This window comes from Eleutherodactylus coqui, chromosome 3, assembly GCF_035609145.1.
Source record: "Eleutherodactylus coqui strain aEleCoq1 chromosome 3, aEleCoq1.hap1, whole genome shotgun sequence".
Lineage (NCBI taxonomy): Eukaryota > Metazoa > Chordata > Amphibia > Anura > Eleutherodactylidae > Eleutherodactylus > Eleutherodactylus coqui.
Window position 1 is genome coordinate 68952316 of NC_089839.1, and position 126990 is coordinate 69079305.

Sequence of the window (126990 nt, forward strand, 5' to 3'; positions counted from 1 at the left end):
CTGTAAATGCTGCGGAATTTCTGTGCGGAGGGTTTGCACGGAAATTCCGCCCTGTGTGGACCCCACCTTAGTGTCCTAAAACAGCACAGTGAATACTCATCTGTTTTAACCCTTTCCAATCCAATTTTGGATTCAGGGTTTTCTAGGGGGCTTGCTCTTTCTGCGATTATAGAATTACGCCATCTGCTGGCTAGAGCCAGTACTGCGGTATGTGACATGCTGGAGAGGCCCCCGAAAACAGAGCAGCCAGTAATATACAGTAAGAATACCCCGACGGACGTCTTCTGACATCAGAGCTGTACAGCCTTCAATCAGAATGTTGGAAGATGTCAGACAGCGGATTGGAAAGGGTTAATGCACTTCATTACTTCAACCACTGTGATACCTGCTGATACACTCACCAGAGTCTGGCAGTTTCACCGGCAGACATGTAGACTATGTTGCTGCCTTCGGCTACCTTAACACAGCATTTTCGTGACTCATTTGCAGTATGAGTCAGGAAGGGTCCTGCACATATGTCAAATGGATCCATAAGCCCCCAGTCGTCCAACAGAGGCTCTTTTGGACTCTGGCCGGTACCTGTTGGCATATTCATGTTTACGTTGTAAGCCTGCTCAGAGTGCAGAACACATGCTCTGGCTGTTCATCAATGCCAGGACCATCTCTTGAGCACGTTCTCCAGCAGTTTATTATTACTGGAGCACACCCCACGGGGAATTCTGTGCTCCATCCAAAACCGGGGATGAAAGCAGAGCATCAGGATGGTGACGCCCAGTGCAAAAAAACTGTTGTGCTGCTTTTCCTGGACGGACTGTCGTGCAGCATAATAATGGATGCAGAAACTGCAAGGATGAACCTGGGAAGTAAGTATAGAGCCAGTTGTCTGTGTAATAGTTATTATTTATGGTGTGATCTGGCTGGTCTGTACGGAGTAGGCTAGAATAGGGTGGTTGAAGGAGATCCTCTACAGGCTGTTCATGATTACATCACTTGGATCATGAGCACTGTGAACTCTAGCAGGTCACATGATGCACTCTGTAGGCGTTTTCGTTTTCACATTATTGGATTACTCCCAGAGTAAACTGTGATGACATAGAGTGCATCATGTGACTGGGGTGCACAGCGCTCATGCTACAGCTGATGTAATCATGAACAGCCTGTAGAAGGAGGATCTCCTTCAACAAACTGCATGATAGCCTGCTCAGCACAGACCAGCCAGATCACACCATATCTCACTGAGAACTGGCTTTGTACTCCATTATCAGGTTCATCCTTGCAGTTTCTACATCCATTTCTGGGCCGCACAATTGTCCATCCAGGATAAATTACATCAGAGTTTTTACTCTGGGTGCCGTCCTCTTGATGCTCTGCTTTTGAACCCTGCTTTTGGATGGAGCAGAATCTGATTATGCTCGGTGGGGTGTGCTCCAGTAATAACGACCAACTAGAGATGCTCCTGGTATTGATAAACAGAGCACGTATTCTGCACTCTGAGCATGCTCAAAATGTAAAAATGAATATACCTTATGATGTCATGGATTACTCTGGGAATAATCCAACAACATGACAATAAATATCCCTATAATTAGTCTAGGCAACGGATACAACCCATTACAAGCATTCATTTAACTCGTATGTCATGAGCTTTTCAATAGCTTTTCACGGCTGATGTTTGCCATCCATCACTCACATGGTATAATGGCATCCGCTTATTTACAGGATGCCATTATAGGTGATAGATGCCACGGTTAGCCATCCGTAACGGTTTGCATTAAACTTGTACGCTGGGAGCTCATTTCAGTCGGGTCATAGATACCTGCCATAGGACAGACAAGGTAGGCATAACTTCACCCAGAATATGGAACTCATTGCACCACACCGAGAATGAGATTGGGGATCTCTGACAGTAGACACATAGTGTGTTGGTTCCTCCATAGTAGGAAGCTTGGGAATGGCTGGCATTGATCTTGTGTTTGTCCTTGAGTCTCTGATTTCAAGTCAAGTATAATTCTAACTCTTTTGTGTTTCTTTGTAAGATGGTAGAAGAGAGAACAAGATTAGTTTTCCTGCTGTATGATATTGCAGTAATCTATGGTCTGTTTTCAGATGACGGTAAAGAAAACTCTTTCGAATTTCCGGAGGACGCACCATGACAATTGGCAGGAACACAAGCAGCAGTTCACAGATGACCAGTTGGTGGTACTGACGGATCTCCTGGTCTCCCCTTGTTACTATGCATAACAGGTGAGACTTAGTGAGCGTTTTGTATGCAGGAACCTGTAAGCAGACGGGCCCATTTTCATAACTGCGTGATACTCCTTTTTTGTGTGGTCACATATACTAATTTTGATTTATGCCCCTGATTGCAGAGACCCTATTGTATAGGGCTCGGAGGAGAGCGGATTGAGATTGATATGCACAATGTTCAACGGCGGGTGCCTTGGACGTGCATGTCTGTTCAGAAGCGCGCACATCCGTGCAGCAAGGCTCTGAATCTGCTGAATACATAGAAGTCTGGATTACTAATAGCACTTGAATCTTATTCCAATATTAAGGGGGTGTCCTCACTGGATGGATTTTCTGGGTGGGCCACCGCATGGAAAATTGGCAGTATTTACAGAAGCAGCATGCTGAAGAAATAATCCACTGCGAAAATGGGCATGTGTGCGGAATTTAAATCGAGAGCATGTCAATTTCAGCACCAGACTTTTGATGAGGGGATGAAATCGGCATCAAAATCAGCAGGAAGTGGTGTGCTTTTATTTTTGCGGATTTTGTGCTGCGGAATGTCCGCTGCAAACATTCCGCAGCAAATCCGCCCCGTGTGGACGGACCCTTATCGTTGTGTTGGCATAAGTCTGATCTTGGGTTTATGTGACCTGATGGCTGTGACTAAAAGTAATGTTTAATGTAGAGCAGTCCTATTTACTATTGTATTAGCTTACATTAGGTGTAGAGCTGTGAAGGTGCTTTTATACGGGACGATTCTAGTTCGGATTTTCGCGATCAAGCGAGAATCTGAACAATTATCGTTCGGTGTAAATGCATGCACCGACTGAACGAAGAACAAGAACTCGTTCACTTCTTGCTTGTCCAGTTTCTGATGCAGAAAATAGTACAACACATCGTTTCGTGTGAACAGGCAGCTGGTCACTTATGAACGACTACCTGTTTACTGTAAATAGAGGCGGGCGGGCCGGAACAATCCCACTCCACTTGCATTCACTAGCGATGCTTGTTTGATCATCGCTGGGAGTACCTGTCTGGTATGTATGCCAACAGATCAGCCCGTGTAATAGCACCCTTATTCCGTCACTACATGGTGGTGGTAGTTGAGCATCCGTCGGTGGGACTTACTTTGCATTGTGTGGCACTGCTATGTAAAGCAGTTTTTCCAATATGACTATGCTTTTTAAAAGTCAAATAGCCATGTAAATAAACTTTGCCTTCAGCCACCTCCTATCTGTGATTCACCCCCAATTCTGCATCTCTGTGATAATTCATCCATAAAGGGAAAATGGCTGCACAGCTGGTGACCGCCTGCTTCCCTAAGGCCGCCTGCACACGGGCGGAAATCCCGCGGCGGGATTTCCGCCGCTCAAAGCCTGCATAGGAGTGCATTACAATACGCACTCCTATGCAGACGGCCGCGGTTTGGCCGCGCTAAATCTCGCGCAGCGGCAAACAAACCGCGGCATGTCCTATTTTTGTGCGGGGCTCGCAACCGGCACATGAAAGAGCCGGGGCCGCCGGGCGCGGGTGAGTACGCGCTCGTCTCTGCAGGTGCTCGGGTCGGGTCTCGCGGCGAGAAATCTCGCCGCCGGATCAGACCCGCTCGTCTGCAGGCGGCCTAATGAAGATAAAATTACCCAGATGCCTTGAGGACGGAATCTACATACCGCACAACCATGCTACCAGGGTATCCAGAGTGTATATGCATATGCTGTAGTGTTACAGCATAGAGACAGTAGTGCATGCTCGTCCTCAGCCAAAAGACCTATCCGGAGCGACGGGGTGGAAACTAATTCCCATCATCAGCATTTTGGGTTGTGAAAAAATGGGGAGAGAAATGGGGGCCCATCACATCGTGGGGTACTGAAATGGTTAACTTTGTATTAGTACTGCAGACTCTGCTTGTACATACCTTTTTAAATATGTCCGTGTTTTCTTTCCCCAGTGCACCATATAAAGGGATGGATGCAGAATGTGAAGGATCCAGGTCCATCTAAGAAGTTTTAATTTCGGCATTCAGACGCCCATGTAGCTTTTCTTTTTTTTTCCTCCTTCTTCATGGTAGACCGCAGTAGAAGAAGCGTCTGGGCGATTTTTAATAGATGGATGACATTTGCGCGTGATGATGCCTGACGTATAAGAATACAGACCATACTAGTTGGCTATTATGCCGCATACTACATGGACTATATAAGACGTTATTGTATTTTGTTCCCGACATGTTAAATAACTGTATAAATGTAGACAAGGTAGTTAAACTAATTGTACAGCCGCAACCTTTTACAAGAAATAACCGCTTCCATTTGTAAAGAGCAGACGTTTAGGTTTAGGCTCCGTATCCGGTGACATATGCCATATTTTGTGTTTTTAAGTTATTATTTTGCTCTTAGTTTAAAGGCGCGTACATGGGTTTTATTTAATGTATGCATGTCTGTGTGTATATACTGTAGCATATGTGTATATGTATCTACACACATAGATATACATACCTACAGAACGTCTGCATTTTTTGCAGCTTTTTTTTCCTCTGCTATACTCCTGTTGCCGACGATGTTACCAGGTGACATTTTAGAGGTACTTTCTAATTCTCATTTTGGCAAGCTCATCTTCCCTCTGTAAAGATGTGTCCGGCGTTCCTTGAAGGAACGCTGATATTTTTATTGCCTACCTGCTGAGCAAGTGACCCCGTGATACATTGAAGCACAGCAGAGACCTGGTGCCGGATTTACCAGCACTCAGCACACAGGTAGAACCACTGTATAGCGTAGTGCCAAATCCGTACTTTCAATTGTACACCTAGTTTATTTTAAAACCAATTAAACTGATTGTTTCTAACCACTGCTTTCAGCCGCTTATTTTCTTTGTTTGCATAAATCAAAAATACTTAAGAATGTATGAAGATCCGTAAGGCCGGTCTCACATCCGTGTCGAAACTTCCAGCCTGGGGTTCCGGCGCAGAGCCGGCTGAAAATACCAGAAGAAAAATGTATGCAGCGCTTTGTTTACCGTACAGAAGCTGGGCGGAAAGCGGGTGGACACCATTATAGGCTATGGGGTTCGTCCGGCGCTGTTGAGTTCAGAACCGTTCGACTGTGGAGATTCCCCTTTCTTGCTCCTCGATCTGAGCAGAAAAACGGAATCCCTGCCGCCGATGTGAGACCACCCTTATATATACAGTACCAGTTGAGTTTGGACACTTTTTTTTCCTTCCATGGTTTTTCTTTTTTTTTTTCTTACTTTCTACAATGTAGATTCAAATGGAAGACGTGAAAACTAAGAAGCAACATATGGAAGAAGTAGTGAACGAAAAAATATTAAACCAGAATGTTTTAGATTCTTCACAGTAGCCCCCTTTTGCTTTGATTACAACTTCTCACACTCTTGGCACTCTCTTACTCAGCTTCATGGGGTAGCCACCTGGTTTTCCATTTGTCTTGAAGGAGTTCCTAGAGGTGCTGAGTGCTTGTTGGCTGCTTTTCTATTACGCTGTGGTCCAACTCAACCTAAATAATCTCAATTAGGTTTAGGTCAGGTGATTGTGGAGGCTGTCCTCATCTGACGCAGCACTACATCACTCCCCTTCTTGGTCACGTAGCTTGGAGGTGTGTTTATGGTCATTATCTTGATGCAAAACACATGACGGTCCCACTATGTGCAAACCAGATGTCTTTGCAGAAGGCTGTAGTAGCCATGCTGGTTGTGTGCCTTGAATTTTGAATAGGCCACTAACCATGTCACCAGCACCCCCACATCATCATATCTCCTCCATGCTTGATGGTGGGATCCTTTGAGTGTGGAAACTATATGCTCAACTTTCCTGCGCTTGGCAAATACATGGCAGTTGGAACCAAAATCTTACATTTTGACTCATCAGGCCAAAGTACAGATTTCTACTGGTCTAATGTCCATTCCTAGTTTTTCTTGGCATTGATGTTCCGAAGAAGTGGCTTCCCTGCAGTAATTCGACCAGAACTGCTTCTAGCAGTCTCCTCTTAACAGTTGATGTTGAGATGTGTCTGATATTTGATCTCTGAAGTATTTATGTGGCTCTAATCTGAGGTGCTATCAATTTGTGGTTTCTGAGATTAGTAACTCTAATGAATGTATCCTCTGCAGCAGAGGTAACCCTTGGTCTTCCTTTCCTGGGGTGGTCCTCAGATTCTTCATAGCGTTTGAAGGCATCATCAAGTGCAGTCATAAAAATGCCTAAGTTCTTGAAATGAACTAGTTTTATTAATATTCATGTCTTAAAGTAATGATGGACTGTCATTTATCTTTACTTGAGTCGTTCCTGCCACAATTTGGTTTAGAACAGTAGTTGATTAGGGCTAAATACTGTGTGGACCTCTGCACCAACCCCTGTCCTGCACAAGACAACTGATGGTATCAAGCACATTAAGAAGGTAAGAAATTCCACAAATTAACTCTTGACAAGGCAAACCTATTAATTGAAATCTATTCCAGGCAAGTACCTCATGCAGCTGTGGGAGAGCATGTCCAGAGATGGCAAAGAAGCAAAAGGGGCTACTTAGAAGAATGTCAAGTATAAAACATTCTGGTTTAAGTTTTTTGTTTACTACTTAATGCTGTAAGTGTTCCTTCATAATTTAGATGTCTTCAATATGAATCTACGATGTAGAAAATAAAAAGAAAAAACATGGAATTAAAAGGTGTCCAGACTTTTGACTGGTACTGTACTTCTATGGAAAAGTATCATCATCTTCACTCTTCCAAAACCTTTATATCCCTCATTGCCTGCCGTCTCTATGAATATGCAGAAACCTGCTTAGCTAAAAAGCGTGCCTTCAATTACACAATACCTAAAGACAAAGGGAGGGGGAGGAGGGACATGATGCTGCAGGTGTGGGTAGGGATATGCTGATTCGGGCAAACAGTGTTTCAATCACTTTCAGCAGCTACTTTGCACATACTTACAAGTCACTGATTTATAGATGTGCTGGCTTGGCTGCTGCTCCAGTTATCCACTTCAAAGTGGCTAAACATTGCTCCCTCCCCTGCCCTCAAACCTAATGGCATAGAACCAGGGGTAAAAAGAGTTCAGACCTGGTCACTGGTGCATCCCACTGCACGTGGACTTGCACGAGCTGTGTAAATCAAGAGTATGTACTCTGCACAAGTGGATGTCCGCTCTTTGATTTGGGTCTCTTCCTGCTTGGTGTTGGATCTGTACTGCTGGAGCTTACTGGTAGCTGTGTCTTGCCGTTTCATTCACACAAAGGGGAATAAGTGAGTAGGGAGCCAGTGGCGTAACTATATGGGATGTGATTGCACCCGGGCCCAGGAGCCTTAGGGGGCCCATAAGGCCTCTCTTCTCCATATAGGGAGCCCAGTACTATGAATAAAGACTTATAGTTGAGGGCCCTGTTACAGGTTTTGCATTGGGGCCCAGAAGCTACAAGTTACACCTCTGCTTTTAAGGAGTTAAGAGAAGTTGGGGGGGCCCCAAGACAAACTTTTGCACCTGGGCCCATGAGCTTTTAGCTACGCCCCTGCTCCAGGGGTACATGCATGTGCTATGCTTATCTATATCATTTATTTATCAATGGGTACTGTATGACCCGTTACACACTAAATTAGAAACCACTGGGCAAAACTGACATGGAAAAGGACTCTGAGTTTTAGTCACATGACGAGAACATTGTTCTTCCTCTTTACAAGTCACTGGTCAGATGATACGTGGAATATTGTGTACGGTTTTGGGCACTGGTACTCAAGAAGGACATATCAGAGCTTGAGCGGGTACAAAGGCAGGCAACTAAAGTAATAAAAGGAATGGGCGGACTACAATACCCAGAGAGGTTATCAAAATAAGGATTGTTCACTTTAGAAAAGAGTGCTGAGGGGTGATCTAATATCTATGTATTGTCCCCCGATATATTTATACAGTTCTCTCCCACGATCCATTTATACCCAGGACTGTCATTCTAACAAGGGAGCATCCTCTGTCGAGAGCAAATAAGGTTTCTACGCCAACATATAAGGGGGTTCTTTACTGTAAGAGCAGTGAGACTATGGAACACTCTGCCTGAGGACGTGGTGATGGCAAACTCGCTAAAAGTTTGAGGGGCCTGGATGCCTTTCTTGGGCGTTACAATATATGTTAAGAAGGATCGGTGATCCAGGAATTATTCTGATTGCCAGATGGGAATCGGAAAGGATTATTTTCCCCGAAATTGGGAAAATTGGCTTCTACCTTGTTTTTGGGGTTTTTTTGCCTTCAACATTGAGGTGAAAATAGGATGAACTGGATAGACATATGTCTTTTTTTTCGGCCTAACCTACTATGTAACTATAGCTCTACTAGTAAAACTGCACATTTTTGTGGTAAAACTGTATTCCAGCGTCTTTGCATCTCAAGCTCCTGACCTTTGCTACAAATGGCCATACCTTAAGGTTTGAGACAGCATTGAGGGGATGCCAAACTGAATCCATTCCTCAGCTGAAGGAAAGCCTAGAGATAGCAGACAGAAATTCAGTTCTTGAAGTTGATGTGTTAGAAAGGGGGAAAATTGGCAAGTGTAGGATCTTTTATGACTTGGACAAAGGCCAAAAAATGATTGCAACATGACTGAATCAGAACATCTCCAAAATGGTAGGTATTGTGGTATGTTAGTACCTACCCAATGTGGTCAAAGGAACAGTGAAAGGCTCATGGGCTTTAAGGTCTCATTAATGAGCATAGGAAGTGAACGATAGCTCCTTTTTGGCCTGATCTAAAAGAAGAGCTACTGTATCACAAATAGCTGAAAAAGCTACTGCTGAATGACCAGAGTCAACATACGGCTGGCCACAAGCAGGTCTGGATGCCATGCTGTGTGTCGGACTGGAGTGCCTAGGGTTTACCAGTGGAATTGATTACCAGAGTCCAATCTACCGGCTATTATCTGCAGGGAAACTTTGAGTCTTGGTCTGGATCAACATTCAGGTAGGTAATACTTGTCAACATCTACATGAATACCAAGTGCACTCCTTCATGGCAGCGGTATTCCCTAATGGCGATGGCCTCTTTTAGCAGGATAATGCGTTTGGCCACTGCCAACAATGTTCAGAAATGGTATGAAACCCATGACACAGTGATGACTTCACCTCCACGTTGTCCAAATCTCAGTCCCATTAAATATCTCTGGGATATGCTGGAAAAAACCAGTCTGAACCATGGAGGCCAGGTCTCACAACTTACAGGACTTAGTGTATTTGCTGGTAATGTCTTGGTACCACAGGAAACCTTCAGAGGTCTTGTGGAGTCCATGTCTCAAATGAGTCTCAATATGGACTAGGTGATTTTTATGAGTGCATAAAGTAGATTGATGATAATGACAGACACACTACTCATTATATAAGCAATGTTCTATGGGAACAATCATCATGCATTGCGGGTCATAGTAACATAGTATGTAAGGCCGAATGAAGACAATGTCCATCTAGTCCAGCCTGTCTATCCTACTGTGTTGATCCAGAGGAAGGCAAAAAACCCCAGGGCCAGAAGCCAATTAGCCCTTTTGGGGGAAAAATTCCTTCCCGACTCCCTAATGGCAATCAGACTGTTCCCTGGATCAACCCTTAATAGTTCCTACCTGCCTATATACCAGGATTGACACTTAACCTAATATTTATATCCTGTAATATCCTTCTTCTCCAGAAAGACATCAAGTCCCCTTTTAAACTCCTCTATGGATTTTGCCATCACCACTTCCTCCGGTAGAGAGTTCCACAGTCTAACTGCTCTTACAGTAAAGAATCCCCTTCTATGTTGGTGATGAAACCTACTTTCCTCTAATCGTAGCGGATGTCCTCTTGTTACCGTCATGGTCCTGGGTGTAAACAGATCGCGGGAGAGATCCATGTGTTGTCCCCTCATGTACTTATACATGGTTATTTGGTCGCCTCTTAACCTTCTTTTTTCTAGAGTAAATAGTCCCAATTTGGATAGCCTCTCTGGGTATTCCAGTCCCGTCATTCCATGTATTAGTTTAGTTGCCCTTCTTTGAACCCCTTCAAGCACTGTGACATCTTTCCTGAGCCCCGGTGTCCAGAATTGTACGCAGTATTCCATGTGAGGTCTGACAAGTGCCTTATATAATGGAAGGATAATGTTCTCGTCCTTCGCCCCTATACCTCTTTTGATGCACCCCAAGACTTTATTTGCCTTTGCAGCAGCTGACTGGCATTGGTTACTCCAGTTTAGTCTATTATCCACTAATACCCCCAGATCCTTTTCCATATCACTTTTCCCTAGTGATACCCCATTAAGTGAATATTTGTGACATCCGTTCCTCCTGCCGATGTGCATAGTCTTACATTTTTCAACATTGAACTTCATTTGCCATTTTTCTGCCCAAGCCCCCAGCTTATCCAGGTCCGTTTGTAGCCGCACATTGTCCTCCGTTGCATTAATTATATTGTATAATTTTGTGTCATCTGCAAATATTGATATTTTGCTGTGCAGCCCCTCTATCAGGTCATTGATAAATGTGTTGAACAGAGTGGGGCCTAGTACTGAACCCTGTGGCACCCCGCTAGCGACTGTGGTCCAATCAGAGTATGAGCCATTTATTACCACCCTCTGCTTTCTATCATTGAGCCAATTTTTTACCCACTTACACACGTTTTCGCCCAGTCCGAGCTGCCTCATTTTGTATATTAGCCTATTATGTGGCACGGTGTCAAAGGCTTTAGAGAAGTCCAGATATACAAGATCAATAGATTCTCCCTGGTCCTGCTTAGAGCTTACTTCATCGTAGAAACTGATCAGATTTGTCTGACATGAGCGACCCTTCATGAATCCATGCTGGTGAGGAGTTATTCCCTTAATCTCCTTGAGGTACTCATCGATGGGGTCTCTAAGAATCCCCTCAAAAATTTTTCCCGTTACTGAAGTGAGACTTACTGGCCTGTAGTTACCAGGCTCACTTTTGCTCCCTTTTTTGTAAATTGGAATCACGTTGGCAATGCGCCAGTCCAATGGTACTACTCCGGTCTTGATAGTGTCTAGAAATATTAGGTATAGCGGCCTCGCTATCTCGTCACTTAGTTCCTTTAGTATTCTTGGGTGTAATCCATCTGGGCCCGGCGATTTATCAATTTTAGTTTTCTTTAGACGCTTCCGCACCTCCTCCTGCGTTAGGTATGAGATATTTTGTGAGGGGTTCGTTTTCCCCTGCATCTCGTGTGGCATTTCCTTTTCTTTGGTGAATACACTTGAGAAGAAACTGTTTAGTAGATTTGCTTTCCCTTCCTCATCATCAATGATTTCTCCTGCATTGTTTTTTAAAGGGCCAGTGCTCTCCCTGCAAATCCTTTTGCTGTTAATGTAGTTGAAAAATAGCTTCGGGTTGTTTTTGCTCTCTTTTGCGATCCGTCTTTCTGCTTCCTCCTTGGTAGTTTTGATCTTATCTTTGCATATTTTGTTTTTTTCCCTGTATGATTTTAGTGCTTCTTCGCTGCCTTGTTGCTTTAGTAGTTTGAACGCTTTCTTCTTTTCGTTTATTGCCCCTCGTACCGTCTTGTTGAGCCACATTGGTTTCCTTTTAGCTGAGTTTCTTTTATTTTTAAAGGGAATGAACTGCTCACATGAGGTGATTAGGATCCTTTTGAACTTTTCCCATTTTTCCTCCGTACTGATATTTTTGAGGATGTTGTCTCAATTAATGTTACCGATAGTAGTTCTAAGCTCATCAAATTTTGCTTTACTAAAGTTTAGTTTCTTTGTCGCTCCCTGATAAGGCTTCCTATTGATTGACAGCTGGAAGTTGATTATATTGTGGTCGCTGTTCCCCAAGTGCCCCTCAACCTGCACCCCCTTTATACGTTCCGGTTTGTTAGTTAGTACTAAGTCCAGAGTGGCCCTCCCTCTTGTTGGTTCCTGCACAAGTTGGTTCAGGTAATTGTCTTTAATTACTCTCAAGAACTTATCACCTCTGTGAGATTTGCAGGTTTCGTTCTCCCATGTTATATCTGGGTAATTAAAATCCCCCATGATAATTACTTCGTTTCGCTTTGACACCTCTTCTATCTGCCTTAGTAGTAAGTCTTCAGTTTCTTCTGTTGCTTTTGGTGGTCGATAGAAGACCCCTATCAGGATTTTGTTATTTTTTCCTCCCTGTATTTCTACCCACAGAGTTTCCACCTGTTCGTCTCCTACCCCTATATCCTCCCGTAGCCTCGGCTTCAAGTTCGATTTGACGTACAGACATACCCCTCCCCCTTTCTGGTTCCTTCGGTCTCTTCTGAAGAGATTGTACCCCTGCAAATTCACCGCCCAATCGCACTTATCAAGCCATGTTTCCGTAATTCCGACTATATCATAGTTTTCATCAGTCATTCTCGCTTCAAGCTCACCTACTTGACCGATCAGACTTCGTGCATTCGTGGTCATACAATTTTTATATCATTTTTTTTGTTTTTTAAATTTGTTTTGTTGCTATTCGTACTTATGGCTGATCTGTCAGTTCTAACTGTACTAACCCCACCCCCTGCTCGACCCCCATTCCCTTTGCTTGGACCCGGATCGCTAGTTACACTGGCTACCCCACTATTTCTCATTTTACCCTCCCCCCCCCAGTCCCTAGTTTAAACACTCCTCCAGCCTTCTAGCCATCTTTTCCCCCAGCACAGCTGCACCCTCCCCATTAAGATGCAGCCCGTCCCTACGGTAGAGCCTGTAGCCGACAGCAAAGTCAGCCCAGTTCTCCAGGAACCCAAATCCCTCCTTCTTACACCAACTCCGGAGCCACTTGTTTACCTCCCTAAGATCCTGCTGCCTTTCTAGTGTGGCTTTAGGTACAGGTAGTATTTCCGAGAAAACTACCCTGGAGGTCCTTGCCCTGAGCTTGGACCCTAAGTCCCTGAAATCATTTTTGAGGGCCCTCCATTGACCTCTAACTTGTTCATTGGTGCCAACGTGCACCATGACTGCTGGATCCTCACCAGCCCCTCCCAGTAATCTGTCAATCCGATCCGCGATGTGTCGAACTCGAGCGCCAGGAAGACAACACACCGTTCGACGATCCCGGTCTTTATGGCAGATTGCCCTCTCTGTCCCCCTAATAATTGAGTCCCCCACCACTAGAACCTGTCTAGCCTGCCCTGCGCTCCCCGTCCCCGTCTCACTGGAGCAGTCATCCTCCTGGCGTTCAGAGGACGTGTCGTGCTGCAGCGGTGCTGGCTCTGTAATGGCATTGCCCTCATCTGCCAACGTTGCAGATATGTTGGGTTGTGCCAGTTCAGGACTAGCCTCCCTAGTTCTCTTCCCTCTACGCCTCCTTCTATCTGACACCCAGCTGACTACCTGCTCCCCCTGCTCTTCCGTACTACCATCCGCCCCCGCCTCTACCCCAGCGAGTGTCTGCTCAGTGCGCACCAAACTCCTTTCCATGATGTCAATGGCTCTCAGTGTTGCCAGTTGCCCATTTAGATCCAGAATTTGGGCTTCTAAATGTTCGACGTGCATGCATCTTGCGCAACAGTATGCACCCTCGATCGGCTGATCAAGGACCGCATACATTGCACAAGTAGCACACTGGATGACATTGCCAGGCATGGAGCTCATCCTAATGGGGATCTATAATTTACTTGTGGAAGTAGTGAAGATAGACTTGTTCACACTCCGCTGACCCGCTGCCGCAACCGCTGACCCGCTGCTGCAACCCCTCACCCACTGCCGCTCTCACGCGACTTCTTACCCGCTGACACTTATGCGCAACCAGTCACAAAATTTTTTTATTTTTTTTTTATACCCCCCTCACAAACACTTAGACCCCCAGACACACACACACAGAAGACACAACTAACCAGATACACAGAAGACACACACTTAGCTCACAAACACACACAGAATATACTTATCAGCTCCTCCACTCCTCCGCTCCTCCTGGTGACGTCACCCGCTGTCCCGGCGGCCGCTCACTCTGCCCTCCTGTCTCAGCTGCTCCGCTGAACTCCTGGTGGCCTCTTGGCGCCGACTGCTGCGCTCTGGTCTCTCCTGCCCCCGCACCTGCTTCGGCTGCCCCCGCACCTGCTTCGGCTGCCCCCGCACCTGCTTCGGCTGCCCCCGCACCTGCTTCGGCTGCTGAGCTGCTCCGCTGTCCCCTTCAGCTTCCCGCTCGTGCCTCTGTCTCGTGCCGCTGCTCCTGGCGTCTGACGTCACTTCCGGTCATATATGTAGGTAGATGCCACCTTCTGATCTTCTGATGAACGAAAGGAAAGGATGGTGACTCAGTGGTGAACAATGCAGGCATGTTGCTGTCGGGTCCTACAAGCAAATCCAACCCACACCTGCATGGAATTTATATATTCTTCTATGTAGCCCTAAAATATGTACCTGAGATGATACATTGAGCCCCACTAAGGAAAGGGTGTGATGGCAGTATATTCTTTGTAGAGGGATGTGTTGGTACTATATAACTAGTAGGTGATCCATAAACCTATACATAGTACTATGGCTAGAATGAAGCAATATTACATGCCATGATGGCTTCTACTGTCCTCTCAAAGGCTTGACTAAATCCGAATTCTGAAAAGTCTTAACAAGTGCGTGTGGTTACATGTGCGCTAATGGAGATTAGGTGGACTGCTTACTAGCGAAAAACACTGTGATCTTCACATCTCATCCACTTCATCTGTGCCAAAGGGCGGTAATCACTAAAATGAGTGATATTTTTAAAAAGGGAACAATAATACCCAATGTGACAAGTACGAAATGAGTTTACCGTGACATGCTGGGTCTAAATAGAGCAAGCAACTAAGTCACATTTTTTGATTCTTGCCGAATCCACAGTGTACGCACTTATAAAACTCATCCTATGTTTGCCATAATGTAACTGTTCTATACGTGCTTACATGTAGGGGCTGTTTGCAATTTTATTCATCTAGATACACAATGCCTATTGGAATCATTTGTTCAATGTAAAAATCAATTTATTTATTTATTTTTTTTAAGATGTATAAATTGTCGCTGCTAAAAGGGGTTGTACCAAGATTACAAATTATCCACTATACTACCCCCCCGCCGAGCTCGAGAATTGAGGTCCCATATTCTCCGTCCTCACTAAGGGATTACAGCGAGCGCTCACACACCCCAGTGAGGAGGAGACTGAAGCTGCATTTATCGTTCCATCCTCTCTAAATGGGCCTGCGGAGCTACCCGAATGACAAGTATTAGGAAATAATTGGTAATTCTTAAACAGAATCACCCAAAAATAGGAAATGCTGCGAGTTTTCTATTTTGCACTATCGCTGGGAGAGAATTGCACATGTAGATTACCCCATTGAATATAATGGGTTCTTCCCCTCGTCATCCTGACAGCATACACCTGGAGGTTGTCCGCTGGACACCTGTTGGGACAGGAAGCAGAAAAACACAAAAGGTAACTCCCACCACCGGCTCACCAGTGTCTTCCTGTCCCTACAGGACAGTCCAAGCGGAGCCTCCAGGTGTATGCTGGAGGTGAATGAAGAAAGAAGACTCCCATGCAGCCTGTCCGCCCGTGGGGGGACGACTCTCTGTTCGGGCTCGCAGGGCTTGCGCGGATAAGACCCTACGAGGGGACCCTCACCCGCAGGATCTACCCAGCACTGTTCCCCTTGTGGGGAAATTCTCCCCCAGTACGCTGCCCAGAGGGTAGTCGTACTGGTAGAAGCAGCCCCGGTACCTGGAGGGCTTGGAACGCCGGCGTCTCCAGCGCATCGACAGGTATGCCAGCGTTGATAGAGGCGCTCGGGTGTGGGTCCGGTCGGCGTGCGCGCGGCAGCGTCCCTGTGTATGCGGCGTATCCCCCGGGTCCGGCGCGGCGGCGTGACGTCAGCGTGGCCGCATCACGGGGGGGGGGCCTCGCTTAAAGGGGGCGTGTCGGCGCCAAATTTGAAAATTTCAAAGCTGGACTCCCCTGCATGTCTCCTGTCTGCACCTTACTGAAGATGCCAGCCAGAGAGGACGCTGAGAGCAACCTGCTGGTGAGTAGACCTCCTTTGGGTCCTGTACTGGGGGGAGGAAGGAGAAAACAAGTATCAAGTGCTGGAAGTTCCTTTTGCTGTCTCCGTCTCTTAGGACAGAGATGCACAAAAGGTTAGAGAGGCCAAAAAGCGAGTGCGCAAATGTCCGGTCTGCTTGCGGCGGCTAGAAGAGGGCCACACCAAGCCACTATGTGCGGACTGTATGGAGAAAGTGGTCCGTGAAGAGGGCTCCTCTGGCATGTCGGACATCTGATCCATGATCCGCGAGGAGATTGAAGCCTCTCTCTCATCTCTTTCTCTTCCGCCCCCCACGAAAAGGGTAAGGCGGACACGAATGGAAGAGTCGGACTCTGAGAAAGGACTCCTAGAAGATTCTCCCTCAGAATCCATGCCGCCTATGGAGGATGTAAGGAAGTACTTCTTTTCATCGGTGGACCTGGGTCAGCTGTTAACCCCGGTCCGACGCACCATGCAGGTGGAGGAAGAGGTGCCGCAGCAGCCATCCTTTCAGGATAGCCTGTTCCGGGGGCTCCTACCGCAGCCAAAACCGTCATTTCCAGTTAATGACATCTTAAAACAGGCAAAACAGAAATTCTTCCTGTCCAAAGAATTTAAGGATCGGATGGTCTTCACACCAGAAGATATCGAGTTCCTGGAAACCGTCCCTAAGGTGGATCTGGCGGTTGCCAGGGTCTCAAAGAAAGCAGCCCTCCCCTTTGAGGACATTTCCCAACTGCAGGATCCACTAGATACCAGAGTGGATTCTGCAATGAAAAAGGCCTGGGAGACTGCGGCCCTGACCGTTAAAGCCAACATCAGGGCCACATCTGTGGCGAGATCTATGATGGTCTGGTTGGACCAACTTCAGACGCTGATTTCTCAGAGGGGCTCTAGGGAAGACATCTCCAACTGCCTTTCCCTCCTCCAGCAGGCAACCGGCTTTCTGGCAGACGCCTCTATGGAGTCGGTGAGGTTCGGGGCCCGTTCAGCAGCCCTCTCGAACACAGCCAGGAGGGCCGTCTGGGTTAAGGCCTGGACAGGGGATAACACCTCGAAGAACAGGCTCTGTTCCCTGCCCTTCCAAGGACACAGAATCTTTGGGCCTTCCTTGGATACACTCCTAGAGAAGGCATCGGATAAGAGTCAGGGACTACCATCGGAGAGATCCTTCAAGCGGCCTTCCTCCTCCTACCCTCCTCCCTTTGTTCCCTCTAGAACATACAAGGGGAAAGGGAAAACCGGACGCTGGTCCTATCCCAAAGGTGGAAAGGGTGAGAATCCGCCCTCCAGGATCCTACAAGTAGGGGGTAGGCTGAGGGGCTTCGCCCTTAAATGGAGTGAGGTGACCTCCAATTCCTGGGCCTTACGCCTAGTCTCGGAAGGCTATAAAATTGAATTTTCCTCCCCGGAGGTTCGTGGTCACCCCCTGCCAGTCACCCTCGTCTACTCAGGCCCTCCAGTTGGGGGTGCAGGAGCTGTTGTCCCTAGGGGCCATCACTCGGGTTCCCACAGAAGAACTGTTCAAGCGGTGCTACTCCCCCTTGTTTCTCGTCAAAAAACCTAACTGGTCCTATAGAACCATAATTAATCTGAAATTCCTGAATAAATCTATCTCGTATCAAAGATTTAAAATGGAATCGGTGTGGTCAGCAATCCCCTTAATTGCACCAGATAGCGTCATGGCCACTGTGGACTTAAAGGACGCCTACTACCATGTCCCTGTACACACAGATTCCCAGCAGTTTCTGCGATTTGCCCTGGTGATAGGTGGGTCAGTCTCTCACTTCCAGTTTACGTGCCTGCCGTTCGGGATTTCCTCCGCACCCCGGGTGTTCTCCAAGCTGGTGTTAGAGATGGTGGCGGCGCTAAGGACTGACAAGGTGTTGATTGTCCCATACCTCGACGATTTTCTGATCATAGCAGGATCAGCTTCAGAACTCAGGTTCCAGGTCAACCTCACACTCCGTCTGTTCGAGTCATTAGGCTGGATCATCAACTCCGTTAAATCCAGTCTTCTGCCCGAACAAAAGAAAAAATTCCTGGGAGTTATTCTGGACTCACACCGCCAGTGTTCTTCCCTTCCCCTAGAAAGGCAAAAAGCGATCCAGGACGAGTGTCGGGCACTTTCTCTAGCCACCAAAGTCTCCCTTAGGAGAGGCATGAGGGTCCTCGGCCTCATGATATCTTGCATCGGGGTAGTCCCTTGGGCCCAGTTACATTGTAGAACTCTCCAAGACTTTATCCTGAGCAACTGGGATAAATCACCCGCTTCCCTGGATCAGAGAGTCGTCCTTACCCACAAAATAAAGTCCTCCTTGGAGTGGTGGATGTCTATTTCCAACCTTGCCAGAGCCACGGTTTGGTACCCCGCATCCCCAGTATCCATCTTTACTGACGCGAGTGCAACTGGCTGGGGGGCCCACATAGGCCATCATTACGTACAAGGGGGCTGGAACCAGGAGGAAGCTACTCAATCCTCCAACTACAAAGAACTTTGCGCTGTCTGGAAGGCCATTCAGGGCCTCGAGACAGAGATCAGGGGTAGACACATTAAGATCTTTTCGGATAATATAACTGTGTCCCTCATTCACCACCAGGGATCCACGCGAAACCCCCGACTCCAAGACCTGGCGGCGAAAGTTCTCGGGTGGATAGAGCAGCGGACACCTTTCGTCACAGTGTTCCACGTAAGGGGCCCAGAGAACTCCATGGCAGACCATCTCAGTCGCAGGAAGATAGATCCCGGGGAGTGGACTCTACATCCACACGCATTCCAGCTAATTATAGAAAGATGGGGGACACCAAAGGTGGACTTGTTTGCCTCTCGGGAGAACACCGTGTCCCCGGTTTTTCTCCAGGGTATCAGACGGGGGCTCCCTGGGAATAGACGCACTGTCCCAGGCTTGGGATTGGGACCTTGCATACGCCTTCCCACCTATCCCCCTGATCCCTCTGGTCCTAAGGAAAATTCAGGGGTCCCCAGGCTCCGTTATCCTGGTGGTCCCATTCTGGCCCAAGAGACCCTGGTTCCCGCTCCTGGCCGCTCTCTCGACACAGGATCCTCTACATCTGCCGCAGAGAGACGACCTCCTTCAGCAGGGTTCCCTGATATGCCCAAAGGTCCGACAGTTCAGACTGGCGGCCTGGAAGCTGAGCGGGTAAAATACCTGAGCCAGGGCCTATCAGGGAGGGTGACCACTACTTTGTGAGAGCCTCAAAAAATCCACCAGAAATATATACACTAGGGTGTGGGATACCTTCTCTAGGTGGTTGGGGCATAGTATTCATGACCTCCAACAGCCTGACATTAACAAGATATTGGAGTTCCTACAGGATGGATTGGATATGGGGCTAAGACCTAGTACCCTTAAGGTCCAGGTGGCTGCTCTTGGAGCCTTCTTTGACTTCCCCTTAGGCGACCATAGGCTAATTAAGAAATATCTTAAAGGGGCAGTCAGACTCCACCCCTTTATAAGGGAAACCATGCCCCCATGGGACCTGAACCTAGTTTTGCAGGCCCTCTGCGCACACCCCTTTGAGCTCCTGGAAGATCTATCAGTGAAGATCCTCTCCTATACGGTTGCTTCTCTAGTTGCCATCACATCCGCTAGACGGATCGGGGAGATCCAATCCCTCTCTATTAGGACTCCGTATATGACCATCTTCCCAGATAAAATAGAGTTCAGGCCTGACCCCTTTTTCCAACCGAAAGTTCTCACAAACTTTCACAGAGAACAGCGAATAGTACTTCCCTCCTTCTGCCAGGAACCCCGTAACGCCACGGAACAGAGGTTCCATAATCTAGATGTTAGACGAGCAGTCCTGAAGTATTTGGAGGACACACATTCCTTCAGGAAGTCTAACAACCTCTTTATTCAATTTCAGGGTCCACGCAGAGGAGGGGCCGCTACTAAGGACTCCTTAGCGCGTTGGGTCAGGAGGGCCATAGAAGAGGCGTACAGATCCCAGGGGATCCCACTCCCGGGCGACGTTAGAGCCCATTCCACTAGGGCGGTCGCCTGTTCCTGGGCGGAGAGAGCCCAGGCGACAACCGACCAGATCTGCAGAGCCGCCACATGGTCGAGCACTCATACCTTCACTAAACACTATCGCCTGGACCTGGGGGCCAGCCGTGATATGGCCTTTGGGCGGAAGGTGCTACAGGCAGTGGTCCCTCCCTAAAGCCCTTGGTTGTTGGCACTTCTCCAGGTGTATGCTGTCAGGATGACGAGGGGAAGACCGGAATTAGGTCCTACCTGTTAATACCTTTTCTTGAAGTCATCCTGACAGCATAGGGGCTTTTCCCTCCCCTTGAGTTATTTTTACGTGAAGTAACGTATTGTACTATGATTTCTGTATTAAAAATGATTGGTTAAGCAAAGCCGGGTCACTGTAGTTATTTGGTACACACTGGTGAGCCGGTGGTCGGAGTTACCTTTTGTGTTTTTCCGCTTCCTGTCCCAACAGGTGTCCAGCGGACAACCTCCAGGTGTATGCTGTCAGGATGACTTCAAGAAAAGGAATTAACAGGTAGGACCTAATTCCTGTCTTTTCACGTGTAATTTCTTACAACACAAACTGCCTGTGTAAATACAGGATGAAATGAACCTGAACCACATTTTCAGCAAAGTTCGACCCGATTTCTACTGGTTTGGTTTGTGTAACAGTAATCCTGAACACTGGTGTATAACACTAAGCCATAAAAGCCCCGTACAAATCTGAGTGTTCCTAGTGTTATACACCAGCTTTAGGGGTGAACCTTTGCAAAAGTTTAGCGAACTGGCCGAATCCAAACTTTTCAAACGTTCGCTCATCACTAGTTGTTGTCCTCTTCTGCAGTACACCTCTAGCTACTGTAACTGTTTATACAGAAATCTTGATAACACTGCCCAACAATGATTTTGTTTCGGGCTCAAAATTAGCGTATTATGTATTTCCATCTGCTGAATTCAAAAATCACCATAAAAATGACCGATTAGCTCTTGCTTTGGAGAGACAGTGACATGTCATTTTTTAGAGTTTACATCTTTTTTTTTGTGGGATTTTTTTTTCTTTGGGGGGGGGGGGTAGAGCTGTCACACCTCTCAACTGACTTAACACAACGTTCTCCATATGTTTTTGGGTTATAAACATAATAATTGTTGCTATGACTGAGTTTCATATTGTTTCTGTTTCTCTTTCTTTCAGAATTTCTGGTTTTGGAGTGCTTTTGAAGTGTAAATTTTGCTATATCAAAATGTCACGAAAATGTGTAACTGTAGTGAATAATTTGTTACATTTGTGGTGAAATAACATTTTCTTCACAGAAACGCAATCTGACGCCTCTTTGGACGACTGTCTATCATCATTATTTTGGAATGAAGGTTGGGGGACCAATATAAGTCACAGGCTCCACATATATGTTGCAACTCTTGTTGAGTTAAACTATGAGAATGGCTAAAAAAGAAAAAAAAACTATCTATGGCTTTTGCTGTGCCTATGGTTTGGCAGGAGCCTACAAAATATATAGAGGACTGCTATTTCTGCTTGAATCCACCTATAAAGGCAGGATTGTCAATGAAGAAAACGGGAACCATTCAATACCCAAATCTTCTATTTGCTATTCGACCTATTCCACATTCCGATAGTTTACCAGTTCCTACTGCAGCCCAACATTATGAGCTTGAAGTAGAAAATGAAGAACGTGTGGAAAAAGAAGAACCCAACAAACCTTCCACATCCCATGATCCTGACTTTGAGGTAGAAGATGATACACCGCAGAGATTTAATCATTATTTATAATAAAATACCCTCTCTTCCTATCCAACTACTAAGTGCTGGGCTCTCAGTCCTATATTGCGTCTATAAACCCTTGTGCTTACAAGACCTGTGATGATGTCCCCAGTATGTGATCAGTCACTGCCTCTCAGGTCATTATCTCATACCTAACCCCAACATAACCAGTACACCATATGAACTCCCACATTACCAGTGTACAGACCAACGCCTAATCACTAGTGTACTATATAAAGCCCAGCTGAAAAAGTCAAGCATTAAAAATATTTCAGACTTCATGGGATACAGTTTAAGCTGCTGTTGCATAAAACTGTTAGTGTTCTGTATTGTACCTAAATGGATAAACTAATCTTTTAAAGTGCATTAATACCGTGGACAATTTTTGCTGTATTTGTGGGGAAGTGACATTTGCCAACCAGAAGAAAAGTATCACTTCTAACGTGAAGAAGGCATATCATCTTTACTTCAGTTGCAGGGTTGGTGACCATGACAAGCCTTGGGCCCCGCACATATGCTGTGCCACATGTATAGCGCAGCTTTCACAGTGGTTGAATGGTAAAAGACCATCAATGCCGTTTGCAGTCCCCATGGTGTAGAGAGAGTCAACAAACCACACACGACTGTTCCTTCTGCTTGGCTAGTCCTCTTTCTGGCGGGATAATGAAACAAAAGAAGTCGAGAACACACTACCCCAACATTCCATCTGCATTGAGACCAGTTCCACATGGTGAAGTACTTCTTATTCCAGAACCTCAAGCAGAATATTCTCTTGATTCAGCCGATGAGGACCAGGGTGAGCCAACCTGTTCTTCTCCTGGTCCTTCAGCATGCAGTGCATCATCAACCTCACACAGAATAACACAGGAAGAACGAAATGACCTGTTTTAAGATTTGGACTTGTCCAAGTACAAGGCAGAATTGCTAGGTTCAAGACTCCAACAATGGAATCTTCTAGAAGAAGTCGAAAGCGGCACCAGCAGTTTGAGCCTTTCTTCAGCAAAGAAAGCAATCTGGCATTCTATTCCAATATTGAGGGCCTCGTGAATGCCTTAGAAATCACTTATGACCCACAAGAATGGAGACTAGTTGTAGACTTTGCGAAACTGAGTCTTAAAGGGGTTGTCCCGCGCCGAAACGGGTTTTTTTTTTTTTCAACCCCCCCCCCGTTCGGCGCGAGACAACCCCGATGCAGGGACGTACAGACAGCTTACCGGAGCGCTTACCTTGATCCCCGCGCTCCGGTAACTTCTATACTTACCTGTGAAGATGGCCGCCGGGAACCTCTTGCTCCGTGGACCGCAGCTCTTCTGTGCGGTCCACTGCCGATTCCAGCCTCCTGATTGGCTGGAATCGGCACGTGACGGGGCGGAGCTACACGGAGCCGCTCTCTGGCACGAGCGGCTCCATAGAAGACTGCTGAAGACCCGGACTGCGCAAGCGCGGCTAATTTGGCCATCGGAGGCCAAAAATTAGTCGGCACCATGGAGACGAGGACGCTAGCAACGGAGCAGGTAAGTAAAAAACTTTTTATAACTTCTGTATGGCTCATAATTAATGCACAATGTATATTACAAAGTGCATTATTATGGCCATACAGAAGTGTATAGACCCACTTGCTGCCTCGGGACAACCCCTTTAAGGCTGTGCTTTTGCATGATGGAAACAGTCTTCTATCTATTCCAGTAGCACATGCTGTCCACATGAAAGAAACGTACATTAACTTAAAGCAGCTACTGAATTCCATTGAGTATAACTAGTACAGCTGGTGATTTGAAGGTAGTTGCCCTTTTTAATGGGACTACAGCAGGAATATATAAAATACATGTGTTTCTTATGTGAGTAGCTGAGCAAGGGAGTTGCATTACTTGTGGAAGGAATGGACTCTCAGACAAAATGTAGCCGTTTGGAGAGAACAATATCCAGCACTTAGTAGTCGAGGCCCACAAAATCCTGCTACCATCCCTTCACATCAAACTAGGTTTGATGGAGAACTTTGTGAAAAGAACTAGTACAAGACATGCTGATGCAGTATCAGAAACGTGGCTGCAACATGTCTTTAAAGATCCACTTCTCATTCCCATCTGGATGTCTTTCCAGACAACTGAGGTATGGTTAGTGATGAACATGGCGAACGTTTGCATCAAGATATTGCAACAATGGAACAAAGATACCAGGGAGAATGGTCCACTACCATGCTGGTATAGAGGCAATTTTGCATTTTGACCGTCATATTCGTGTGGAGCACGTAAAAATTGATAAGAAATGACTAATTTTGTTTTTTAGTAACATGACTTTTGTAAAAATTTGTTGACCGGTGTAATCAGACAACCCCTTAACAGCACAGGACGTAAACTTACATCATGTGAATGGTGTGGGATCAGAAGCGGAGCCGACGACCATTCTGCAGCGGGAGCAGTATGTTACCGAAAGTCGGCCTTTCATGCAACAGCGGGGATACATAAGAACAGCAATCCCCGCTGTTGACTTTCCCCCTACATGCTGCTTCCTCTGGGATGTCATCGGACCTCCACCATGTAATTGTGGAGGGCTGATGGATTGCCATGGCAACAAGACACCAGATACTGGTGTTCTGGCTTACCATTGCCTTTGATCGCTATTGTGAGTGGAAGTCCTGCAATGCATTATCATAGCCATCAAAGCTGTTATGGTTCAAGTGGCCTACAGGGACATAAAAAACATAAAAATTAATAAAATAATGGTGTAAAAAAAAACAAAACAAAAAAAAACACCTTTTTTTGCACTTTCCTCTGGTATTTGTATAAAAAATTAAAATTTTTAAAAATCCCACTTATTTGATATAATCATATCCGTAACGACCTGTGCAGTAAATTGAACACCCTATTTATCCTGCATGACAAAAAAAAAGACAAAATTCTTTTCAATCATTTTGCCTCCCAGAAAATGCAACAAAGTGATTAAAAAAATCATATGTATTCCAAAATGGTACAAATGAAAACTACTGCTTGTCACATAAAAATCAAGCCCTGTATGGAAAAATAAAAAAGTTATGGGACTTTAAATGCAGCGATGTAAAATAATTTCCCCAAAAGGGTTTTATTGTGCAAAAGTGGAAAAACCTAAAAAATAAAACGGACCCGCAGAAAAAAGAATGAATCATGTTATTTATGCTGCATGATTAAGGGCTTATTCACACGAGCGTATATTGGCTGGTGTCTTCACGGCCAGCAGATATACGCTACCATCTGATGCACGGGCTTGGCGTATATGCCATTGGGCGATGGTAGACAGCTTAGCTCTGCTAAGCTGTCTCCCCCTTCCCTTCGCCGGCTCACCTCCTCTCCTCTCCTCTCCTCTCCTCTGGTTGTTTGCAATGGAGTGGGTGGGGAGGGGGTGGAGCTAACCTCCCTCCCCACAGCCAGCAATAGGAGGGGTGGAGTGGGTGGAGCTTAACTCCGCCCCCTCTCATTGCAAACAGCAGCAAGGGGCGGGGAAGAGAAGAAGGGGAGTTTAGCAGTCATGCTGCTAAACTTCCTCCCACCTCCCTTCTATGGCCATAGTCATTGGCTCCCATAGGAATCAATGGCAGCGTCCGTAGCCCGGCCAGGAAGATAGCTTCCTGTCTGGCATAAAAGCGAGAGTTGAAAAGTAAAAAAAAAAATTGTTGCATTCTCATGGCCAAAATAGGCTGCGTGCATAAGGGGTTAATTGGCTGTTTGCTCCTAGGAACCTTTAATTCATTTGGGATTTGGGGATGGAGATTTGATGGAAGGGGGTGATGAGAATAGCACAGCCGGGGGCTTTGGATTTTATTACGAGTATGAGGCTAGCGCCACAATTTCATATGCGAATTTAGGCGCTTCCATTGGTCATGCCCTATTGCAGTAGGGCTTAAAGGACACTTCCTGCAGCCCTGCTTGAGTCATTGAGTGTGGGGGAGAAAAGGGTGTCAATACTTTGTGATGTACTTAGAAGGTGCTGGGCAGCCCACTTTATCTAAATTATATTGTAGCAACCAATAGTTTGCTACCCAGCGTAGTGCACTACACGTAACCGCGTGATGCAAACGTCCTAGAAGCCCTCATCCATGTCTATTTATAAGCAGCCAATCCCTCCTGAATGGTAGATGTGTGAGTGAATGGTTTTCCGTATTTTGCACATGGGCCCCCCTCCTTATACAGGGTGTTCCAGTTAATGTTGTAACAGGGCAAATGGTGAGGTAGGCTATGGCGCATTGCTGATGTAGAATGCAAGGCAAGCTAAATGAAAACTAAGCATAAAATATGATGCTCTTTGTTAATTGCATGATTTAACCGCAGGCATAGCTAATAGTTTAGATCAATGTGTCCTCCTGCTGCAATGCAAAGCTATGCACAAAGGATGCATTGGCGTTCAGCTTTAAGTAGTTCATCCCACTTTAACTGTCCAACTGTGCCTGTTATTTTTTGATGCAGGATGATGTTTTTTACCCGGTGTAGCCAAAACGATGTCCTTCAGAGATGATCTGGGTAATGATCAGGCCACGCAGTTTTGCCCCAGTGCTGTGCAATGATGCAACCCATAAAAGGGTCATTTAGCTAGTCTCGAATGGTTGCAGCTGGTGCACAGTCATACTGAAAGTATGCGAGGGGTAATTCTTCAATAAAGGCATAGATGTGTTGTCGAACGAGCTGTAGGTCTTGTTCTCCATTGGGGATTCTCTTCATAAAGGACCGGACCGATTAGCTGTTGCCTGAATATGTCTAGTCAGATGTTAATGCTGCACTGTTGCTAGTTGTGACATGCCCTAATGGCCGATGGGTTCCATCTTGGCCAGATATGTTACTTATGCATGTTGAATACCCCGATCTTGGTTGAACTTGGACTCCTCAGTCCGTACGTATGATGAAGGTTGCAAAATCCGAATCCTGTTCTACCTTCCATGACAACCACTAACGGTAAATAATGCGCAGCTCGGCATCTCCAGGATAAAGTTCCTGCTGCCGGGTTTTACGATATGGAAAAAGATTGTTCCTCTTCAGAATCTGATTCACTTTGGATGTTAGAAAACCAGTGTGTCATGTTGCTGCCCAAATGTTGGAGATGGGATTTTGCTCGAAGAAGGTCAAAAGTGTGGCCTCTGCAACTGCATAGCCACATTGTTGCCGTCAGTCTTGGGAAATTTCCGGAACGGTACAGAACAACTTCTCGTGTCAGGCTGACTCTTCAGATAAGTCTGTTGATAAACATCTGTCATATTCTCAGATGATTTGGATACTTTTCTCCAAACACTTGTTGTGTCCTTTGTGCATGTCATTCACATTCACCATAAATTCTTAGGAGATTGGATAACACTGCGTTCATGTACTATTTGGTTTACTGCTCATCTTAGCACCAACCATTTCACCAGACAGCAGAGCACCATCTCCGAAAAAGGGCGATCCCACCAGAATGTGGGCAGAAGAGTGGTTGCTGACCGATGACTAGTGCTGGAGGAACAAAGTGAGCCAATGAATAACACCGGGCAATGGAAATCACACACTAGCAGCAAGAACCAGGCACCTCTTGATTTTCGAACTGTCACCTTTTTGCAAGGGAGGTGCTGGTTTATAGATTGATTCCAGGCGGGGCAGGAAACAAGTCCACCAACCAGCAGAGAAAATGGCACTGTGAATTGGAACGCTCATTAATGTGGTGAGCCTTCTTCACTGTTTGTCCTGTCCCAACAGGAAAACCCTGTATAACACTGCAGCTTGTCTGCATCCTGTTGGGAACTGGGAATTCTAACTTGCCCTTCTATCCGTAAGTATGGCAATTTTCTATCAGCGATCTAATGATGAGTGGTGGGCAGAAAAGCCATAGAAGAGCATATGTTAATAGTAGATTATTATTGGGATGACTTCATGTATGTGCATATTCTGGATGCAGAACAGCAAGAACTTGTTATAAAGTAATGTCCATTGATTACTCATAAGACTCCCTAAAAAAAAAAAAGCAACCCCCGAACTAGTCTAGCAAATGGCACCATAACTGGTCACACGCATGTCTGCATTGTACTATACTTTGGAGCAAGAGTGGTCTACTACTTATGCTGCAGAAAGCGGCTGCCGGTCTCCAGTGCTAGACGAGGCGATATAATGGAAGTGTAACACTGTGACTCATGGTGAAATGTTCCATAATGATATATAATTGCTGGTGGAAGAAGAAAAAACATCGAGTTCTAAGGATATGTTCACTGAGCTGATAAATCTTCACTTATCTAATGCCCTAGATAAAAGATAAGTGATCTGAATCATCTCTGAGACATTTGCAAAGTGGGTCCATGTGGAGGCATGGGTGAATATTCATGTGCCCAAAATAATATTTATTCACCTGACTGAAAATTTGCAGAATGTTCTCTTGCTCAAGTGAAGCCCCGCCCCCTCTTACAAGACTACCGGTGGCCATCTTGGCTATATAAGAAATAACATCTGAGCAGAGTGAGGGTAGCCATGTTAAAGCTTCCAGTGATGTGTCGACAGCTGTTTCTAATGGCAATGGAGTGGAGTGAGCATGCAGTCTGGGGAGGCGCTTGAGAGGGCCTGAAGATTCAGGGCCATAGAGTACAGATTACATGGAAAGAAAAGGGAGTCTCCCTTCCCATAGGGGACATGGTCCCCAAAATAGATGATGGCACCATGATCCAGGTTCCGTATAAAGATGAAAGCTGCAAGAACAAGGTTAGACCAGTCCAACGACAGTAGTGTGCGCACTAAGGTTAGGGGTTGTGTCAGATGGATGAGTTCGGACTCTGGGAGTATCTCCCCAGGGTCGGTGACATGATTAGAGGTATGATGTTCACCTGACAAGAGGATGTTTGTTGATGTAAAGTGATGGGTAAATCTTGATGTGACGGGGACAGGGCACTTTGGAAATGGCAGCGCTACATGCTTATATGAGATTTATGAGACACTTGAGATGATGTTTACACCTTAGGTGTTTACACCAAAGTGGAGCTCCTGAAATTTGGGACATACTCTGGCACCTACAATGCATTAGGCTGCAAGAGTGATAATCCACGGACCTTCGGTAATATGAAGTACAAAGATGGTTATGGAGCAATACAAGTATGGTGGACAGTAATTATGGCGTCGAAGAGTGTTGTCATGTTTAGCTTGCAAAAAAGAAGGCTGAGAGGAGACTTAATAGCTGTCTACAAATATGTGAAGGGTTATCACACTGCAGAGGGATCAGCCCTATTCTCATTTGCACAAGGAAACACTAGAAGCAATGGGATGAAAGTGAAAGGGAGGAGACACAAATTAGATATTAGACAGTGAGGGTGATCAATGAGTGGAACAGGTTGCCACAGGAGGTGGTAAATTCTCAGAGGCTGGACAGATATCTGTCTGGGATGGTTTAGTGAATCCTGCACTGAGCAGGGCGTTGGACCCGATGACCCTGGAGGTCCCTTCCAACTCTACCGTTCTATGGTTCTACTCAACAACAGGAGACGTGTCAACATATGGAAAGCTGTAAAATATGGGATCCTTCTCCGCTCTCTTCTAGTCTGTTCATAGTCATCTCCAAGATTTCTCCCATGCATCACCTATACCTTATGAAAGATGCCATCACCCAATGAAGAAGAGTTTGCTCATTTGCCATTTGATCAGTGGCACCTTCACCTGGTTCAACGATTGGGCAAATAAACTTTGCTAGGAACATTCTTGCCCAATCCTCGGGTTGTGTAAAAGATCCTCAAGGTAGCGGTTAAAGTTGGCCATAGGCTTAAAGTGAATATCCACCTTTTTATCATCATGTAGAATGTCTGGTGCTGATTAATTGCTTATTATAACTTTATAGAGACAGGGGCCTTGTTTTCTGCTACTCGGCTCTAAATTTCCAATATAGTAATAGACATATGCTGGTTACTTACAGTCAGCGGCAGCATGGGAGCTTACTGCACTCCTTCACATCTGTAATTGAATTCCTCGGGGGAACATCACCTGTGATCAATGAAGGTAGCCGTACTGAAATCCCTTATGGAGTCTGCAGAGTACCTATGATGCTTCTTGGTCACTGTATCTCTGATCTTTTGTATGCTGTTTTTTTCAGTATCACTATAGTGATATTATGTGGTCATGGTCTGGGGGTATTATTTGGCTCTTATATAGTGTTGTTGGTAATATTTATCTTTCTAGTGGTTTTTATTACGTACTAGCTTACCCGTCGTGCGTTGCTGCGAAGACAGACAGACATACATTCATTTGTTTTTATATATCTAGATAACAACCAATCACAGCGCAGCTTTCATGTTACCTCAGTGGTATAATATATAACAACCAATCATAGCGCAGCTTTCATGTTACCGTAGCAGTATAAAATATAGCAGCCAATCACAGCGCAGCTTTCATGTTACCTCAGCAGTAAGAGAAATAACCAATCACAGCGCAACTTTTATTCTGCCTCAGCAATATAAAAAATAGCAACCAATCACAGCGCAGCTTTCATGTTACCTCTGCGGTATTATATATAGCAACCAATCACAGCGCAGCTTTCATGTTACCTCAGTGGTATAATATATAACAACCAATCACAGCACAGCTTTCATGCAACCTCAGTAGTATAAGAAGTAGCCACCAATCACAGCACAGCTTTCATGTTACCTCAGCAGTATAAGAAATAGCAACCAATCACAGCACAGCTTTCATTTTACCTCAGCATTCTCAATATCCAGCAATTGTCTTGCGAAACGTTCGGCGGATGCATCATTTTCTGGTTGAACACGCATCCCGTTGCTCGTAATGCCTTTTGCTTTCGTGCTTGAGATGGAAATCAAACGATCTTTGTCTGTCTGGGGGGCATAACTGTCGACGACGCTCGCACGCGCGCCACCTATCGTAGGATAGTTGTACTATGCCTATAATCTTCCCAGGAGTGTACTCGGCAACTTCCCAAAGTCTCATGGCAATTGGATGAATGGTGTAGTAGCGCATAAAGGACAAACAGACAGACATACATTCATTTATGTCAAAATGTCTTTTATTAGAGACTTGTACAATACAATGCAGACTAGAGTGAAAGCATCATCACAATGTTATTCCTCTCCATCTTATATTCATTACAATCTCCTGAACAGAATTTTAATGAATAAAATAAACGAATATCTAATAAAATATTTCCTAAATAAGTCTCTATATTTTATTTATTCACTAGCCTCAAACTATGAAACATTCAGATAAACTATAGTAAGTGCTTAATCATTAATGGGAATATCTATTCCCTAACCTAGCTATTGATGATTCTAATATCAATACAGTCCCCAACTAGGGTTGGGGGAACGAGAGGGAAAAAGTGAGAACCAAAAGATGAGGGATTAAGAAAAGAGTAGAAGATAGAGAAGTAAGAAAGAGAAGAAAGAAGATGCGTGCCTCCCCTCCCCTCCCCGCCACTGACCCAGCCCCCCCCCCCCCCCCCCGTCATCACTGTGAAATATACCCATCTGCCAGTCACTGGTCCAGCCTGATAGACTTGCAAAATGTCATCCAAACCTCCCAGGTGGCAAAATAAGAAGAATATTGAGCGTCGTCTCTAGCCCTCATCTCCTCCATACGGCCGATTTCATCCATTGCTGTCACCCAATTTAGTCGAGTCGGCGGATCTTGTGATCTCCAGCACCTAGGGATCACTCCCCCCATGGCCTGGATGAAGAATCTCAGAATATTATTTTTGTTAGTGCTAATTGGCCCCGGCAGAACGGATAATAAGACAATTTCCGGCGTTAGAGTTATAGCTCCCCTGTTCAAAGTGTTGTACAGACCCTCTATTTCCGACCACAGTCTGGAGAGTTGGGGACACGACCACCAGATGTGAGTGAGCGTACCTCTCTCTCCCGAGCACCTCCAGCATACATCCGAAAGTCCTGGGTAGAATCTAGCCAATCTAGCTGGAGTGCGATACCACCTCGTTATGATTTTATAGTTCAGCTCTTGGTGATTGCCTGATACTGACATCTTATGGGTCATTTGCCAGGCCTTATCCCATTCATCCTCTGTCAGAGATCGACCCAACTCCCTTTCCCAGGATCTCTGAATCCTCCTCGCCACGTCCTTGTCCTCCCCAGTGACCATAATGTCATAGACAGCGGAGATTTCACCCTTTGTCCGCCGAGGCTCCTCGCAGAGCACCTCGAAGGGCGTGAGTGGTACAGTAAAATCCGAGATTGGCCCCAAGGCTCGTATAAACTGGCCTATCTGGTGATATTGGAACCACGCGCCTGCTAGCCCCCCCCCCCCCCCCCCCCACCCAGGAGTGTGTTCAATGGTAACAGACCGTCTACCCCCACTAGATCCCTTACTCTGGGTTGTCCGTAAACCCATTCTTTCCAGCAGAGGTAATCCCATGTCTCCCTGGGGGAAGTACGGATTCCCCAGAAGTGGCGTTAAAGGGCCCGGTAATGTTACTAGGTGGTGTCGCTGTGCGTATCCGTCCCAAATTTTTAGTATTGAAGCCATCAGGGGAGAGACCCCTATACCTCGTCGCCCTAAGGCGCCTCTTAGCCAAAAGAGTCCCCGTATCCTTCCCGGCACCGAGCACTGCTCCATTTCAACCCACTGCTTGGGCGGGTTCTCGTGGACCAGATCTAGTACTAGTTTGCTAATCGCAGCTCTATAGTATAAAGTTAAGTCCGGAAGTCCCGCTCCTCCTTTTTCCTTCCGCTGAGTGAGTAGCCTGTAACTTAGGCGTGGTTTATGGCCTCCCCAGATAAAACGTGTTACCACTTTCTTCAGTTTAAGAAAGTAGTTTCTTGGGATTTGAATGGGCAGTGTCTGGAATAGGTAGAGGAGCCTGGGGAGAGCGTTCATTTTGATGGTATTTATCCTGCCAAACCATGAGAGAGTTAATGGTCCCCATCTCTCAAAGTCTCTCACCAGCGTAGAATAAATAGGCTCAAAATTCAGCTCATATAGCTGTCCCGGGTCAGGTGACAGGATCACTCCCAAGTACTTAATGTGATCCTCTCTCCAGCTCAGAGGGTACTGCGACTTGAATCACTGGACTTCCATAGGAGACAAGGTAATATTTAATATTTCTGACTTATTAAGGTTGATTTTAAAATTACTAACTTGGCTATATCTGTCAAATTCTCGCAGGACGGCGGGCATAGCTTTGCTGGGGTTTGTGACATATACTAGAAGGTCGTCCGCAAATGAAGCTACTTTATGTTCGTTCTGAGCCACTGAATATCCCTGTATTTCTTTATTTACCCTGATGGCGTTGGCTAATGACTCCATGACCAGGACGTATAGAGTTGGGGAGAGCGGGCATCCCTGCCTCGTACCATTTTTGATATCGATTGGCCTGGACAGTTTTCCCATTCACCCGGATCTGTGCCGTGGGGTCGTTATACAAAGCCATCACCCAATTTATTAGCCTGTTACCTAGTCCTATCTTCCGTAGTGTAGCCTCCATAAATACCCAATTTACTCGATCGAATGCCTTTTCGGCGTCTACTGATAAAAGGCATAATGGGTTGTTTGTGGCCCTCGCCCTTTCTATCAATGAGAGTGTTCTAATGGTGTTGTCTCTGGCTTCTCGTCCATGGACAAATCCCACCTGATCCCTATGAATGATCTGGGGGATGATCAGTCTCAGGCATGTGGCTATAGCTCTCGCAAAAAGTTTGGTGTCTACGTTTAGCAGAGAGATTGGACGGTAATTTCCACATAGCATGGGGTCTCTACCTGGTTTTGGTAAGATTGTGATGATGGCCTGTAATGCTTGACGTGGAAACGGGCAATTCGATGACACTGCGTTAAAAACCCTGCTCAATATAGGGGCTACCATTTCCCCACAAATCTTATAAAACCTAGGAGTAAAGCCATCGGGGCCAGGGCTCTTTCCTGCTTTTAGGTTCCGGATTTCCTCCAAGATCTCTCTTTCTAGGAAGTCCTGCTCTAATTTCTTGGCTTCTTCTGTGGAGATTGGTGGTGGAGCATAACTGTGTAGGTATTGTTCAATGTTTGTTGGGGTGCCCCCCCCCCCCCCCCTGAGTCAGTTCCCCCATCTCCGATGTTGTAGATTTCTCTGTAGTATTTCTGAAAGCATTCTAGAATGTCGTTCGTGGCGTGTACTTTCCCCTTTTCCTTTGAGTTTATTGCAAAGATGTAAGACTGGTTTTCCCGTGGGTTTAGTGCTCTCGCGAGCCAGGAGCTGCATTTATTGCCATATTCGTAGAAGCCCCCTTTTATCCTGTCTCTCATGCGTAGGTGGGCTTGATCCATGTGTCCCAAAATCTGTTGACGCAATAACGAGATCTCAGCATTCAGCGACGGGGAGGCTTGGGACTTATTCTCTTGCTCTTTTTTATCAAGTTTAGCTATCAGTTCTGTCAGCTTCCTTGTCCTATCTTTTTTTAGTCTAGCCCCGTGGGAGATGAAAATGCCTCTCAAGACGCATTTCATAGCTTCCCATTGTGTTGTTGGGGATGTTGTCTCCGCTTTATGAACTTCAACAAAAGTTTCAATAGACTGCTTGATTTCAGCCAAGCATAGAGCGTCACCTAAGAGGTTGTCATTGAGTCGCCATGTATTTAGTCCCCCACTTGTCTCCCCCCGTAGGAGTGCCCCATAGACAGGCGCGTGGTCCGACCAAATAAAGTTACCCATAGAACTTCGAGGGGCCAGATCTAGGAGACCATGGGAGACAAAAATGTAGTCCAGCCTCCCATAACTATTATGTGAGGAGGAGTGATGACTGTAATCCTTGACCCCTGGGTGTAAAGTTCTCCAGAGGTCAACGAGTCTCAGTTCTGATAATCGTCTCCGCAGCCTGCGCAGAGCCACTAGGGATGAGCTGGACTTACCCGAGGACGAGTCCAGGCCTGGCTCTAGACAGAGGTTGAAGTCTCCTCCTAAAATGATATTCGTGCCGGAGGCGAACTGCGCCAGGTCTCCTAGTATACGATGTCCAAACGAGGCTTGACCTGTATTGGGAGAATAGATATTAGCCACTGTGATTATGCGATGTCCTAGCTCCAACTTTAGGAATATATATCTGCCTTCCTTGTCCTCTTTGGAGGCAAGGAGCTTATGAGGGAGACTTTTGTGTATTGCTACAGACACCCCGCCCGCCTTCTTTTCAGGATGTGGGCTGTGATACCAGGTTTTATAGTGTTTGTTGTTACATTTGGGTATATGGCCCGTTCGATAGTGTGTCTCCTGGAATAGCGCTAGGAGTATCCTTTTTTGTGCATATGAGCCAGAATCTGTCCCCTTTTAGTGGGGCAATTCAGACCTCTGGTGTTGTATGTACAAAAAGAGAGACTGGTCATGGTGGCAAACTATAGAGACTGGGGCGGGCTGCTCCGGCGGCCAGGGCATAAGGCACTGGAGAAGATGAGAGAGAGAAAAGAGACAGATAGGTGTAGAGTAAGACTAGAGAATGTGTGTAGAGACAGAAAATATACATTCTGTCGATCGGGGTAAAGAGTCCCGATCTCGTAACGTGGGTAACTGACCTAGGTCAGCTCTTGACGGCACTAAGTGGCGTCTACCCGTTGGAGGAGGAGGTTGAGGGTACCCGAGTCTTCCAGGATGCTCTCCCGCCCCCCCCCCCCACCAGTTGAGCATAGACAAAACAAACTCTAACCGAGAGTCAAGAACATGACTCTAAATAACCCTCGCTGGCAATTAATAATTAACTGTAAAACTATAGGGCGTCCCAAAACGGTGCTGGTTCGGTCAATGTCTGGCCGAGGTAACTTTGAGCGTCACATCGAGGTCTCGATTTGACGGTAACGGTTCATCTTAAATCTTACACATACATTCATTTATATATATCAGGAAGTGAGAGAATTAGATTCCGTACGTAAAATTTGGACGCTAATTGTTTTGCGCCTAGAATTGAATAATCGACTTGGGACCCATTAGCGTTTTCTATTTATGACATATTCAATGCCTGTGCCAAATTTCATGTTTCTATGTGAGAAAATTACATTCCGTACGTAAAATTTGGACGCTAATTCTTTGGCGCATAGAATTGAATAATCGAGTTGGGACCCATTAGCGTTTCCTATTTATGACATATTCAATGCCCGTGCCAAATTTCAAGTTTCTATGTGAGAAAATTACATTCCGTACGTAAAATTTGGACGCTAATTCTTTGGCGCATAGAATTGAATAATCGAGTTGGGACCCATTAGCGTTTTCTATTTATGACATATTCAATGCCCGTGCCAAATTTCAAGTTTCTATGTGAGAAAATTCCGTACGTAAAATTTGGACGCTAATTCTTTGGCGCATAGAATTGAATTATCGAGTTGGAACCCATTAACTTTTCCTATTTGTGACCTAATCAATGCTTGTGCCAAATTTCAAGTTTCTATGACATTGGGAAGTGAGAAAATTAGATTCTGTACGTAAAATTTGGACGCCAATTCTTTTGCACTTAGAATTGAATAATCGAGTTGGGACTCATTAACTTTTCCTATTTATGACATAATCAATGCTCGTGCCAAATTTCATGTTTCTACAACATCGGGAAGTGAGAGAATTAGTGGCAATGATGGAAATCGAACGCTCTATGTGGGGGGGGGGGGTCGTAACCGTCGACGACGCTCGCGCACGCGCCATTTATCGTAGCATAAATGTACTATGCCTATAATCTTCCCAGGAGTGTACTCAACAACTTCCCAAAGTTTCATGGCGATCGGATGAATGGTGTAGTAGCGCCGGCCTGACGGCCTGACGGCCTGACGGCCTGACGGCCTGACGGCCTGACGGCCTGACGGCCTGACGGCCTGACGGCCTGACGGACATATTCCATCATTACATGATGGTAATATTGTGGCAGTATAATTTGCTTTTTACATAGTGTTATGACTGGAAATGCTGGTCTGGTATAATGGGTTTTGTATAGCGACAGTAAGAAGGTAATTATATGGTTATTACAGTGATAGTGTGAATTTTTTTTCACTTTTACCAAATAAAACCTTTTTTTAATAGCGTACATTTAATAAACATTGCTAACCTTTATTCTGTTATTTATTTAGTCCTGATAGGCTAGGGCCATCACAAGGCAATCATTTGATCACTTTTAGAATACTTTGGTATAATCTGCAGGCCCGTAAGTCTTACTTCTATTGTGGGTAAAATGTTTGAAGGGTTTCTCAGAGATGCTACCCTGGAGGATCTCAAGGAAAAAAGCTGTATATCCGGCACTGGTTGAGAGATCAGCCTTTACGAAGAGGTAAGTTCTAGTATGGAGAGTCACTGGATCTTGTGAATCTGGACTTTTCCAAAGTGTTTGATACTGTGCCCGATAAAAGGTCGGTATATCAAATGAGAATGCTTGGCCTGGGTGAGAATGTGTGTAAGTGGGTAAGTAACTGGTCAGTGATAGGAAGCAGAGGGTGGTTATATGGTACATACAAAGTCACCATTACTAGTGGGGTACCACAGGGGGCAGTATTGGCCGCTATTCTTATTAATATATTTATTAATGACCTGGTAGAAGGATTGGGTACTGGTGTATCTTGTCGACACCGTAAGTGGTGGATGTCGACAAGGGCAAGGCTGTTTGACAGCCAGGTGCCGCTCCCTGTTCCTGATTGGCTGCCCAGGTGGCTCTTCGTCCTCAGGCTCACAGGTCCTGGCAGTCACCACTCTGGTCCACCCAGCAATCCGGTCTCCCAAGGTCCTGGCACTCAGCAGTGCAGTCTCCTGTCTCACTCCCATCCTCGGGCCTGTCAGGTGCTGGCTGCGCTGCTCTTGTCCTCTTGATGTGGATGAAGCAGTGGGCGCTTTTTGCCACAGCCCTGGTAAGAGCTGGGCCGCAGGGTGCGGGGGTTCATCCTGTGCTGCAGTGCAGTCTCCCGTCTCCCTCCCGTCCTCGGCCTGTCAGGTGCTGGCTGCGCTGCTCCTGTAGTCCCCATGTGGATGAAGCAGTGGGAGCTCTCTCCCGCAGCCCCAGTAAGAGCTGGGCGGCGGGGTGCACGGGGTCGTCCTGTGCTGCAGTGCAGTCTCCCATCTCACTCCCATCCTTTGCCTGGCAGGTGCTGGCTCCGCTGCTCCTGTCCTCCTCATGTTAGATGAAGCGGTGGGTGCTCTCTGCCGCGGCCCCGGTAAGAGCTGGGCGTCAGTGGGTCGTCCTGCGCTGCTGATAGCTGATGCAGTCCTCTGGCCATGAAAGGGGGGGACGCTCTCTGCACGGCCTTGGTAACCTCTTGACGGCGGTGGCGGGGAAGGGGGGGTTATTATGTTAGACGGGCGACAGTCTCCTCGCAGCGTGGGGAAATTTGTTTTGCTGCAATGGAGGGTTAGGGTGAGTATCTGTGTAAGGCTTACATTTTTTGCTGTAAATACTTCCATTGAAAACCGAAGGATTTACAGCTAATTATTTAAGCCTAACATTGAAACTAACCCTAACCCTCCATCCCAGCCATAAAAAAATCCCCACGCTGCTAGGACCTTGCTGCAGCCAGCCAATCAGGACCTTTGGGGGCGTACCCTAGCCCATGGCGGTCACTCTAGGTCCCCACCCATTATTGTGGTGGAGATATAATACAATAGTACCGAAGGATTGTACAGTAAAATATCAATATTTGCAGATGATAGAAAACTATATAAAGATATTAACACAAGAGGAGGGCACAAGGAGATTGCAAGAGGATCTGGATAAGTTGGGGGCAAAAAAAGTGGCAAATGATGTTTAACACTGACAAATGTAAGGTTATGCACATGGGCAGAGGAAATACATGTCACCACTACACACTAAATGAGAACCACTGACATGGAAAAGGACTTGGGGATTTTAGTTAACTGTAAACTTAATAACTTGGTGACCACCCATTTGTGTTTTCACGTCCTGAGTATCTAGGCTTTACTATACAGGGCCGTAAAAACACACCGCCACTGTAGAGTAAAGCCCCAGGGCCTGCTACCGGAGGTGGCCGATAGCCAGAAGCTGTCACCAGGAGTCGTGGTGTGCCACCCCCAGTCACGCGATTGCCGTTATCCAGTAAAAGTGGAAAAAAAGCTGAAGAAAGTTAGTTTCATCTCTTCTCACAGATTGGATCCGTAGGGAAAGCTGAACCAACTCACCTCAGGCGTCCACGAAGTCCCCCGGCGATCTGGTCTTGAAAGGGCCTGGCGCCAGCTTCTGCGCATGTGTGTTAAAGGTAAGATGTCGAGCGCATGCACAGAAGGCTATGAAGCTGAGGAGGGCCCCCATAATTTAAATTCTCCTTGCTCCTGGCTAATAAAGGTAGCCGGGAGCCTGGAGCAGTGACGTGGTGAGCGTTCCTCAGTCACATGATCACCGTTAACCAATTTTAAAAAAGTAAAAGTTTAATCTCCCTTCACCAATACAATCGGTGAGAGTAAGTGAAACTTCTTACCGGAGGTCTCCACATTCGAACCTCGACGCGATCATCCTCCACGGACCTTCCACGACTTCTGCACATGCGACCACTGGCAAAATGATGGACACATGCACAGGACTGAGGGGGGGGGGGGGGGGGGGGGAGGAAATTAAATCTCCTTGCTCCTGGCTACCAAAAGTAGCTGAGACCCTGGAGCGGTGACTGGAGGCCTTGTGGAGCGGTCCCCAGTTACGTGATCGCCATTGTCAAGTGTTATAAGAAGGTAGTGGTCTACCTTGGGCCGGTCTCACATGACCGGATAGGAATTGTGGATTCCGCATGCGTTTTATCCGCGGATCAATCAAATGCATTCGATTACACAATTCTGCTGACATTAGCGGAACAGATTTAGTGCTATAAAATTTGGCGCATGTCTCCCCAGTTTTCCCTACTTGAAACAAAAGAAACTTCTATGAAAGTGACATTTATAGAAAGAATTTTTATTTCTTTTTAACATGCTTTATAATAATTTTTGCAAACAAATGTGGGGTCAGAATGCTCCGTACACACCTAGATAAATGGGCTAAGGCGTCCGGATTGCAAAATGGGATCACTTGTGGGGGGCGTTCTACCGCTTTGGCACCTTGATGGCTCTGCAAATGAGCAATGGGGCCTGGAATTTATTCAGCTGTGCCCTGAAAGCCAAAGGGTGTTCCCTTTATTACAGGTTTGGCCATGTGTCCAGTAAGCAGATTGGGGCCACAATGGGTATGTTTCTGAACACGGGACAAACGGATGCATTTTGGGGTGAAAGCCTTCATTCATATATGTGATGTACGGAAAAAAAAATTAAATGACACAATTGCTAAAAACATTAAAATAGTATTTTTTGCCTTCTGCTTTGCTTAGATTCATTCCATAACACTGGGGTCAAAAGACACAGTACACCCCTAGATGAATTCGTTAAGGGGTCTTCTCTGTTGTTTTGGCAGCTCAATGGACCTACAAGTGGGCAATGGGGCCTAAATCACCTTCAAGCAAAAGCCACCCGCTGCTCCTTTCATCTTGTACCCCATTGTGCATACAGAAAATCAGGGTAGGACTTATTATCAGGGTAGGTCTTATTTTTGGGGAAACACCGTATCTTATCAAAAATTTGTAGAGGATTTTGAACATATTGCAGTTGAAAATGTAAAAAAAATGCCACTTTTTTCAAAATTTTCTCAATTTTGGTGTTTTTAATAAATATACACAAATTCTATCCGTCTATTTTTACCACCTAAATGAAGTACAACATGTGGCAAAAAAACAATGTCAAAATCAGTGAGATATGCAAAGCCTTTATGGAGTTATGATATGTTACACTGACATATGTCAGATTTCCAAAATTTGGCCTGGTCATTAAGACGCAAACAGGCTTGTTCACTAAGGGGTTAACTGGAGCAACCAGTATCAGACAGCTGCTGCCAAGGCAAATAGGATTAGGAGGTGCATCAGAAGGGGTCGAGGGGCACGTGACTAGAACATTGTTCTTCCTCTTCACAAGTCACGGCTCAGATCACACATGGAATATTGTGGACAGCTTGGGACATCGGTACTCAAAAAGGACATATCAGAGCTTGAGCGGGTACAAAGGTGGACAACTAAAGTAATAAATGGAATGGGCGTACTACAATACCCAGAGAGGTTAGCAAAATTGGGATTATTCACTTTAGAAAAAAGACGTATGAGGCGCGACCTAATGACTATATATAAATATATCAGGGAACAATACAGAGATCTCTCCCATCATCTATTTATACCCAGGACTGTAACAAGGGGGCGCCCTCTACATCTAGAGGAAACAAGGTGGCAGGCACAGAGCAAGGCCACATCATCTGTGTCAGAACTGGGCTGGCAGTGGAGGTTCCAACACCGCAGGTCTGGGTAAGGGTTTTGCCTCCCTTGACATCATCCACTATATATGTACAGCTGATTGTAGCCGTCAACCATTTAGATGCTGCTGTCCATTTTGACATCAGCATTCCCATGGCCTGCCAGGAGTGGGGCTCCCTCTGTCTCCAATGTGATCGTGGGGTACTGCTTAGGTGTCATGGCAGCTTTAGGCCTTCTATGTATTTCTACCTATCAAGCTGTGCCTGTAGCGCCTTGTATATACACAATATAACTTGGGGTCTGAATGCATTTAGCAGTCAGGTCTGGGGGGGGGGGGGGGTGACATATCACGGCACAGGTGAGGGGCACAAAATACGCCTTGGCACAAAGCCAGCGCTGTTTTCCATTAGTATGCGGATATGGATGTTCTATGATTGGTTCGGCTGGCCAGAGTCCGATCTGAACCCAACTGTACATCTGGAACTTCGGGTCAGAATATATAAAAAGTGTCCATCCTCTTTGAGAGAACTCCAGACATTGGCAGGAGGAATGGAGGGAACTACCCGCTGAAGTGTATCAGACATTTAGTAGAAAGTATCATGTCATTAGGGCCAAAGGAGCCCCACTAGCTATTAACCTGTGGAAATAAATGCTACTTTTTATTTTTGCTCAGGTGGTAATTAGTGTAGATATACAATAGCTGAGGGCATATACCCGGGCGCTGCAGGGATCGGTTATTGGAAATTGGGCTTTCAAAGTTATTTCCTTCCTCTACATAACACCTGATGTTACTGCGCCATTTTGCAGAGGTCCCAAATCAGTCGTTCGTCAAATCACCTCGCAGCTTTCATTTTACCTCAGCAGTATAAGAAATAGCAACCAATCACCTCGCAGCTTTCATTTTACCTCAGCGGTATAAAAAACAGCAACCAAACACAGCACAGCTTTCATTTTAACTCAGCGGTATATGAAATATCAACCAATCACCTCGCAGCTTTCATTTTACCTCAGCGGTATAAGAAATAGCAACCAATCACAGTGCAGCTTTCATTTTACCTCAGCAGTATAAGAAATGAAAGCTGCGCTGTGATTGGTTGCTATTGGCAACAAAAATTACAGGGGAAGTCGTTGAGTTTTCGATTTTTAATTCGGCCAGTATTCGCCGCCTGGTGCTGAAGAATGCTTATGCAAAATATCATTCAAATCGGAGCAGAACTGTGGATGTGTAGATGACACAAACAAACAGATTTAGTGTTTTCTATATAAGACAAGCTACAGTATGGCCCCCAGTAATGAGATGCCACGTCCAGGGCTGCCAGCTGCCCCCTCACACCCATGTTATACAGCAGCCCCCTCAGCCAGTATATGAGGGGATGAGATCCCTGCTGGCGCTGCCACTTGTCTCCACATCATCCCTGAAGCGTCTCACCTCAGCGCCTTGTTCCAGCCAATCAGCGCCCTTCTGTCATCGCCCGCAGCGCTGGCTGCGGATGAGACGCGGCCTGCTATTGGCTGGCTGCTCTCACATTGGCAATTGGTTGTAAGCGGGGAGCTGGGGCTGCGCTGGATGCAGCAGGGAATGTCGTGCAGGCTCCCCGGGTCTCCCGGTACATCATCCAGCTGTCGTCCAGTGACGGAGCCGGCACCACCGCAAGGTATGACTGCTGCCCGCATCCTAGAGCGTCATGCTCTATCAGCACCCCCCTGCATCAGTGCAATGCAACCTGCAAATGGGCCCTGAGGGTGACATCTGTGCATGGGGGGGTCATTAGTGATGATGATGATGGTGGTGGGGTGGGAGGGAGACTGGGGGGCTTCAGTGCAGATCAGAGAGCTGCTGGGGAGAAGGGATGTGCTGATGTGTTAAAATGGAGTCTTCTGTGTGTTGTAGGTGACATGGAGCTCCTGCTCCGCCAGTGAGGACGAGGCAGTGAGAGTATATATATATACTGTACTATGGCTCTGTGCATCCTGTTTCTTCTTGTGCCTTGCAGACGTCTCCGCGTCGGGATCCGTCTTGGCCTGGATTAAGGCTCCTTGAGCGCTGCTTCTGCCTCCTTCATGGACTTCCCTGGAAGGAGAGGCGACCTTCTCCCGGGTTGAGCGTTTGTCGGCCCGCCGAGTCTTACCGCCATGAATTTATCAGACAGGATGACGGATTTCGCGGATCAGACGCGGTACGATTACGTGAACAGCACGTCGGTGTCGCACGTCGGCAACGGGACGCTGAGGGACATCCAGCAGATCATCCACACCGCCACGCTGGTCACCTGCACCTTCCTGCTGGTCATCATCTTCTGCCTGGGATCTTACGGCAATTTAGTCGTGTTTTTGTCCTTTTTCGACCCGGCCTTTAGGAAGTTTCGGACCAACTTTGACTTCATGATTCTGAACTTGTCCTTCTGCGACCTCTTTATTTGTTGCATTTCTGCCCCCATGTTCGCTTTCGTCTTGTTTTTCGACACCGGCAGCAACGTCCCCGACGCGTTTTGCTTTACGTTTCATCTCACCAGTTCCGGATTTATTATCATGTCTTTAAAAACGGTGGCCGTGATTGCGCTTCACCGGCTGCGGATGGTTCTTGGCCAACAACCCAACCGGACGGCTTCGTTCCCCTGCACTTTAATGCTGACGGTACTCCTATGGACCACGAGTTTTACGCTCGCCACGCTGGCTACGTTGAGGACACGGAAATCTCCCATCTGCCTACCGATGTACAGCTTGATCAGCGGAGAGGGGAAAATCATTCTGTACTTGTACGTCATCGATTTCACCTTCTGCGTCGCCGTGGTGTCGGCCTCTTACATTATGATTGCCCAGGCATTAAGAAAAAACGCGCAGGTGAGAAAATGCCCCATTATCACCGTCGACGCCACCAGGCCGCAACCTTTCATCGCCCCCGGAGTGGACGGGGTACAGTGTGCCGTCCCGGCGTTATACCGGAACCAGAACTACAACAAACTTCAGCACGTCCAGACTCACGCCTACACAAAAAAGTTGAGCCAAATGCCGGTGCCGGCCAGTAGACTACAGCTGGTGTCGGCCGTCAACCTGTCCACCGCCAAGGATTCCAAAGCGGTGGTGACTTGTGTTGTGATCGTACTATCCGTCCTCATCTGCTGCCTGCCACTCGGCATTTCTTTGGTTCAAGACGTCTTGACTAACAGTAGCAGCTTCATCCTATACCAGTTTGAGCTTTGTGGGTTCACACTGATATTTTTGAAGTCCGGATTGAACCCCTTTATCTACTCCCGTAACAGCGCCGGCTTGAGGAGGCGAGTGCTATGGTGCATCCAATATATCGCCCTTGGGTTTTTATGCTGCAAACAAAAAACAAGACTACGGGCGATGGGCAAGGGCAGCTTGGAGATGAACAGAAACAAGTCCTCTCACCATGAAACCAATTCTGCCTATATGTTGTCACCGAAACCCCCCAAAAAGTTTGTTGACCAAGCCTGCGGCCCAAGCCATTCAAAAGACAGCATCCTAAGCCCTAAAGGATCAGGGGGGCACCAACACTATGCCCAAAGTAGTTCTACCCCTATCAATACCCGCATAGAACCCTACTATAGCATCTACAACAGCAGCCCATCCCAAGAAATAAGTACCCCCAACAGCCTGCAACCGGTCAACTCCACATTCGGGTTTGCCAAATCGTATATTGCCATGCATTACCATACCACTAATGACTTAATGCAAGAGTGTGAGACTACTTCTGCCAAGCAGATCCCCGTGCCATCCGTCTGACCGAGACTGTAATATGCATCTTGTAACATGTTATTAAACTTGCCATAAAGTTCTAGGTTTACAATTTACAGTTTCATAAGTATTAGGACTCATGTACTAAAAGATATTTTTCATATAACTTTATTAAACAGTGTAACACTTCACATTAACAAGGAGGACTACTTTTTTTTAATCATTATTATTATATGCAAGCTTATATTTGGGTATTCTATTATCGCACCTTTCATCGTTTCTGTGAGTCTATGATCTTAGCCCTGTTATCGGATGCGGTTTTAGTCCTCGTTATACAGCGTATACCGTACGATCCATTCATAAGCTCTGTATTTTCTGCATTTTCGGGCCGGTGGTCCGTCATTGGTATTATTTCGGATGCTTTGGAGTAGAAGGGTAAAATGATTGGGGGTAATAAGAGGGATTTTTTATTATGAAAATGTATTTTTGTACTGGATGTCAAATATGTTTAAGTGTGAGGAAATGTTTGGGGGACCTTTTGTAAGAAGATGATAATGAATTGAAATATTTGCCGGGGTCTCATCATTGTCAATAAAATTTGTAATCCATTATTTTTGCTCATGATCGAACAGATGCCGGACTGCGAAATATTCATCCATTCTTTGTATGGGACGGAAGGCGGCTTCACATGAGCGTATTTGCGGGTGAATGAGGTTTGGAGAGGGCTATCGTAAGGGTTTTGCGCGTGCGTCTGCGAGTATTACTGTAGTCTTTGCGCGCGCAGGGCCAGTTCACATACCCTTTCCGGGGAAATAATCATAAGGGCCAGCCGTCTTCTTTTTTTGCGCAGTGTCACACCCTTCTCCTTGCGTATTTGCTCGTCTCCCAGAGACTTCTATGGGACTTTTACTGTGTAAAACGCAGAATGATAGAGCAGGTCCTACTTTTTTGCGCTTGTGAGAACGAACCTATTGAAATTGAATGGATTCGGTTCTCTATTCAACACACAGATTTTACATCCCCAAAAATGTGCGCAAACACGCTCGTCCGAAGAAGCCCTGATAGCAAGAAATGTTGGGATCAAATGAGAGCAAGAATCACTGACATCCCTTACCTATGTAGCCCTTCACTATGCTTGCTCCCGCGGCACCAGTCGCTGCATTGTTTGTTTCCATCAGCAACTGTCTCTCACATCACATCCTGGCCGGCTGTCCTCCCTCTAAACTCCAGAGTCTGTTATCCTCTGTACTGGTTTTCGAGTCATCAGAGCAGTGGAACTTAGAGGGAGGTAGATGTAAGCGGCACTGAGGTAGGTGGGCATGCGCAATTCACACTTGAGATTGAGAAACTGCTCCGGACTGATGCCTACTTCTGGTCCTGTCCACCCACCCAGTCTATTTAACTAAGAAATGACTAAGACATGGACAGAACTGGAGGGCAGGAGCATCTCTGAGATGATGGGCAAGACGTCAGCGGAAGGCTGAAAAATAGCTGAGTATCCTTGTAAAGGAACACAAAACCTAGAAGTGATTGAGTGAAAATATAAATGGAGAGTGAGGGCTTGGCTATTTCTCAGTCCGAGGGACTTCTATAAGCTTCGACTACAGTCTCATATAACCCTAACAGAGAAACGGCTTTAACGCCTTTTTTTCTAAAGGGGGTTGGCCTTAATCTAAGGGGTTTGGTTTGGCATCAGCTATAATCAGAACAGTAGGGTTAGAATGAAGGTTGGGTCTTACGTAGCGAATAGCACATGGCCGGGTCTCAACTGCATTTTGGCTGAGGGTATAGCACTTACACCAGTCACTTACTCATTGCGGTCCAACTCAAGTACTAATGACATATTAAAAAAATTAGCGAGAACAGAGCTTGATTTTTATTCCATTTTTTAGGTTTCCCTAAGGTCAGGGGTTTAATCCAAATCATATTCCAGGCCGGTAATGTAATCAGTGATAAGTTGGCATTTCAGTTTCCAATGGTTCATGGCAATTGGTAAGAAATGCTGGGTTTCTTGAGCGGTTAGTGAAGAACATCTAAACTTTAGATTCTAAAGTCACCTCCATAGCCACCTGCCAAAGGAGGAAATGTAAACTTTGTTTTAATGTTTACTTAAAGGGATTGTCCACTTGTAAACTATTGCTGGCCTATCCTTAAAGTTGGCCATCAATAGTAGATCGGTTGGGGGTTGCTGCCCAGGACCTTACCAATCAGCTGTTTGAAGGCTCCTGCACTAAGTAGATTTCTTCAGGCAACAGACAGCTTCATTCCCACTGTAGTGGCCAGGCTTGGTATTGCAGGCCAAGCCTGGACACTGCAGTGGCAATGGAGCTGTCTTCTTCCTGCAGAAATCAGCTTGGTGTATAAGCACAGTGGCCTGAGCAAACAACTGATCAGCGAGGATCTGAGCCAGTGCAGCTTTGCCGATCTGCTATTGCTGGCCAATTTTAAGGCTAAGTCATCAATAGTTTATAATTGGGCAACCCCTTTAATGATCTAAGATTGATGTAACTATTGCCAAAGGTGCTTTTGGTGTGCATTTTTCCTTCCAGTATCTATTAATGCATTGTGGGAAGGTTTGTATCATTTCCTCCTCTGGGGAAGATGATAAATACAGACAGGAGACCTCCATCAGCATTAGAGACAGAAGCCATCTAGCTGTAAGCATTTTGTGTAGCCTTTTACATTTTTTTCCTAGGGCATTGTAACTATAATTATGTTCTTCATGGAAATATGCTATTCTTTCAACCATACACAGTTAAAGGATGTATAGACTTATCAAGCAAGACATTAAAACTACCACTCATGTTAGATCCCTCATGCTGCTAAAACAGCTTCAACCCATCAAGGCATCCAAGACCTCTGAAAGTGCCTTTGGTATCCAATGCCAAGATGTTAGAAGCAAATTCTTTACAGCGACCCTCCATGTCTGGACAAACAAAGATGGCCACACCAGCTTATCTGCCTACCTGATGGACTAATTAGGCATCCTAATACATGGTGTGTAAAGGCCCAATTACATGCAAAGATAATCTTTCAAACGACTGAAAGATTTTGTGATCTATTTGTATGAAGTGTTAATGGTCATTAACATTTTAAAATCTTTATTTGCATGTAAAAGGACCTCCAGAAGCTGTTTGCAGAGCCCAGGGTGTAATTAATCACATGCCCAGCTGTGCACACAGCTGCATTGTTCTGCTTACAGCTGATGGCAGAATACAATGTTATTTGCCAACTCCCGTGGAAATAACAGCGTGCGGTCTACTGATAGATAAACAATGGATTTTAAGTTCACCTTAAAATCATTGTTCAAATGAAAACTGCATGATGCCCGCGTTTACGTGTAACGATTATCGCTCATTTTTGGTTGTCTGAACACATTTTGAGCGATAATCGTGACATGTAAATGGGCCTAATGCCACTACACCTGCTTTGATTAACCAGTGCTACCCCCATTAACAGTACGCAGTGTCTTCGACTTCTACTGTATACTAATGTACAGTGTGCACCAAAGTAGTAGTTCGGTCATCTTTGTTTGTCCAGGCCTAGAGGGTCGCTTTAAGTCATGTAAGTTGTAAAGTTGAGCCTTGTTTTTACAGTATTTACAGATTTAAGAATGTGTGAGAAATTATAGTTATTCCCTTTTCTCAGAATCGGGGATAACTTTATCATTGGTGGGGAACTAACCCCTTGGACCCCCTACTGGTCTCAAGAACAGGGGTTCAGTTGCTCAATTTACTTCAATGACAGCGCTGGAAATTGCCGAAGTGCCTGAACTCAATAACCTCAGGCACGGTCACTGAAGTAATTGGAGCAGTGGCTGGGGCTTCATTCACTCCCAGACGTCAGACCCCCAACGATCAGAAATGTATCCCATATCCTGTGGGGATAGAGGATAACTTTATAACTTGGCACAAATCACCACCCCAAACCTTTTGTCATCTTCCTGAGAAGCTTCCTGAACAATTTTGCAGTAGGGCATCATCTTGCTGAAAGTGGCCACTGCCATTAGAACATATTGGTTCCATAAAGAGGCGTACTTGGTCTAAAACAGTGTTTAGGTATGTGCTGAAACATCATCAACATGAATGTAAGGTTTCCCAGTAGAGCCACATAACCTCTGATAGCTTGCCTTTCACCCGAGGTAAGTAACACACAAACAAGCACCCAAAAAAAAATGTAACTGATCTCACCAGCCCCCGTTCTTCCATTGCTCCATGGCCGACTTCTGATGCTCAGGTGCCCACTGGAGGTGGTGGACTGGGTCAACTCTAACCACTCTCTTTTGAGTATGTAGCTCCATATGATCATGTTTACCGCTTGTCTTTTAGTAGGTACTAACCACTATATAACCACAACACCCCCATCAGACCTGCTGTTGTGGAGGTGCTCAGCCCCAGTCTTCTAGACATCAGAATTTGGTCCTTGTCAATGTCTGCCATATGCTTGTCCCACTTCATTCAGTCTTCCTCAACAACTCACCCTTGCAGACTGAAACTGTCAAAGTATTTTACGGATGTTTTTTACTTTTTAGGCTGGGTTCACACCGCAATTCCGCCCGCGGCTCCTATTCCCGGGATTAGCCAGCAAAGTGGATGAGATCTTGCAAAAATCTCGTCCACACGTTGCGCCCAATCTGTTGCAGCCATGCTGCGTGGAAACAGACATGCGGCGCGGAAAACAAAGACGCAGCATGTCTATTTTTTTCATTTCTGCAGTGGCCTCTCTATGGGAGAGATGGCCGCGGCGGAAATACAGGTGGCGAAGCAGTTTCAAAACCTGCTAATTTGGAGCTGCGCTTATCCCGTGAAAATTTAGAGCTGCCTTGACATGGGCTGTAAATGCTGCAAAATTTCCACAATGGATTTTGCAGCAGAGATTCCGCAGTGTTAACAGTACAAAGCATATAGAGATTTCTCAAATGGGGTGAAAGTTTTCCACAACAAATCCACATCCATGTTTTTGAAAAATGCCGCAGATTATAAATCCCCGACATGTCTATTGATGCCGCAGATTATAAATCCCCGGCCTGTCTATTGATGCCGCAGATTATAAATCCCCGGCCTGTCTATTGATGCCGCAGATTATAAATCCCCGGCATGTCTATTGATGCCGCAGATTATAAATCCCCGGCATGTCTATTGATGCCGCAGATTATAAATCCCCGGCCTGTCTATTGATGCCGCAGATTATAAATCCCCGGCCTGTCTATTGATGCCGCAGATTATAAATCCCCGGCATGTCTATTGATGCCGCAGATTATAAATCCCCGGCATGTCTATTGATGCCGCAGATTATAAATCCCCGGCCTGTCTATTGATGCCGCAGATTATAAATCCCCGGCCTGTCTATTGATGCCGCAGATTATAAATCCCCGGCCTGTCTATTGATGCCGCAGATTATAAATCCCCGGCCTGTCTATTGATGCCGCAGATTATAAATCCCCGGCCTGTCTATTGATGCCGCAGATTATAAATCCCCGGCCTGCCTATTGATGCCGCAGATTATAAATCCCCGGCCTGTCTATTGATGCCGCAGATTATAAATCCCCGGCCTGTCTATTGATGCCGCAGATTATAAATCCCCGGCCTGTCTATTGATGCCGCAGATTATAAATCCCCGGCATGTCTATTGATGCCGCAGATTATAAATCCCCGGCCTGTCTATTGATGCCGCAGATTATAAATCCCCGGCCTGTCTATTGATGCCGCAGATTATAAATCCCCGGCCTGTCTATTGATGCCGCAGATTATAAATCCCCGGCCTGTCTATTGATGCCGCAGATTATAAATCCCCGGCCTGTCTATTGATGCCGCAGATTATAAATCCCCGGCCTGTCTATTGATGCCGCAGATTATAAATCCCCGGCCTGTCTATTGATGCCGCAGATTATAAATCCCCGGCCTGTCTATTGATGCCGCAGATTATAAATCCCCGGCCTGTCTATTGATGCCGCAGATTATAAATCCCCGGCCTGTCTATTGATGCCGCAGATTATAAATCCCCGGCCTGTCTATTGATGCCGCAGATTATAAATCCCCGGCCTGTCTATTGATGCCGCAGATTATAAATCCCCGGCCTGTCTATTGATGCCGCAGATTATAAATCCCCGGCCTGTCTATTGATGCCGCAGATTATAAATCCCCGGCATGTCTATTGATGCCGCAGATTATAAATCCCCGGCATGTCTATTGATGCCGCAGATTATAAATCCCCGGCCTGTCTATTGATGCCGCAGATTATAAATCCCCGGCCTGTCTATTGATGCCGCAGATTATAAATCCCCGGCCTGTCTATTGATGCCGCAGATTATAAATCCCCGGCCTGTCTATTGATGCCGCAGATTATAAATCCCCGGCCTGCCTATTGATGCCGCAGATTATAAATCCCCGGCCTGTCTATTGATGCCGCAGATTATAAATCCCCGGCCTGTCTATTGATGCCGCAGATTATAAATCCCCGGCCTGTCTATTGATGCCGCAGATTATAAATCCCCGGCATGTCTATTGATGCCGCAGATTATAAATCCCCGGCCTGTCTATTGATGCCGCAGATTATAAATCCCCGGCCTGTCTATTGATGCCGCAGATTATAAATCCCCGGCCTGTCTATTGATGCCGCAGATTATAAATCCCCGGCCTGTCTATTGATGCCGCAGATTATAAATCCCCGGCCTGTCTATTGATGCCGCAGATTATAAATCCCCGGCCTGTCTATTGATGCCGCAGATTATAAATCCCCGGCCTGTCTATTGATGCCGCAGATTATAAATCCCCGGCCTGTCTATTGATGCCGCAGATTATAAATCCCCGGCCTGTCTATTGATGCCGCAGATTATAAATCCCCGGCCTGTCTATTGATGCCGCAGATTATAAATCCCCGGCCTGTCTATTGATGCCGCAGATTATAAATCCCCGGCCTGTCTATTGATGCCGCAGATTATAAATCCCCGGCCTGTCTATTGATGCCGCAGATTATAAATCCCCGGCCTGTCTATTGATGCCGCAGATTATAAATCCCCGGCCTGTCTATTGATGCCGCAGATTATAAATCCCCGGCATGTCTATTGATGCCGCAGATTATAAATCCCCGGCATGCCTATTGATGCCGCAGATTATAAATCCCCGGCATGTCTATTGATGCCGCAGATTATAAATCCCCGGCATGTCTATGGATGCCGCAGATTATAAATCCCCGGCATGTCTATGGATGCCGCAGATTATAAGTCCCCGGCATGTCTATGGATGCCGCAGATTATAAATCCCCGGCATGTCTATTGATGCCGCAGATTATAAATCCCCGGCATGTCTATGGATGCCGCAGATTATAAATCCCCGGCATGTCTATGGATGCCGCAGATTATAAGTCCCCGGCATGTCTATGGATGCCGCAGATTATAAGTCCCCGGCCTGTCTATGGATGCCGCAGATTATAAATCCCCGGCCTGTCTATGGATGCCGCAGATTATAAATCCCCGGCCTGTCTATTGATGCCGCAGATTATAAATCCCCGGCCTGTCTATTGATGCCGCAGATTATAAATCCCCGGCCTGTCTATTGATGCCGCAGATTATAAATCCCCGGAATGTCTATTGATGCCGCAGATTATAAATCCCCGACATGTCTATTGATGCCGCAGATTATAAATCCCCGGCATGTCTATTGATGCCGCAGATTATAAATCCCCGGCATGTCTATTGATGCCGCAGATTATAAATCCCCGGCATGTCTATTGATGCCGCAGATTATAAATCCCCGGCATGTCTATTGATGCCGCAGATTATAAATCCCCGGCATGTCTATTGATGCCGCAGATTATAAATCCCCGGCATGTCTATTGATGCCGCAGATTATAAATCCCCGGCATGTCTATTGATGCCGCAGATTATAAATCCCCGGCATGTCTATTGATGCCGCAGATTATAAATCCCCGGCATGTCTATTGATGCCGCAGATTATAAATCCCCGGCATGTTTATTGATGCCGCAGATTATAAATCCCCGGCCTGTCTATTGATGCTGCAGATTATAAATCCCCGGCATGTTTATTGATGCCGCAGATTATAAATCCCCGGCATGTCTATTGATGCCGCAGATTATAAATCCCCGGCATGTCTATTGATGCTGCAGATTATAAATCCCCGGCATGTCTATTGATGCCGCAGATTATAAATCCCCGGCCTGCCTATTGATGCCGCAGATTATAGCTCCCCGGCATGTCTATTGATGCTGCAGATTATAAATCCCCGGCATGTTTATTGATGCCGCAGATTATAAATCCCTTTCATGTCTATTGATGCTGCAGGGTTAAAGCCCAACGCAGATCTGTAAGAAAAACTGTGGCTAAATCTACATTTGGGTAGATAGTTTTTCCATAGCTAGATCAAGACAGTGCCCCTTAAACATGCATTCCCAGACTGAATAACTGCTAAATGCCTCAGTCAACGCTCATCTCCAGAAGAAGTAAAGGGCCGGGCATGCTGAAATCCAACATTCGCAGTTTTTATTTCTAGAGGGACAGCCCCATATAAAACTAGACCAATAGTGGGTGAATCCTGCCGAAATCATTGATCAAACATTTAATATGTAAACAACTATTTTTTTCAGATCACCGCAAACACATTCCTTGCAAAACATTGACAATGGCACAGGTCCTAAACATGCGGCACTTAAATGTGTTATCCCATGAAAGTAACTATACCCTATCCTGTGGATGGGAAATAACTTGTCTGCTCCGTGGGGCTCTGACCTCTGGGACCCGCACTGATCATGAGGTCAGGGGTTAAGGCGGCCCGCAAACAAATGCAGTGATAGTCACGCGTGTGCACCGCCGCTCCATTCATTTCAATGGTACTGCCAGAGATAGAATTGCCACATGCTCAGCCAGCTCTGGCATTCCCATTGGGACCCTCATTCTCGTGATCAGTGGGGGTCCAGTGATGGGGGAAAACCTTGTACAGAAACAAAATGGGTTGAGGGTGAAAAAAAAAAAAGATTCTACAACCTTTAGTGTAGTTCATAATCTGTTATTATCGAATATGAAATTAAAAATATTCTCAGGAGTAACAAAGGAGCCTCAAAAAATGTTTCACATTTGGACATAATAGGTTTTTATACAGGGTGAGCCATGGAAAAGTAGTCCGGCACCACACTCTTATGAAAGCTGCCTAAAAGAAAATCTGTCTGATGCCCAAAGCAACCAATCACAGCGAAGCTTTCATTTCTTATATTGGTGGGGTACAATAAAAGCTGCGCTATGATTGGTTGGTATGGGCATAAAAAGTTCTGATGCTGGGCTACTTTTCTGTGGCCTACCTGGTATTATCGCACAATGTCAGTTTTCAGGTTGACTCACATATAAAACACACCCAACCAGTACAGAGTGATAGACCATACATACTGTATAATGTGTATACGGAGAAGCTTGAAATCACTTCCCAGACCTGCTGCAGCACATCATTTAATGATCCACAGATCAGACATCATCCATAAGACAGAATACCCGTAATAATGTCATTGTCATGAAACATATCATGCAGTCACGCTGAACGCTTTCAGAAACATACAAAAAAGTTATTGTATTTAAAATCTGTATTATCCAATATATACACACATACATATACACAAATGTCTTGGAAGTTTGTACACTGGATCCTGCTGACTGATTATATGTCCCAGGACAATCATCTTCATTCTTTATCTCAATTCGGAATGGAGAGAAGTCCGTTGTCATCAGCCGTATCGAGAATCTTACATATTACCGGTGATTCCACCTATAGAGAACAGAGGGAACACGGTCATTTACTAAGGTTTGCATTCACCTTTATAAGAGGTGGATGTTTGATTGCAGACATAAGACCAACCTCCTGTGTACAGTACATGCGCAAATGCTACACCAAGTGTCTCCTTCAAAGAGGTTGTACCCAAATAGACTTTAATCGTATATCCATAGGATAAGATGATAAAAGACTGATCGGTGGGGGAAGAGGGGGGGAGGAGGGGGGGGGGGGGGGGGGGGGGGAGGTCTTCCCGCTAAGACTCCCACCAATCACTCTGGGCTTGCAACAGCCATATGTAGTGACGTCCGATTGAAACGTTGCTGCTTATATCTTGTGATAGGGTAAATAAACCAATTTTTCCATACTTGCACCCCTGCAAGTATATTGCGGTACAACCCCTTTGAGACACTGCGAAAGTAAAGTGGCATATACCCTTCACAGTTTAGACAAAAAGAATTATAAAAACTAATCTTTTTATTAGATAACTTAAAAAAAAACATAAAACACAAATATGGCACTACACACAAACCTCAGGGTTACCAGGGGTGTACAAGTCTCTATGGGAGACTTCTACCACTTGCTACCTACGGTTTTTACCTCTTCTTTATATTCAGAAGAGGTGGTCTAGTATACTGGTAGGTTAAATCTAATAAGAGCTAGGGCAATGTGGTAGGATAGTTGGTCTAAGAAAAAGTTCTAAAACTCGGAACTCAAAATGTCATTTTTCCTATGTGTCTTTCCCTGTTGTCAATTTGTTAGTTGAGAAATAGGTCACTGTTGATAAGCCATACTGATATCTAGTTGCCTTAATGGATGACATTAAGTGCACCCCACGTTATCAGTTTATCTGAACAGTGAAATGATGTTACATATAGGAGTGTAATACACACATCCACTAGATATGGGAAAGAGTGACAACTTCAGAAGACATGAGTCACAGGTAGTTATTGTGATTTCCCATCTGCCTAAGTGCTCAAGATCTCATATATTTGTCACGAAAGAAAACTCAAGTGAACGCCCATTTAAAGTGAACAGTGGGCGATTTATGCTGCTCTTGAATGAAAATATATGGTCTTATGTGATGCTTTTTCGCCTTTTATTGGTTCAATTCAAGCATGCATAAGCTTGGTAATTAGTACTTTTATGATTTCCTTGCAATCTCATAATACTTTTTAATCTTATCTTGATTCAAATCAAGCATACAATGGCTTGGTCAATAGTACTTGTGTAGTCTTTTTGCAATCTCGACGCGTTTCTCCGCTAGTAGTGGCGGGTCATCAGATTTTGTTAAGTTAGTACCATAGGTATTATAACTTGATATCGATTCTAAAATTCGAGTCTTAGATCAATATTAGTGTGGAGGTCTCGTATTATCCCTAGTAGGCAGGAGTATGAAGGCTTTATTGTTTAAGAGATCAGTATACTTATAATAGAGTGCAGCTTAGATGCAGCAGGTAATCACTCAGTATATTATTGATCTCAATAGAATATGGGAATGCATATTATAGCATAACTCCTATAGGAGGATAGCCCGCAGTATGTCATAGGCTATCCTATCCAGATAGTCACTCTGACTGATCCCATATAATATAGGAGTTTGGAGTTATAGCATAATTCCTATAATATAATAGCCCACGGTGTATCAGGAACTGTCATGTCTATAATGATACCCCGCTGCTCATAGTATGAAAGCACCTCTCTTGGCTAGAGCTTAATAAATTCCTAACTGTCTATGTCTAGCAGAGCATCCACAGTCTAATAGAAAAATAGTAGCGCCTCTGGCCTTGATGGTAGGTCAGGGCTATCTGTGCATTGTTGAAATGTCAGTCCTTTTAAAGCAAGCTTTGGCTCCTCCTTAGGAGGGAGTGTAGCAACATTGGGCCAATCGTGTCGCATAGGGGCGGGGTTTCATTCTGTCAATAGTGGTCAATCCTCTTTTTTGATGATGTATAAAGCAGGGAGTATAGCCATCTATACTTGTTTGTCTAGAAGAGTAAACATTGTGCCTACCGATCGTTCTTTTCACTGCTACGATTTATCTACAGACCTTAAATTGTATGGTATGTTTCCATAGAAAGTTCCTCCCATATGGGGCCACGCTACCAGTAAGGCCATTTGATAGCAAGAGGAGAGGGGCAATGGCCGCGCCGTTGCGCGATGACGTCACATTGCGTGTATGCGTCACCGCGTCACGCGCTATCACGTGATCGGCATCAAAAGGTCTGAGTTCAATAGACCGTGGGGCGCGGTGTAGTGAGCCGCGGTGACGTAGATGAAGGCGTGGCTAGTCATCTAGCGGTCATATGATCTAGTTGCCACACAGTGTGGGCACATCATTAACAAGTGCCATATTGGCGATGATGACGTGGCTATACTCAAAGCGGTCATGTGACCCTCATAGGGGTCACATGTTCACAAGATCTCGGCTGATATCACTGGATTAGCATGCATAATTATATATCTTCAAATGGCCACTATGGATCACATAAGTCATTAAAGAGCATTGTATTAACGTTGATGACGTAGCTGTTCCCCAAGCGGACGGCTAGTACCAGCAGATTGTTATGCATAATTGTATATATTCAAATAATTATCTTTGATCTGTATACTCGTTTTGGTTTGTCTAAAATCCGACAGTATGCATAAAGGTGTTATTTTTTGTTTTCATGGGAAGCAGCATGTATCCTTCATTTATTTGTTATATGTATAGTGTATTTATAAGAAAATATTTGTGTTTTTTCGGCATTACAGCAGGTACATATAAGCGTCTTTTATTGTCAATTACTTGGGCTATTAGTATTCGTTGTCGATATAGCTTGCCCTAGATAAAGAAAAAAGCCAAGTAATATCTACAATAGGCTTTTTGGTCAATAATTATTTATTTTAAAGACGTATATGGACTCATTTTCTATATACTTTGTAGAATACATGATTGAATGAAAAACCTTTTCATCCACTCAGTTATTTCTTTATGTTCCTAGTCACTTTTTTCTCGCTTTCCTATGTAGTTGGACTATAAGGCCTAAACGAATGTTTCCATGTCTACGAAATCCTCTCTTTCAGTTCTCCTTGTTTTTTCATTTTCATAGGAAACAACTGAAGATCAATTGTTCATTCAACCCCTTAGGTTGTACTGTCTCCATCCTATATATCCATCTCGCTTCTTTTTGGAGGAGGAGGGTGTCAATGTCTCCTCCTCTTGCGTCTTTCCTTATAAGTTTGATCCCTTGAAATTTAATACAATCAGAGTTGCCTTCGTGTACGTCCCAGATGTGGTTCGATATTGGCGTTTTCTCCTTTCTTCTTACGTTGCCAATATGTCCTAAAATTCTCCTCCTAAACTCTTTTCTGGTTTTACCAATGTACTGTTTCTCAAATACACAAGTAGCGAGATAGACAATATTTCGAGTGGTACAATTGAAAAAGTTTTTTGTCATATATGTTTTTCCAGTCACACTCGATGAGGAGCTGCTTCTTTCAATGAAGCTGCAAGCTGCACAGTTGGAACATGAGAACGTTCCATTAGGTACATTCCTAACAGCCAGTTTCCGTCTTGTTTTTTCCGGTCTAGATGGCTCCTGATGAGATGGTCCCTGATATTTCTTCCCCTCCTATACGTTATTCTTGGGTTTTCCGGGATTATGTCTTTGAGGTCTTTGTCATGGGATAGAATGTCCCAATATCTCTCAAGTACTTTCTTAACCTCCAGATGTGCTGTGTCATAGGTTCCCAAAACCTTTATGTTAGGGGCTTCCCCTCTTTCCTTTGGGATCAGTAGTTGTTCTCTTTTCTGTTCACATGCGTATTTATATGAGCTGTCCAAGAGGGTTGATGGATACTTCCTCTGTTTGAACCGATCATAGAGTTTCTTACTTTCGGTTTCGAAGTTCCCTGTCTCTGAACAGTTCCTCCTTACACAGAGATATTGCCCTTTGGGTATTCCCTTTTTTTAGGAATAGGGGTGGAAGCTGTCCCATCTCAAAAGATTGTTTGTTGCCGTAGGCTTACGGTAAAGGTTGGAGGATATTGAGCCGTCTTGTTTAATTTCTATAGTCACATCTAGGAATTCTATAGAGCAATCACTGATTGATGATGTAAAACGTAGGTGGAGCTCGTTGCAGTTGAGGAAATCCAAGAATTCATTAAATTTTCTCTCACTACCAGACCAGAGGATAAGAATGTCGTCAATATATCTTGTCCATAGGACGATATCTTGAGACTAGTTAGAGTTTTCCTCTGCAAATACGACCTTTTCCTCCCACCAGCCCAGGTACAGGTTGGCATACGATGGGGCACAAGGAGTCCCCATCGCAGTGCCCCTGAGCTGGTGGAAGTACTTCGAGTCGAAGAGGAAAAAATTGTGAGTTAGAATAAATTCTAGTAGTGAGAGGACGAACTCCGTGTGTTCGGACATATAGATGCCTCTTTGTGAGAGGAAGTGCTGTGCCGCCCTGATGCCACCCTGGTGTGGAATAGAACTATATACAGCTTCCACATCCAGAGTGGCAATCAGGGTTCCAGGATCTACAGAGATATTCTGTAACTGTCTGAGGAGATCCATGGTATCTCTCGCAAAAGACGGCAGAGAGGATACGAATGGTCTCAAGATCCTGTCCACATATTGACTTGGGTTCTGGGTCAGATTGTTAATGCCAGAAATAATAGGTCTCCCTTTTAAAGGCTCGAGACCTTTATGCACTTTTGGGAGAGAGTAGAACGTGGATGTCCGTGGAGTGTCGTTCAACATGAATCGGTATTCGGATTCGTTAATCAGTTGATTTTCCTTTGCTCGCATTAGTAGATTTCTGAGCTCAGCCCAATATTTTTGTGTGGCATCAGAAGTCAATTTGATGTAGGTGTCTCCATCCCCTAGGAGTCGGTTACACATTTGGATGTACTGTTCAACATCCATGAGTACTATGTTACCCCCCCTCATCCGAGGGTTTTATCACCAGGTTATCTGTATTTTTAAGAGTGTTGAGTGCTTCAAGTTCCTGTTTGGACATATTTGGAAACCTAAAGGTTCGTGGTTTCAGAGTTTTTAAGTCTCTCAGGACCAGTTGCTTGAACATATCTAACTCTGGGCTATGGACCACCGGAGGTGAGGTTTTGTTTGATAGTTTAAGGTCGGTAAAGGGACCAATACCTATTCTTTCATTCTCCAGAGATTCAAGGGTATTTATAGCTTGTATATCTCCTAGTTCGAGGCCCAACTCCTGTGCTCTTGTTTTGTCTTTTTGGATGAAATATTTTCTCCATCTTAGTTTTCTGGTGAAGAGGGAGATGTCCTTCGTCCAGACGAACGGGTCATACTGGGTCGTCGGGATGTCTCCAACACAGAGCACTCAACAGTGGTGAGCTTGTGTTTAGAAAAATTAATTATTTGCATAGTCTCACTTTGTGACCGATCAGTGGGGGATGGATTAGTATCCGTGGCCTCCATATCTATCGTTGGGTGTATGAGTCCCAGCTTCCCCTCAAAAAATATCTTGATATTGGTTGATCAAGAAAATTGTTTGTATTTTGTCTTGCTCTTCCTCTACCACGAAAGGGACGACGTCCCCTGTTCTGTCGAGGGGGAAGGTAAGTTCTCCTATTTGTTGTTAACTTGTTGTCAGATGATTCAAAGTCAGAAGAGCTCGCCTCGGTTTCTTAGGGCGATTTTGCGTTTGCATAGACCTTTTGATCTCGAAAGTCTTGAAGATCCCTCATAAATAAGGAATGCTTCCGTTCTTTTATATTCTGAGTGTATCTCTCAATTTGATTCTGTAGTGTTTTTTCTTTTAATAAAAATAAATAAATAAATAAATAAAAAAAAAAAAAACGGGATCCGCGGCAAACTTTTTAGCTTGTTCTATGCTCTCTTCCAATGTTTTCTGATCTTTAATAAGAGTATTCTTTTACTCCTCTAATAGTAGTTGTATTAATCTTAGAGAAGATTCAGTAGAGGTTTCTTCCCATTTTCTCATGAACTCTTTTGTTCTGAGACGGGGTGGGGGCAAAACTAGATTTCGCAGGCCCCTAGGGACAATTTTTTGTTCTATGTACCTCTGGAGGCCCTGGACCTCCCACCAACATCGAGTATATTCTTTATACTCTTTAGTAAGGGTTTTGAAGCATGAGTTAAGGGTGAGGTGGAGATTATTAGGGTTGTAGGAATCCTCGGAGAAGACAGAGCTTGCTTCTGTTAACCATTCATTGGGATTTATATTTGATGAAAGAAAACCTGCCATAATCTAAAGTATCTGGTCACAGAGGCAGAAAAGTCTAATATATCCAAGTAAAGCCCTTCACAGTTTAGACAAAAAGAATTATAAAAACGAATCTTTTTATTAGATAACTTAAAAAGAAACATAAAACACAAATAGGGCACTACACACAAACCTCAGGGTTACCAGAGGTGTACAAGTCTCTATGGGAGACTTCTACCACTTGCTACCTACGGTTTTTACCTCTTCTTTATATTCAGAAGAGGTGGTATAGTATACTGGTAGGTTAAATCTAATAAGAGCTAGGGCAATGTGGTAGGATAGTTGGTCTAAGAAAAAGTGGCATATACTTACTCCAAGTATGTACTGGCAAGTCTGTGGCTCGAGCATATATACAGTGACAGCATGTGGAGACTCGGACTCTTTACACCTAATAATAGACGTCAGAACAGTAAGCATAGTTGAGCGTTCCCATAAGGCCAACATACACGATAGTGCGAGGAGTACAGAGAATACTCACTTAAGTTTTACGATCACCTGCCTAGGCTTATTTGTCATTTCGCAGATATCTCCGCCGCCATAGAAATGTGACACCATTCTGCAAGAAAAACATGGTCTTAGGTCAAATTTTCCAAAAGCCAGTCAACTTTTGTACAAAAACAATGGGAAACCCTGCATGGGAAAAAAGTAGATCCGCCGGAATAACAAATGTAGAGAACATTGAGAGAGATTTATTAAAACTGGTGCAAAGGAAATGCAGCAGCCAATCACATTCCAGATCTCACTTTCCCAAAGCCCTTTTGGAAATTAAACAATCCAATTATTCTTCCAAGTTTCTTTTGCTCCAGTTTTGACAGATCTGCAGGGTCTCCTAAAAATACAACAATGACCAGTGATTGTCGTGCTCTTCTGTCAGGTCACATTTCTTATAGCAATTTTGTAGCAGTATCATTTGCAATAAAACTGGGTGACAACCAATATGAAGGCCACTATAGAACCCAAGGGTTGTCATAGTGCTTCCTGAATGATAAATCTACCCAGGTGTCCAGTCAATCATCACTAATGGTGGCAATTGTGCCACCCAATTCGTCTGGACCCAGATAGAACAAAGGCACATGGATATGCCATGATTCCTTAAATAACCAACCGCTGGTTTGAAAAAAAAAAAAAAAATCACTCTTGTGAATAGGATGAAGGATTCTTGGCAGCAGGTAGACTCCTAATCAAGTGAGGTGCTTCAGAGTCATCTAGTGATGGCATCATGCGCTTTCAGCAGAGCCCATTGTAAATTTTACTATACTTAATAAAAGGTCAGTGGTAAGAGAGTTATACTTTTGATCTTTTCCTTCATTCGCACTGCCAATTTTGTGTTTAAACAAAAAGTAAATACTAACATTCTGATGAATGTTAAGATTTCTTAGGTGCCGTTCACACTTAAGTTCTTCCCCCTCAAGTTTCTATTGCTTTTGGACAGTCCACATAGTGCACAATGCTGTGTTATCCTATGTACTTAAGAAAAAAGGAGATCTGGCAGCTATAAGCCCAAGAGGAGAGGATTTTGTTCATACCAGTATTATGGTTTCTTTTATTTCAGCAGGTGGAATAGCCAGAATCCATCACAGATGCTGCAAAATGGTAAGCCACAACACCAGTGAACCAATTCTATGGCTAGAATTGGCTATACAACGATTAAGGTCAGTCGAACCCGATGATTGTGGCTGGATTAGCTGACCATCTAACAGGTATTGGGGCGGCAGATATCAAGGGAAGAGGAATCAGGCAGTTTAATTTCAACGTGACCGAACCTTTTGTTCTCGGGGAGAAAAGCCATTTCCAGAAGTGACTGGCCGCAGCTTACTCCCCTCTCCCCATACAGAACACATGCACACCAAGCCCAGCATGAAGGTGTATGTGGGAAGTTTGGAACAGATGGGTGTCAAATACTAGTTCAGTTGACACCTACCTAAAATGTTTGGCCAGCTATAGAAATGGCACGGTCGATACAGCACGTTCTTTGTGCTCCACAGCAGCTACAGTTATGTTGCAACAGTAATGCCATTGCTATATAACAAGACTAACCTCACAGTCTGCACTCCCTCATCAGGTGGATGGTACAACCTTGCAACATTTTTCTTTGCCCATTCTAAGTGTTGCTCTTCTTTCCACATACCAACCACAAGGGTTGTTCTGCCAGTGTCCTTATCCTGCAAGTAAAAAGCCAGCAAAGAAATGGATTAGACCGTTCGTGAGCGATAAATATTGCAGTATTATATACACAAATTATGGAGTCCGTGCCATGCAACTACGTATACTAAAGAAGATGGGACTCACGGTTTTGCACAAATTTTTTTTTTATAACATTCTAAATGTAATAGTTCTGCGTGTGATTTACAGGGCCGCGCCCTTAACCCAATCTGCTGAAATGTATGTGCAGGACAATCCATAGTGATGCCACGTTACTTGCAAAGTCTAATGGTTTCGATGCGGTCCACTTGACTGCAGAAGAATCATAAAGAGGATTTATCATGTACTCAGTCACTAGCGGACATCAATCAAATGGGACATCAGCCATTGACACTGAACAGTGGAAACCATCCACATGACAGAATTCTAGGGCTGAACTAAATGGTATAAAATGGTAACCATAACATTTTCTTATGTAATTTCAAAACATTTTATATATTTCTTCTTTTGATTTTATGATTTGTTAATTATTACATTATATGGTTACAGGACGGGAAAAATCCCCTGCAACTTATGAAATCAACAATTTTAATTTTCACATTGCCCAATATATGGATCGGGTTTACCGTAATTATTATAATTAGAGAGATGACTAAGCATCCATGTTAACATCCTAAAAGGAGGTACTTTCTTAAGAGTTCAGAGTTCAATATAGCTATGTTAAAGTTTAGTATTGTTAAAGGGGTTGTCCCGCGCCGAAACGGGTTTTTTTTTTTTCAATAGCCCCCCCGTTCGGCGCGAGACAAACCCGATGCAGGGGTTTAAAAAAAAAAACAAAAAACGGATAGTACTTACCCGAATCCCCGCGCTCCGGTGACTTCTTACTTACCTTGCGAAGATGGCCGCCGGGATCTTCACCCACGGTGGACCGCAGGTCTTCTCCCATGGTGCACCGTGGGCTCTGTGCGTTCCATTGCCGATTCCAGCCTCCTGATTGGCTGGAATAGGCACACGTGACGGGGCGGAGCTACGAGGAGCAGCTCTCCGGCACGAGCGGCCCCATTCAGAAGGGAGAAGACTGGACTGCGCAAGCGCGTCTAATCGGGCGATTAGACGCTGAAATTAGACGGCTCCATGGAGACGAGGACGCTAGCAACGGAGCAGGTAAGTGAATAACTTCTGTATGGCTCATAATTAATGCACGATGTATATTACAAAGTGCATTAATATGGCCATACAGAAGTGCTGAACCCCACTTGCTTTCGCGGGACAACCCCTTTAACTTAGAAAAAGAAATTAATAAAAAAGCAGATAGGGCTCCATATTGCAATACATTTCTCTGAAAGGTCTGAATCCTCAGACATTAACCCTTCCATTGCCATGATCTCATTTAATTCCTGCATCCATTCAAGGTTAGTGAGTGTTTGTGGAGTCTTCCAATATCTGGAGATAACAGCATTAGCTGCAGACTTTAATGTTTAGTGTTCTCCTAATATTTGAAAAGAAGGCGCCTTCTAGTGGTTAAAAACGTGTACATGTATTTACCTCATGATACTGATGGACATATTTTCCGTAACAGAATTCATACTTCCACCAACCAACACCCTGCAAAAAAAAAAATAGAGAAAAATCAAATACACACATTATAATGGAAAAATACATTTTACCTAATAAAAAGGCAATCAGAGAAAGACAACCGGTCGTGGTCTGTAGTTTGTACCCCTGCCTTGGCAGTTAATTCTCTCTACCAGGGAGAAGTGAATAACCGCCCATTGTAATTACATCATGATTGCAGCATATTTTCCACACCTTCTATCAAACTGGAAACTTGCTTTAAAGTAAGTAGGGTTACTTTAAAGCAAGGGGTTAGTTTAGCCTGGGTTAGTTTCTTTCTGTCAATTAACAAAAGTGCAAAGTGAACAAAAGAGAAATCTTAATCAAATTAATATTTGGTGTGACCTTTGCCTTTAAAAATAACATCAATTCTTCTAGGTACACTTGTAGAAAGTCAGGGATTTTGTAGGATTATAGTCAGGTGTATGATTGACCAATTATACCAAACAGGTGATAATGATCATTTCCATATGTAGGTTGAAATAGTCATTAACTGAAACAGCTGTGTGAGGAACAGCCAAACTCTGAGGTTATGGAAGACAGTTTTATATCACAGGTCATACGCCATAGCAGGACTGAGCACAGTAAGACACAAAGTAGTTATACTGCATATGGTCTCTCCCAGGCAAAGATTTCCAAGCAGACTGGGGTTTCAAGATGAATTGTTCAAGAAGCGCAAAGAATCAGCCAATGCTGAAGACTGTAGAAGCATTGGTCAGCCAAGGACTGACTAACTTAGTGGAGTAGATCAAGGACACATACATACTTCACTTCTAAATCAAGAGATGTCCAGCAGTACCATTTGCTCAGAACTGGCAGAAACCAGAAGGACCCAGGGACACTCATCTACTGTTTGCAGACGTCTGGCTAGAAGTGGTCTTTGTGGAAGAATTGTGGCCATAGCAAAAACACCAAGCGACTCAGCTATGGATGAAGACACGGGAACTGGGGAGCAGAAAAAAAAGCAGCAGGTGCTCTGGACCGAAGAGTCAAATATTGAAATTCTCTTTTTGTCTGTAACAGAAGACCGTTTGCTTGCTGATGGGCTGGAGAGCAGTCCAATAATGGGTGTCTGCAGGTAGCAGGGAAGCATGGTGGAGAGCAGTACAATAATGAGTGTCTGCAGGCAGCAGTGAAGCATGGTGGAGAGCGGTCCAATAATGGGTGTCTGCAGGTAGCAGGGAAGCATGGTGGAGAGCAGTACAATAATGAGTGTCTGCAGGTAGCAGGGAAGCATGGTGGAGAGCAGTACAATATTGAGTGTCTGCAGGCAGCAGTGAAGCATGGTGGAGAGCAGTACAATATTGAGTGTCTGCAGGCAGCAGTGAAGCATGGTGGAGAGCAGTACAATAATGAGTGTCTGCAGGGAACAGTGAAGCATGATGGAGGTTCCTTGCAAGTATGAGGCTGCATTTCAGAAAATAGAGTTAGGGATTTGGTTAAGATTAATGGTATCCTCAATGCTGAGAAATACTGGTAGATACTTATCCATCATGCAATACCATCAGGGAGGCATCCGATTGGCTGCAAGGACCCCCCAAACATATAGCCAATGTCATGAAGAACTAAATTTAGCGTAAAAAAGTAAAAGGAGTCCTGGAAGTGATGATGTGGCCCCACAGAGCCCGGATCTCATCATCATCCAGTCTGTTCAGGTTTACATGAAGAGACAGAACGATGTGAGGAAGCTACATCCACAGATGATCTGTGCTTAGTTCTTCGAGATGTTTGGAACAGCCTGCCTGCAGTGTTCTTTCAAAAACTGTGTGCAAGTGTACCTAGAGGAAATTACGCTGAATTAAAGACAAAAGGTGGGCACATCTATTTTTGAAAGCATTCTTACTAGAGTCGAGCGAGCACGCTTGTTTAAGGCTGATGCTCAATCGAGCATCGGTCTTGTCAAGTAACTGATTACTTGACTGAGCACCATGCGTGGGGGCGGAGGGGGGCAGATCTCTCTCACTCTCCCCCCGCTCCCTCCCGCACGGTGCTCAGTCGAGTAATCAGTTACTCGACAAGACCAATGCTCGATCGAACATCAGCCCTAAACGAGCGTGCTCACTCATTTCTAATTCTTACCTTGCAGCATTTTTCCCACACCTGTCTAAAACTTTTGCACAGTATTGTATATCATTGTAAAATGAAAAAAGTTCTGCAACTTTCTAATATACTTTGAATGTTAATTCTTCATTGGTGTCAATTCCTCCCGATTGAATGGGATCTTTCACCCAGAGGCATATTTTTAGCTCTTGATGTTTAAAAAGGCTAGTCAAGCAGTAAAAAGGTTGCACTTCGGGCTAACAATAAGTGTCATATATGCTCGTTCCTGTCCCCTAATGTGGTTATATCTATGATCAAATAAGCAGTGGAAATTTATACGACTTAGGTTTTTAACTAAACATGCAGTTTTCATCCTCGCAGATCCATAGGAAGCAGCATAAATACCAAGTGGTCAAGTGCACATGTCTTAGCATAGCCTGGCAGCACATCATACTAGATTTGCATTAACTGTTTTTCTTGTCAATGGTGCACTTAAAGTGTAACTGCGCTTTCTAAACACTTTTGACATGTCAGAGATGTCAAACGTTTTGATCACTGGGGGTTATAGTACTGAGGCCCCCACCAATCATTACAATAATCCAGCTGTAGCGATCTGGGCACTGTCGCTGCTCGCTAGCTAAAGATGGACTCAAAATAAAGTCTTTGGCTGACTCGTTCTAGTGATCGGTGGGGGAATCTCAGCCGCCCGCAACCAAAACTTTTAACATGTCACAAGTTTTTAGAAAGTATATAGTTGCACTTTAAAACAGCTCCAGGCTGGACATCAGTTTGAGTGAGAGGTGGCAACAAAATTTTAATTACATTGGCACATCGACCCAAAATTTTCGATATATGAAAGGCTTATTTGAGCTGTTTAATTAGCCCTTTGGCTATTTACATATGGACTTAATACTTTCAGATGGAGGTATGTGTAAGCATAATAAACCAGCACTGTAAATCTCCACCCAGTCCTGATAGTTGCTACAATCTATCAGGGTTTCGGCCCTTCTACACTGAAAGGTAATCAGATTGAGATTCTCACTGGATCACTGGAATCTGAACGATGATTGTTCAGTGTAAATGCCGGCAGCGACTGAACAATAATTCATTTGGCATTCATTTTCTGCAGGCATAAAAATCAAAGGACGATCGGCCTGTATAAACATGCGGTCATTAATCTATGAACGACTGCCTGTTTACTGTGAATAAGGGCCAGCGCAGCAAGCTTCGCCCCCCACCGCCTCCATGCACTGAGCGATCTTTTTTTTTTTAATATAATGAATTTACAGTAAAAATCAGATATAAAAAAAATAAATTAATAAAAATCAAAGCTATTACAATTACTTTATCCACACTGAAGCATATGAATGTCTTACACCATGAAAACAGTATGAGCCTGTGAGAAACTCTTTGATCAACTGCTCGTCGGTCAACTTGGAGATGTGTGTGGTCCCCACAGTCACATGATGCTGAGAGCCCACCGTCACCGGCTTATGGATGGTGGAGAACTTGTCCTTCATGCTTTGTCGCTCTTCCTGGAATTATAGAGTCAGGACCATAAAGTTACATAAATCGCATCTTCCTGATGCTCAATGCTTGTTGTACGGTGTGAACCTAAACGTAATATATTAGTCAAACGGAATCAATTTAATTTTTTTTTTCATTACTACAGTGTTTTAGGAACAAAGTTATTCAACATAGACATAAAAACACAAGTCTTCAGCAGACCAACAGTCTCCTGTTTCTGAACATCACTAGTAACATTTACAGTCCTATGCGCCACTACTCTCATGTTGTGTTGTTCTATTGCAATGTTACATCCAAGCGATACAAGACAAGAAGAGTCTTATGTATTCTTCTATAGGTTTCTAAAGACATTCATTTTATCTTCTTCACCCCTTGTGCAGAAGATAAAATTTCAAGAATAGGTCTGGATGAAAAGGTCGGATATAGGCTGACTTGGAGGTAGAGGACGCTTCCCCATAGTGCACTGAACTTCTCAAGTAGGCATTGCAGTGCTCGTGGCAACCAGATTCCTGCACTCTTTTCTTTAACCTCTTAACCCCTTGAGTGGCACGCCCGGAAATTTTCCGGGACGAGCTCCACTGCTCATAGTGACATAGCCCGGAAGATTTCCGGGCTATGTATCACTATGGGAGCTGCAGAGCACAATGCCACAAGCTGTGACAGTGTGCTCTGCCTGCACAGACCCACAGAGAGCAGTGCAAGGGCTTTGAAAAACCAGCAGAAGATATTGCCGATATGCCGGCAATCTCCTGCTTTGTTTACAGGTTGCCATAGAGACCATCGGCTTGTCAGAAGCAAGCCGATGGTCTCTGTGGCAGGGAGAGCTGGTTGTTAGCTGTCAGAGGACAGCTAGGTACCTGCTCTTACAGCAGAGATCAGAGAAAACCTCCGATCTCTGCTGTGTTAACCCTTTACATGCTGCAGTCTATGTGACTGCAGCATGTAAAGGGCTGTCACTGCAGCATGTAAAGGGCTGTCACCATCGGACTCCTGGAATGTGATCAGGGGTCCTGATGGGTCCCTGTGGAAGTCCCCTAAAGGGACAAAAAAAAAAAAAAAAAAAAAAGGTAAAAAATTATTTAAAAAAAATAATAAAAACACTTGTCTCCCTTTACTTTGTAAAAAATCAAAAATACAAAATCACACATGTGGTATCCATGCGTCATAATGACCTGGAGAAGGAAGTTAATACATTATTTAACCCCTTAATGACATGGCCCCTTTTTTTCTTTTTTCCCCATTTCTTTTTTTCCTCCCCCCTGTTTAAAAAAATCACAACTTGTCCCGCAAAAAACAAGCCCTCATATGGCCATGTCAATGGAAAAATGAAAAAGTTATGGCCCTTGAGACGCAACTGCAAAATTAGTTGAAATTCAATGATTAGACCATTTAAAAAAAAAAACCTGCCCTGGTGGGCACGACAGGGTGGTAGGAAACCCGCCACTCAAGGGGTTAAAGATTAAGCACAGTAAATAAAAAAGGTGCTTGGTCCTGGGCTTTAATCCAGCGCCATAGTAAGAATACGACATTGGATTAAAGCTCCTGCTATTGCATTCAGAGACAGCCGAGGACCCAAAGGAGGAGACAGAAGTGGTTTATAACTGCTTCTGCTTTCTCTTTTGCAGGCTGCATATAGTGCTCAATGAGCGCCATGTAGAATATAGAGTAAACAGAAGTGCTGTTTCCTCTATTGGTCCCCTGGCATGTCAGAGATGCTAGGTCTTAGGAGATCAGCTCTGCCAATCACTAGTGTCACTATATGTGGATGCTTTTTCCTGTAACTAGGGCTCCTATGGATTTTTTTGTGTGGGGAAAAAAACCCACATCCCTGCGCAAAAGAAAAAAAGAATTGCAAAAATAATTTTCACATTTCAAATATGAAAGCACTACGTTTGATAAATCTACACATGTTGGTATCCTGATTTTATTCAAGGTAGCCATACACATTAGGTCAGGCTTGCATAACCTTTTGGATTCGAGGACCACAATCTCAGACTGAACCTAGTGCCAAAATAAAACTTAAAGGGAAATTACTTTCTGAGACACATGGCATATAAAGGTGGATTTCGACACAAAGATAATCGCTCCAAAGATGGCTTTTGAGCGATCATTTTGCATAATCTACTAATTGGTACTAATGCCTATTAGTACTAATTAGTAGCACGTAAGCCTCTGGGAGCTGAATTTATTCAGAGGACCGCCCGCTGTTCTCTGAACAAATTTCTCAGAGCGGATGACAGCTGAGGCCATGTAATCAGGTGTTATCAGCAGTCCCCGGGCAGAAAACAGCATGCGGTCCATCTTATCAGCTGTTCTGCTGAACAACAGATTGCAAGCCAAACTGAAATCCCTCGTTTGGCAGAAAACTGAAAGATGGGCACATTTACACGCAATGATTAACGCTCCAAAGACGGCTTTTGAGCAAATTTTGAGCGATAATCGTTGCGTTTAAATGGGCCTTTAAAGGTCTGACAAGTCGGAATCCAGGAAGTGGAACTGCCGCTCTTGGGAGAATTGGGGTCTCTCGCACCTGCATTTGCAAAAAAAAAAAAAAAAAAAACACACACAACAAAAAATAGAAATCACACATTCGGCTGACTCCATAGTAGATCATGTGAGCTGCTGAAACAGCCGAGTGTTTCATTACTTCCATAAACTACACTTGGATGGCCACAATTCTGCACAGCCGCCTCGCCGATTGCTTTCTGCAGTACCACAATGGCATCATGAGACCTCTATCCTGCAAATCAGGAAGACGTTTGTGCACCCATTCATTAGGTGAACGACAGCCGAACCTGCCAACCATGTAATCTGTATAAGGGTGTACAGGCTCTATCTCATCAATGAAGAATTGGGCATGTTTGATTTAAACACACCCAATGCTTCTGCTCTTAAGGAAGACGGCATGCATGCTCACCAAAATCATTGTGCAAGTGTATGAGGTACTACAGGTTTGGCTGACAGCTATCTAGAGAGTTTAATCAACTTCCTCATCTGTGCATTTAGAACGGTGAATAGATTACCTCTTTGTTGGGCTTAAATGGTGCTCTGATCAACTCCTGCTGCTGTTCAAGTTTCTCCAGGCTTTGTGGCCTTAGTGGTGACCCTGGCATCGACTGGCAAAAGATATCATTTATAGGAGAGGTTTTAAATCTGTATGAAAATAGGGGGGAAAAAAATCAATGAATTGCTGCACCTGTAACAGATTCACACCATGCGTTGTGCCAAAGTGGCATTTTCCAATGCACAGATACAGGAGTCAATAAACCAAGAGCCCATTCTGACAGATCTGAAATTCAAATAGCACTGGTAGTCTCAAAAACATGGCGGAAATGACCGATTGGTACCCTCTTATAACAATCCTAACACCCTGATGAGTCAACTCCCTAATATAGGAAGTGTATAGTAACTTACCTGTACTGTGGATGGGTACAGAGAAGAGGCGTCAATATTATAACTTCATATTCACATGTTATAACTTCGGCTACGGACAGGATCTCGTGTTTGGCATCCGGGTGACATATGTACATTACTGTTGTGGTGCGGGCTTGGTTCTGTTTGAGGCTGCATGGAGTCCCATTTCCCATTTCAATAGGGTAATACGGTGTCATCTGCCCTTCAATGTTTTTGGATGGGATCTTAAAAAAAAAAAAAAAAAAAAAGTAGAGAGAACAATGACATAGTGGCAATATTTTACTGTATTCTAGAATTTCAAAAGTTCTGGATTAACCCCTACAGTTTAGGACGAGCTCTGATCATTCTGCAGGTAAAAGGCAACACAGCTTTGGACAGAGTTTGTTCTACTTGAAATGGCTGTAGCTACGGTTCTATCAGTGCCAAGTTTCCTGTATTAAGAGTAACACCAAAAGCATGTTAGTAGCACTTACACAACTGGAGCTACAGCTGTTTGAAGTGGGGTGAGGAATACCAAATTTACAGCTGTCACTTTTTAAGTCAATGTGCAGAGCAGAGAAGGTGGGGAGAGTAAGAAGTCGCGAACAGAGAAGAGCTGAGATTCTCCTGTCCGTTACCCCATCCCAGGAGAGAGGTGACAAATGTTTGTCCATGTTATCTCCCCTCTATCAATCAGAGAGCATGCATATTTGTTCTCTGATTGTCACATATGGGTGTCTTTTTTTTTTTTTTTTGCAAAAAAGGCGTGAAAAGATAGGACTTGCTCATCTAATCACTATTCTATGCCATTTAACCCTACAGATGATGCAATAATTGCTGACAGCGACATCTAAAAAGGTTTTTACAAAAAATGGTTTTAAAAATGAAATCTACTCTAGCTAGTGTTGGCACACGGAGGAACCAAGATGCACCTCTTCATATATTATCGTACACCAGTTGGGATCATATTAGAGAGACTGTCACCTACTTTTAGCCCTATAAGATAGGTCCAGGGATGTAAGTGTTATACTTACCTTCTCCGTCGTTCCCCCAGTGCTGAAAGCCTCCGCTTAATACATTGAGCCCATTATAAAATTAGAAGGAGTGTACTACTTAGCACGCTTCTCCATGCATTGAGCGGTGGCTATCAGTGCTCAAACCAGGGACGATGGGGAAGGCAAGTATAACACTTACATCCCCGGACTCAGCAGGTCACCTACTTTCAGCTCATAAGCTTAGCTTATAGGGATAAAAGTAGGTGACAGATTCCCTCTAAGACTGGTGTATGAAACGCTGGTCTTTATAAATCTTCACTTAAATGTATATTCTTGAAGGGGTTTTCCATGGAGAATACTACTGATGATGTATCCTCAGGATAGGGCATCAATAGTTGATCGCCTGGGGCCCCCAACCGATCAGCTGAGCTCTCAAGGAAATCAACGTAAGCCGTGCCTGCAATTACAAGCTCCGGCCACTATACATAGGTCGGTACTAAGACTTCCTGAGGATAGGTCATCAATAGTATTCTCCCTGGAAAACCCCGTTAACTATTAGAAGTAGAAGTAATCAGATCATAGAGAAGGAAAGCTGCTGACAATTTCCTGGGACAAGCCAGTCAAGCCCTAAGTAGAGCGTTTCATGAAAAGTACCAAAATCCACATATGTGACAGCTTGCACATTCCGGAAAGCTCCATGGGGTATTATGGGTCTGTAAAAGGACCAATTCTACTAACATATGATATACAGTAGATGTATAGATTAATGATTATTGTTTTTTCCTCCGCTACTTTGGTACATCCCACAATTGAGAATATTTGCCCCCCTTACTTACGTCTCTATAGATTCCACTTTTTTCCGCTTCTTTCTGTTTCTCAGCTGTTAAATACAGACAGAAAATGTTGATTTTTAAGATGTCAAAGTTTCTGGCTGAAGATTTCCAAACTAATTTTAAAACTCCAAAAAGCCATCTAAAAACAAAGCAGACTTCTTAAATGTAGTGACAATTAGGCACATGTGATATATGTGTATATCACATGAGCAAGGAGGGTATGGCGCAGGCTCAAGAGCTGAACCCGTGCCCATGCAGCAGGTGCCAGCTCTGTTATACAGCCGACACCTGCCTGTAATGGCAGGCATTGGAGAGGACTTAACTTCCCACTGTTTAACCCCCTAGATGCCAGGTAACAGCTATCACAACATCTAAGCAGAAGCCATTAGACTCAGGAAGGGAGGCTCACTCAGTCACCTGATAGGGCATCCTGACACACGATCACAAGATACAGAGCGGTAGTCAACCTATCCACACCTCATGATTGCAGGTGACTAGTGGGAGCCTTTGTCTAACCGCTTAGATTCTGTAGGGCTTTTAGTGTCACTAGGCAATTTGACAACATGATCACTTGTATAATACATCGCAATACCTTCTGTATTGCAGTTTATTATGCCTGTCAATGCTAGCCTATGGCAGGGATTAATACGCTTTCATGCATGGAAAACCTGAAAGCCATTATTAGGCCTGTCCCCACATATACCATCTTACTATACTATGCTAAGGAGCCGTCAAATAACCCAGAAGGGGCGGAATTAGGAATTCTGACTGCATTACCGTCTCTGATATGGAAACTACCGAGATGTCTATTCTATAGTAATTTACATATAGCACACGCCATTCTAGCTTTGACACAGGAACATATTTAGGAACATTTGGGGGCACAAAAACCATGTCAGATATGCATACGTGGGTATTACGTGTTCTCAGTGGTTTAACAAACCTGGGTCCGATAAGCTTTTTTTCATCATGTTTCCAAGGTAATACTCCTGAAGATTGGTTTGCTGAGAAAATAAAAAAAATAAATTAAAAAAAAGTCTATGTAAAAAAAAAAAATGGCGCAGCCAACAGCATTCTGAACTTTGATTTTACTCCTGTTGTGTCGTATAGCAATGCCAGAGGAGATTACTTGTTGTTCTCGTCCTGCTGAACATGTGGACTGAACCATCAGACTAAGGCCATTACACAAGTCAGTATTTTGCAAGTCACGACCAGGAGTGGACCCAAAATATAGAAAAGCAAGGTTTTCCCATTATATCACTATTGTCATCTCTGCATTTTCCACTCCTGGTTTCGGCTTATTGCCAATACATTTAAGGGTTTGATTCTGTACAGAGAAGTCCAATGGATCTTTATAGCTTTCCCTTTTGGCTCATATAGGGCTGACTTTAAAAACACAAGTTCTGTGTTTCCACAGTTGATACGTTTGTATTTGTTGTTTTTTATCACTACATACAATATGGACATTATAGGGCATTACTATGGGATCCGTATTTTCACACAAGTGTAAATGAGCACTAATGGGCACATTACCTAGCAGGGGTGCACAGCTCTAGACCCCACGGACCCCCAGCAGGTCATGTTTTTTGGATTTCCTCAGTCATGCACAGGTGATGTCATTATTATCAGTGCCTCAGAGTGTTCTCACTATAGGATATCCTGAAAATAGTGTAGCTATGCACCCTTGGCCTAAAGCCAACTCAAACAATGCGTGCCGATGCTTAGCTGAGGAAACACTCAGTGCTGCGAGGTGAATGCAAAGCAGGGTAATACCAATGTATGTCACATGGTGTGCAGTCCCAGTTAAAAGGGAAATTCCACAAAAAATGGCGATACCTAAAAAGTTAATTTGTAGTTAAAGCAGCATTGTGCTTCACGGTGGCAACTATTTTGTAAAAGTGACAACAGGAAGTACAGGCCCATCGCAATTACTTTTGAATCAACATCTGGATAAACTGCATCAGTATGACTAAAGGCCCATTTAGGCACAACGATTATCGCTCAAAATTCGCTCAAAACCCATCTTCTGAGCGATAATCGTGTGTACCTGCACTGACATTGTGCAGTTTTCATTAACCAATCTCTGATCGTTGTCTTTCAGCATGCTGAAAGACAAAGATCAGCCTTAGCAGTTCACAGAATGATACAGCTGATACTATTGTTTCAGCTGTATCCTGCTCCGTGAACACAGCCGGGGTATGAAGAACAGAGCGGTCCAGCTGTGTTCTTCATACTCCGCACGAGCGCACAGCTGTATACCAAATGAGCGCTCCGTGAACATAGCCGGGGTATGAAGAACACTTCTTCATCCCCCGATCGCAGTGCTCAGCTGTATAACAGACGGGCGCTCTGAGCAGAGAACAGCTGGATGCAGAAGACAAGCAGCCCCGCTTGTATTCTTCCTTGCCCCACATTTGAGCGATCACCCTGCTCTGTCAAGGCACACAACGATTATCGCTCAAAAGACATCTTTTGAGCAAAAATCGTTGTGTCTAAACCAGGCTTAACCCCTTAGTGACGAAGCCTGTTTGCGCCTTAGTGACGGAGCCAAATTTTGGAAATCTGACATGCGTCGTTCAACGTGGCATAACTCCGTAAAGGCTTTACATATCCCAGTGATTCTGACATTGTTTTTTCGCCACATGTTGTACTTCATTTAGATTGTAAAAAGAGACCGATATAATTTGTGTATATTTATTAAAAGTACCAATATTGGAAAAATTTTGAAAAAATTGTCATTTTTTCACATTTTCAACCGTAATATCTCAAATATGTCCAAACATACTGTACAAAATTTTGATAAGATATGTATTTCCATCTGTTTACTTTATTCTGAATGCACACTTGAAAAACTTTTGTGTTTTTTTTTAACCATTTAGAGGACGTACAAATTTAACATTACTTTTCAGCATTTTGAGGAGCACTTTGTTTTCCTGCACCAAGCCAAGTTTGCAGAGGCTCATAAGTGTCAGAATAATAGATACACCCACAAATGACCCCATTTTAAAAACTACACCCCTTAGTGTATTCACTGAGGGGTGTCATGAGTATTTTGACCCCACCAGTTCTTTTCAGGAATTAGTTCAATTTAGGGGACAAAAAATAAAATTTCATATTTTTGCAAATATGTCATTTTAAAGACATATTTTTTTCCTATAGAGCCCATGAAAATGAGGATTTACACACCAAAATGGATACCCCCGTTTCTCCCGTGTTCAGAAACATACCCATTGTGGCCCTAATCTTATGTCTGGATGCATAACGGGAGCCAAAATGAAAGGAGTAGTCGGTATCTTTCAGAACATAAATTTTGCTTGAAGGCGTTTTAGGCCCCATAGCACTTTTGTAGAGCTCTTGAGTGGCCAAAACCAAAGAGAACCCCCACAAGTGACCCAATTTTGAAAACTAGACCCCTTAACGAATTTATCTAGGGGTGTACTGACCATTTTGACCCCACAGTTTTTGAATGAATTCAAGCCAAGCAAAAGGAAAAAATTGTGATTTTCATTTTTTTGTCAATTCTGTCATTTTAAAAACAGCTTTTTTTGTACAGCACACGCATGAATGAAGCCTTTCATCCCAAAATGGATACCCCTGTTTCTCCCGTGTTCAGAGACATACCCATTGTGGCCCTAATCTTATGTCTGGATGCACAATGGGGCCCAAAACGAAAGGAGTAGTCGGTGGCTTTAAGAACATAGATTTTCCTTGAAGGAGTTTTAGGCCCATAGCACTTTTGTAGAGCTCTTGAGCGGCCAAAATCAAAGAGAACCCCCACAAATGACCCCATTTTGAAAACTAGACCCCTTAATGAATTTATCTAGGGGTGTACTGCCCATTTTGAGCCCACAGTTTTTGAATGAATTGAAGCAAAGCAAAAGGAAAAAATTGTGATTTTCGTTTTTTTGGCAATTCTGTCGTTTTAAAAACTGCTTTTTTGGTACAGCACACACATGAATGAAGACTTGCACCCCAAAGTGGATACCCCTGTTTGTCCCGTGTTCAGAGACATACCCATTGTGGCCCTAATCTTTTGTCTGGATGCACAACGGGGCCCAAAATGAAAGGAGTAGTCGGTGGCTTTCAGAACAGAAATTTAGCATGAAGGTGATTTAGACCCCATTGCACACTTGTAGAGCCCTTGAGCGGCCAAAACGACAGAGACCCCCCACAAATGATCCCATTTTGAAAACTAGATCCCCTAACGAATTTATCTAGGGGTGTACTGTGTATTTTTACCCTACAATTTTTGAATAAATCTAAGCAAAGCAGTAGGAAAAAAATTACAATTTTCATTTTGTTGGCAGTTGTATCAATTTAAAAACTGTTTTTTTTGTACAGCACACATAGGGATGAAGACTTTCACCCCAAAATGGATACCCCTGTTTGTCCCGTGTTCAGAACCATACCCCTTGTGGCCCTAATCTACTTAAAGGACGCATGGCTAGGCCTATAATGGAAGGAGCACCCGTTGGATTTTAGGGTACAACGGAATAAATTCCAGGCCCCATTGCCCACTTATAGAGTCATTGAGCGTCCAAAACTATAAAGACCCCCACAAATATCCCCATTTTAAAAACTAGACCCCTTAATGAATTCATCTAGGGGTGTACTGCGTATTTTGACCACACAGTATTTGAATAAATTTCAGCAAAGCAGAAGAAAAAAATTACAATTTTCATTTTTTTGGCAATTTTGTCAATTTAAAAACTTTTTTTTTTGTACAGTTTACATAGGAATGAAGACGTTCACCCCAAAATGGATACCCCCGTTTGTCCCGTGTTCAAAAACATACCAATTGTGGCCCTAATTCACTTACAGGAAACATGGCAAGGCCTGTAATGGAGGGAACACCAGTTGGATTGCAGGGCATAACTGAATACATTCCAGGCCCCATTGCTCATTTGTGCGGAATAAAAATTGACTCCCTAAAATCCCCCCCCTCCCCCTCCATGCCCTTTTCGGCGTTCCCCAAATCTTAGATAAAAGTAATAATGTGAACTGTGTAGTATTTCCAAAGACGGGTAATTATGGAGGCTGGTTGGGATGGGCACATGGGGCAATAAAACCGGGTATCCCCCCTCCTCTCATGCTTTTTGGGAGTCATTTTTTGACCTCAGTGGCGGGGATGGGGTGTAAAAAGTGACGCTCTGTGAGTCTCCGTAAGCTTGATGAGGTGCGGCGGTCTCACACAGAAGGCGCTCAACAAGCTGCTCCTGGAACTGCATGAAGGCGAGCATTCCCGGGGCTTCTTGTAAATTGCGTATTACAGGTAGCGGTCTGAATAACGCCGGGCTCACACAGCCGTAGGTGGATCCCGGCTGTGAGCCCGGCTGTGACCCTGCGTACGGCCGCGTAATGTACTGCGCATAACTGCGTACTTACACGGGCGGTCATGCGCAGTACACTTTTTTTGTTGTTGTTTGTATTTCCCGCACCGTCGCTTAGCGATGACGCGGGTACCCGCAGCCCGTATACAAGGTAGTTGCGTATGGGCTGCGGGTATATCCACGACCATGGAGCACAATGGGCTCTATGTTGCGGATGTCCGTGGTAAAATAGAACCTGCTGCGTTCTCTTTTCTGCGAGTGAATTACGCAATTCCAACCCACTAATGTGAGCGGAATTGTGTAATCCAATGCGATTGATCTGCGTAATACCGCTAATCAAACGCATGCGGAATCCGTAATTCCTATCCGGTCATGTGAGACCGGCCAAAGGTAGATCGCTACCATTTTTTCACGTGACCGGGGACCGCTCAACGAGGCCACCCGTCACTGCTCCAGGCTCTCGGTGACCGTTGGTCGCCGAGAGCAAGGAGATATTAAGTTTCCTGGGCTCCCCGACTCCTGCGCATGTGTCCGGTGTTTTGCCAGCGGTCGCATGCGCAGAATACGGGAAAGTTCACGGAAGAAGATTGCGTCGGGGTGCAAATATGGAGGCCTCCGTTAAAAAATTTTATCTCCTCTCACCGATCGCATCAGTGAGGGGAGATGAAGCGTCACCTTTTTTTAACTTTTACGTGATCGCCATTATTCTTTGGATAACGGTGAACACGTGATCAGGAACCGATCACCGCGGCCCTCCGTGAAATCTCCAGGCTCTCGGCTAAGTTTTGTAGCCAGGAGCAGGGAGATTTTAAAAAACCACGGCTTTTGCGCATGCGCCTGCCACATTGGTGACGGGCGCGTGCGCAGAAGCTGGGGTGAGGTCCGCGGATAAATCCGCAGGCCTTAGGTACGTCATTTCATCCTCCCTCACGGATATGATCCGTGGGGGGAGATGAAACGCAAGCTTTTTTTAACTTTTTAAAACTTTTTTTTTACTTTTTGCACTTTTTTTTTTTTTTACCTTTTACCCCTTTTTTTATTTTTATTTTTTTACTTTTTGCACTTTTTTTTACTTTACATGATAGTGATCATGTCCCTGGTGACATTCCTCTGCTCTTGGCTACACATGGCAGCCAGGAGCAGAGCAATTTTGAATTTCCCGGGGCTCGAGCCCCTCTGTGCACGCGCCCGATGTCAATCATCGGGCGCGCATGCGCAGACGGGGATTTCGGGTCCCGGGACATCGGGACATCGCAGAGGACCGGGGGTGAGTATCTTCACCTCCCCTCATGGATCCGATCCATGAGGGGAGGTGAAACTTTACTTTTGTTTTACTTTTTAAACTTTTTCGCGATCACCGCTATCGCAATGGATAGCGGTGATCGCGGGCCCGGGGACCGCTCACAGTGGTCCCCGGTAACACCTCCTGGTTCCCGGCTACCTTCAGGAGCCGGGAGCCAGGAGATTTTAAATTTGCCGGGGACACCCGGGCTTCTGCGCGTGCGCGTGACGTCATCGTCAGGCGCGCATGCGCAGAAGGCCGCCGGCGGGTCCGGGAGGACCAGATCTCCGGGGGACACCGCCGACAAGCCGTGTGAGTATTTTCAGCTGCCGTGATGGATCCGATCCATCATAGCAGCTGAATTACTACTTTTTTACACTTTTTTATTTACTTTTTTGCGATCGGCGCTATTCATTTTATAGCGCCGATCGCAATGCCGGGGGGGACTGCCCGCATCCTGGGATGACACTCCATGCTGTCGGCTACCTGCGGGCACCGACAGCATGGAGCTGTCACGTCCTCAGGCCAGTGGGCATCAATCCAAAGAGGATGCATAAAACTACGTCCTCTAGGATTAAGGCCCACTTTCTGAGGACGTAGTTTCCCGATGGGGCCGTCGTTAAGGGGTTAAGCAACAATTTACCAAGAAACTAATTCAAAGTTGACCACCAAAACGGCTGCACTTGTTTATTCTTTCCCGCACCATCGCTAGACAATGACGTGGGGCCTGTGACCTTTCTGCAATGTCAATTGCGGAAGGTCCGCAAGTCGGACGGCTTCCATTGACTTCAATGGAAGCAGCCTGTGCGGAGCCCGCACAGAAGTGGAGCATGCTGCAATTTTTCCTCCATGTGAGCAGACATGCGGATGCTCTATTGGTTTGAATTGGCGCAGAATGCCGTGAAGACGATCACGGATTCCGCAATTCAGACCCGGTTGTGTGCAGGTGGCCTTATTGTCACTTTTACAAAATTGTCTACGACAACAAAATAAAAAGGGTTGTAGGGGACATCACTGTTTAGACACTCACTGATCTCAATAATGGTGGTCCCACATCACCCTCTGACCATCACTGTGGGGGAAGTGTGTGTGTGTGTGGGGGGGGGGGGGGGGGGGGGTGACACGACACGCTTTTTTCCCTGTAGTGGCATCAGAATGAATGGAGCGCTGGCCGAGCAAGCATGGTCGTCGCTCCATTCATTTCAATAGGGTTGACGGAAATAGGCAAGCTCTTGCCGCTCGTTATTTCCACAGTCCCGGCGCTTCATTCAGTTTCCTCCTCACTGCGGAAGGGGTGCAGCAAGCCCTCAGTGAGGAGGATGGAGGACACGGGACATTAATTCTTGAAATAGGTGGTGGTCTCAGCAGCGAGACTCCCACCGATCAGCATGTTATTCCCTATCCTGTGGATAGGAGGATAACTTGTGATCCTGGTATAACCCCTTAAATTGCTTAAAAGGCGGATAGCTCCATCTCCAACCATAACTAGGAGGCAGTGTGGAAGTACAGCCCTATATACTACAATGTACATACCTGTCCTGCTTCTTTCTCCTCATGATACTGCCGAATGTGTTTCCCATGACACACCTCGTATGTCCAGTAGGATTCAATCTGAAACATGGATATTTATAAAGAAACAATGATGGCAGGAAACTTTTTTCTGTTTGACTTCCTAATTAACCTGCAACTCACAATAAGGAACTTCCTGCTTTAACTTGTAAGAGGAAGCATTTCTAATGTACACGGATCAGTACCTCACCAGGACGTTTATTGGCGTTTCCATCTGAATATATAACAAAGTGTTGAGTAACTATACAGATACTTTAGTTCCAGCCTGTGTTATAGTCCAGAGTTATACTCTCAGCTGCAGACTCTACAGCCAACTTTCTGTGCTGGCCTAGTCTTTTTTACATGGATGTCTACTAAAGAAAGTTCTGTCTTTATCCGAGGCTCTAATCAGTAATCTGTTAATGGAAAACCGCGGATGTGTTCACACATCGCAAAAGTGTTGCAGAGTTTCGGCTGTAGAATCCTCACCGAAACTTTGCAAGAAAGTACAGGCCAATGGAAGGGAGAACGGTTCTAACGATCCCCACTTATGCCGGTTTCAGATGAGTGTATTGTAACATGGATCCGTGTTACAACTGTACGTCATCAGTATTTCATCGCTACTTGTTCAGTATTCACCTCACCAGCAATGTGGTCCCAATGTTTGTTGTAGCATACCACCTGACTGCAGCAGCCAATCATAGGCTGGTTCTCCTCATATCCTGGGCACCAGAATGCCAGGAGTTTGCAACCACCGGGACTACAGTGTGGCTACAATGCTGGAGTGTGGTGGTAGAGGATGGGAAAGTACTGCGCCTTTTGTCATTTAGCTCCGTGGGAGCTCTAGAGGGAATGTTGTCCGGTAATTGTGAGAAAACATGCACAATTTGCTTCAATAAACGTAATCCATGATCTCAGCCTCTGATTGAGCTACTAAAATCTATGTCTCTATAAGGATACGTTCACACGTAGCAGAATTGGTGCAGCAGACTTCATATTGAGAGTTACACCCAAGAATTTCAGTCTAACAGTACTGCCGCCGGGCAATGGGCACTGGCCTAGCAGCAACCTGAGAGAATTAGAAAGGGGGCAGAAAGAGGTGAAGCCAACAACAGCGCTAGACGGCTCATTGCTGCTCCGCTAATTACGTCCCGACACCTCTAGGGCAGCATGAGTCACGTGATCAGCATGGCTGGGAGGCAGGACTACTAAGCACTAAACCAATGAGGGGGGATCGCCGTCTTAGACGCAGCCAGCTCAGCTCCCTATTGGCTGTCCTACAACTTGGAGTAACAATAGCAGCGGCTGAACTGTAAGTCCCTACCCCTGGGTTCCTTTCTCCTGCATGCCAGCGTTGTCGTACTCTATTACTTCACAGTAGCAGTTGGGCCGCTACGGTTCTTATACACAGGGCCGGCTGCATGTAGTTAAGCTGTCACTGGCAGCGGCCAGCCCTGGGTATAATGAAGTGCAGCAGCCAGCCTACAGCGCGTCCGGACCACCGGGAATATTCCCGACGCAGAAAGCATCCAATCCGCAAGTAACCCGATTCATAGTCATCCTGAGCCGCATGCAGCCCATAGGTTAGACATCCCTGGTGTAGTAGATTCTCTCAGCCTGATGTCCATTTAAGGCTGGAGAGGATCTATTTTTTTTTTTTACAACCACTAGTTGTAATTTCTGCTGAACTACAGTAAAGGCCATAGAAACCTCCCCGATGTCTTCTAACGTATAGGTCCTCTATTTAAGGAGCACAACATGAATCCAAGTTACCCTACCCTGTATGAACAGCTGGTCTGCTTGAAGAGAGGTTCTAAAAGTTCTCCAGGAGATGGTCCTTTATATTCTCGCTCTTCTTCCTTAAAAATCCCAAATAAAGATGGTTTAATACTACATGAAATACTCAAACAGTAACAAAAAGATACTTGTAGACATGTAACAGTAATGCATAAAAGGCAGCATGCAAACAATGAGACGTGTTTTTCCTTTAAGAGTCAGTCACAAGATCGCCTACTAGATTTGTCATCCGCAGGTCATTGTGCCCTTTACACAAGGTAGAAAGGAGGACGTGTGCTTCCCACACACTGTCCTAGGAGTACTGCTCATATCTGGGCAGACTAAGGAGAAATACAGGGAGATGGTTACCCAAAAATAGTCTGCTTTGGTCAACCTCTTGCCATATGACCTGGCAAGACACGAAAGTGTTAGCCTCTCTTCAATGTACGGCCTCCGGCATAAATTATACCTAATAACTCCTTGCAAGAAAAAAAAAAAAACTTCACTAAAATGTGCAAAAATATAGCTTCTTGCATACAAGGCTGACGGTATGTACAGTCAGACCCCTGGTGTGACCCAATGGCACAATTTGGTTAAAGCAAGAGAAAATTATCTTTAACCCCTTAGTGACATGGCCTATTTTGTTCATAAGGATGTGCCGATTTTTGGGGGATTTTCATCTCCGTTTTTCCATCAATGTAGCCATACGGGCGGGTTTTGTTTTTCCGTACAGCAAACCGTAGTTTCTATTGGTACCATTTTGGGGTACATACAGCTTTGTTGATCACTTTTATTGCGTTTTTTTTTTTAGGCAAAATGACTGTTTTTCTAGAAGAGGTGGGGGGGGGGGGGTTATATTTTTTGTTGTACATGATAAATAGGGTGCTAATATTTATCTTACAGGTTGTTAAGGATATGAGGATACCAAATGTGTTTGGTTTTCTGCATTCCCCTACCCTGCCGTTTATCATTTTCAGTTTAATATGGATAAGAGAAGTGTGCAATACATAAAGAAAAACAGGGGGGGGGGGGGGGAAGAAGGACAATTGGAGACATCGAATTCCTTATTTCTTCGGTCTATAAGGGCGATCGGAATAAAGCCTCGGAGAGGGTAATGCTAGCCTTGTATTACACAGATGTCCAGTACTTTATTTGGGCATTATCAATAAGGGATGGACTAATCCTCCACAGCGCCACCTATTGGAATGGTACTCTGAGTCAATATCAGGCTTTTAACTGGCCTTGCAATATGACTAGAGACATAAGCCAAACTAGAATATTCCCGTACATACAGCTGTTTCAAAGTTTTCATCTATCACCTGTATACAGTAGAATTCTGGTTCTCTGCCGAGAGACCATTAATGCGAGTCCAAGGAAGGGCAACGTTTCTCCTTATGGAGAGCACCATTAGGGGGTAGTGAATCCTATATAGGGCATGCCATGCTGCCTGGGATAAAGCTATGTAAATGAGCAATAGAATAATTCTACTCCGCAGTATTAATTGGAATAGTAGTTACGCTATGAGTCAGAGTTTGTCCTTTTAACAAGGCTTGCATGACTAAGAATGTAAGCCAAATTAGAATATAGTCCTGTTGTAAGCATTATTGCCCTGCAGCACTGGGGTCTTAAGGTTCAACCCAGACCAACACCAACATCTGCATGGGGTTTGTATGTTCTCCTTGTATTTGTGTGGGTTTCTTCTCCATAATAATGACATTTATATATTGCATACATTTATTGAAGAGAAGGAGGAGTAGAAACATGGTGGCTCAGTGGTTAGCACTGTTGCCTTGCATTTGAACCTAGGGGTCCTAGGTTCAGGTCTGACCAAGGGCACCATCTGTATGGTGTTAAATAAACACAGGGAGCACATACAAACCTCATGCAGATGTTGGCAGATTTCAACCTAAGACCCCACAGCACGGCAAGGCAACAGTGCTAACTGCTGAGCCACAGAAGAAGAAGCGGCACCACCGCCATTTGAACCAAACTTTTTTTCCCCCAAAATTTGACAAAATGGCCAAACCAAACTTTCAAAAGTTCACTCATCTCAAGTAGTCATGGATGGTCAAGAGGTCCTTATAAAAAAAAATGGTTGTCCATAATGTACCTACCCAAGTGTTAGAAATAGGTCTCACACCACACCCCATTGTAAACAAGAAAATTCTGAGGTCTCTTGGACGACCTTGACAAGTTTACATAATGTCCCTCTTATCTGATGGCTTGAAACTGAAATTCTGATAATTAGAGAGGACTGTGCAGCATGTAGTAAGGAGAGGTATCCGGGTGTAGTCATATGTCACAGTCACACTACTTTTATCTTAAAACACACTATATGACCAGATCATGGGAACATTTATGTAATTAAGTAGGGCGATTAACTGAAAAAAGTTAGAAGGTTCTTAACAGGTACCTTGTGCCATGTAGTCACTGCAGCTGGATGCCGGCAGGACAAAGGCTATGACAATACAGAAGGGAGACAAAGGAGCAGAGGACTTGATAGACCAGCCTAGTTCTGGGCCCAACCTAACAAGAGCCAATCGGTGCTCATTTCATTTTCTTTCACAAGGGCCGACAACCGGCTTATGGTGAGGAACAACCGTAATTACAATTATTTGTCCGCATGGGCCGGCTGTACATTTCTATGCTTGCTGTAACAGAACAATCAGACTACAAACAAGCGATAACTCATTCGTTGGCTTATTGTTGGTCCTTTTATATGGCTCGATTGTTGGAAAAACGAGCAACTGTTCGGAGGAACATCCAGGGCCCTTAATCAAAACGACCATACGATTATAAGAATCCCATCGATCCAAGTCATCAATCACACCAGTAAGAGGTTATACCTGGTGGTCGCTGGCAGTAAGTGGGAGAAGACACTTGTATTTCTCTTTATCGGCAGTCGTCATAATGATGTAATTGTCCTCTTTGTACGGTATTCCTGTGGTCGGCTGTGAAAATAAACAAACTTCTGTTACAACATGTTTAAGTACACAACGCTTACAAACAGACCAAAGATAGCAGGGAACTGCGAATAAAATGTACCAAACTACACCGAAGCATAAATCACAGCACACACAATCACTATTCTATCCGTTCAGTCGTGTCCGCCTCTTGGATACTCTATAGGCTAGTCCTCTCCAGGCTTCTCTATTCTCTACGGCTGCTCTCAGCTGTCTGATGTCCATTCCCAAGACCTTCTTGATGGTGTCCAGACATGTTTTTGTCTTCCCCATTTCCTTTTACCACTGACCATCAAAGAAGCAGCTTTCCAGCGAATTCACCCTCATCACGTGCCCAAAGTAGGTCAGTCTCTGTCTGGTGATCTTGCCTTCCAGGGACACCTCCGGGTTGATACGATCCAGGACAGCTTTGTTGGTGACCCTAGCTGCCAAGGGATTCGTAGACGTTTTCTCCAACACCACAACTCGTAAGTGGCAATTCTTATTCTATCTGCTACCCTCAATGTCCGTGTCTCACAGCCGTATGTTACAATCAGGAAGACGATGGCTGTGATTAACCTCCGTTTGATGGTGACTGAGACATCCTTGCACTTCCATATGGGGTCCATCATGGCCGTACAACCTTAGTGCTAATTGATGCTTTATCTCACCTGTCGCACTGCACTACGATCGATGAGGGACCCAAGGAATATGAAACTACTAGCCACTTCGATTTCCTCGTTGTTGACCTTTCTGTGGACTTCCTTGTTGGCAGCAGCCATGATTTTTGTCTTCTTGATGTTCAGGTGAAGTCCCATCTTCTCACTTCCTTCTTTTAGCTTCAGGATCAACGTCTTCAGGGTCGTATCGTCTGCGTATCTTAGATTACTGATGGTTCTTCAACCTATTTTCAACCCAATCCCCTGATCATTTAGGTCCAGCCTCATGTTCATTTCCGCAAAGATGCAGCCTTGTCTTTGTGATCTTGAACCATTCTGTATTCCCATATCTGGTTCTCACTTCTTGATTGCTGTAGAGGGACCCGATCACCGTGATGAGGTGCGCTGGTACTACCTCCCGCAGAGCTTCCCAAAATGTATCATGCTCAACACAGGATACAATAACCATACAGAGTAAGAAACCTCGAGTCTGGCACCCCCAACATGCGTTTCACCTTGCGCTTTTTCAAGTGCAAGGTGAAACGTGCGTTGAGGGTACCAGAGTCTAGGTTTGTTACTCTATTTATATGGCCATTTATCGTATTCTATTGGTTTTTGCCTTTCGTTTATTTGCAGTATCTGCAGATCTGAGGTATATATACTTATGCTAAGGCATATTATACCTTCTCCCTTATTGCTGTGGCCCTTGTACGTTATATTTACTATTATTCTAATATAAAATATGTTATTGCTGACATGCTCCATACCAGTCACTGTGATATAATATGTACCTACCTTTTAGTCTGGTCTTCATCATGGCTGGATTCCATCCAGATATATTTTGTTAATGTGGATTTCTAATAAAGATTGATGTAGTTTATTACATAGTGATTCTCTATGCTGCGGTTTATTAAATATATGAATTGGTAAATGCTGCTACAGGCACCGGGGCAGGTTGATTACTATGGATGCCCTTGTTTTTTGCTCCAGTTTATGCCTTTATGGCACAAATCAATTCAAACAAATTCATAATTTGCGCCAAAAAAAAGATGCTTGTGTGACGCTCGACACTTTGATATCTAGGAACTTCGAAAGGGAGTGCAGTTAAGCACATTCCAACTCAATTATTGAAGTTCAAAGTTAGTTTTTGGCCCATCTCATACACCAGTAATTGCCCTAAACTGAGACCTTGAAGGCTGAGAACGCTGTGTGGCACGTCATCCAATGCGCCAAGTTTATTTAATGCCATGCGGGAGATTAATAAGTCAATCTAAAAAGAATGTTGCACATGTATGACACACAGTGAATCTTTGCAAATGTGAATGGATCAAAAATCATTGTACTTCCATTGACTCCATTCACCGTTTAAAATGCAGTGAGGTTATGCTCCTGTGAGCACGGACGCAGTGACATTGGCCGGATGTTTGGGGTTGTTCTACTGCAGAATAAATTAGCAGCCAATCAGACTCCTCCCTGATCATATTGCATGATGGATAAGTATCTGCATGTACTTCTCAACATTAAGGACACCATTTTTGCTGGCTGCACACGACCAGGTCGGATTCCAGATGTGGGATCCTGCAGCGAAATCCAAGCCTGTGCCGGGCCAGTGAGCCAGTGTACCGGTCTTCTTTTCTGTGCTGCGTATGGTTCAGACGGCTCGCGGTCGGACATGCGCAGTACAGTTTTTCCTTGCCGTCACTAGGTGATGACATGGAATCCACGACCTGTCCGCAATGTTAATTGCGGACAGGCCAGGAGTCGGACAGCTTCCATTGACTCATTATTGCACCGCTCTCCACCATTTTTCCCTGCTGCCTGCAGACACTCATTATTGTACCGCTCTCCAGCATGCTTCCCTGCTGCCTGCAGACACTCATTATTGTACCGCTCTCCAGCATGCTTCCCTTCTGCCTGCAGACACTCATTATTGTACCGCTCTCCAGCATGCTTCCCTGCTGCCTGCAGACACTCATTATTGTACCGCTCTCCAGCATGCTTCCCTGCTGCCTGCAGACACTCATTATTGTACCGCTCTCCAGCATGCTTCCCTGCTGCCTGCAGACACTCATTATTGTACCGCTCTCCAGCATGCTTCCCTGCTGCCTGCAGACACTCATTATTGTACCGCTCTCCAGCATGCTTCCCTGCTGCCTGCAGACACTCATTATTGTACCGCTCTCCAGCATGCTTCCCTGCTGCCTGCAGACACTCATTATTGTACCGCTCTCCAGCATGCTTCCCTGCTGCCTGCAGACACTCATTATTGTACCGCTCTCCAGCATGCTTCCCTGCTGCCTGCAGACACTCATTATTGTACCGCTCTCCAGCATGCTTCCCTACTGCCTGCAGACACTCATTATTGTACCGCTCTCCAGCATGCTTCTCTATTGCCTGCAGACACACTCATTATTGTTCCGCTCTCCACCATGCTTCTCTACTGCCTGCAGACACTCATTATTGTACCGCTCTCCACCATTCTTCACTGCTGCCTGCAGACACTCATTATTGTACCGCTCTCCACCATGCTTCTCTACTGCCTGCAGACACTCATTATTGTACCGCTCTCCACCATGCTTCTCTACTGCCTGCAGACATTCATTATTGTACCGCTCTCCACCATGCTTTTCTACTGCCTGCACTCATTATTGTACCGCTCTCCACCATGCTTCTCTACTGCCTGCAGACATTCATTATTGTTCCGCTCTCCACCATGCTTTTCTACTGCCTGCAGACACTCATTATTGTACCGCTCTGCACCATGCTTCACTGCGACCTGCAGACACTCATTATTGTACCGCTCTCCACCATGCTTCCCTGCTGCCTACAGACACTTATTGTACCGCTCTCCACCATGCTTCCCTGCTGCCTGCAGACACTCATTATTGTATCGCTCTCCACCATGCTTCCCTGCTGCCTGCAGACACTCATTATTGTACCGCTCTCCACCATGCTTCCCTGCTGCCTGCAGACACTCATTATTGTACCGCTCTCCAGCATGCTTCCCTGCTGCCTGCAGACACTCATTATTGTACCGCTCTCCAGCATGCTTCCCTGCTGCCTGCAGACACTCATTATTGCACCGCTCTCCAGCATGCTTCTCTATTGCCTGCAGACACTCATTATTGTTCCGCTCTCCACCATGCTTCTCTACTGCCTGCAGACACTCATTATTGTACCGCTCTCCACCATTCTTCACTGCTGCCTGCAGACACTCATTATTGTACCGCTCTCCACCATGCTTCTCTACTGCCTGCAGACACTCATTATTGTACCGCTCTCCACCATGCTTCTCTACTGCCTAGACACTCATTATTGTACCGCTCTCCACCATGCTTCTCTACTGCCTGCAGACATTCATTATTGTACCGCTCTCCACCATGCTTCTCTACTGCCTGCAGACATTCATTATTGTACCGCTCTCCACCATGCTTTTCTACTGCCTGCAGACACTCATTATTGTACCGCTCTCCACCATTCTTCACTGCTGCCTGCAGACACTCATTATTGTACCGCTCTCCACCATGCTTCTCTACTGCCTGCAGACACTCATTATTGTACCGCTCTCCACCATTCTTTCCTGCTGCCTGCAGACACTCATTATTGTACCGCTCTCCACCATTCTTTCCTGCTGCCTGCAGATACTCATTATTGTACCGCTCTGCACCATGCTTCACTGCGACCTGCAGACACTCATTATTGTACCGCTCTCCACCATGCTTCCCTGCTGCCTACAGACACTCATTATTGTACCGCTCTCCAGCATGCTTCCCTGCTGCCTGCAGACACTCATTATTGTACCGCTCTCCAGCATGCTTCCCTGCTGCCTGCAGACACTCATTATTGTACCGCTCTCCAGCATGCTTCCCTGCTGCCTGCAGACACTCATTATTGTACCGCTCTCCAGCATGCTTCTCTATTGCCTGCAGACACTCATTATTGTACCGCTCTCCAGCATGCTTCTCTATTGCCTGCAGACACTCATTATTGTACCGCTCTCCACCATTCTTCACTGCTGCCTGCAGACACTCATTATTGTACCGCTCTCCACCATGCTTCTCTACTGCCTGCAGACACTCATTATTGTACCGCTCTCCACCATTCTTTCCTGCTGCCTGCAGACACTCATTATTGTACCGCTCTCCACCATTCTTTCCTGCTGCCTGCAGATACTCATTATTGTACCGCTCTGCACCATGCTTCACTGCGACCTGCAGACACTCATTATTGTACCGCTCTGCACCATGCTTCACTGCGACCTGCAGACACTCATTATTGTACCGCTCTCCACCATGCTTCCCTGCTGCCTACAGACACTCATTGTACCACTCTCCACCATGCTTCCCTGCTGCCTGCAGACACTCATTATTGTACCGCTCTGCACCATGCCTCCCTGCTGCCTGCAGACACTCATTATTGTATCGCCTTATCATCCTTAGGAAAGCAAACTGCTTTCTGTTACAGCCAAATATTTCCAATTTGGACTCTTCAGCCCACAGCATCTGCTGCCATTTTTCTTCACCCAAGCTCCTATGTTTTCATGCATAGTTGAGTTACTTGGGCTTGTTTCTACGATGAAGGTATGGCTTTTCGGCACAATTCTTCCATGAAGACCCCTTCTGACCATTCTTCTCTGAACAATTGATGGGTGTCCCAGGGTCCTTCTGGTTTTTGCCAGTTCTGGGCTGATGGCACTGCTGGAAATCATCTGATTTTTAAAGTAAAGTAAGCATGATGTGTCTCGTATCTGTTACACTAAGTTTCCTTGGCCGATAGAGATGAGTGAGCATACTCGCTAAGGGCAAATTCTCGCCTTCTTCGAGTTCCTGCCGGCTCGTTAGAAAAGATTTGGGTGACGGCGGGTGTGAGCAGGAGGGTGCGGGTGGGGAAGAGAGAGATCTCCACGCCCCCCCATTTCCCCCCTGCCGCTCCCCGCCCCCTGAATCTTTTCTCACGAGTGGACAGGTACTCGCTAAGGACAATACGCGCTCGAGTATTTGCCCTTAGCGAGTATGCTCGCTCATCTATTGGCCGACCATTGTGTCTACAGTCCTTAACATTGCCCATTTCTTTGTTTTTCTTGAAAAGAGCCTTCTACAGCCCTTCCTGAAACCCCAGTCTGCTGTGACATTTTTGTCTGGGGGAGACCTTGTTGATAAAGTATAACTACCTTGTGTCTTACTGTGCTCAGTCTTACCATGGTGTATGACCTGTGACATTTGACTGTCTTCCACAACCTCTCCTTAGTAGCAGAGTTTGGCAGTTCCTCACCCAGATTTAACCCTCCTACACAGCTGTTTCAGTTAATGACTGTGTTTTAACCTTCAGATGAAAATGATGATCATTATCAACTGTTTGGTATAATTGGTTAATTATACGCCTGACTATAATCTTACAACACCCCAGACTTTGTACTAGTGTCCCTAGATGAACTGATGCTGTTATGAGGGTAACGAGCGGTCACTCCAAATATGGATTTGATTTCTCTTTTGTTCATTTACTTTACATTTTGTTAATTGACAATAAACTATTAACCCTTTGATTTCTGAAAGCATCCTTACTTTGCAGCATGTTGCCACGCCTGCCTAAACCTTTTGCCCAGCCCTGTACTTGGGGTGGGTTGTGGGGCCGGATCCACACCTCTCCTCCATAGATACACCCTCAGGCCGTGAACGAAAGTACATAGAAGAAAACCTTCTCCCCCGGAGCGGGAATCAGATGGACCATTATTAGAGATGAGCGAGCGTACTCGGAAAAGCACTACTCGCTCGAGTAATTTGCTTTATCCGAGTATCGCTGTGCTCGGGGCTAAAGATTCGGGTGCCGGCACGGAGCGGGGAGGAACGGAGGGGAGATCGGGCAGGAACGGAGGGGAGATCTTTCTCTCCCTCTCTCCCGCCCGCTCTGCCCTGCTCCCCGCTGCGACTCACCTGTCAGCCGCAGCGGCACCCGAATCTTCAGGGACGAGCACAGCGATACTCGGATAAAGCAAATTACTCGAGCGAGTAGTGCTTATCCGAGTACGCTCGCTCATCTCTAACCATTATATATATATAAGGACAGGGGGACGCCTGGGGACCGCTGACTGCGCCACCAACGTGCCGGCAGCTTCTGATGGCTGGCGATGTAACTGCAGCCATACCAGAGCGAGAACATATCACTCCCCCTGACAACACCTGCTGTGTACGGATACAAATCACCTGATCGGAGGGGAAGCCGATCATAATCAATATCACATAGGAGGGTCTTGTGGAATCCCCCCATCATCATCTCCTGGGCAGGGGGGGCTGCAGCTTCTCACCCCATGAAATTGACAATCACGCAATCATTCTGCCCCCACATCACTCTTCTGCCCCCCATAGTCCCACCAATTCTCGGGCGCCTGTGCAGTTATCACGTGACTGCTGTCACCTAAGTTGCCCCATAACTTTGTCCCCAACAACTTCCCCGCAGTAGTCTGAGCTCCGCCCCCTGCAGCTCACTGACCAGAGAGAAGTCCGGACCGGGCCAGTTGAGACGGAAAGGAATGTCATCGCTGAGAGCCGGTAACGTCCTCCCTCCGCTGCACACCCGGAACAGCCCGTACAGGACGGCCAGCAGGGGGGCACAGGCACGGAGCGCCCGCTCTCCGCTCGGCATCCTCTCTGTACACTATACACGGCCCCGTCCAATCATATCGCTGCCCAGCCGGGGCGCCACGTCTCTTCCCGTAGCGGCGACAGCTCACAACTTCCGGGGAACCGCAGCTTTTTTTTTTTTTTCGAATAAACTTTATTAACTCCTAACAAACGGAGCTTTACGTTCTTCCAGCGCGATAATGCGACAAACCGCTATACGTGCAGCGACTCCCCCCGGCTCTACCAGCAGATGGTATGACCCGCATCGCCATCTGCCTCTGCTTTGTTTCCTCTGATCCGCTTGTCCGCTTTCTGACCCCTCGCGGGTGCCGTAGCGTCGGCGGTTGCCAGGCAGCGGTGCATGCACTCGGCGCAGTACTTATGGCGACCTCTCATCAGGACTCCGTGCTGGCTACTTCTTGTGTCCATACCCCGGTGAACCCCCGCACCCGGGCTCCGCTTACCCTGTACGAGAGGCAGGAGGAGGAGAAGCTGCGGGTCTCCAAGGAGCTGCCAGGAGGGGTGAGAGAGGGGCATACAGTGTGCCCCAATCTGGGCGGGGCTTGTGTTATCCCTATATATGGGGCCATTTTTTAAAAATAGTTAATTAAGCATATTAAAGGGAAGCTGTCAGTTGTATTTAGCGCTACCATTATACGGCCGGCTTCACACGCACGGATGTGTGAGCGCAATACGCAGCGAACAGAACCCGTTGCGTTCAATGGCTTCGTTTACATGCGTGTATTTTGCGTGCGCATTCTGGCCCCGCAAAAACAACACGCTCCATCTCTCTGCGTATTTGCACGCCATTGTCCTCATAGGAGTCAAGGGGGGTTCGCAAATGTGCGCAATACGCAAGGAGATGTGTGAAAGGCTGATGAATTCTGCTGGAAATAAACACGTGGAACTTATGAGCCATTTTAATTGGTGAGTTTGTTTGCCGCGCGCAAATGAATGTGCCCTGCGGATGGAAGAAGTACGGTAAAATAGGCCCATGCGTGCGCAAAAAAGCTCTGTTCATAGCCAAAAAAAAAACAAAACAATACTGTTGTAGACAAAAAAAAAATAATAATAATACATCACCTGGGAACCGCTGTCATCTCCGGCGCGTCTTCTTGCAGCTGCTGTCACTCTTCTTCTCCTTGTCTTCTGGTAGGGGATTTAAGGGCTGAGCGCTGTGGACAAATCAGAGGCAGCGCTCATTCAATGAATGACAGCTCTGAGCTGCCTCTGATTGGCCACAGCGCTCAGTCAATCAGAGGAAGCGCTTTCAGGGGGCGAGGATTTTTAAATCCCCGGCTGAAAGACAAGGGGGAAGAAGAGTGCCGGTACCTACAAGAAGACGCGCCAAATATAAGTCGTGTCCCCCCCCCCCCCTGCATATATTTATATGCCACAACACTTCTGCTCAATTCAACCCAAACAACCAATCGCTGTGAATCAGCCAACCCAAACAACCAATCGCTGTGAATCAGCCAACCCAAGCAACCAATCGCTGTGAATCAGCCAACCCAAGCAACCAATCGCTGTGAATCAGCCAACCCAAGCAACCAATCGCTGTGAATCAGCCAACCCAAGCAACCAATCGCTGTGAATCAGCCTACCCAAACAACCAATCGCTGTGAATCAGCCAACCCAAGCAACCAATCGCTGTGAATCAGCCTACCCAAGCAACCAATCGTTGTGAATCAGCCAACCCAAGCAACCAATCGTTGTGAATCAGCCAACCCAAGCAACCAATCGTTGTGAATCAGCCAACCCAAGCAACCAATCGTTGTGAATCAGCCAACCCAAGCAACCAATCGTTGTGAATCAGCCAACCCAAGCAACCAATCGTTGTGAATCAGCCAACCCAAACAACCAATCGATGTGAATCAGCCAACCCAAACAACCAGTGCAAAAGTATAGTGGTGCAGCAGCACTCAGCAAAAATACACCACAGGCAGGTGCGAGGTGTGGACAGGAAAGGGTGCAAGCTCACCAGGTTTCAAAGCTTCCAGAACCAAACAGTCCGTCTCCAATAATAAGGATAAGAGCAGCACAACCAATCGTCCCGAAAATATCCTACTTCTTTTTAATCCATACACAGAAAAGGGCAGCAACGTTTCAGCTCCAGCTTGAAAAAGGTTGTGAATCGAGCAGAAGAGTTGTGGAATATAGATATATGCCCCCCCCCCTCCCCCCTCCTGAAAATCCTTGCCACGGACGGTCCCCCAATAGCAGAGCGCTTCGAGTACCTCCTATCCATTTCAATGGGGCTGGCACTACTGTCACTGGCCTCATTGGCATGAATAGGCGAGATCGCAAAAAGAATGGACATGCTGCGATTTTTAACGCTGCATCGCAAGCGTTCAACCATCGCACATGTGCATGGAGCCATTTGAAGCCATTGGTTTCATAATTTTGCGATTTCTCACAGCATTGAAAAATCGTGCGATTCCCTCGCCAGTGTGAAGCTACCCTGATGGATACCAAAAAAAAGCGTATGTCAAGCTGAAGCACATGGAAAGTGACTGTCCGTCTTTTTTTTTTTACAGATCCATTTATTTCTATGGGGTGTCCGTTTTTACATTTGTATTCCGTTTCATGAAGTTTGTCACTAGACAAAACAGTGCAGTCTGCAGCGCTTTTTTTTTTTTTGTCCGTTGAGGCTAATTTCTCATGGGCGAGTGCGATATCACGGCCCAATAACGTGCTCGCTAACATGTGATTTTGTTGTGTATGTGAGGCGTTATTGTATCACTTCGGGGAAATGGCGTTCAATGGGGAAACCTCACATCACATCGTACCGCATGCACTTAGCACGTGGCGCGATGCCGCCGCCGACCCTATTGGAAACAATAGAAGATGCTATGCGAGGGCACGCCCATAGATGGAAAGTGCCGCGTTTTGTTTCCGTTTTTTTTGGTTTATATTATTTTATATTAAAAAAAGTATTTCAAATTGCTGTTCTTTTTTTTTTTTTTTTTTTTTTAATCAAAAAAATGAAATCCAAGCAGAGCGGAGGCGAACCGAAACAAGCTGAGAAGATAAGAGGCCCATTGAAATCAGTTGAGATTTTACAGGATGTATTTTTTCCCAGTTTTTCTGCTCCTAGGGCTCATTCATACGAGCGTAAATACGCCGTGTACTACGCTCACATTATTTGCGTGTAATACGCTGTGAATGGAACCATTGATTGTGCGATTACGTAAAAAAATACGCAACCTGTACTATTTTTGTGCTGTGATGCACAGTAAGAGTCCTTTGAAATTAATGGGTGCGCGTAACTATGTAGTAAATACGCAGGAACCCTGCGTACACATGCGCCAAATCAATGGGATTTGGAGGGTTTTTATGCACGTAGATATGCTGTGTATGTGCGCGCATAAAAAGACTGCCGATAGTCAGGAAAACGCAACGCTGCCGTGTAATTTGGCCCGTAGATATGCTGCGTGTTTGCAGAACTAAATCCGCCTACTCCTGTATGAAATAGAAAACTGAATGCAGATGTGAGCATAAACGAATACTTTCTTCCACATTTTGTTATGTTGTGGCCATCTGCAAATTAAAGTTTTCCCATCATTCTGCACTCAGTACCCCATAATGACAACATGACAACAGAATGATAGAAATCTTTGTAGATTGTTTTAAAACCCAAAAACCTAACATTTACATAAGTATTCACACCCTGTACTCAGTGCTTAGCTGAAGCACCTTTGGCAGTGATTACAGCCTCCAGTCCTCTTAGTTATGATGTCACAAGTTGGAACACCTGATTTGGGGGTTTTCTGCTATTCTTCTCTGCAGATCCTCTAAAGCTCTGTCAGGTTGGATGGGGGCCATCTGTGGACAGCCTTTTGCAGGCCTCACCAGAGATGTTTGATTGGGTTCAAGTCTGGGCTCTGGCTGGGCCATTCAAAGACATTCACAGAGTTGTCCGTTATCCACTCCAGTGTTGTCTTGGCTGTGTGCTTAGGGTCATTATCTTGTTGGAAGCTAAACCTTCTGCTCAGCCTGAGGTTTTGATTACGAATATCTCTGTACTTTGCTTCATTCAGCTTTCAATCAACCCTGGACAGTCTGCCCATGTCAGCTGCTGAAAAACATGATGCTGCCACCACTATGCTTGACTGTAGGCATGGTATTGGGCAGGTGATGAGCGGCAGCTGGTTTCCTCCAGACATAACAGTTAGAAATCAGGCCAAAAACTTCAATCTTGGTTTCATCGGATTAGAGAATCTTGTTTCTCACAGTCTGAGAGTCCTTTAGGCGCTTTTTGTCAAACTCCAGACAGGCTTTCCTATGTCTTTTACTGTGGAGAGGCTTCTTTCTGACCACTCTGCCATAATTGGTGGAGGCTGCAGTGATGGTTGACCTCCTGGATGGTCTCTCCCATCTGCACAGAGGATTATTAGAGCTTGTCCACAGTGACCATTGGGCTCTTGGTCACCTCTCTTACCAAGGCCCTTCTCACCCCGATTACTTAGTTTGGTGGGTCGGCAGCTCTAGGAAGAGTCCTGCCTGTTCCAAAGTTCTTCCATTTAAGGCCTTATGTCGACGGGCAGATTTGATTTGCAGAATCCACATGGGGCACCTGCAGTTCAAGTTGCCTATAGGGAAACAAGGGCATCCACCCTTCAATTTACACATGTGGATTTGTTTTCCGGATTCCGCATACGGAAAACAAATCGCAGCATGCTCCATTTAAGTGCGGTTCCCGCAAGGACGGCTTCCATTGAAGTCAATGGAAGCCATCCATTCAGCTGCAGCCTACCACATGCACAATCCGACCCACCCATGGACATGAGGCCTAAGAATTATGGAGGCCACTGGGCTTTTGGGAACTTTCAGTATAGCAGAAATTTTTGTAGCCTTCTCCAGATCTGTGCCTCCACACAATCCTATCTCTGAGCTCTACAGGCAGTTCTTTCCTCCTCATGGCTTGGTTTTGGCTCTGATATGCATTGTGAGCTGTGAGACGTCAAATATACAAAGGTGTGTCTTCCAAATTATGTCCAATCAACTGAATTTACAATAGGTGATTCCAGTCAAGGTGTAGAAACATCTCAAAGATGATCAAGAAGAATGGACCAGAGCTAAATTTCAAGTTTCATACCAAAGCGTGTGAATACTCATGTCAACGCCAAATATTATTTTTAAATAAAATCAAAGATTTCTAACATTCTGTTTCCACTTTGTCATCATGGGGTACTGAGTGCAGAATGATGGGGAAAACTTGTGTTTTTTTAAATTTGCACAGGCCACAACATAACAAAATGTAAAGCAAGTGAAAAGTTCTTTAGGCTTTCCAAATGCAGCGTAACCTAATAATCAATGACCCAATACTATATGCCTTGTATTCTACTACATATTACGCTATGAAGTCTGAGTGTAGCATTTCCAGCCCTTCTTCTCTTCCTCATGAACTACTTCTGGTGTTTACGCCAACATTTAAATTGTTGTGTTTAACAGGATGATCTTGACTCCTATTCTGATACTGAAGAAGCACAATCTTGCAAAGACTGGATCCTGGACATCTCGAAAATCCATTCCCCAGACAATGAGTATTACATTCAGCTAGAGAGGTTAAAGAATCCCCATGTACTAAACATGGCAGAACTGGAGAAGATGTACAACAATAAACTACATCTGCGTGGAGTCCAGAAGACACAACTAGCCAAGACCGATTACTGGTACGTTGCTAATCATAAGTAGCATGTTACTGTACAACGAGGAAAAAACGAGGAAAAAAAGGGGGGTTTGGTACAGTGTTAGCCAATAGAGTAAAGTGTGATTGTGCTCAGTGAGAGAAACCAAGTAATCTTGTAGATATGATACCTTTTAATGGCTAACAAAAATACATGATGTTACTGCGAGCTTTCAGGTCTTTTATCGATTCTTCCTCAGGCTAGAAAAGATCACACAGGCGCATTATGCCGTTATATAGTATATACTTGAATTACTTTTTGCAAGTAGAAGCTATTGGATAATAAAGATCAGTAAAGGGAACTCCAGCTCTCCCAGGGGTGTTAACACAGTCTTCGGACTGCTGGGACCACCACCAGTCTCAAGAATGGGGTCTCCTATGCAGGATACATTTAGTAAATGCCAGCAGTCTGTCCATACTTTGCAATATAAAGCAGATGACCTGGAAAATAGACTAAGGAGAAATAATTTGCGACTGGTGGGGGTTCCAGAAAAGGTGGAAGGATTGTATCTGAGAGCATGTGCTGAGGGATGGCTGAAACCAACTATTGGGAAAGATACTTTACTTTGCTGTGGACAGGGCTCCTAGAGTTCCTGTTAAAGCACCTCCACCAGGTGCCACGCCGGGAACTGATAAAACTACTGCAATATAAAGATCGGGATACTAACGGATGCTGTTTCAAGGTATTAAGAGAAGGTTACGGGTTTACAGCTGCCTTATGGCCCTTTTACACATCTGAAAGTCGTTGCAATGACTGCACAAACGCTGACATCACCGCTAAGGTTGTCGGCGCTCGTGCAGAGCCTTTACACTGAAAGACTTATCGCAGATTGTGAGATAGGTGGGAGGTTCATGGGTAGTGCTTCTTGGTATGTGTGACCTTATTGAGCCTCGTGTGGCGCAGAGTGTAAGCTCTCGCTCACGACCTGAAGGTTGCAAGTTTAATCCCTGCATGTTTCAGGGAGCTGGCTCAAGGTTGACTCAGCCTTCCATTCTTCCGAGGTCGGTAAAATGAGTACCCAGCTTGGTGGGGGGTAATAAATAAAAAATTATCTGAAAGCGCTGCGGAATAAGTTGGCTATACAAATAACAAGATTTATTGGAGTTACCCATGTCCCCTAGGTGATTAGCGCCCTAAGCGATATGATATGTATGTATGAGACTGAGTGGTGGTTTTTCTCTCTTCTCCACTTCTAACATGCAATGCAAGCGGTGTCTCAAATTGTATTGAATAAATAATGAATATCATTTACCATGGTACAAGAGGTTAACATAATTTTGTGGAATGTGCGGGGTATGGGGGATAAAACTAAAAGACTGTCTTTTCGTCTGTTCAACATTTTCAACCAGCTATTGTTTGTCTATTGGAAACACATTTAACAATGAATGCTGTTCACTTGCTTCACTATTCGGTATGGTTACATTCATTTATTCTGTGTACTCAGGTCATTCGCGAAGAGTAAGTGCACTGATTCATAAAAGTATCTCTTTTAGATGTGAGTCATCTTTTATAGATACTATGGGGAGATTTATTTGTCTTAAACGTATTATTGTGCAAAAGAAACATTCTTTAATGGCAATATACATCACCCCCCAGCCCTCCGCTTCATATTCCAGTGAATGTATTAAGAAGGTGATGGAATTTGTAGCTATATCTTCTGCTGTTCCCATGGTAATTGTGGACAATTTCAATAAAGGCCCTATTGTGGCTTCTTCTTCCCCAACTGCTTCACACATTTATTAATGGCATTAGGTTTATGTGATCTGTGGAGGTTGAGGATTCTAGTCATTATATACAGAAGATTAGCTTACATAAGTCTAAGTATTGGGATGTCATTGAGGCCCTTCAGCGACGAGCAAGCATATGTATATTCTCCCACTAGGGGCAAGAGTAAGAATAAATGGTTATATTTTGGGATGCATGGTGTTGGAGAGGGGAACAAGGCAGGGGTGTACCCTGTCATCTCTTTGACTTGGGATTCGATCCTCTGGCTGGTTTGATAGGGCAATCCCCTGACCTAGTTTGATTGCAGTATGGAGAAATTAGCAACATATCTCACTATATGCAGATGATCTGTTGCATATGGAGGGATGTGAGTAGATCAATGAGTCCTATTATGTCCATTTTTGACTATATTTAGAAGGCTGTCGGGTCTTACTATTAACTGGGGGAAATCTGTAATTCTTCTTTTAGATCCCTTGCCAGTAGACTATTCATTGGAATACACACCATTACAAATAGTGAAGGAATTCAAATATTTGGGACTTGTGGTATCTTCTAAGCCTCAAAACTATATTTCCGTTAGTTTGCTTCCAATGGTACAAAAGTTTGAGAATAAGGTCAAGGTCTGGAATTGTCTCCAATGGTTGATAATTGGCTGGGAAAATGGTTCTGATGCCACAACTGCTTTATATACTTCAAAATGCTGTGGTTTGAATTGCATCACAATATTTTCTTAGACTCCATACAATATTTAGGAGTTTATTATGGCGTAAAAAACCTCCTAGGATTAAATTGGAGACCTTGCGAAGAGATAATCCGTTTGGAGGGTCGGCAATTCCAAAAGTTGGGATATATTTCTTGGCATCTCAGTTGCAACAGTTGAAGGGGTAGGGAGAAAGAAATGGCGTGGGGTTGAATGGCAGATAGTTTTCTAAAATGACAGGTTGTAGCCCCCTAAAATGGTATGTGAGAGAGGGATGAAAGGAGGGAAAAAAGGAACTATATACGACAATGTAATTATTAAATTCTGGAATAAATTTAAGCAGATTTTGCAGCTAAATAGACTTACTGTACGTATACTCCCCCCCCCCCCCCCCCCTTCCCCCTCGGGGAGCCTGAACTTGTCAGAGTTTTTTTTAAGGTGGAGGGACTTTTACCAAGAGAGGGGTAATCTTTTTGGAACAGATACATTCTGGGGATCTTTTTAAAGTTTTGAACAATTTAGAGAGCTTGATGATCCCCATAGTACTTTTTTCCTGTTTCTTCTGTTACGACATGTGTTTGCTGCTCAGGCCTGGTCAGTATGTATGCTTATGGATCAACACCCTTTGGTGAATTTGCTTGTGTGTTCTGGAGCTATGAAGGATGTAGCGAGTCCCGTGTGGCACGGACTGCTAAGGCAGCAAAAATGCAGTCCTAAAGGTTGCGGGTTCCATCCCCGCTTGGTTCAGGTAGTCGGCTCAAGGTTGACTTAGCCTTCCATCCTTCCGAGGTTGGTAAAATGAGGACTCAAATTGCTGGGGCGGTAGTAAATAAATTAACAGGAAAGCAATGCACAATAAGTAAGAAAAAATATATATCTTGTTGATATTGGTTTTAATCCCAGAATTTGTATAGTGGGTTTTGTTGATGGGCATACTCTTTTGGGAATTCAGAGTGTTATTTCCGGTGCAGAAGCTGATTAATGCCCCTTGGATGCAGCACACCCCCAACCTCTCCCTGACAGGAGATTTTGTCACAATGATCTAAGGAGTAGAGATGAGCGAGCACGCTCGGATAAGGCGGTTACTCGAGCGAATATCACTCTTCTCGAGTAACTGCATTCTCGTCCGAGAAGGCTCGAGGGGGCGAGCAGGGGGGAGAGAGAGATCCCCCCCCCGCTGCCCTCCCCGAGCCTGCTCGGACGAGAATGCAGTAACTCGAGAAGAGCGATGCTCGCTCAAGTAACTGCTTTATCTGAGCGTGCTCGTTCATCTCTAATAAGGAGTTATATCAAAAAAGAGGCCAACATGCGATATCCCCGCGGATGTGAGACGTTTTTATATCCAAAGCGCCTTGCATCACTTCAGGGAAGTACCGTTCCTCCGTCGTGGCTGTCAGCTGCAGTGGAGGTTTGTGGACTTTCCCTCATTGTTTTCAATGGGGAAAGCTCACATCGCACCGCATGCACCTAGCACATGGTGCGATGCTGCCGCTAGCCCCATTGAATACAATGGGCGATGCGAGGGCACACCCAAAGATAGGACATGCCGCAATGCAGGAAAAAGATGTTCATGTATATGACCCCATTCAAAAGAATGGGGTTCACATTCATTCGAGACTGGTGTGTGTCGCATCGCACAAATTTCACGCAATTTTCTCGTCCGTGTGAAAACTGCCTTAGTTTGAGAAAATTTGGGGAAGATGGTCTGATATATAACGGATAGTTCATATTGAGTGCTGCTTGCATTGAGGTATTGTAGAAAAATGGATGGGATTTGGAGTGGGTGAGGGGGAGAGGTGAGAAGGTGGAGAAGAGTTAGGTTATTAGTTTTTTTTTGGGGGGGGAGATTATGATTTGTTTAAATAGTTATGATTAATTGCATATTATGCTTATGCATCTATAAATGTATGTTAAGGGTTAAAATTTAAAATGGCCAGATCAAGGTGACTTTCTTCTAATACGTATGGGCAACCTTAGATGTAGCACAGAGTTAACAGTATTTCTGATATTCTTTTCTCAGGCAGTATTTTCTGTTTTGTCCATCTGGTAGTTTTTTGTTTTTATTTTAGTTGTGTGACACTTTTTATCAAGTAAAGTGGTATTTATATAATTTCTTAATTTATAGGTCCGAGTGGGAGCAGAACTCTTCACAGCCCACTGAATGCGAGTGCTGCTTTCTAGAACATAATGTCAGCTCTTCTGGCTTATCAGAGTCATCCCTGGATGAACTGTCTGATGGAGAAGATGACGGTGACACAAATGATTCTGTATCTGCCAGAGAGAAAATTGGTCGAATGTGGAATGAATTTACAGTTGAAGATTATATCAAGAAAACTGGTTTTAGGAAACTGCAATCAAAACGTAAGGCTGACAAAAGTAAATGTACAGAATGGTCACACAGAGTGACTATCCCACAGCCCTTTGAAATGACAATTAGAGAGTCCAAGAAAAAGGAGATGAATGCCAAGTCCAAAACAGAAATCGAGATGGAGAACAATTTGTTGAAGAAGAGACTTGAGGAAGAAGCAGAATGTCAAAAGAAATTTCGAGCAAACCCTGTGCCCGCTTCAGTTTATCTTCCTCTGTTCCAGGAGATAATGGAAAGAAATGAGGAGAGACGGAATTTTGTGAAAGAGAGAAGCAAGGAGATACTTCTAGCATCTCAACAACCCTTCTTGTTTACTGAGAGAGAAGAGCGCAAGAAACTTGAGCGGAAGATGGAACTGACTGATCTTCCAGATTCGGTCCATAGCTGTAAGCATTTTAAAGCCAAGCCAGTCCCAAAATCTATTTATGGAACCTCTGTTAACGAAAGGCTAAAAGAAGAATTATTATATAGGCAGATTAGGATACATATGAGATCTGAAGAACTTCTGCGCAACTCTTCCTATCCTACCAGCACACTGGCCTGTAAGACTAACTCAAGTAGAAGTAGAATAACAAGGTGTCAAGAACCTAAAAAGGAACAAAGTCATAGACCAAAAATCAATATGCAGATTCCTAATTTTAAAGTTATACATGAAAATCACAAGAAACTCCTGTTAAAAAATAAGGACACAAAACATGTAACTATCTGTGACCCCTTTCATTTACGTACCTCCTACATTCCATCAGACAAGGGCAAAATCCTAAAGGACATGGAAACAGATGAAGAAACACTCAAGGAGACTCGTTGGCCTTATAAATCTCCCAGAAACCAGTCATGGAAAAATTCTGCAGGGTTATCTCCACGTGAAGAGGCTCCGGTTATCACTCCAAGATCCACAGAGTCTTCTAAAAGGAGAGAGCATGCTATTAGGTAACTCTAGTGAATACAGCCTTATTACATAACTTATGGTCCTCATTCAGTCCACGCACCCTTAGTAGAATACATTCCCATTACCCTCCCTTTATTAGAGTAGTTGTAAGGATCTCCCTCCTTAGAGTCCTCCTCCCTTTGTGGTCCAATTTTAGATATCCCATCAATTTTCAGTCCACTTGTATTCCCACCCAGGAAGTCCATTGAAGACAAATTGAAACAGGAAAAGGAGGAGAAAAAGACACAAATAAGGAGGAGGGAGAAGGAAAAAAACCTGAAGAAACATATAAGTAGAAAAGCTAAAGCGATTCACCCTAATGAAACCTCAGAGTCACATAGTAAATTAAAAGAATTGAGGTAATAATTCCTAGACAGTATAAATATCTTTATGCCAAAGTTCTTAGATTACCTGAGAAAGTAGACTAGATTAGAAAATAAGTTAACAAAAAACATGGGTTTCTGTTTTATGCAAAGCTTTTACATTATATGTTGAAAAGTTACTTTCTAATCTACTTCTGTGCCCCCATGAAGTCATTTTTCATTGCTCCTAAAGCAGAAAATGAAGTAACTTTACAAATAGTCTTGAGGAAAAAAATCTGTTATTTTGTGTCTACAGCTCCTATGCATCCCTGTTGTAACACATTATAATCAAATTCATTGTGGTCAAATCCTGTAGTCCTCCTCTCTTCCATCTGTCCTCTACTTCTTGATAACCTTCTAAATGTATCTACGCAAGGAGTAGTGGACGGATGAAAGAGTGTATGACTACAGAGGGTCAGACTACGTAGGGTTGTTTGTAGTCTGTTACCATAGAGACACTTAGGTCTGCATAGACAAAAACCAATAATATATTTTTAATTAAGACCTATTAAAAAGTTGCTGTTTTTCTTTTTGGTTCCATTGCAGCAATAATAAAAGATGCACATAGCCTTTAAAATTCTTTACTTCCCTTTCAAGTTCTCCGCTGTCTGTCAGTAGGTGAAAACATTGTTTGCATCCAAAATATAAAACCTTGTACAGACTTAAGTCCTCATTCACATTCCTTGAAAACCCGCTTGTGATTTCCGTCTTCGAATCATCTCCCACTATAATCTACGGGGTCCATTTGGCTTCCAACATTTTCCCAAATGAAATAGTGCAGCATGGTGTACAATTTCATCTGGGACTTCATAACGGATCAGCTTCAGAGGGTTTGCCTCAGGCACAGATGTGAACAGAGCCTTTTGTTTGGCTGGTTGTCTATACATGGTGCAGCATCATGGATGGGCAGCTGCCTGACATAAAGCTCGGGTGCAGCATTTGTGTTGTGTTCTCATAATTACCCGAATGGCTTCCACTGTAGATCTGTGCAATATGTAACGACATCCTGCAATAAAATGTCTAAGCTTCAGAAGTATTGCAGGTTCACTATTACGTCCTTCATACACATTAGAGAAAAGTTGTCTGAACCCTCAAATCTTGACGGGACGAAACGACAAGCTTTTGTGTACGGAGGCCTCCTGACTCTCCCTGATGGGTAATGTTGGGGGATAGAAGGATCAGGAACGTTGAATTTCAACACCTAATCCCTTTGCTCTCTCGGGAGATAAGCTGCCACCAGAACAGTCTGCTTACTCTCCTCTGCTCATGGATTACACATGACTGTTTGGTTGAACCGCAAACTCATGTGTATGGGGGAATTGGGAGAAATGGCTGTCAGCTGAATAAGAAATCTATAACTAGGAACCTCATGGTAGATTCTCTGAAGTACAAGAACACCTTCCCTTGTGATATTCTTTGATACATAAACATTATTTTGCCACTTTATAACAGGAAAAGTGCAAAACGGAGGACAAAAGAGTACATGCAAGAGCTAGGTGCAATGAAAGAAAGGGTCTCGCAGACGCCGCTCTTATTGGAGAGGGCTACTCAGGTTTGTACAAAGTAGGTTTTTCTCTTTTAGATAGCCTTGTGTACCTTGTCATCCTAAGAAAATCAAAAAGAAGAGAAAATCCATAGTAAGTCATCATAATAAAGGGGTTATTATCTTTCATTTATCTATGTTATCCATATACAACCCCATTCAAGTGAATAGCGCTGGACTGCAATATCGTACTCAACATAAATTCTGCACATTTTAACTCCTTGAGAAGGCAGCCATTTTTCTGTTTACTCCTCATCACTTTCAGAATATTGGCAGCCATGTTTTATTTAAAGAGTAGCCACGTGTGGCGAAGAGTGTTAAGGCAGAAGAAATGCAGTCCTAAGCGCTTGCTCATGACCTGAAGGTTGCGGGTTTAATCCCCGTGTAGTTCAGATAGTCGGCTCAAGGTTGACTCAGACTTCCATCCTTCCGAGGTCGGTAAAATGAGTACCCAGCTTGCTGGGGGGGTGAACGATTTCCAGAGTAAGGCAATGGCAAACCACCCATAAAAACAGACTGCCAGGATGTGACGTCACTCTAGGTCAGTCATGACGCGGTGCGTGTACCAGGGTCCTTTTCCTTTACCTTTTATTTAAAGAGTAACTGTACTTTTTAAAAACGTTTGACATGTCAGAGCAACACGTTAAAGGGGTTGTCCCGCGAAACAAAGTGGGGGTATACACTTCTGTATGGCCATATTAATGCACTTTGTAATGTACATTGTGCATTAATTATGAGCCATACAGAAGTTATTCACTTACCTGTTCCGTTGCTAGCGTCCTCGTCTCCATGGTGCCGTCTAATTTTCAGCGTCTAATCGCCCGATTAGACGCGCTTGCGCAGTCCGGTCTTCTTCCTTTCTGAAGAGCGGCTTCTCGTAGCTCCGCCCCATCACGTGTGCCGATTCCAGCCAATCAGGAGGCTGGAATCGGCAATGGACCGCATGGTGCACCGTGGGTGAAGATCCCGGCGGCCATCTTACTTAGGTAAGTAAGAAGTCGCCGGAGCGCGGGGATTCGGGTAAGTACTGGCCGTTTTTTTTAATTTTTTTATTCCTGCATCGGGTTTGTCTCGCGCCGAACGGGGGGGGCTATTGAAAAAAAAAAAAACCCCCGTTTCGGCGCGGGACAACCCCTTTAACAGTTTTGATCAGTGGGGGTCCCTCTGTAAGACCTCTTCTGATCACTAGAACTAGGGGCTCTGTGCTCCTTTGGCTGTCTTCACTGCCTGTTGGCTTCACTCGGTCTATAGAAGATCTTCATAGACCTCCTATGAGTCCATCTTCAGCAGCTGAGAGGAGCCAACAGCCACAGTATTCAGGTGAGAGCTGCTGCTCCCTCGTTCTAGTGATCGTTGAGAGTCTCAGCGCAGCGGAACCTCCACTGATCAAAACTTTTGACATGTCAAATGTTTGTAAAAAGTGCATTTACTGTTTAAATCTTTTTGCATCTTTTGTCTGCCATGACCTTTTTTGCCCCAAAAAGAATTGATAAAAAATGAGGTTTGCATTAAACTCCACTCTGCAGAAATTGTACTGTGTGATAAAGGGGTAAAGCCTTTGTGGTATGCCCCAAAATCTTACTATGGCCTAAGCAAGGGCTTTCTCAAACTGTGACATGGGTCTTGCTTGTGAAGCACACCTAATTGTTGGTGAGGTGCAATTGGTACAGATCTAGCTATAGCAGCTTTTTTTTTTTACTATTGACCTTTGTACAGAAGCAAAATAAAAGTAACTATAGTCAGCTATATTTTTAATTTCGAGTCAAGAAGGGTATCATTTCTCCTTAAAGAGAGAGCAGCTAGGAGGTGAATGAGATGGCTTATAAGGCCATGCAAGCTCCTCTGGGAAATATATGCTAATTAGGAAGATTGAACAATACCTCTGCAGCGCCACCTATTGGAGGGCAGCATTCTTGCAAATCAATGTCTGATCCTTTATACATGGGCTATGACCATAGGTGGTGAATCTTCAGTTGGAGAAGATATGACTAAGCTACAGGGGTCATTTATAGTAGCATGAATTTAAAAAAACAATTAAAGGGGTTGTCCAGTTAGAAATTGGCTCTTTAAAATTTAGATCCTAAAGAGTTAGAACAATAAAACAAATAGTACTTACCCATGATCAGCCTCGGCAATCCAGCACTGCAGCCCCACGATTCCCCCGGTATGTGAAAGCCAGGTGACCGCTGCATGCCAATCAGAGGCGGCAACGTAACCAGTTGATCTCCTGGCATCAGTGTTCACATCCTGAGCACCATGATGCCAGGCGTTTGGAACAGTGACACTAAGGCCTCTGATTGGCATGCCGCGGTCACCCAACTTTTATCGTCAACACAGACTGAGAGAATCGCGAGGCTGCAGCGCTGGATCGGCAGTGATTTATGGATTCAGATCATTTTAATGGTTTCCAAACTTTATATTGAGCACATTTTTTCACTTTACAGTTAAATGCTCGTCTGTGTGCTGAGAAGCATTACTCTAATGTGCTCCGAGATCTCGGTTTACGTGATGACTTTGTGTCAATGAAAGGGCAAACGGCAGCTCTCCAAGACGCGGAGCGTACAACGAAGGACGCATTCAGCTCCGATGATGAAGAGAGGTAATTTGTTTTTTAGGGCTTATGCACACCACAGATCCCTGGGCACAGAGGCCATCATTCTCCTTAGTGCAGAGCAATGCTTCTATGGGAATATACCTCCAAATATCCGGTATCAGATGGAATATGCAAATAAAAAAAACTGTGAGGTTCTGACGAAAAACAGTATGCTTCTTTATGGAATTGGAACAATACAGAAGTATAGTACAATCACTATGTGTCTCTATTACAGCGCAGGTTAATAACACTGCTGTGTGCATGAGGCCTTTATCATAGGATATAGTTACAAGTCCGTAAGGGAAAAAGTACTCAAGTTCGTGAGAACTGGAAATACCTGATATTGAAAGTATAAATTCTGCACATCTTAACCCCTTGAGGATGCAGCTTCTTTTTTTTTTCTTTAAGGTTTTGTTTTGTTTTCTCCTTCTCGCTTTCAGAAAATGTTACGCTTTTTAGTTTTCCATTAACACTAGCTGTCTGAGGTCTTGTTTTTTGCAGGGCGAGTCGTATTTTTCAATGGTAGTGTTTAATGTACTATATAATATACTGAAAATCATAAAAAATATTCAAAGTGAAGTAAAAATGAAACGCAAAATTTACGGTGCACATACTGCTGGAAAAATGCTTAGTTTACTCTGCAGAGAAGTGCGATTACGATGATACCAAATTTTATATATATTTTTTTGTTTTATTACTTTAACCCCTAAATGCTATGCGGACTAAAAAAAATGCAAAAATCAGTTATAAAACAATTTTATTAGAGATGAGCGAACGTGTTATTCCGAGCTTGATATTCGTGCGAATATTAGGGTGTTCGGGATGTTCGTTATTCGTAACGAACACCATGCGGTGTTCTGGTTACTTTCACTTCCTTCCCTGAGACGTTAGCGCGCTTTTCTGGCCAATTGAAAGACAGGGAAGGCATTACAACTTCCCCCTGCGTCGTTTAAGCCCTATACCACCCCCCTGCTGTGAGTGGCTGGCGAGATCAGGTGTTCGCCTAATATAAAAGTCGGCCCCTCCCGCGGCTCGCCTCAGATGCCTGGTGAGTTAGATGAGGGACAGTGCTGTTTGTACCGGAGCTGCTGTAGGGAAAGAATTGGTAGTTAGTGTAGGCTTCAAGACCCCCCAAAGGTCCTTATTAGGGCCACTGATAGCTGTGTGTTGGCTGCTGTTAGCAGTGGCAAATTTTTTTCCCCTCAAAATCGGCTCTGCAGAGCGTTGCACCCGGCATTAGGGAGAGAAGTGCTGCATAGGCAGGGAGAGTGTTAGGAGTGAGTGTAGCCTTCAAGAACCTCAACGGTCCTTTCTAGGGCCATATTTAACCGTGTGCAGTACTGTCCAGGCTGCTGTTAGCTGTGCTGCATTTTTTTTTGCTTCTCAAAATCGCCTCTGCAGAGCATTGCACCCTCCATTGATACTGCAGGGAAAGAATTGTATAGGCAGGGCCACAACACAGTTATTATTCATTGAATATACGCAGTGCTGCCTTTTGGTGCCAAAAAACGGAAAATAATTCTATTTGTCCTGCCTCTGTCCGTCCTAACGCCGCTGGACACGTGTCGGCTGCGTGTGCAACCTGTAAAAATCAGACGCACCCAGCTACGTTTTACTCCTGGCTTTGCCATTTGCTTTCCTTAATTGGGAAAAAAAATACCTGCTCTGCCACAGTTAATAACTCTGCTACCCTCACGTTCTGTGACACATTAGCAGGAAAACAGCACAGTTATTAAACTTCTCATGTTCATAGAATATACGCAGTGCTGCCTTTTGGTGGAAAAAAACTGAAAACAAATCTATTTGTCCAGCCTCTGTCCGCCCTAAGGGCTGTGGACACGTGTGAGCTGCGTGAACAACGTTGAAAAATCAGACGCACCCAGCTACGCTTTACTGCTGGCTTCGCCATTTGCTTTCCTTAATTGGGAAAAAAATACCTGCTCTGCCAGAGTTATAATAACTCTGCTACCCTCACGTTCTGTGACACATTAGCAGGGACACAGCACAGTTATTAAACTTAGATTATTCATTCACTAGAGGCAGTGGGGCCTTTCGTTTTCCAAAAAGGGAAAAATTATATTTGGCCTGCAGTCTTGCGCCAATTTATTTCCTGCCTGTGAAATCAAATCACTGGTAATACAGCATGCTGAGGGGTAGGGGTAGGCCTAGAGGACGTGGACGCGGCCGAGGACGCGGAGGGCCAAGTCAGGGTGTGGGCACAGGCCGAGCTCCTGATCCCGGTGTGTCGCAGCCGACTGCTGCGCGATTAGGAGAGAGGCACGTTTCTGGCGTCCCCACATTCATCGCCCAATTAATGGGTCCACGCGGGAGACGGTTATTAGAAAATGAGCAGTGTGAGCAGGTCCTGTCCTGGATGGCAGAAAGTGCTTCGAGCAACCTATCGTCAACACGCAGTTCTGCGCCGTCCACTGCTGCAAATCCGAATCCTCTGTCTGCTGCTCCTCCTTCCTCCCAGCCTCCTCACTCCACTACAATGACACCTGCTCAGGAGCGGGAACACTCCCAGGAACTGTTCTCGGGCCCCTGCTCAGATTGGGCAGCAGCGGTTCCTCTCCCACCAGAGGAGTTTATAGTCACTGATGCCCAACCATTCGAAAGTTCCCGGGGTCCGGGGGATGAGGCTGGGGACTTCCGCCAACTGTCTCAAGAACTTTCTGTGGGTGAGGAGGACGATGACGATCAGACACAGTTGTCTTGCAGTGAGGTAGTAGTAAGGGCAGTAAGTCCGAGGGAGCAGCGCACAGAGGATTCGGAGGAAGAGCAGCAGGACGATGAGGTGACTGACCCCACCTGGTGTGCAACGCTTACTCAGGAGGACAGGTCTTCAGAGGGGGAGTCAAGGGCATCAGCAGGGCAGGTTGCAAGAGGCAGTGCGGTGGCCAGGGGTAGAGGCAGGGCCAGACCGAATAATCCACCAAGTGTTTCCCAAAGCGCCCCCTCGCACCATGCCACCCTGCAGAGGCCGAGGTGCTCTAAGGTCTGGCAGTTTTTCACAGAGACGCCTGACGACCGACGAACAGTGGTGTGCAACCTTTGTTGCGCAAAGCTCAGCCGGGGAGCCAACACCAACAGCCTCACCACCACCACCATGCGCAGGCATATGATGGCCAAGCACCCCACAAGGTGGGACGAAGGCCGTTCAGCGCCTCCGGTTTGCACCCCTGCCTCTCCCCCTGTGCCCCAACCTGCCACTGAGATGCAACCCCCCTCTCAGGACACAGGCACTACCGCCTCATGGCCTGCACCCACACCCTCATCTCCGCTGTCCTCGGCCCCATCCAGCAGTGTAGTTCAGCGCACCGTCCAGCCGTCGCTTGCGCAAGTGTTCGAGCGCAAGCGCAAGTACGCCGCCACGCACCCGCACGCTCAAACGTTAACCGTCCGCATCGCAAAATTCATCAGCCTTGAGATGCTGCCGTATAGGGTTGTGGAAACGGAGTCCTTCAAAAGTATCATGGAGGCGGCGGCCCCGCGCTACTCAGTTCCCAGTCGCCACTACTTTTCCCGATGTGCCGTCCCAGCCCTGCACGACCACGTCTCCCGCAACATTGTACGTGCCCTCACCAACGCGGTTACTGCCACGGTCCACTTAACTACGGACACGTGGACAAGCACAGGCGGGCAGGGCCACTACATCTCCCTGACGGCACATTGGGTGAATTTAGTGGAGGCTGGGACAGAGTCAGAGCCTGGGACCGCTCACGTCCTACCCACCCCCAGAATTGCGGGCCCCAGCTCGGTGCTGGTATCTGCGGCGGTGTATGCTTCCTCCACTAAAGCACCCTCCTCCTCCTCCTCCTCCTCTGTCTCGCAATCAAGATGTGTTAGCAGCAGCATGTCGCCAGCAGTCGGTGTCGCGCGGTGTGGCAGCACAGCGGTGGGCAAGCGTCAGCAGGCTGTGCTGAAACTACTCAGCTTAGGCGATAAGAGGCACACGGCCCACGAACTGCTGCAGGGTCTGACACAGCAGACCGACCGCTGGCTTGCGCCGCTGAGCCTCCAACCGGGCATGGTCGTGTGTGACAACGGCCGTAACCTGGTGGCGGCTCTGCAGCTCGGCAGCCTCACGCACGTGCCATGCCTGGCCCACGTCTTTAATTTGGTGGTTCAGCGCTTTCTGAAAAGCTACCCACGCTTGTCAGACCTGCTCGGAAAGGCGCGCCGGCTCTGCGCACATTTCCGCAAGTCCCACACGGACGCTGCCACCCTGCGCACCCTGCAACATCACTTTAAGCTGCCAGTGCACCGACTGCTGTGCGACGTGCCCACACGGTGGAACTCTACGCTCCACATGTTGGCCAGGCTCTATGAACAACGGAGAGCTATAGTCGAATACCAACTCCAACATGGGCGGCGCAGTGGGAGTCAGCCTCCTCAATTCCTTTCAGAAGAGTGGGCCTGGTTGGCAGACATCTGCCATGTCCTTGGTAATTTTGAGGAGTCTACCCAGGTGGTGAGCGGCGATGCTGCAATCATTAGCGTCACCATTCCTCTGCTATGCATCTTGAGAAATTCCCTGCAAACCATAAAGGCAGCTGCTTTGCGCTCGGAAACGGGGGCGGGGGAAGACAGTATGCCGCTGGATAGTCAGGGCACCCTCCTGTCTATTTCTCAGCGCGTACAGGAGGAGGAGGAGGAGCATGAGGAGGATGAGGAGGAGGGGGAAGAGACAGCTTGGGCCGCTGCTGACGGTACACCGGCTGATTGCCTGTCATCCTTTCAGCGTGTATGGCCTGAGGAGGAGGAGGAGGAGGAGGAGGAGGAGGAGGATCCTGAAAGTGATCTTCCTAGTGAAGACAGCCATGTGTTGCGTACAGGTACCCTGGCACACATGGCTGACTTCATGTTAGGATGCCTTTCTCGTGACCCTCGCGTTGCACGCATTCTGGCCACGACGGATTACTGGGTGTACACACTGCTCGATCCACGGTATAAGGAGAACCTGCCCACTCTGATTCCCGAAGAGGAAAGGGGTTCGAGAGTGTTGCTATACCACAGGACCCTTGCGGACAAGCTGATGGTAAAATTCCCAGCCGACAGCGCTAGTGGCAGAAGGCGCAGTACCGAGGGCAAGGTAGCAGGGGATGTGCGTAGATCGAGCAGCATGTACATCCCAGGCAGTGCAACAGTCTTTAAGGGCCTGGCCAGCTTTATGGCTCCCCACCAAGACTGTGTCACCGCTCCCCAGTCACGGCTGAGTCGGCGGGAGCACTGTAAAAGGATGGTGAGGGAGTACATAGCGGATCGCACGACCATCCTTGGTGACGCCTCTGCCCCCTACAACTACTGGGTGTCGAAGCTGGACACGTGGCCTGAACTAGCGCTGTATGCCCTTGAGGTGCTTGCTTGTCCTGCGGCTAGCGTCTTGTCGGAAAGGGTGTTTAGTGCGGCTGGGGGAATCATCACAGATAAGCGTAGCCGCTTGTCAACCGACAGTGCCGACAGGCTAACACTCATCAAGATGAACAAAGGCTGGATTTCCCCAGACTTCTCTTCTCCACCAGCGGACAGCAGCGATACGTAAGCAATACGTATTCTGCACCCGCGGATGGAAGCTACGTTCTCTCTCACCATCCAAAACGGGGACATTTCTGCTTCATCAATCTGTGTCTAATATTCCTCCTCCTCCTCCTGCTCCTCCTCCTGAAACCTCACGTAATCACGCTGAACGGGCAATTTTTCTTAGGGCCACAAGGCTCACTCAAATAATTTTTCTGAACAATTTTTATAAGTTTCAATGCGCTTAAAAGCGTTGGAACTTTAACTTGAACCAATTTTTCGTTACACTGGGCTGCCTCCAGGCCTAGTTAGTTACCACTTAAGCCACATTAACCAAAGCGATTAATGGGTTTCACCTGCCCTCTTGGCTGGCCATGGCCAATTTTTGGGATGTACATTAGTACTGTTGATACAGCAATTTTTGTGGGCCCTCGCCTACAGTGTAATCAAATTAATTTTTAGCCCACCTGCATTACAGCTGACGTTACCTCAGCTGTGTTGGGCAATGCAATGGGATATTTTTGTGTACCGCCGGTGGGTTCCAGGGAGCCACCCATGCTGTAGGTGCACACGGAGTTTTTAATACATCTGTCCACTTGTAAAGAACCCCAGTCTGACTGGGGCATGCAGTGTGGGCCGAAGCCCACCTGTATTACGCACGACATTACTACCTCAGCTGTGTTGGGCAATGCAATGGGATATTTCTATGTACCGCCGGTGGCTTCCTGGCACCCACCCAGGCAGTGGGTCCACAGGGAGTGTAACCTACATGTGTCCACTTGTAAAGAACCCCAGTCAGACTGGGGCATGCAGTGTGGGCCGAAGCCCACCTGTATTACGCACGACATTACTACCTCAGCTGTGTTGGGCAATGCAATGGGATATTTCTATGTACCGCCGGTGGGTTCCAGGGAGCCACCCATGCTGTAGGTGCACACGGAGTTTTTAATACATCTGTACACTTGTAAAGAACCCCAGTCTGACTGGGGCATGCAGTGTGGGCCGAAGCCCACCTGTATTACGCACGACATTACTACCTCAGCTGTGTTGGGCAATGCAATGGGATATTTTTATGTACCGCCGGTGGGTTCCAGGGAGCCACCCATGCTGTCGGTCCACAGGGACTTCACAATAGGGAGTTGTACCTGCCTGTGTCTATGAATTAAAAAACGCGGTCTGACTGGGGCATGCAGACACCTTGACAGAATGAATAGTGTGTGGCACATAGGTTCCCCATTGCTATGCCTACGTGTGCAGCTCCTGATGGCGGTGGCACAGGATTCTATTTCTCATTGCTTCTGTACAGCATTGTGGGCTATCGCCCCGCCCCTTTTAAAGAGGGTCGCTGCCTAGCCGTGCCAACCCTCTGCAGTGTGTGCCTGCGGTTCCTCCTCATGGCAGACGCACTTCTAAATAGACATGAGTGTGGCGTGGCATGAGGGCAGCTGAAGGCTGCGCAGGGACACTTTGGTGTGCGCTGTGGGGGGGAGGGGGGGCGGTTGGTCAGCATGTAACCCAGGAGAAGTGGCAGCGGAGTGTCATGCAGGCAGTGATTGTGCTTTGTTGTAGCTAGTGTGGTGCTTAGCAAAGGTATGCCATGCTAATGAGGGCTTTTCAGAAGTAAAAGTTGTTGGGAGGGGGGGGGGGCCCACTCTTGCCGGTATTGTGGCTTAATAGTGGGACCTGTGAACTTGAGATGCAGCCCAACATGTAGCCCCTCGCCTGCCCTATCCGTTTCTGTGTCATTCCCATCACTTTCTTGAATTGCCCAGATTTTCACACATGAAAACCTTAGCGAGCATCGGCGAAATACAAAAATGCTCTGGTCGCCCATTGACTTCAATGGGGTTCGTTGTTCGAAACGAACCCTCGAACATCGCGGGAAGTTCGTTCCGAATAACGAACACCCGAACATTTTGGTGTTCGCTCATCTCTAAATTTTATTAATTATCAAAAAATAAAGCTTTAAAAAAAAAACCTTTTGCAGTATTTTATAATAAAAAAAATCTAAATGAAAAAAAAAAACGCCAAAATAGATTTGGTATTGCTGCATCGATGAAACTCTGATCCATAAAGTAATACATTATTCACCCCACACGCAGAACATCATCAGAGAAAAAAAATCAGCAATAAAAAATGTAGTAAAAAACAAAAAGTATCAAAGTTGCTTGTACTCCATAATGGTAAAAATAGAAATTACAGGACATCCAACAAAAAATGCGCCATGCATAACTATATCAACAGAAAAATAAAAAAGTTGTGGCTGTCAGAAGATTGCAGCGGAAAATAATTTTATTTTTCACCAAGGATATTTTTATATTTTAAAAGTAGTACAGCAAAAAAAAAAAAAATCTATATATATTTGGTATCATTGTCATACTGACCCACAGAATAAATATCATTTCATTTTCGCTGCAGTGTAGACTGTGAAAACAAGACAAACACACACACCTAAAGATGGCGGAGGTTTTTTTTCCAGTTTATTCGACTTTAGAATTTTTTTACGTTTTTCAGTACATTATATGCTACAATAAATAGTATCATTGAAAAGTACAACTCTCCCTGCAAAAAACAAGCCCTCAGACAGCTACATGAATGGATAAATAAGTTATGATCTCATTTTTTTTTAAAGTGGGGGAGAAAAACAAAAAGTGGGGAGGTGGAGAGGCCGCGTATTTAAGGGGTTTAAAAAAATCTTCTAAAAAAAACAAACATTTTTTGTCTCCATGTTCTGATCACCATGACTTGTTATTTTTTCATTGATGCAGCTGTCTTAAGGCTTTTTTTTTTTTTTTTTATTAATTTTTTTTTTCGTGGCGCCAGGGTGACCAAAAAAGAGCAATTCTGACGTTGTGTATACTTTTTTCTAACTGCGTTTACATTGCAGTATAAGGCCCCCTGCAAACGGGTGGAAATTCTGTGGCGGGATTTCCCGCAGAATTTCCACCCCTCGACGCCTGCATAGGATTGCATTGCAAAACGCAATCCTATGCAGACTGCCGCGATTTGTCCGTGTGAAAATACACACGGAAAACAAATCGCGACATGCTCTATTTATGTGCTGGTCTCGCAGAGGCACGCACAGAAATGTCTCTCCCGACGCCCCGGCTCCGCTCTGCGCATGAGCCTGCTGGCTGGCAGCCGGCACATCAAAGATTCGGAGCCGCGGGAGAAGTGAGTGCCGCACTGGTTTCTGCAGGTGCCCGGGTCGGGTCTCACTGTAAGAATTCTCGCAGCGGGATCCGACCCGGCTGTCTGCAGGTGGCCCAAATAATGCATTTTTTTAACAGATTAGACTTTTATACACACTGCAATATAAAATGTTTATTTTATTTATTCGGTATTGCAGTACGCTGTACTGGATTGCTGTAGGAATTCAATTAAGTTGTGCCACAGGCTGTAAGATAGACTTTCAGGGACACAGCAGGAGTTTGATCTAAGGTGCTTTTATATGGCTCGATCTGAGCCAGATGATAGGAACCAATTGACATTGATTCTTCTTTGTGTCCTTCACATAGACTAACTCGGATGGAATTGGGGGCAAACTATCATTCATACAATTGTTTGTTCCCATACATTTTCATAATTGTTGGTTCATACAGCAAGATGCCCTGCTTACAAAGATCTGATCAGCCTACAAATGAGCGTTTGCTCAGTTGTGGGCTGATCACTGCCCTGCTTACACAAACTGCCTTTAACACGGTAAGCCGCTACATATCTTGTTCAGATTGCATGAGGCCCTGTACACCAAGGTCTTCTTATCTTCAAAGGACCTCTGAAGGAACATTGGAAATTGAGGATTTACAGGAAGATGGTGAAGATGATGAAATCCAGAGAAATCCATCTGAGGATGAGGAGTATGGAGAGTACAGTCCTGATGAAGACCACATTGAAGAGGAGATGTAGTTATTACTTGGTGCATCGCTTCTTACCAAACTGTTTTGTGTTGATTGCTCCATAAACATTTAGTCATGAGTGGTAAATCCGATGGGATCACATGGTGAATGGCTTGTATAACGCCACATAGTACAATGGTTAACCACTGACCAGAAATGACTGAATTCGGCAACTGTTGGTAAATGTTGCAGGTGATATGAAGTACTTTCACTATTCTTGTATAGAAAAAGCATCATATGGCCATAGACAGAAAAGAGCATTATTCCTCAACTTCTTCTTCAGGTCCTTTTACATAGACTGATTATCAGGCCCGAATGTTCCTTCGACCATTGGGCCGTATAAAGGCACGAACAATCAGCTGACGAACGAGCAAACGTTCGTTTGTCAGCTAATTGTTCGGTTTCAGCAAGCTTGCTGATTGACCGTACATCTCCCCGTGTGAACAGGAGGATGTACAGCCAGCCTGTTGGGATAAACAATTGTAGTACTGACCATTCATTTCCCAAAGCCAATTCTCTGGCCGTGTCAAGTAAAATTAAATAGGCACCGATTTGAGAACTCAACCCATGTAAAAAGACCTATAGGCATGTAACAAGACTTCTATGCACTGATGTAGATAATTGGCTGTCACCATCATTTACCTTGAGAGAAACAAAGGATCACATAGCTAAAAATCTGTCTTACTCGGAAAACGAAACATTGAGGCCATTGGGCTATTGAATATTATGAATTGACCGTGTATCCCAGGAACTGCTGTCAACCATGCAATATCTATGGCCAACAGCAGACTGTGCTCTATGACTTGGATAGAATTTCTCTTGTGACAGTATGGCAGCATCCAGCAGTATATCTGTATCTGGTTAGAATTGGTTACAATGACAATTTGAACCTTTTTGTATTGTGATTAATTTCCGTAGAAAAGCATGTTTGTCAAGTATCGGCTCAAGTCGCAGGGCTCTAAAACACAAAGATATTTAGTCTGAAGCTCCTAATAGATTAGAGAGGCTCTGTCACCAGATTTCACGACGCACATCACATACATTATTGACTAGATCTTAGATCTGATGAGACTGGTGCGCTTACTTTGAAAATCCATTTTAGAATTGATGTACAATCTTTTTTTCAAAGTTCTCCTTCCTGATATTAAGATTAGCATTAGCTGATAGTTTAACCCTTTCCAATCCAATTTGTATCCTGGTTTTCCTAGGGGGCTTTTTCGGCCTTTATACAATGGCGCTATATGCTGGCTTAAGCCAGTACAGCATGAGGTGACACGTTGAATAGGCTCTGACAGCAGAGCGGCTGGCAAAATATAGTAAGAGAACCCCCGATGGGCGTTTTCCAACATTGGAGCTGTATAGCCTTAAATCATAATGTCTTCAGAAGTCCGACAGTGGATTGGAAAGGGTTAACTCGCCTTTGGTTATTTGTCCTCCAGTAATTCCAATCATAGCAACAGTGTTTCATACTGTAACTAAATGTCCTTTTACATTGGCCGATTTATCGGGCCTGAATGATCCTACGAACACTTGCTTGCCCAACAATCAGGTCGTGTATAAAGATGGATGATCAGCCAATGAATGAGCAAATGTGTTGCTCACTGGGCAGCTGGCTGTACCTTTCTTCTAATTGTCAGTGAGTTGTCATTAGCACTGGCAGATTATCTGCCCATGTAAAAGGACCCTTAGTTGCCAACATTAGTGGTTGATGATCCAGATCAAAGATATAAAAGGCCATGTAAATGCTATTTATATAGAGATACTTAAATATTTTTATAACTACATGTGATCACATTTCGTGTGCTTAACTCAGTACCTGTTGTTTCCACTTACATTTTATTTCAAGATCATGACACTTACATGCCTTTCTTATGATTAAATTGGTTATTGAGAAAGAGGAGACTTGTTTCAAAGCAGCTCGCTATGGAGGCACAACATTTAAAAAAATATTTACTTTCAACCAATCCCGTCACTTTTGTTACGCTGGTGCCTGGTCCCCTTCCAGTCATCACTTCCTACGGCAGCAGCCATAAGATCCCAACACAAGTACATGTGACCACTGCAGTTAATCACCAGCTAAAGTGAGCCAATGATTGGCTGCAACAGTCATATCTCCTTAGTATAAATGAGGTCATTGTAGAAGCAAGGAGCCTGTGGGGGACTGGCACAGGGGTAGCAGGGAATCTGGAGAGGTGAATGCATTTTTTTTTTCAGCCCTTCACAGTGACAGACAGACTAAAATATAGCTTTTATTAAGAACTAACATAAAATAATGACTTGGGCTAAGACAAACAAAACATACATAGAGACAGAGAACACCATAGTCAGGTGGGTAACTAGAGTGTTACAATCACCCAACCAAGACTTTCGTAAAATTGAGACTCAAAAGTCGCTAGTGATGCATCAGATGATACGTGATTTGATAAGTGTAATATTACAGATATCAGGAATCTGAGAACAAGTTGGTACTTGAGCAAAGTTGCTCAACATCGTGCGACACTCCCGATGATCTAGTCAATGAGGATCAATCAATCAGATGGCCAACCGAACGGGGCCCCACTGCCTATGATATATAGGGAGAGTGTCACGCACACTATTGCATCAATATAGCGACCGTCTATAATTTAAAGATAGGAGTGGTCACATTCAGGGTAGTTGACAATATAGGAGTTTGTTAGGATTGATAACAACTCAACTACTCATATGAGTTGAGGAAACCAAGACAGTACCTCAGATGTTTAACTCAAAAGTATATTGATTCACATCATTCGAGAGAAATGGTAAACTCTCTTAGTATGAAGTGGTTATTGTTCGATATATAGACTCATATCACTCAAAAGAAAATGATGGACTCGTTTTATGTGAAAAAATGGTTGTTTCCCTACTGGAATTATTGGTAGTTCATCAGGAGAAATTGCATGAGTTATGCCATGAGATGTGACACCATTATCAGACTTGGATTGTCATAGTAGTGTTTTTTTGACAGATATGATATCATTAGGAAGCCTCAAAGAAGAGAGGAAGTGCCACAATCGTGTTTTGGGGCACAAGAGGTTAATCAGTCTCTGTCAACTTTTTGTTAGTGTGGTCGTATAGATTAATTAAGAGAGGTGCAGAAAGTGTAATACTTTCTAGCTAGATACTGCACATCTATTAATCTATGAGGAATGAAGTGGGATCAGAACTATCAAGTAGGGAATTATTTAGAACCCATACTCAGTTCATCATCCAGTAATTTTCGAACAAGGTCGCAAAGTAGCGAAATAATATTGGTCTATAGCTTGTTCGTATAATTAGCTCTGCAGATATAAAGCAGCCCGGCAGTGGTATAATCAGGAAGTAAATATAATAAAGTTCTAGGCTAAGTAGAGCTTTTTTAGATCCCATTCATTCCATAATAGTCTCTTAGGCAGCGCGTAGTAGCACGAGCAGAGCGATATCTTTGCTGCCTAGGTCCGAGACCTATCTCTTGCACACACACATTCAGATAAAATAACAAAAATGGTAGAGCCTAGAACTCTGATGGTGAGCTCAGGCATATGTTTGTGAGCCCAAAGTGCTGCTGCTGATATACTATGTTGCCCTCCCCGAAAGGGGGGTGGTGTAAAGGATCAGCCAATCAAGTGCTACAAAGGGAGGAGCTAATATGGCTCCATTAATCTGGAGTGAAAGACGTCTGTTTTTGATCTGCTGTTAGGCTCAGACTGAATGTATCCGTGAGAGCAAGTGATGCAGTAGCCTCCCGAATGGTCTGATTGTCCGCATGTGTACTTTGATCTTCAGATTTCGCTTTAGAAAAATCGATACCAGCGAAGCGAGATTGCGCATGCGCGCGCAGCGCTGTGACGTCATCACGTCTGTCATGTGACATAGCGCGTCTTGACGTCCTGTTGTGTCACATGATCGGCTTCATTCCAAGAAATGGCTTAATAGAAGCGATGTAGATTGCCATAGCAATAGCGGTCATGTGATCTGCACTGCCCAGAACAAGGATATGTGAATCTGGCAAATGCACATTGCAGTTTGGACCGATTTAATGCTACAACATAAATTATATAGGATGCATTTAGTAAGGATTTATGACTGTTGACTATAAGCACAAAAAGAAGTATTTTATATGCTTAAATGCGGTACAACGCTATTGATTTATTTTAAGCGAGACATTATGCAAATAATTTAGCATATATTGCATATATCTCGTATGCAAGACGGTCAGGTGACATCAAATAAGCGTAGTATTTAAGATATTGCTCACTAAACGCAATGAAAAACTAGAGCGATAATTATTCGCATCGATGGGCCAATTTTTGTTAGATTCTTATTAGAGATGAGCGAGCGTGCTCAGATGAGCACTACTCGCTCGAGTAATTTGCCTTATCCGAGTATCGCTGTGCTCGGGTCTGAAGATTCGGGTGCCGCTGCGGCTGACAGGTGAGTCGCAACGGGGAGCAGGGGAGAGCGGGCGGGAGAGAAGGAGAGAAAGATCTTACCTCCGTTCCTCCCCGCTCTCCCCTGCAGCTCCCCGCTCCGTGCCGGCACCCGAATCTTCAGACCCGAGCACAGCGTTACTCGGATAAAGCAAATTACTCGAGCGATTAGTGCTTATCCGAGTACGCTCGCTCATCTCTAATTCTTATGTATATCGCAGCAATAGAAAATTAATGGAGATGCGATATTGATAATCTCATAATAGAGTCAATGACTGATAGATGCCGGCTGTATACTCCGAGATAGAGAAATTTGTTGTGGAAAATTTACAAAAAGCAATTGAAACACAGATTCTCGTTTAGACCATTCGGATTAACTGTGTTCAGTCGATAGATCCATGCTGCCTCTTTGCACAGAAGTTTTTTGTCTGTGTCACCACGCCGTCCGTGAGTCCTGAGGATTTCAATCCCCTGAAATTTAAGTTGTTTTGTGTCACCATTGTGGAATTTCCACATATGGTCTGCTAGGGGGGTCGACTCATGGCGTCTGATGTTCCCTAGGTGATCAAGAATTCTGCGACGAAATTGTCGAATTGTCTTGCCCACATAGTTCATGGGGCAAGAACATGTGGCAAGATAGACTATGTTTTGTGTTCTGCAGTTAATAAAATCTCTGCATGAATAGACTGTATTAGTGGATGATGACTTGAAGGTGTTACCGCGCAGAATAAAAGGGCAAGCGAGGCAGCCCTGACATGGGAAGCTACCTTGGGGCCTACTGGAGCCAAGCCAGGTAATTTGCTTTTCATCGGGGAGGAGATGACTTTTCACTAGATGGTCTTTTAGATTATGGCCTCGGCGGAATGTAATAGATGGTTTTTCAGGAAGATGGTCATACAGGTCTTTATCGCGTTTAAGGATATCCCAATAATAATTGAGGATATTCCTTACTTGTATCGAGCAAGTGTCGTAAGTGCCGATAATCCTGGCTTTGTTATCTGAGGGGCGAATCTTCGGTTGAAGAAGATCGGTCCTTTCTTGTGATGATGCAAAGAGAAATGCTTGGTCAATGACATTTTTCGGATAGTTTCGATTTTTAAAGCGATCATACAGTTTTTTGCTTTCCATTTCAAAACTCAAGTTATCTGTCATTTTTTTTTCAGCCAGACAATCCGTTTAAACCTTCATCCTGCTAATAACATAGACATCTGGCTGCAAATGTTTTATGGATTAATGAAAGGAGGAGTCTTAAGGCTACGGCCCAATGCACATGAGCATATTTGCATTGCCGAATCCGGAGCGGGTGTCTGCCTCCGGATTCTGTAGCAAATACTGCCCACAACCATGCTATTGGAAATCGCTTTTCCATATCAATGAGCGGAAATCAATTGCGATTTTTTTTTTTTCCACTCGCTGAGGGAAAATCGCAGCATGTTCTATTTCCGTGCGGATTCCGCGTGAACTGCTTCCATTAAAGTCAATGGAAGCCGTCCAATCCGCGGCCTGTCCACAGTGTCATCGCCTAGCGATGGCACGGCTTAATTTGTATTGCTCATGGCCGGCACATCCGCAGTACACATTATGAAGAACCCGGACAGGCACGCAGGGATCACCAGCCGGGCAGCATATTATCAATTTCTGCAACACCTCTGCCGTATTCAGCAATTCCAGCAACCAGATTGGTTCTGATTCACAATTCCAGCAACCTGATTGGTTGTTTGGGTTGGCTGATTCAACCTGATTGGTTGTTTGGGTTGGCTGATTCAACTTGATTGATTGTTAGGGCAGAAATGTTGCAGAAACTGATAATATGTGGCCGGGCACAAGGTCGGATTCCGCTGCGAGTAACCTTTGTACCCACTCTCTGGTGTGACTAATATATGAGGGTCTTAAATTCAGAATTTCCTTGTAAGGAATTTGTAAATGGTTTTTCTAAACCAGAGATCCCAGGTTGTTTAGTCAACTGTTAACATTCCGCATAACATGCTTAGCCAGCTCCACCAATTGGGTATGTTGTGTTAATAGGGGGAGTGAGTGTAACAGCTGGCAGACAACACTTTATCTCAGGGAACCAACTAAAACCCCTGCAACACTTGTTTCCGCCAATAGAAGATCGGGTCTGGACAGACTTCACCTATATAAATTAGGCTGTCAGCAGGTCTTTACTAAATCGGCAAGATCCGTTGACAAATATTTAATGCTTTATAGCCAGTCAATTATGTTGGAATACTACGGGTTTCAACCAAGGACAGGATCCTTTGGAAGAAGCTAATATCTCCTCCTCCTTTTTTTTTTTCTTTTTTTTCTTAGTGTTTGCAGAATTAGAAATGTAAATTTTATTTTTTGCAATAATTTATTAGGATATCTAACGAAATTTGTGTTTGATAATGTGGCTTTATAAACTGTAAATGTTTGCATCAAATAAATATATTTTCCAGACTTCGAGCACCTGTCATGTCTTTATCACAAAATCTTTAGCCACTATTAATGATCTATTAAGGAATTCTGAGAAACTCCCTGAGGGTGCGGGCAGACGAGCGTAGGCGTATTTACATTCGCACGAGTGCAACGTATAATCGCCCGAGCGATCGTTTTTCACCAATCACGACCAGAGCTAGAAAGCGTATTTTCTTTTGTTCCTACTTTGCAAATGGTCTTTTCGGCCATCAAATATGCGTTGGCGCGTATTTCGGTCGCATATGTTCCGTTTTTTTCGAATTGCCGTTTTTACGCGCTGTAAAATCGCCCATGTGAACAAATACATTCGAAATTATTGCCTCAGATGGTCACGTATATACGTTTGGTCGCAAAAACGCGCCGTTTATGCGCTCGTCTGCCCGCACCCTGATACTGTATAGACCTATGATACATATCTCGCCCTATAGAAATATTATCCTGCTCATTGATGGCGCTCAGAAACTAGAAGAGTGTTTTGTAGAAGATTACATTTGTTCTAAAGTACTATAGACATGCAAGCATGCCTACACAAGGGGGTATGTAAGAAACCTTCCATTCACTGTTGACCTCTAGACCTTCAGTGTGTATTGTGAGTGTAATACAAGTCTTTTTAAATATATATCATGGGTATTATCCATAGACTCCTCAGGATATAAGCTTCCTAGAAAGCAGTGATTTCCATTATTCTAAGTTCACCAATGTCTAACGCTACATAAACAATCTACCCCCACATATTTAAGTTCCAAAATTTGTTTTACTACTAAAAATCTTGCAGTGCCTGCTATTCTGTTCTCACATTTCTAGTGTCTTGGTTTATTGTAATAAGTCATACAGTTGCAAGACAAAGTAAATAAACCCTTTTAGAATAACTTGGATTTCTGCATTGATCTTATAATTGGGCTACATTTTATTACTTGTCACAATTCTAGACAAACACAATATAAACTTAGAATACAAAAACAGAACATTAATTAAACTTCCACAGTGCAGGGAATAAAACCAAGTGAACCTCTGTTCTCCAAGAGCTAATTGGCAAAAGGTGTTTCGGTTGGTTGAGGGAGCATCATGGTTTGGCCGCTTTGCTGCCTTAGAGCCTGGAAGTCGTGCAGTCATTGAGGGAACAATACAGTCTAGGAAGTATCAAACCTTTTCCAGGACAATGTTAGGTCAGCAGTCCATGACCTTAAGATCAATGGACCTTGGGTTA

The 126990-nt window shown here is 44.9% G+C and overlaps 4 protein-coding genes across 6 annotated transcripts in view; 3 read left to right on the forward strand and 1 right to left on the reverse strand.

Annotated features, from left to right (window-relative positions):
* Positions 1–5067, forward strand: part of PSME4 (proteasome activator subunit 4) — a 130174-nt gene extending 125107 nt beyond the window's left edge. For all 3 annotated transcript variants that reach the window (XM_066595717.1, XM_066595718.1, XM_066595719.1), the window contains 2 exons: positions 2107–2244; positions 4178–5067. In XM_066595717.1, coding sequence (XP_066451814.1) covers positions 2107–2241 — 135 coding nt within the window. In that variant the 3' untranslated portion in view covers positions 2242–2244; positions 4178–5067. The remainder of the gene's footprint in view (positions 1–2106; positions 2245–4177) is intronic.
* Positions 5068–42626: 37559 nt separating this feature from the next.
* On the forward strand, positions 42627–45452 carry GPR75 (G protein-coupled receptor 75). Its single transcript, XM_066595721.1, has 2 exons — positions 42627–42807; positions 43147–45452. The coding sequence occupies exon 2, from the start codon at positions 43286–43288 to the stop codon at positions 44897–44899; it is 1614 nt and encodes a 537-aa protein (XP_066451818.1). The 5' UTR covers positions 42627–42807; positions 43147–43285; the 3' UTR covers positions 44900–45452.
* An 8774-nt stretch (positions 45453–54226) lies between these two features.
* ERLEC1 (endoplasmic reticulum lectin 1) lies at positions 54227–93699 on the reverse strand. The gene is made up of 14 exons (XM_066595722.1): positions 93444–93699; positions 86203–86307; positions 83359–83439; positions 81566–81643; positions 74364–74424; positions 73424–73467; positions 71614–71837; positions 71223–71352; positions 68049–68207; positions 64564–64623; positions 62914–63038; positions 61355–61432; positions 61189–61264; positions 54227–54619 (listed from the first exon to the last, which is right to left on the reverse strand). Exons 1-14 carry the CDS (start codon positions 93594–93596, stop codon positions 54548–54550), a joined length of 1446 nt encoding a protein of 481 aa, XP_066451819.1. The 5' UTR covers positions 93597–93699; the 3' UTR covers positions 54227–54547.
* A 185-nt stretch (positions 93700–93884) lies between these two features.
* FAM161A (FAM161 centrosomal protein A) lies at positions 93885–119246 on the forward strand. Its single transcript, XM_066594520.1, has 6 exons — positions 93885–94096; positions 99029–99249; positions 103815–104987; positions 106800–106899; positions 109335–109489; positions 118774–119246. The coding sequence occupies exons 1-6, from the start codon at positions 93956–93958 to the stop codon at positions 118907–118909; spliced, it is 1926 nt and encodes a 641-aa protein (XP_066450617.1). The 5' UTR covers positions 93885–93955; the 3' UTR covers positions 118910–119246.
* The last annotated feature ends 7744 nt before the right edge of the window (positions 119247–126990 follow it).

What these genes read in the sequence shown, in the direction of transcription:
- FAM161A (XM_066594520.1), top strand. Translation starts at nt 93,956, where the DNA reads ATGGCGACCTCTCATCAGGACTCCGTGCTGGCTACTTCTTGTGTCCAT. An exon ending in CTAGCCAAGACCGATTACTG is followed by an intron (nt 99,250 to 103,814) that starts GTACGTTGCTAA and finishes CTTAATTTATAG; the next exon opens with GTCCGAGTGGGAGCAGAACT. An exon ending in TATTGGAGAGGGCTACTCAG is followed by an intron (nt 106,900 to 109,334) that starts GTTTGTACAAAG and finishes TTCACTTTACAG; the next exon opens with TTAAATGCTCGTCTGTGTGC.
- GPR75 (XM_066595721.1), top strand. Translation starts at nt 43,286, where the DNA reads ATGAATTTATCAGACAGGATGACGGATTTCGCGGATCAGACGCGGTAC.
- ERLEC1 (XM_066595722.1), bottom strand. Translation starts at nt 93,596, where the DNA reads ATGCCGAGCGGAGAGCGGGCGCTCCGTGCCTGTGCCCCCCTGCTGGCC. An exon ending in AAAGTGGAATCTATAGAGAC is followed by an intron (nt 71,838 to 73,423) that starts GTAAGTAAGGGG and finishes TTTTTTTTTAAG; the next exon opens with ATCCCATCCAAAAACATTGA. An exon ending in ATGTCCATCAGTATCATGAG is followed by an intron (nt 63,039 to 64,563) that starts GTAAATACATGT and finishes TTTTACTTGCAG; the next exon opens with GATAAGGACACTGGCAGAAC.